The sequence below is a fragment of the Lemur catta genome, chromosome 7, assembly GCF_020740605.2.
Source record: "Lemur catta isolate mLemCat1 chromosome 7, mLemCat1.pri, whole genome shotgun sequence".
Lineage (NCBI taxonomy): Eukaryota > Metazoa > Chordata > Mammalia > Primates > Lemuridae > Lemur > Lemur catta.
The window spans coordinates 84,513,786-84,657,964 of record NC_059134.1 but is presented as its reverse complement, the minus strand read 5'-3'; the positions used below and the strand labels follow the sequence as shown (position 1 = coordinate 84,657,964).

General features: G+C 44.2%; 1 protein-coding gene across 5 annotated transcripts; it reads right to left on the bottom strand.

Moving 5' to 3' along the window:
• Positions 1–53,051: 53,051 nt before the first annotated feature.
• EHF (ETS homologous factor) lies at positions 53,052–93,262 on the bottom strand. Of its 5 annotated transcripts, none has more exons than XM_045557788.1 (9): positions 93,074–93,262; positions 73,332–73,431; positions 69,515–69,760; positions 67,133–67,195; positions 64,594–64,662; positions 64,408–64,476; positions 58,936–58,998; positions 57,524–57,719; positions 53,052–57,420 (listed from the first exon to the last, which is right to left on the bottom strand). In XM_045557788.1, exons 2-9 carry the CDS (start codon positions 73,426–73,428, stop codon positions 57,321–57,323), a joined length of 903 nt encoding a protein of 300 aa, XP_045413744.1. In that variant the 5' UTR covers positions 73,429–73,431; positions 93,074–93,262; the 3' UTR covers positions 53,052–57,320. The 5 variants fall into 5 exon arrangements, with proteins under 5 accessions (XP_045413744.1, XP_045413745.1, XP_045413742.1 ...); XM_045557789.1 differs by having other exon boundaries at positions 93,083–93,262; XM_045557786.1 differs by lacking the exon at positions 93,074–93,262 and adding an exon at positions 73,547–73,628.
• Between the last annotated feature and the right edge of the window lie 50,917 nt (positions 93,263–144,179).

Genomic DNA, 144,179 nt, shown 5'->3' with positions numbered 1-144,179 from the left:
GATGACAAAATAGTAGAAATATGTCCATTTTACAGGGGTGAAGTGAACTATTATGTGTTAGAGGAGGGTGATTTCCATCAGCAGCCCAATTTAGTCCCAGATTAGGAGAGAGAGCTCACGTCACCAGGTTCTTCTTTTTCTTTGACATGGAGCCAAAACCTAGCTGGAGATTTACCCTCCCACTAATGACAGCTCCAACCCAAGTCCCCCAGGGCCTGACTCAACTGCTTTCTGGCTCTGAAACCAGCTCATATTCCCCATTTCCATTTTCTAAATACCCAGTAGGCCATTTTCTGCTGTTACTTTTCCTGTAAGTTGGCAAGATCTGTAGGCAGCTTTTACACCCTTCCCCAAGGGGCCAAGGGGAGGTGGAGCCACTCCACCCACCCCTGCCCCTGCCCCCTCAGGCCAGACCTGAAGCGGCATCCTGGGAAAACAGTACCTCGGCTGCTCAGAGCAGTTACACCTCCCGTTGCCGAGGTGGAAGTGGTGCTCTGCATCCCAGGAAATGGTGCCTTGGCTGAGCTGGGCAGTCATGCCTGACAGGCCACAGATGAAGCGGCACGTTTCCCCCTGGAGAATTGGTGCCCTGGCCAAGCTGAGCAGCTGCACGTTCCAGGGATGAGCTGAGTAGTACCCCACATCCCAGGGAAACAGAGCAGTGGCTGAGCTGAGACACCCTGCCTGATAGGCCAAGCAACTCTAGTACCCTGCTTCCCTGGAGCTGGACTAGCCCCTACAGTATGACCTGCTGAGACACTCCTCTCCCTGGGGAGTAGAGTCATCTCCATGCTATTCCCTGCCTACCCCTCAGGGCCCAAATGACTGCTGAGCTCCACCGTTCTGGGGCACTTGCTGCCACTGCACCTGGCCTCATAAAGTCTGGGATTCTGCTGAGGCCCACTGTCCCGGGGTTCAGAGTCACTGCTACATGGTACGTCATCCCCGGGACCCAAGTTGCCACTGAACCTTATTGACTCAGGTTTCCAAGGCTATACCTTGCTCCCTGGGCCCAAACCTCCAGAGCACCTCATCTTCCCTGAAGTAGAGTCTGTGCTGTGCCCTGCCCCCTAGGGGCAGAATCACAGCTACAACCCAGGCCCCTAGGGCAAAACTAGTAGGGAGTGCCTCAGAGGGACAGATCCTGGCTCTGTGAGCAAGCTACAGCCAACCTTCTCACAGAGAGCTACCCTGCACCCCAAGACTCATTTGCCAAATAGGTTTGTGGGACCCTGGCCCACAGCTGCTCTAAGCACCTGTACCTGGAACCCAGTGCCACTGCAGCTGCGTATAGGCTGTGTCAGGCCTGACACAAAGAAGGATCCCCTTGGCCAAGTCTCCCCATTGTAGGGAAAACAAGAATAGGAGGACCCCAAAAGCGTTTGACATCAACGACATTAACAGCCTATGCCTCTGCTGCCACTGCCACAAACTTCTAAATCCTAGGCCACTGAGGCACCCACAGTCATTGCTGATGTTGAGTGCAGCTGAAGAAGCCACACAGAGACTATGTTACTATACCTAACTGGAAGCAGAGTCCCCATATCCTTCCTACTCAGCACACTAAAACCCAACTACAGATGAAAGTCTTTCTCTATGAAAGTCACTCCCAAAAGTTTGGAAGAGGCAATTGTTCCACCAGATGCCCAGACATCAATGCATAGACATAAGAAACATGAAAAAGCAAGGAAATACAACACCACCAAAGGAACGTAACTATTCAGTAACAGACCCCAGTGAAAAGGAAATCAACAAATTACTGGAGAAGAACCCATCAAATTGGTACTAACTGATCAACACTTACATGCACATATAGTAGTAACATTCACTGGATGTCAGGCAGGTGGGAGGGAGTAGGAGGGAATGGGTATATTCCCATCTAATGGGTGTGGTGTGCATTGTCTGGGGGATGGACATGCTTGAAGCTCTGTCTTGGGTGGGCAAAGGCAATATATATAACTTAAACATTTGTACCCCCATAGTATGCTGAAATTAAAAAAATAAAACAAAATAAAAAAAATAATAATCTTAAAGAAACTCAGTAATATGCAAGAAAATACAAACAGATGTCAATTAAATGAAATTAGGAACAACATTTATGATATGAATGAGGCATTCAACAAATAGAAATTATAAAAAAAAGAACCAAAGAAATTCTGTAGCTGAAGAACTGAATGAATAAAATAAAAAAATACAATAGAGAGCTTCAACAGCAGACTTGATCAAGCAGACAAAAGAATCTCTGAACTTGAAGATAGGTAATTTGAAATTACCCAGTCAGAGAAGAAAAGATACAAGAATGAAAAAGAGTGAAGACAGCTACTGTCATATTGGGGATTAAGTTAAAAAAAAAAGAGTGAAGAAAGGCTATAAGACTTACAGGACACCATCAATTGAGAAATTTTTGTATTATGGGGTTTTCAGAAGGAGAACAGAAGAGAAAACACATAGAAAAACTAGGTAATAAAATAATAGTTAAAGACTTCCCAAGTCTGGAGAGAGTTATGGACATCCAGATTCAGGGAGCTCAAAGGTTCCCAAATAGATTCTACTCAAAAGGGTCCTTCTTGAGGCACATTGTAGTCAAATTGTAAAAAAAAAAAAACAAGACAAAGAAGTCTAAAAACAGCAAGAGAAAAGCATCAAGTCACATATAAGGTAATCTCCGGTACACTAATAGCAGGTTCTCTTCAAAAACCTTACAGGGCAGGAAAGAATGGGACGATAATTGAAAGTGCTGAAAGAAAAATCTGTCACTCAAGAATACTAAACCCAGCAAAGCTATGCCTCAGAAATGAGGAATAAATAGTTTTTCCCAGATAAGCACAACTGAAGAGATTCATCACCATTAGAATGGCCACATAAGAAATGTTCAAGAGAATACTACATCTGGAAGTGAAAAGATAATAATCATTGTTACAAAAACATGCAAAAGTATAAAATTCACTGGGAGAGCACATACACAGAGAAGAAAGAGAAAGGAATCAAACCTTATCACTATAGAAAACTACCAAATTACAGTGATAAACACTAAGAGAGGAAGAAAGAAAAAAAGGAAAAAGAAAACAACCAAAAACAATTAACAAAGTGATAGGAGTAAGTCCTCTCCTATCAACAGTAATCTTGAATTCTTGAATATAAACGGATTAAATTCCCCTCTTAAAACATATAGGCTGACTGAATGAATTATTAATAAAAACATGACCAAACTATATGCTGCCTATAAGAAACTCACTTTGTCTATAAAGATACATATAGATTGAAAGTAAGGAGATGGAAAAAGATATTCTACATATATGGAAACTAAAAGTGAGCAGGAATAGCTATACTTATATCAGATAAAACAGACTTTAAGTCAAAACGAAAAAGAGAAAAAGAAAGTCATTATATAAGGAGAAAAGAATTAATTCGGCAAGAGGATATAACAGTTGCAAATATGTATGTACCCAACATCAGAGAACCCAGATATATAAAGCAAATATTAGTAGCTCTAAAGGGAGAGATAGACTCCAATAAAATAATGGTTTAATACTCTACTCTCAGCATTGGAAAGATCATCTAGACAGAAAATCAACAAAAAAAATTGGATTTAAATTGAAGTTTAGGCTAAATGGACCTAACAGACATTTATAGAACATTTCATCCAAGAATACAGAATATGTACTCTTTTCATTAGCATATAAAACATTCACCAGGATGGACCAAATGGTAGGCCACAAAACAAGTCTCAACAAATTTAAAAGAATTGCAATCATATCAAGTATCTTTTCTGATCTCAATGGATTAAAACTAGGAATTAATAAGAAGAAGAACTTTCAAAAATGTACAAATAGTGGTAATTAAATAATGTGCTTCTGAATGACCAATGGGTCAAGGAAGAAATTAAGAAGGAAATTAAAAAATTTCTTGAAACAAATGAAAATAGAAACACAACATACCAAAACCTATGTGATACAATGAAAGCAGTATTAAGAGAGACGTTTATGGTAATAAATGCCTACAACAAGAAAAGTAAAAATATTTTAAATAAATAACCTAACAATGCATCTCAAGGAACTAGAAAAGCATGGTATTGGTGTAAAAGCAGACACATAGACCAATGTGATGGAATAGAGAACCCAGAAATATGTCTGTGTATTTACAGCCAACTTATTTTCTACAAAGTTGCCGTGAACATTTATTAGGGAAGAGTGTCTGTTCAATAAATGGTGCTGGGAAAATTGAATATCCATATGCAGAAAAATGATACTATACCCTCTATGTCTCATCATATTAAAAAATCAACTCAAAATGGATTAAAGACTTAAATGTAAGACCTGAAACTATGACACTACGAGAAGAAAACATAGGGGACAATCTTCTTGACATTGATCTGGGCAATGATTTTATGGAGAGGACTTCAAAAGCACGGGAAACAAAAGCAAAAACAGACAAATGGGATTATGTCAAACTAAAAAACTTCAGCACAGCAAAGCAAAAGGAACAATCAACAGGGTGAAGAGACAACCTGCAGAATGGGAGAAAATATTTGCAAACTATTTATCTGATAAGGGATTAATAACCAGAATAAAAAAGGAACTCAAATGATTCAACAACAAAAAGCCAAATAATTCCATTACAAAATGGGCAAATGAGCTGAATAGATATATCTTAAAAGAAGTTATACAGATGGCCAGCAGGTATATGAAAAAATGCTCAATATCACTAATTATCAGGGAAATGCAAATCAAAACCACAATGAATGAGATATCATCCCACCTGTTATAATGGTTATTATCAAAAATACAAAAAATAACAAATGTTGGGGACAATGTGAAGAAGGAGGAACACTTATACACTTTTGGGGGGAATATAAATTAGTATAGCCATTATGGAAAACAGATGGGGGCTCCTCAAAAAACTATTAATAATAAATGAATGTTAAATGGGTACAATTGCCAGCACTTTAAAAAAAATTAAGAGAATGCCTGGATTCAAATCCCAGATCTACCAGGGACTGTTTGCCGGGTAAGCCACTCTGCCTCTCCATGCCTGTTTCCTCTGCTATAAATGGAGATGATAATAATTATAATAGGAACTATCCTTGGGATTGTTGTGAGATTTAAATGTGTTAACATCTACACAGTGCTCAGAATAGTGCCTGTCACCTAGTACATGCTATGCCACGGTGAGCCACTACTGTTAGTGTCTTACCAAGAAGACCAGGGGAGCCCCTCAGCCCCTCTTATAAATGATCGTGCCTCTTTAAAACTGAGAACTGGAAACTCAGAGAGGTGAAGTAACTTGCCCTGGTTCGCACAGCTTGTAGTCTCCAGAATGGGACGTAAGAGCCACTGAAACCTGCATATGATCCTTTTTAAAAGCAAAGGCTAGCAGCCCTACAGCCTCTGAGGGTTTGAGTTACCGGCTCAGAAACACTGGTTATCTTGACTGCCAGAGCTCGTGCCAGACTCCTGAATACCAGAGGCCATGAATAACGTCCAGGGCTTCATTGTGTGTGTGGCTGCTAGAATTACCATCAGCTCTGGCCTCATGAGTTTGCTCTTGTAGAACATCATTTTTCCTAGAAGTCTGATGTGTTCCTGGATGCCCCTGGCTGATAGTGGAGTCAGATAACAGCCCGGGAAGGCAGCCGACACTTGCAGGACAGGAAGTGGGTGCCATCCAGCCAGCTGGGTGAGAACCAGCGCCTCTCTCGGCCTGCACGTGAACATGGCAGTGGGGATGGTGCAAAGCTGATCTCCTTTCTCTCCCTAGCAGTCAGGCTGTAGCCAGAGAGGAGACGGGAATGTTGTGGGAGCTACTGACTGGTCTTCCTGCTTTCAGATTCTAACTGCCTGTCACGACCCTTCCAACTGCCAGTGATAGGAACTCAACCCAAAGTAGGTTATTAAGTATGAAATGTCCAATTTCCTTAAGTACTAAGTTTGACAGTTGGTATCTCTGACATTTCACTTTGACACTTCTCATTTTATTTTTATTGTGAAGGTACATCCTCAGTCTTGCAAACACATGGTTTGGTTTGTGATTATTTTTCATTGTTTTTCAGAGCAATTTTGGTGAAACCATGAATAAGTCAAAAATTTGTGTTATTGTCAAATACGAGTTCTGTTGTGGAAATATGAGTTCTGTCTGCCCAATGCAGGGCAGACAGCTCAAAATATCAATGAAGCGTTTGGGAAGAATGTGGCTAATAAATGCACAGTACATCAGTGGTTTGAGAAGTTCTGTTCTGGCGATTTTAATCTTGAAAATGAGCCACATGGGCGACCTGAGACCAAGGTGGATAATGATGAGCTGAAAGCTATAATGGAAGCAAATCCATCTCAACCTATGCATGAATTAGCAGTAAGGTTTGATGTTACTGTTCCAACAATACTGGACCCTTGGAAACAAATGGGCAAGGTAAAGAAGCTGGATAGATGGGTACCACATGAAGTAAATGAGCATCAGAGGAGAAATTGCCTCAAAGCTTGCCTTTCTTTGCTGTCATGACATAAAGGCAAACCATTTCTACACCATATTGTTATGTGTGATGAAAATGGACTCTTTTTCACAATCACAAGCATTCAGCACAATGGTTGGACAAAGATGAAGTGCCAAGACACAGTCCAAAACTGAATAGTCATCAGAAAAAGCTAATGGTGTCTGTTTGGTGGTCCAGCACTGGTGTTATCCACTACAGCTTCATGAAACCTGGTCAATCCGTTACAGCAGATGTCTACGGCAACCACTTGGATGAAATGATGAGGATGCTTGGGATTAAGTAGCCGAGATTGGTCAGTAGAGACAGGCCAATCCTCTTGCAAGACAACGCTCAACCACATGTTGTACAAACAACGCTGCTCAAACTACAGGGGCTGGTCTTGGAAACTCTCTGTCATTCACCGTATTCACCAGACCTTGCACCACCTGACTACCACTTCTTCCAGGCTTTGGACCACTTCTCGCAAGGAAAAATATTCAATTCTCAACAAGTTGTGGAAAACGCCTTTGATGATTTCATCACCACTCGCTCTTCAGGCTTCTTTGCTGCTGGCATAAATAAGCCACTGTTAAGATGACAAAACTGTGTGGATAGTTTAGGCACATACTTTGATTAATTGTACTGCCTCTTGTTGGAGATATAATAAACTACACTTTTGATTCGAAATCGGATATTTCACATTTAGTGACCTAATAGCTTAACTAAAAGCAGAAATATTACTAGCTCAAGCAACTTGTGGCGTAGAGATGGTTTTAGGTAAGTTGGATCCAGGATGTTAGAACTATTTCTCTAGTCCTTTTCTCTTCTCTCCTCTCCTCTTTTTTCTGTCTTCTCTCTTTTCTCTTTCTCCGCTCTACTCCATTCTTCAGAAAAACTCTACTCTGAAAGAGGAAAATATAATTGCTGGAAGCACCAGGTTTACGTCTTCCTTAGGACAAAGTCTCTTTTTCAGCATCCACATCAGTTCCTGTAAAGGGCCGATTGGTTCTGCATGGGTCAGGAGTCCACGCCCAGAAAATGGAAAGTTGAGCGTGATCAGCAGTCTTGTAGCGTGTGAAAGAGCATTTCCCCAAAGGAAGAGGCAGGGCCAAAGGAAAACAAGGAAAAGTGGTAGATGTCCCTGTGCTATTCCCCACAGAGCCCCTCATCTCCTCATCCCCACCCTCCTGCCATCCATTGCGGGCTCTAGACACTGGGTCACGTGCTATTCAGCCCACGTGACACGTTTTTCGTGCTTGCTGTTCTCCTGCCTGAGTGCAGTGTGGTCAGCTCTGTCCTAGAATTCCCTCTGACCCTCCCAGGCAAATTAAGTACCTTCCCACAGCAATATCACCTGTTTGTGTTATCACATAGTAATTATTTTTCTGAGAAAGTCATATTTGTCTTCAGGCTAAACTTGAGATTATTGGGAGCAGGAGTTAATCTTGTCCTATTGATCTTTGTACAAGTAAATGTGAATCTACAGTAAACACTGTTTGTTTACCCAATATCCACCTCTTCCTTCCCTGCTGCTGAACCCTGACTTGGGGCACATTGTACCCAGCTAAATGCTCACTTGCTCAGCGTTCCTTGCAGCCAGTGATGGGCATACGGCACAGTTTCTGGCCCATGAGATATACAATCATGCATCACTTAACAACAGGGATACGTTCTGAGAAATGTGTCATTATGCAAACATCATAGAGTGTAATTACACAAACCCAGACTAGATAGCCTACTATACACCTAGGCTATATGGTGTAGCCTATTGCTCCTAGGCTGTAAGCAATTATAACACAATATAAGTATTTGTGCATCTAAACATATCTAAACAAAGAAAAAGTACAGTAAATATACAGTATTATAATCTGATGGGGCCACCGTTGTATATGTGGTTCATGGTAGACAAAAATGTTGTTATGCAGCACATGACTGTAATTGGACATCTGCTGGGATAGAGGGACAGTCGCTGAAATAGCTTTCACTTTCTTATAGAAAGGGAACCAAGGAGGTTGACATCACCCTTTCCTCCTTCCTTCCTGCTTTGTGTGCGTTTGACATTTGGGATTGTAGAAGTCATCTCGCTAACAGGAGGAACAAGTCAAGAGAATCATCTTGACGGTCTTGACATGATTGAGGTGCTGAACCAATTCCTGCAGCCGCCTTCTCCAGATGTTAAGTCAGGACAATGTTTTCCATCCCTACTGTTTCCTCTCCATGTGGAGTAGCTCAGGTAGTGTAATATCCTCAGTCTTGCAAAAGTCATTGTGGAATAGGGTAACCCGCTCTGATTCTAAGATTTGAGACTTGTGCGTGCCCTAAAGCCGCATGTATCTGATTAGGAATTGTAGGTTTTTAAGAATTAAATTGTTTTCTTTCACAATATGTGTATTTTTTTTCTAGCACCTACTAAGTTGTTAGCACATAAATGTTTATGAAGCCGTATGGACCTAACTACTTAATAATATAACTGTGAGATCTTTCTTTTGGCTTAAAACACTGTGAAAAGTTTACTACGACACAAAGGGTGCCTTTAATTGAGAAAGTTTGGGAACCTCTAGCTCGAGAAATAAAGGAATAAACATAAAAGTGCAGAGTGGAATGAGGAAGTGATCTGAAGGACAGCAGAGGAATTCTCTTATTCTTCCTCTTAAAGAGGAGATTCCTTCTCTTTATAATGGAATCCCGGAGGAGTCTCCTTTTTTAAAATGCCAAGTTACAATTGCCACATTCCTTCCACCATGCTCATGTGATGAGCATGAGCTTCTGCTGCAGTTTCTGTGTTGGAAAAGTTTGGTAGCTTCACCGGTGCCTCGCCATCCCCTCTGACAGCCCTGGGAGAAGCACACCTCCACAGAGCTTCCCTTGACGAGGAGGAAGTCCTGGGACTTTGGTACCTTCCTTCTCATCCTCTCAAACTCGGGAACACGAGCTCTCTGCACGGGCAGGAATGAGAGGTGATGAGCTCAGGTGGTACTGGTGACCTCACCTCTCACGGTGATTGCGTGTTTTTCTTCTTCTCTAGCAGAAATGTCTTTGTTTCAGACTGTAAACTCTTAGGTAAGTGCTCAAACCAGAAGAAGGCCAGGTTTTTAAAAATTTTTAAAAGTTCAACAGCTATTTATTGAGAACCTAGTAGGTGTCAAGAACATCCTTTTTGCTGATGAGTTTGCCATGGACAGCCCTTGCCTTCACCTTGGCAGCCAGGTGTGGGCCCTGCACCAGCCCAGGGGTACCACTCACTCGGACAGTGGAGGCCGAAGTGCAGCTGGGACTTGTGCATCATGGCAGCCCTCCTGGAAGCTCTTGCTATCCAATTTCTAGGAATATTACATAATTGAAGGCCATTGAATATGGCAGTTTAAAGCTTAGGGCTTTGGTTCCAAATCCCAGCTCAGTCATTTACCTGCAAAGTCACTCAATGCTCTGAACCTCATTTTTCTCACTTGGAAAAAGGAATTCTGGAATCTCAGAGAATTATTATGAGGGTTAGATTAAAAAAATGTATATAATGAGCTCTCAACATAGTATTTGGCACCTAGAAAGGGCTTAATAAATTTTAGCAATTATCATCCTCATTATTGATATATATTTGACAAAATTAATATGCCAGAAATCTTTTGTGGGCAGGAGTAATTTAAAGGAGCAGCATAATCTCCCTGGTTAGGATGAGTCTGTCTGTTGTTCACTGTTGCATCTCTAGCCTAGTTCAAAGCATAGCAGGTAGCAGGTGGTCAGTAAGTGTTTGTTGCGTGAATTTATTAAATCTTACATTTGCATAGATCTTTCTACATTTCAGAACATGATCATATCTGAATTTTAACTCAGTTCTAGTGACAATTGTGGTAGAAGGAAAATAAGAAGGCCTAACGCTCACAGCGTGATTACCAGACTTTGGCACACTGCTTTATGTGCTGTTATTTCATTTAACACTCAATACTGCTTTTGAGCCCCTTTTTATAGATAAGGAGACTGAGGCTTCAGGAGGCTAAGCTACCGGCTCGAGGTCACCCAGCTAGCAAATGACTGAACTAGGATTCAACATTCAGTAAATACTCATTCAATTCCCACCGTGTGGCAGCCAGAGCTGAGGACTTAGAAATCCAGAGGGTAGAGGGTAGAGACTTCTCCTTAGGGAGCAGGTGAATATTTTTCTTGACTAAGTTGTTCTGCTGTAGCTTCGTGCTAGGACATTTTCTGGGTAAACCCAAAAACGGAAAAAAAAAAAAAAAAGAGAGAGAGAAATTGTTCATGTTCTTGGCACAACGTCCGGGAGGTCTGTATGTAAAACTACAATCATGATTGTACGGTGGGGAAACATGCAAACAAGTATAGCATTTAGCCAAGACCACTCACTGCGTTATGACCTGGCCCAGGCTTGTAGCGGGAGCCCTGCTGTTAGCTCAGAGGTGTAGGAAGATGAACAAGAACGCAGGCACTAGAATCAGGCTGGCTGGGTTTGAGTACTGACTCCATTATTTATAAGCTTGAATGAGTCACTTCACCAGCCTGGGATTTAGTTTCTTCTTATGTAAAGTGAGATAATAAAAGTAAGTAATTTACAACGTGGATGAATCTCAAAAGCATTATGCCAACTGAAAGAAGCTAGAACAAAAGGCTACCTACTGGGTGATTCCATTTTTACAACATTCTGGAAAAGGACACAAAGTAGGTCAGTATTGTCTGGGGGTGGGGGGACAGGATTGATGATAAAGGGGCATAAGGACACTTTTGGAAGTGATGGAAATATTTGATATTTTGGCTGTGATGTGGTTACATGACTGTATACATTTGTCAAAGCTCATCATCTTGTACAACGAAAGAGTGTGAATTTTACTGTATGTAACTTTTATAAAACTGACTTAAGAAAAATAAATAGTTCATGGGTCCTTATCATCATTAAATTAAATAATACCTGTAAAGTACCTGGACCAGCATCTAGGAGCAAGGGAGCCCCAGCTGTCCATTTGCTGCCGTTACCAAGTCAGCTCATTCAAGTTTGCTCGTCTCCCAAAGCCAACAAGAAATCCTCAGAATGCTGGGTGGAAAAAACGGAAATGTTTTTCATGAATTCCTAAGTTATCTTATTTATCACTCAATGGAAGATGATGAAGGAAGTCTTAAGTTCATCAGAATAAGGGTATAATCTTCTAATGCACCATTAAAAGTCCAGACAAATATCACCAATGTGAAAAATAGAGATGAGCAATTAATTAAAATGTTAGTTTAATCCAGAGTGTTCTCTAGCTATACATAAATGCATATTTATTCTAGAGTGTAAAAAGAGATACATAGGCCAGTGAAGTATGCAACCTACTCTTTCCCTCTCTTTTCCCAGAATCAGTCTAAAGTTGCATGGTTTCTTAAATTTTTGAAATTTCTGAAGTTGGCTTTGTCTTAAAACTCTGGCCTTAGCCACTTCAGACACTCCAGGCACAAACCTGACCCAGACTCAGCAGCGGGCGCTGTGCTCACCTGTGCATGAACCATTTTTCTGTAACCCTCTTCTCACAAGGTTTAACTTGTGGGGCCTGAGGTTGAATCCCAGGCTATGCCATCACATGGTGGGTGACCGGCGGCAAGACCCCTATGTCTCTGTACTTTAGTTCCTCATTTGTAAATTTAAGGAGTATGACTAGGCAATCCAGAAAACTCTTAAAACAATCCAACTTCTAGAATTCTACAACCTCTGGCTACAAGGAGGCAGACATGTTTTGGTTCAACTCTCAATGTCTACCAGCTATAAAAATTCTCTGGGCCAGAATTTTCTTGTCTGTAAAATGGAATAATAATACCCACCTCCATAGGCTCTTTGTGGAGAGCAATGAAATACTTAATGTAAAAGCTCCTAATAGAGTTTCTGGTCCAGTGGTTTGATCTTCTTCCCTCTCTCCTTCTACTCCTTTCTTCTTCCCTACCTAACTCCCTCCTCTCTATGAGTATAATAGACTCCCATATAATTTTAAAAACTCATATCTCTGTTCCATTTGTTCAGAAAGCACATCTGGTCTTGAACCTGCATATTCGTAGTGTCATATGCCAAGTATTGTCACCTGGTGAAGGTGCTGGTTATTCATTAGAAGAGAGTCTAAATAAATCGGCAACTATGACAAAAGTAAAATAGCTCAGAATACTAAAACCAACCTCTTGCTTTTTTGGATCTCTCAGTTGATTTTCTGAAAGTTTCTTTAGCCCTATTATTCACTTTGTTCATTTATTCATTCAACAAATAATTTTTGAGCCCCTCTATGTGCCAGGCACAGTACCAGGCACTAGAAATAAATCAGACACTGTCCTTAAGCTCTGAAAGCTTCCAGGTGAATGGAAGGAGGCAGAGGAGGAGTGGTAGAAGTCTGTTCAGGGCACATTAGGGGCCAAAGAAGGGTGTAGTAGGTTCCTCCAGAGAGGAGTCGGGAAAGGCTGCACAGAGGAGATGAGGCTAGACTTAAATCATGGAAGATGAGTAGATATTCATCAGACTGAGGTGGTAAAGAAGGGAACTGCATGCAGAGGGGACAGAATGCACAAAGGCTTGGGTATGTGCAGTAGCCCCCTAAAATCTGGAAAGTCCACTTAGTTTGGGATTGTGGGAATGTTGGGTGTGGGGTGCTGGACTTAGTGAGAGAAAAAGCTGAAAATCCTAGACAAGCTCTCTTTAAGCAAACATTGACCTGCTCAGGAAGGGAGGACATCAGATGCTGTGCAATTGTTGGTGACAACAGAAAAGGAACTCACCGGGTACCAACTCAGCTGCCAACCGTTCACATTGGCAGTCTCAGCTCTGTTGTCTGTAATGGGTCCATACATGGTTCTCCAGGGTTTTCCAGGGACTCAACGATGATTGGATCAATTTCTTTCTACATCAGGTCATAGCTCTTAGAGACAGCACCAAATGGAAGGCATTTATTTGAATTCCAATGTCTTGGCTGAGTTTTCCTCCAAAACAGGGTCAGATTTTTACTGTCTGCAAGTTCATTGCTCAGGCACAAGGTTAAGAAATAAATTCAGTGTGTACAAGGTGATGGCCCACAATTTTCAATAAGGTGAGATGAGTTGTCAATAAGGAAACTAAGAGTTATAAACCTACAATGTGCCAGGTTTTAACCTTCTCAAAACCCTATGTGGCACCCAGTTCTTTTAGCCCTCTGATTCTAAACCCATTCTCCTTCCACTGCACCACCTTGTCTCTAAGGGCTCTTCTCAGAGCCTTGGGTAGGTCTTGGAACAAGAGTAGACAGGAAAGAAAGTAGCAAAATGAACAAAGAAATTTCACCTCTTTCCAAACCTACTAGCTTTCTCCTATTTTGCATAGAGAATTTTCCTCCATTAAATGGTATCCTTCTCTTTCTTTTGCCTTCGCTTTTTCATTCCTAGGTTCCTTCCTACTACCCTCCTTTATTCCTTCCTTCCTTTCTTCTTTTTTTCTTTTCCCCCTCTCTCTTTTTCTTTCTTGCTCCTTCAGTCTCTTTCTTAAAGTTCAAACCGAAATACCAGCCTTAATCCCTGAGAAGCAGCTCTGTTTTCCCTGCCGTGGCATTGCACAACTTGTGGTATGGCCCCGTGCCACCATTAGCTATGCAGCAAGCTTTTACGTGGCCAAGGAACATCTTGTACAATGCCACTTTTTATCAAAACCAAATAGCATAACAATGCATACAGGGCCTCGTTCACATCAACCTCATAAGATTTCACTATGATAAAAACAGTGAAGTTGAAATATAAAATCCATCTCTATTTGAAAATAAGTAGCTTCCGTGCCTCTCCCTGCACTCCTCACCCTCCCCAGGCCCCTCTCTAAAGCCCCCACTTCTCCACTTGCTCACCTCCCCACCCTCTTGTCATCAAGTGCTTCCTTTGGCCTCCAACTGTTCAGGTTTCACCAGTCCGGTGACCCATCAGGATGGGGTTGCACCACTCTGGGGTGAGGCGGGAGGGGAGGGAATGAACAGGCTTGCGTCGAAAGTCCCACCGAAGCTGGCTTTGACTCTCCTATCATCATGGTCTCCATGATTTTGGCAAAGTAGGAAGGTCTTAGAGACAAGCACAGTCACGCGTCGCTTAACAATGGGGATATGTTCTAAGAAATGCCTAGTTAGGCGATTTTGTCATTGTGCGAGCATCATAGAGTGCGCTTACACAAACCGAGATGGCACAGCCTACTACACGCCTCGGCTATATGGTATAGACTATTCTCCTAGGCTACAAATCTGTACAGCATGTTACCGTACTGAACACTATAGGCAATTGTAACACAATGGTAAGTATCTGTGCAGCTGAACATATCTAAACATAGAAAAGATACAGTAAAACTATGGTATTATAATTTTACGGGACCACCATCGTGGATGCAGTCCCTCATGACTGCAGTCATAACTGTATGCTTGTTGCACGGATGAGGACAAGAGGCTCAGAGAGGAACATCTACACAGCTGGGCAAGTTTCAGCCCCTGGTGCAAGAGGTGCCTGGCCCTGCTCACCAGCTTAGAAGTGTCCTTAGCTGGGGACCTCTGCAGAGTGGAACAGGAGTCAGGAAAATGCTGACTTGAGAGCCCTGGATCAATGGCTCAGGCCAGGCTGTCACGATCTTAGACACCCGGAAGGCAACCATGAAGGCTGGCTGGTCTCTCTTTCTACCAAGAGATCCCCGACAATAGGTCTAAGGGGGACTTAGAGCTCCCTCTGCCTTGAGATAATCCTGGCCTTCCTCCTCCAGGAGAGTCACAGAGCTGCCAACAGGACCACTTCGCACTGTGTCCCTGAGTGTGAAGACAAGTTCTTCAGTGCCAGGTTGCTGGAGGGAGGATTGGAGAAAGAGATGTCTTGCTGAAGGCCAAGGAGAAGAACAACTCCCCAGTGAGAAAGTCCTAGTTTATCCGCCTACCTACCTAGTGTGTGGATACCATCCATCCATCCATCCCTCCATCCATCCATCCATTTGTTCAAGAAACATTTTGCTGGGTTTCTACTGTACATCGACACCATTCTGGGCTCTGGGGGTGATGAAATTTACAAGACAAAGTCCTAGCTTTCATGGCAGGGGACAAGGCATACAATAAATGAATAAGTAAAGTAAAATAAATGAATACATAAATTCAGCCAGTAATAAGTACTTTGAAAGGTTTTTGCTTTTTGTTTTAAAGAAACAGGATGTGAAAACAAAATGAGCATGGGAAGTGTGAGGCTGCTTTAAATGAGGGTGATCGGAATTGGCTTCTCTGGAAAGGTGACATTGAGGTGAGCCCCAGGTGAGGAGGAGGAAGGGGGAAGAGCATGCCACACAGAGGAAATGGCAAGTCTGAAGCCTCAGAGGCAGGAGTGAGCCTGGCATAGTGGAGAAAGGCAAGGAAGTTCCACTGAGGCTGGAGTGGAGTGTCAGGGGAAGGGATAGTGAGCAACGCGGTGTGAAGGCAGGGCCCACCTCCCGCCTCCCCCCTGCCCCCTGGCTCGCATGTCCACCCATAGTCCCCTGTCCCTTTACTCTGTGGCTGAGTCAATCCACTGAAAGTATCTCTGGGGCTGTTTTTTGCCGTGTGGAGGGGACTCTAAGCTCCACGCACCCTCCCAGGAGAGCCCCAGCCCCCTGCCATCCTGCCCGAGCACCAACCGCAGAGATTAGTGAGCAATTTCCCTGGGTGTCAGCCCTTGGGTGTGAGACTTAAACCCTTAATTCCATACCATTACAACATGGGTATCCAATTGCCACTGATGACTTCAAATCATGGTTTGCTTGTGCATGCCAGATGTTTAGTCAATGAAGGATTTCTCTCCTGGCTTCAGTTTTAAGTGAGTCTGATGTTTACTGAAACTACAGCTTAATTAAAAACAAGCCCGACATAGGAGAGAATGAAAGGGCAGAGAATACCTCCATGAAAGTCTCCACAAAAGGGTTTGTGGGCTCATTTGAGGAAAAGGAGTACAAAAGTGTGTGTAGTAGGGGCACAAGAAAGAGAAGCAGTTTAAGAGCATGAGCTATGGACTCAGGCTGTCTGGGTTCAAATCCTGGCCCTGCCACTTGCTAGCCACATGACTCTGACCTGTTACTTACTGTCTCTGTGCCTCAGATTCTGTATCTGTAATTAAAACACAAAGACCAACAGTACCTGCCTTTAGGGATGTTGTGATGTTTAAAGGAATTAATACATGCAAAATGCTTAGAGCAGTGCCTGGCAAGTCATACAGATTCAATGGTGGCTCACTTCTGTTGCTAAAGGGTGTATCATAAAGTTGATGTGTCCTGGCTTTGTGTTCACAGTGGCTCAGTTCAGCTGGGTGGGGCGCAGGGCATTGAGGCAGGATTGTGGGCTCAGGGCTTCAGGTCCCCAGAATCATACCACACTCCCAAATCATTAAACTCACAGACACAGGCCTTTGGTCCCAGAAGGAATAAATTAAAAGTTGTAGACAGGGCCTCATGAATCCATTCTTGCTTCTAGAGGGAAAAGCTCAAGGCTGTAGGGTGAGAGAGGGCCCCTTCTCCTGCGTGGAGGATAATGCACCGCACCTTCTAAGGGAGGCCCTGGGCATGGCACAGTGACCTACTGGACCACCTAGGGAAATCTACTGCCTAGAAGGTTATGTCTAGATCTGTGCTTTCAAACTTTAAAAAAAAATTTTTTTTTTAAGAAATTGATCCTTTAATTCAAACGAAGTCTCACCAGGTACCTCAACACATAAAATTGATAGAAGTGCCAAAGAGCCTCAATCTATCAGTTACCCCTTTTTACTTTGTGACTGTCCCTGAAGCAATCATAGGGAACATGATTTTAAAACAAAACGAAACAAAAATTACTGACTTGGCTATGAAAACCCCAAGAGAAGAAGTCTGCATCAATTCTCTGAGTTATACACCCTCTGGCACTTACATTAATTGAATTAAAAAATTGTCTACATAGTTTTGAAAAGTCAAAATCTTACCATGAAAAACTGCAATCCCTCCTCTATGTCTTCCACCCTCGGTCTGCTCTCCCATGAGCCATCAACTTTCAGCCTTTTCAGCTATTTCTCTGGAACGTGCCTTTCTATCTTTAAATAACATGCTTATACTGCTAGTTCTTGATTTTTCAATCAGACATTTTTCTCTTCTGACTTTCTATACTGGAGGGTAAAAATTTACCTCTTCCTAACCCCTCCGCTTTGCTCTTCTGTAGCCCTCCACAATATAAACTCTTGTTAATCAATATTCACTGTTCACATGCTAACACCTATGAACATATTGTTCACAGAGGAGCCACATAATGTAGCATGCTTACAGTTCCTTTCATGTACATTTTTTCTATAGTTAAAAAATTTTTTTTTCTTGTTTGGTTTATATGTACCTAATAGTAATTCATTCCCCAAATTCTCACACAGGGCTAAAAAACTCCGAGTGAAGTCAAACGCATTACAGAATCAAAGAGTTCCATTTTCTTTTGGGGGGGTATACCCCATTTGGAGACATGGCCTTTCGCTCACAGTCTAGGCTGGTTGCTCTGCTACATTGCTATTCCTCTGGTCCTTCTTCTGTCATCATCCTAAGAGTTACCTGAACGTTTCTCCTAAATTAATCCTGGATTCCATGTCTTGGTCTAATCCCTATTCCTTTTTTTAGTGAAGTGCATCCTCTAGTATCTTTTCTTCTTCCTCTTCTTCTTCTTCCTCCTCCTCCTCCTCCTCCTCCTCCTCCTCTTCTTCTTCTTCTCTTTTGAGACCTTGCATATCTGAAAATATTTTTATTATGTGCTCACACTTGATTTATGGTGGGCAAGTCCATCTTCTTCTTTATTATAAGCTTAACGGCACTTGTTAGACCCATGCATTCTGGTCTTTGTCTAAGAGTTGAAGTGTGGAGTGTGTGTTTAGCCCTACATATGAGCTATGATCTTCCATCTCTCCTGTGAAAGGATTCTCGGAGACATAAATATCTAACTCTGGGTATGTGAGATGCAATCTGCAGCAAGATAAGGCAAAAGATCATTGACATTCTCCTTCCTCCACCATCCATATTTTTACTTAGCAAACATTTGCCGAATACCTGTACTATGTGCCGTATACTGTGCTCAATGCTGGGACTTGTTTAGGTTTGGGATGATTAATTCATACATATTTATTTTGACAGGTTCACATGGAGCCCTCAGGCCATATGGCAACACTAAGACTTTTCTTTTGAGCTGCTCTTCTCAACTAGGTCAGCTTCCCTTACTTTAGTCAGCAGAAGCCAAACTCAATAGATGAGCTGCCAAGAAAAGGACATAACAATGAAGGCCAGACTCTTGCAGGTGTCACTGGGCAAACAGTATAGAAGACCTATTGTTTAGAGTTGAGGGGCTCTGAGGGGTCAGGCAAAGCTCAGCCTCACTTTCTCAGACAGAGAGAATGTACCAGAACTTCTATGCTCTGCTCCGTGGGAAGTCAATGGCACACTCCTCCCAAGTGAGCCCACCTGAAGGAATCTCAGAGCAGGAGAACAGTGCAGGAGGTTATAACAACAGCAGCCACAACAACAACGATAATAGTTGTTATTATTGTTGCTACTGAAGCCAGAAGGGAAATCCACTCTAATATGACTAATTGGGACACTAGCACCATGCTAGGGACTCCATGATATTAAGATGTGACACCCACTTCTGCTTTGGTTCCCAGAGATGTTTGTGTTAGTAGTAAGTGCAATTACAAGAAGGGGACCCAGTGAAAAGTAAAGACTACTGTCCTAAAAATGTATTTCCTTTCTGACCCTGCAATTTGTCCTGAGGAAGTAATGAAAGATATGAGATATTACTGCTGGAAATTATGAAGGAATGAAAGATCTGAGAAAAGATACAGTCTTAAAGATATACTGCTATAAAATTAAAAAGTGAAAATAACCTAAATATCTTCCTGATCAAAAATTTGGGCAGTACCCTCATTCATTAAAACATTATGTAGTCATTAAAAATTATGTGATAGAAATGTATTCATTGATGTGGAGAGATGTTTCTAATATTTATATATTACTTTTGTGCATATGTATGTACATATATACATATGTGTACATATGTATACATATATTCAGAAAAAGATATGATAGGGAAAGTACCAACATAATGTATTATATGTTATTTTGATACATATGTATACACACATATATACATATTCAAAGAAAGATACAATAGAAAAACACCAAAGGGTTAAGATTTACCTATCTGTATTTTCCATGATAATCCTACTTTGCTTTTGTAACAAGAAAAAACAACAGTAAGAGGTATTTTCCATATCTAGGCTAAAGAAGAAAGGAAGGGCTTCAGCAAGCCAAGGACAAACCTTGCAGGTGGCTCCCCCAGGTTCATGGTTTTCCAGAAGCCCATCTTGGCACCCCTCACTCCGCAAGCCTGATTTCCAGCTTTTCGGAGCACAGGCTTGAGCAGACCTGGCTGCAGGTGGCCAGGAGATTAAGTCTTGGCTGTGGCCACAAGGGTCCAGGCCGCCCACATAGGGCTGGTGAGTCAGGGCTTCCTTTGTGCTATTGCAGGTAGCATCCCAGCACCAAACCTGGAGGTCACAGAGAGGTCATCTCCCATCAGCAGCCCTTGCAAAGAAGCTGATGGGATAGATGAAACCCTTCCTCAGGGCAGGTTCTGAAAACCACCCCGACAATTCTGAACCATATTTCATCTGCCTTCCAGTTAGCTAACAGCTTAGGTGACACCATGCTCCAAACTATCTACTCCTTCTCTGAAGAAGACACAGACTTCACTGTCACATATTGATCACCTACTGTGCTCCAGACCCCACTCTATGCTTTCTATGTACATTGATTCCCAATCCTTGCAACTCTGCAAGCTGGATGTTATTATCTCCATTTTTCAAAGCAGAAAATTGAGCTCAACAATTTTCCCAGCATCTCATGTGAAGGAGCAAAGCTGGGATTCTAACTGGGTCTACATCACTCCAGAGCTCGTGCCTTATCTGGTACCTGGGGCTGCTTTCCAATCCCTGCAGCCCTTCTGTCTGTGGCCCACATTCTAGCATCACCACTTACTACTTTGTGGTCCCTATTGTCTTCAGCTGTGTCATGGCTGTGTCCCCTTCCTTTGGGTCTCACTGAGTACCAGCAATGTACTGAACTATGGTAGATGAGTGAAATTCAAGTTCAGGGCTATGAAACCATTTTAATGGAGAATTGTGATTTTTCTCCATCTTCTGCTCCACACCCCACCCCCACCCCATCATTTCACATCCTCCTTGGAGTAGGAGTTGAGTTCCTCAGTTCTTATGGTAGTATTCAAAATTCTTCAAAAGCTTGGTGTTACTCTTTAGGCAGTGGTGGTGGAGGGCACGGAAGATCTCCCCTGCTTGTTTCCTTACCTGCCTGTCTTGCCTTGTCACTCATTTCTCCCCACCTCCGTCCCTGAGCCCAGTCAGCCAGCGCAGCCTGTTGTTCCTGAGCATTCCCACCTCTGAAGATTTGTCCCCGCTGTGCCCCCTGCTGAGACTGACACACTGCCTCCGCTGTGACAGGCACTCAGTAAATAGTTGTGTAAGTGATGGGGAATGAATGATTGAACACCTTGCACTCGATCTGGGTGGGTTCTGCCCTGCCTCCGCGGCTGAGCTCTGGTCCCACCACCTCTGCGGAGCCTTTCTCCCACCAGCCCGCAGAGAGAGGGCTTTGCGCAGAACACTCAGCACGCGTGCAGTCCATGGTGCTGATTTGTCACTCAACACGCACCGTCTTGTATGTGTAAAGGGTTTTGTGCACGTGTCCTGCCCCGTAAAGGGAAGGGATGTGTTGTGTTATTTACTGACTTTGGAGCCAGAGAGTCCCAGGTTCAAGCCTCAGTTCCATCACTTGGCAGCTGGGTGAACTTGAAGTGGTTGATTAACCTCTCTGAGGCTCAATTTTTTCATCTGTTAAAAAGGGACAATACCTACCTCACCAGATGTTAGAGGGCTAAGTGTCCTTTCTTACAAGGAGCAAAGAGTCAAATTACAAAACAATAGGTAGAGTATCATCCCATTTTCATAGAAAGAAGCATTTACTTTTGTAGACTGACATACCAATAGATGCGATCATGTGTCAATGTGTGTGTATAAAAATCTGGAAGAACACATGCTAACCCACTAACACAGTTAACGCCAACATTCCTAATCTACACAGTAGTTATTTGTGAATATACCTTATTTCCCTCCTCAAAGTGTGTAAGAACCCAAATGGCAGAAACTGACTTTATCAGTCAGGGTGGGCTAAATTATGCAGTAGTGACCACCTCAAAATCTAAGAGGTTGAAACAATTAGATTCTTTCTTCCTTTCGCTACATGTCCATTGTGGGTCAGCCAGCAGCTTCTGCACACTACAGTCACTAAGGAATGCAAGCTGCTAGACCCCCACCTTCTGGAACATTGCCAGGTAGCATGCTGCAGAGGAAAGACAGGAACAAAGCATTTGTTCGTAGCTCTTGGCCAAAGCAAGTAATATGGCCATACTGCACTTGGAGTGGGCGGAGACGGGTAATCTTCTCACATGCCTGGAAAAGTCCGAATACCCAGCGGACTTGACTTTATTCCTGGACCCATGAGATGATGCTGTGCACGTAGCGGTCACTCAGGTAATATAGATGACTTAGTACAATGCAACAGAACCCAGGTACTGTTTGATGCACTGGAGAAAAATATAAAAATTACTAAGACGTAAGTCCATTCAATAAGAAGCCACTGAGAGACATATATACGTACTTTAGCAATCATAGTATTGGAGTGGCACAAATGCTATAATAAGATTATAAGGCCCAGTGAAAACGTATTACTTTTGTATTGCTTCTGCAACAAATTACCATCAACTTAGTCGCCTAAAACAACACAAATTTATTATTTTACAGTTTGTAGGTCAGAATTCTGACACAGGTCTCCATGAACTAAAATCCAAGTGTTGGCATGCTGCATTCATTTCTGGAGGCTCTAGAATTCTATTCACTCAGGTTGTTGGCGGAATTCAGTTCCCTATGGTTATGGGACAGAGGTGCCGGTTTTTCCTGGCTGTCAGCTGAGAACTGTTCCCAGTTTCTAGAAGCCTCCATATTCTTTCACTCATCACCCCCTTCCTCCAGCTTCAAAGCCAGCAGTGTTGGGTCAAGTCCTTCTCATGTGATATCTCTCTGACCCACTCACCTGCCTTCCTCTTCCATTTCTAAGGACTGAGTCATTAGTTTAGGACTGTCTGGATAACACAAGATAATCTCACCTTCTCTGGGTCCTTAATCTTAATCACATCTTCAAAGTCCCTTGTGCCATGTAAGATAACACATTCACAGGTTCCAAGGACTACATTTGGATATATTTGGGGACCAGGGATATTTTATATGTACATAAATCACATATGCTTACATCAATTATATATACCTATATACATTTTATTTACTCATTCACGATTCATTGTGCTTGAGCCAAGGAGGGAAGGTTAATTTCAAATAGGAAGACCAGGGAAGACTTCAGCTGGGCCTGAGGATACATAAACGCCAACAGACAGAGGTGGGGGAATGGGCTGTTGTGGGCATTCCAAGCTGAGGGTCGAGCACGCATACAGAGGACGAGTCCCTGCCTGGTGTGCCCTCAGTGGAGGGAGTGCCACCGTGGCACATGTTGCAGAACATGAAGCTGAGGTGAGTTTGACTTGGTGAGCTCGGTAAGGCAGCACGTCACTGGAGATAGGAACATGGGGGCTGTAGCGTCAGACAGACCCTGGTTCGAGTTTCAGCTCGGCCACTTAGCTGGGTGACCATGGACAAGTTACTTAACCTCTGTAAGTTTCAATTGCCTCAACCATGAAGCTGCTGACAATAGTATTAATAGCTATCTCTTAGGGTTGTTGGGAGGTTTAATTGAGATAATATTTAAAGTGCTTAAAATTTAATGAAGGGCACTATTAGTAGTATTACCAGCCAAGTCCTCCTCAGGCCATGGTTAGGTCACCTGAACTGAGGGGACAGAATCTGGGAGAATTCTCCCAGCCTCCCTGCCACCTCCAGCGCCAACCTCATGGATCTTATGAGTGAATTTCCCACACTTCAGAGGTCCTCATGGAACCACAAGGGGAGAGCCTGGTTTATTCTACCAAAGTTCTCCTTCTACCACCTCCTGATCCCCCTGGAACTTGCCCAGACTCTATGCTTAACTGTAGATGACAAATGGACAGTGCCAAGACCAGTCCCCAAACAAACCCATGTTCTAGTGTCCTGAAAGGGGGTTGGGGCACTTCTTCATTCCCAACGTGCTTTCACCAAAACATTGAGAAGTCTCCACTTCTCAGTCTACACACTCTGAGCCTTGAATACAGAAGTTGATGTCACACATAATTGAATTGGGGTCAAGTGTTCAGAACTCATCTTCAGAGAGTGGGAGAAGGGCACCCACATGTATGTGTATCTATATTACTGTGTGTAAATAAATAAAGCAATGTTCCTTGCAGAATTGTTGATTTTGATACAATTTGTAATTCTAAGCTAAAAAACAAATGAAATAGGAAAAACATGTCACATTTCACCTTCAAGTGTCTATTCTCTTTGAAGGGCTACAGAGCCAGCATAAACCCTGCGAAGTGAACAGAACAGGGGTTGGAGCCCTAACTGCCCCATACGAGGCAGGTGGCAGGCAGGAGAGATACCATTATCCTCCTCACCCACACCCTCTGCCTCCACTATAATTTTTTCATACTATCAAAGTAATAAGTAGTCATTTTAGAAAATACAGATTACTAAGCAGGAAAAAAATAGGGTTTGTATACAGACCCACCCCCTAGATAAAATTGCAATTAAAATTTTATGTTTTCCTTTCCATTTTATCTCCACACAATTGCTTTTCAATCTAACCCAAATGGAATTACTTTGTGCATACTATCTGGAGAAAATGAGCATTTATTAAGCACCTGTTATGTCACTTCCCTGAACCCCAGTTTCCTGCTCTGTATCTCACCAGGTATTTGGAAACTGGTAATATAAGCACAAACTGGCAGATGGTGAATATTCAATACACGTTAACTATCATGATCACAAATGAGAATCATAATCATAATATTATCTTGCTTCATCATCACAGAAACTCTGCCAAATTACAAAAGATGAAAGAAATGAGGCTCAGAGAATGGTTATGTGCCCAACCTACACAGTTTGCAAGGGGTGAATTCAGGACTTGGAAAGATGAACGAGGAGAGAAAGTACATTCTCCATAGATGTTACATTGAGAATCTTTGTCAAGTCTTGAAACTCCAGTTACTGAGAAAGCCCACGATAAGACAGTTTGCTGTAGAATCTTTTCAGTACCTCAGCTAAAATTATTTGTAGCCCATTGTTCCACCCAGACTAAGTGCTCAGAACCTCCCCTTTGGATCAGGAGCTGCAAGAAAACCACAGCTATTCAAGATGGCTTTCCCAAACCCCAGGCACCACAGCCCTGCCTGGTTCTCTCAATTTCCAATCCCAATCAATTCCTTTTTAATAATCATAGCTCGAGCATAAATAAGAAGTCATCCAGGTTATAGCTAAACCCCTTGTAAATGCTATGGGATTAGCTACTGCGTCCCTGTGCCTCCCTAGCCTCTCATTAGAACATGTAATTGAGAAATTCAGGTTCAACTGTCATTGTCATCCATCTGCTCTTTATTGGACTTCATTCATTTGGTTCACACAGGCTTCCCAGCTAAAGAGGCTTGGGCACGATTCATCCCCAGGTGGTCACCTTTGCTGCTCTGCCTTCCACAGAGGCACATGCGTGCACATGTACTTACACATACACATGCAAGCGTTGAGCCACTATGAGTCATGGGTTTGAGTATCCCAAAATCTGGCACCATGTGCTGGGCTGGCCCAGATCACACCAGGGCAAAGGTTGGCTTGGCACACAGGTTGGTTGTCTGAGGGAATGTGGATTCAGGTGGAATTAATTAAGGGAGAACTGGCTTCCAGCTCTTAATTAATGTGTTGCACCCGCACATAAGAGCTCATCTCCTCTCCAGAACCTAGAGAGAGAACTAATGCAAGACAAGAGGCTTGGGGGCAGAGCCAGCAAGAACTCAAGCTTACATGGCCTGCAGGTGGTGGGAGGACCGTCTCCTCAAGGATCCCATTGTTAAAACAGCTTGTCTAGGGATGGTGATAGATGGCTGGAATTGTACCATTAGAACCTTGTCCCTATGGATTAAGTTTCAGAGTAGCAGAAGACCCTCTGTTAAAATGCACATATCTCTGGGGGAATACAGTAAGTCATATTAATAAGTAATACATGAATGTAAATTATTGCATTGGAGCACCTTTCATAGGTAGGGTACCTGGACACATAAGTTTGGATAGGAGCCTTTCCCCAAGGAAGATGGACCCCTAGGCAAGTTAGGACGAGAGCACTGGGCCCTGGGGAGGAAGGGGCTGAGGGCAGGTGTGACTCTACATCTTGATTACCACTGGCTGGTGAGGTGGCTGCGCTACAGCCACTGTTGGGTGACCTTAGGCAGATCCCTGGCCTGTCTCAGTGACTAAGCCACACCCTGGAGGTAATCAAGGTGACCTACAGCTCCCGAGAAGTTGGGTGCAGCATTAATTAATGACTGCAAAGGAGCCTGCAAACACCAGCCCATTGACACGCAAGGCATGATTATTAAGTCATTAGGAGGACTGGTTAATTATCACTTCTAAAGTTGCTGACGGAAAGGGGCAGCTACCTGTTGCTCTAAATGGGGAAACCCTCGAGAGTGGTTAAAAAGATGGGGAAGGTGGAAGACACACAGGTCTACCCCTCACCATGTGCCCCCAGCCTGTGCCAGAAAGCTGGGTCCTTCCGCATCCAGTGTACCCAATCTATGGGGCACCAGTGGTATGTATTAGGCTCTACAAAGAGCAACAGTCTGTGATAATTTTTTCTGGGCTGTTTTCCGGCATTACCTGGCAATTTGATCCCCTAGGAATTGGTAACACCAAACACTAAAGAGAAGAACCAGTCGGTGCTGACTCTATACTTACCATACTCTCTTGGGTGGCTCAGGTGATAGGTGTGACCAAGTGTTCTAAAGACAGGGTAGGAAGGAGGAGCACAAGAAAGGCACCGCTAAACTCAGCCACTAGACAGGTGTGTGCTGTTGTGCAACCTAGTTTCATAACCCCCTGAGCCTCAGCTTCTTCATCTACAAAACCAAGAGTCACAAACCCTATCTCTGTTTTTTTTCCTCCTGGGACTGATGTAAAAATTGAATGAGAAAACAGATATGGAAGCATTTTTGTGTGTGTGTGCAGCATAAAATGCTATCTGGATATTCTATTATTCCAGATGCCTCCCAGGTTTCATTTCAGGAAGTCCTGTTTAACCCAATGGGCCTCACCCAACAGTCTACCACAGCACCTAAAATTTTGAGCATTTGTCAGTGTTTTCATTAAAGGATTTTCCCTCTTGAAGGTTCATCTTTAAAATACTGACATAATAGCCAAGACAGTAACAGGATGAGGGAGAACCCATGATAGATGAGTACAAATTGATTAATCAAATCAGCCAGTTCTCTAGCGAGACCCTGAGGATGTGGGATCTGGAATGGGTAACTTTTGGCGAATAGGAGGGTGAGCCCTAGAACAAGCTGTAGAATGTTGGGTGCCAAAGAGGTACAGAGAAGGGAATTCTGTAAAGAGAAAGGTGAAAGACAGGAAGAAACATATTGTTACTATTGGTTTTAAGACTTTTGCATATCCCTTTGCAGATTGGAGCTTTTGTGCAAATTTTCTCTCCTACTCCTCACAAAGGTCTGGCGCATTATTTTCTTTTCACATAGAATAAACTAAGACCTAGGGATCTTAAATGACTTGCGAAATGTTACAGATCCAATACGTGGTAGATCCAAGACTCAAATGCAGATCCTGAGTCTCTAAGTCCTATGCTTTTCGCACCACACCCTTATACCTACACTTCACATTTTACCTGGAGAGAATATTCTTCTGTCATTTGAATTACCCAGCCCTAAAGATTTTATCTTTCCATCTCTTGGAGAGTAAGTGAGATGTTGGAGATGCTCAGTAAGTAGTTGGCTCCTTTCCTCTTCCTTCTTTTCTTAGTGGGTCGCTGTCCAATATGTTCAGTGGAGCAGTAGTAATAGTTGGCATCCACGGAGCATTACTATGTGCTAGGTGTTTTGTGTATGATATACCTAATTCTCACAGTGATCTGTAGGATAGATCTCACATCCTCTGTCTGCAGAGGCAAAGACCAGGGCTTAGAGAGTATAAACAGCTTGCCCATTGTCGTGTAGCTAGTAAATGGGCGAGACTGGATTCAAACCTCATTCTGCCTGTCTTCAAAGCCCATGTAAGAGGCATTGTCATCAACACACAAAAGCTACCCAGTGGTATCTTTTTCCTTTTATTTTTTTAACTAGCTATTCTCAGATTTCCATTTATATGAATGTTAAACTCTTGAAGCCACATTTACTAATAAATAATTTTATTCATGTTTTCTTGGGGCCTGTGAATAAGAGTTTCTCTACATCATATATGTCAAAGTCAACACCTATGTGATTTTACTTATGTGATTATTAAAACACTAGCTATGGCAATCTCCCAGAAGGATTAGTGTTTGCGCTTGCCAGTTAGTTGAGAGAACTAACTCAGGAACTACTTCTGATATTTGATTTGAGGTGTTCTGTATCACATGGTGGAATGAGTTAGAATCTGAGTTCATATGAGGATTTACTTACAGATGTAAACTCTTGGGGAAAACAATTTTTCTACCCTGAGCCAAAATTGAGACACACCTCCTTCCTTGCCAACCCCCTTATTGTGTATATTTTTTTCTTAGACATAATTTCACTGAGAGAGTAGCTCTCTCAGGATCTTAATTTTATGTAAGAATCTCTGTTCTGACTCCCATAATGAGCATTCTAAAGCCCTTATCCCTGGTCTTCATTTGTTATAAGAGCAGCTGTCAACAACGAACAAGTCTAAGTTATAGGTTATTGGACAAGCTGCTAGATTTAGTGCTCACTTTTCTTCATGGATTTATACTCCAACTTTGGTTTAGCATCTAAGGGGTTCCTTTCTTTTCTTACTATATAATATCAGCTATGTGGCTTAGAAGATTTTTACTTTACGTTTTATCCAGCACTAGTGGTTTTTCTTCCTTTTTTTTCTTCTTTCTTTTTTTTTTTCCAGAAAAAAATTTTTACACTATCCAGTCTTCCATGTTGCTGAAAATGGAAATCCCCATAACATTCTTTCCCCTCTCTTACTACCTGGAAAACACTCACTATCCTTAAATTCCTCAGGGAGATGTCATTTCTTCTGGGGACATTCACTGTCCTACTCCCTCCCAAAGCAAAATACATTAGTCCATGGTCTGTGTTCTCACATATGTGGAACACAGCTCTGATAATGATCTCCCACATGTTTTGTTACAGTTATTTCTTTATCTCTTTCCTCCTACTATTCTGCAAGATCCTGGCAGAGTATTTTAATGACAATTTTATGTTCAGTGTTCAACACAGAGCCTGACAAAAAATAAACACTTATATGGATATTTATTTGAGTTTGAATAAAAAAATAAATAAAACATTGTTTGCCAGATGAAGTCTAAACTCATTAGAACATCATTCAGGTACCTCCACATTCTAACTGCAACCTACTCTTCCAGCCTTATTAATCAATTAATGCATCGCTAACTAATGCGTATGTTATTTCTTAACTCATTCATTCATACATTTATTCATTATCCAAGTCTTTTTTTGAGTGCCTATGCTGTACACAGCTCCATGCTGATTGGTGGGAATATTGCCATGAACAAGATAAAAATGATCTCAGTCTTCATGAACTATATATATAAGCAAAGGGAATAAAATGTTAACAAATAATTACATCATTAATTATTTAATTACATTGCAACAAGTGTTATGGAGAGATAAAATCCTTATGAGACACTCAGCAGACTGTTGTGGTGTGCAGGGGTTGGAGGAGGGCATCCCAGCAAATGGAGCAGCTTATAGGAAGGCTTTCAGGCAAGAGGGAGCATGGGGAACTCATCCACTCCTTCCTTTCACTCTGCAACAAGAGCATTGGACCAATCATCATCACAGAGCCATAGTGACGCCTGGGCCCAACTGTTCCCTCTGTCTATTTGTCCTTTTCACTTGCCACTCACCTATCCCCTACCACCTCTGTCAAAATGTCAAGATCTCACTTCTTTCCCAAAGGTCTTATCCATGGAGGCTCCTTTGGTCTGGAATTTATTTTACTGCTCTTTGTATCTCCATTATAGAGTCTCTCTCATAATTCAACCATCCATGTGTATGAGTTATGTGAGGGCAAGGAACGTGTTTTGTTCAGTGCAATAAGATTCTGCTATGTAGAATCTCAGTTTGGCCACAGTTTACTTCTGTGGGCAAAGTCACAACAAGATTGTGCCAGACCAGAAACTGCAATGATGTCAGAAAAGGACTCCAAACTGGTTTACCAAGAGAACAGTTTTTGAAAAATCAGCCACGCCAAACCACAAGTTCATGGGGTTTTGGACAAGTAGCCAAGACCTGGGACCTTTTCAAGCTTCCTCAGCACTGTCAAGCCACCAATTTGGCATGAATTAAAAAGCCCTGAACTACATAACTCAATTTGGCCATGTTGGATAACACCAACTGTCTAGATCTGTAGGCAGGGAGTCAGTGTGGTACGGTTAATCCCTTCCCTGCTCCTTCCATAAGGAATGGATTCCAAGGAATATCTGCCTAAACCATGGTAGGTTATAGGAGCAGTGTGTCTAGGTGTCTAGGGTGGAAGAACATTCAGGTGAGCTCAGTGCAAGCGTTAAAATGAAGGCCCATGTGCCATATTTCTAAATATCTATATTTAAAATTTATAAATGAAAATCACATACTGTTAAATAAAATATGTTCTACTCCCTAACTTGACAAATACACCTTGAAAGCAACATAGAAGGCCAAATTACAATTTGGAATTCACTAGCACCTTGCAACACGTTGGCTCAGGAAGAACCAGCTCCTTCTATGCTCCAGGAACCTTTTCTCTTCTCTTCCTACCCCAGGCCATCTTGCACCAAGAGTGTCTTTCATGCACATGTATGTAGATATCCCAGACCACACATCCAAGCTTCATCATACTTCTCAAAAATTGGTGCCCACTGGCTGCTGTAACTAGCTCTATGAAGAAATTTCAATGACCTCTATATATTTTCTTTATAATCCTTTTCCTTAACTAACTACTTGAACTTTTGGGTTGTTTCCCAGAAATGGTGGATTTTCTGAAAAACAAGGGTGTTGAGATTCTGAAGGCCCCTGGGCAGACTTCTTGATGCCAAGACTCACCATCCCTCAATAATCAGCCCCATGCACTAGACCTTTGTCAATTTTCCCTCTTTTAAAAGGCCCAGACTCCATGTTAGTCAGGGAGATGGATTTGAGGCTTCTTCTCTTATTTTCCCAACAAGACATCTTTTGGATTAAAATTTCCTTTCTTCCTTGGGAATCCTCATTGTCTCAATAATTGGCTTTTTGTGCAGCAAGTAACTGAACCTAGACCAAACCCCCCTTGCAGTTTTGATGATAACACTCCCTCTTCCAGAGATGCAGTTCATCTTCAGAAGAGTAGACCCAGGGAAAAGGTCTCTATAGGTCCCTGAAGCAGGTTCAAGACCATTTGAGCAGGGAATTATTAGGTTTGGTAATATGGCTTTGAAGGAAGGACATGGGCTCCAGGTGAGTCCTGCCCTTTGGTCCCATGGACCCTTTACCTTAAAGGGAGAGTTATAGCCAGAGAAGGGCTAGAGTGGAGTCTTCTGAAAGGAGGGGGTCAGTGAAGAGCCCCTATTACTTGAATCTAAGGGTAGTATCATGGAAAGGGACTGTGGTCTTTGTGTCCTAAATAGAGGTAACAAGGAGAAGCTTCCAATACTTCAAGGCAGTAAAGTTAAAGCCAGCATATTTTAAAATATCTGAAGATTTTGTAGGCGGGGAAGCTAGGTTGTCCTGGGTGCCTGTCTGTGCTGGTGGACAATAGGTCTCTTCTCTTTGAAATTGTGATCTAATTTCTGATGATATTTTATGGCCAATAGGGATTAGACTTGAGCAATATTGTCTGCAAGAAGGGGCTTCATCTTCCAATTTATCCCTAGAGTTATGTTCCTTTCTTCCTATGTTCTTTCTTCGTATTCTTTCTTGAAGGCTTTTGTCTGACATCAAGGTCACCCGTGACCTTCATGTTGCTAAATCCAGTGGTCAATTCTCATCCTCTTATTTGGCCTACCAGCAATATTTGACATGATTGATCACTCCTACATAAAATAGTTTCTTCTAGAATGTCACATCTGCCTGGTCAGTGTTTTCTAGGCTCCTTGTCTATTCTACCTTGTCAACCTTACACTTTCAAAGGTTGAACAGCCAGGGCTTCATACTTAGACTTCTTTATTTACGTTCACACCTGAAATGATTCTATCCAGTTTTATGGCTTTCATATCATCTCTATGCTTACAACTCCCGGATTTTTATTGGTAGCTCACTCATCTCCTCTGATTCCAGACTTGTATATCCAACTGCTTACTTAACATCTCCATTTGAATGTCTAATAGGCATCTATTTCACTATATCCAAACCTGAGCTCCTTGCTTTCCCCTCTAAATCTGCCCTCACATCTTCCCCATTTTAGATACTGGCAACTCAATCCTTTTATTTTCTCAGACCAAAATCCTTAGCATCCGTGACTCCTATTTATCCTCATATTCCACAACAAATTATGACATTTTATTTTCAAAATATATGACTGAGCCACTGTGCCTGACCCTGTCTTTCTTTCTTAAAAGATTTTGTAGACTACAAAGCAGGATGGGGATCATAATAAGTCTATAGTGGCCTTGATGAGTTCCTAATATTGGAATTCACTAAAGCTGAGGTGGCTGGAAGTTGTGGGGTAGAGTTCTGAAGAGAGGAGAACCTTGCAGAAAAGGAGCTCTACAAATATGAATATATGGCCTCTTGAATATTTCCTGAATACTAGGATTTACATGCCTAGGGTTAAATCTCATAAGATGGAACAAAGAATGACTAAGAATCTATGAGCAGAATGGTTCCCAGAGCTCACACAGACGTAGGAAGGGTTCCAACTTTAACTAGAGTGAAGAGTCTTCACTGATCACTGAGTACATTTAGTAAAGACTCCTAAAAAACTATAACTTATTAGTGAAGCTTCAATTTATTTGAAATCAAACTATTCTTAAAGTAAAGCCTATTCAAGACCCACCTTATTAAGCTTAAAAACAAGTCTAGAAAAAATCACACTGAATCACAAGGAACCGAACTCCCTAACACAAAAACAAACTTATTCTTTAAAGGAAAACATCAAAATTCAGATATTTAACTATATATAAATCATAATATTCAGTAGCAAATAAAATTTCTTATACATTACAAGCAAGAAAATGTGATCCATAACCAGGATAAAAATGAGTCAATAGAAACAGACCCATAAATGAAAAAAATGATATAATTAGCAGGAAAGAAAAACAATTAAAACCACTATTTTAACTGTGCTCAAATATTTAAAGGAAAACATAAAATATTGTAAAAAGAAATATAAAATATTTTTTAAAAATCAAATAAAAGTTTTAGAGATAAAAAACATAATATCTGAAATAAAAAATTTACTGGATAAACTTAAGGTTAATAGCAGATTAGAAACTTCACAAGAGAAGATTAGTGAACTAGAAGATGTAGCAATAGAAACTATGCAAAATGAATCTCACAGAGAGAAAATACTAAAAGGAAATAAACAGAGTCTCAGTAATATGATGGACGATATTAAGTGGTCTTACATTTAAGTAATTGGAGTCTTTATAATAGAACAAAAAAGAGAAAATTGGATGGAGGTATGACTACATGATGAGTGCCAGGTGCACTGTCGGGAGAATGAGAACGGACGCGCTTGGGACTCTGACTCGGGGGGATGGGTGGGACATGGAAAATGTATATAACCTAAACTTATGTACCCCCATGATGAGCTGAAATAAAAAATATATATATATATAAAAAAAAAAAAAAAGAAATATGGCCAAAATATTTATAAATCCCCAGATCCAAGAACTTGAATGAAACCCATAAAGACAAGCACAAACAAAAAAACGTAAAGACATTTGATAGTCAGATTGCTGAAAATCAGAGATGATTTGAAAAATATTAAAATTATCCAAAGAAACACACATATCACATACAAAGAAACAAAGATCAGAATGATAGCAATCTTTTCCTTAGAATATAGGTAAGTCATCAAACAATAAAACAACCCTTTTAACCTCTGAAAAATTTTCATCAACCTAAAATTCTCTGCCCAGCAAAAGATATCTTTTATATATGGAAGTGAAATAAATATAATTCAGTCAAACCAGAGCTGGTAAAATTCACTGCCCTCACATTTTCACTATATTAATTGATGCCAGAAGTTTTTTTAAGTAGAAGGACACTGATACTAGAAGAAAACTTGGATCTGCATTAAGTAAGGAAGAAAACTGAAAATGGTAAACATGGGGCAAATAGACTCACAGGAAAGAAAAACTGAAAAGACAATAAATATATAAAAATGTGCTCAACCTCATTAATACCCGTGGAATGCAAATTATAATGAGATACCATTTCATATCCATCAAATTTATAAAAATGCAAAAGTATGACAATGCCAAGTGCTGGTGAGGACATGGAAGAATGGTAATACTAATGCATACCGGTGGGAGGGGAAATTGATACCACTACTAGGGAAAACAATTTGGCTTTATCTAACAACTCTAAAGATGCTCACACTCTTCAAAGGAGTGTTCCGGAGAAACTCTAACACATGCACAGAGAAACGTGCAAGAATGTTTATTGCAAATTTTCCCTTGGAGCAAAAATTTGGAAATGATTTAAATATCTATCAACAGAGATGGATAAATTATGACATATTTATATAATGGGGTACTATTCAGCACTAAAATGAAAGTATGAGAACAGCATATACCAATATTGATAAAATGCAAATTGCAGAATGATACAGACAGCATAAGACCATCTAAATAAAGCCTTAAAAGGTGCAAAATTTGGCTAGTTACAGTTTAGGGATACATACATATGTAGTAAAAGTATAAAAATAAACATGGGAACTTAGGGAAGTAGTTATCAATATCTCTCAGAAGAGAAGGAAGAGAGCGTGACTGGGGCTAAGGTACCTTGTGATCTGCAACTGTACCTGTCATTGTAATCCTTTGTCTCTCAAAAAGAAAGACAAACTGTATATTCCTCTGTGTTTGAAATATTTCACAACTATATTTATTAAAAATACACAAGGAAAAGTAAAATAAAGTTTTAATAGTGATCATTTCTGGGTGTATGGATTTATTTTGTTGGGGTTTTTTTGTTTTAGGATTTTTTTCCCTTTTTCATCTTTGTTATTGCTCAGAAAGTCTAATTTTTTTCTATTTTTCTGAATATAAATGAAATAATTAGGCTTTTTCCTCATCTGAATATTTGTGTGTGTGTGTGTGTGTGTGTGTGTGTGTGCAGTATAGCACATATCCCTTTAGTAATAACAAACAAAGAAAGTTAATTGCAACTGGAAAAATTTTTTCACCATCAATCATTTAGAATTTTGGGTGGAATAGTAACTTCTCTGGACTGTGCAGATTACAATCTCATAATAACCTTGGCTTGTGTGTGGACATGACCTCACCAGTGGTGGTTTCCAGGGTTTGGAAAGGAACCAGTTTCTGGCTATTTCACCACCTCAGGAGAAATGAGAGGTGCTGCTCCCAGGGGCACCCAGTCAGTGCTACATCCACCCGAGAGTCCCTGCCCAACCATGCAATCACTTCTGAAACTAGTGAGATCAGTAGCTACTCACGAAACCATGAGTCACCCCTATTGGTGAGGATTTTCAGGAACCCAAGGAGTGCCCTGAAGTGCCGGCTTCACCAGATGTGCAGACACCACCAGCCCTTCCCCTAACATGGAGCACCCCATCTGGCCCATTGCCAATGGTCACAAAGTCACCAACTGCCAAAAATCTTCTTGGGTCTCAGGTGAGGGCCTGTAAAATTAATGCAATCCCAATTATAATTCCAGTTGAATTGTTTTCAAGGAACTTGATTATCTAAAATTTATATTAACTCACAAATAACCAACACAACATTAATTTTAAGACAGAAGACCAATAATAAAAACAGTGTGGTATTGGTTCAGAAATAAACAAATTAGCCAATGGATAAGAAGAAATTAGTGTCAGACAGAAACAGATGACAGAGAGATGACAGATTCTTTGAAAGAGACACTTTTTAAAATCAATATCACTGGGAGACTAGAACACTGACTAGTATATGAAGAAAATTGAAATTAGATCTCTAACTCCATAAACAAGAGTAGATTCTAGATGGATTAAAGACCTAAATGTGAGCTATAAAACTATAAAATAAGTGGAAAAAAAGGTAGAATATCTTTGTGACCTAGGAGTTGGTACGGGGAATGGGAAGAGTTAATAAAGCTTACAAAGCACAAATTCTATGGCAAACAAAACAAAACAACAAAACCATGAAATATTTGACTATAACAAAATTAAGGATTTTTGTTTATTGACAGACACCATGAAAAAAAAATAGATGAATGACAGCACTTAAAAAAGGAAGGTGAGATAGCACCTTAGAAGATATTTGCAATCCCTAAAACCAATGTCTAAAATATTGAAGCAAATTCAATAAAAGACAACAGCCCCGATAGAAAAATAGACTGAGGTTATGAAAAGACAATTTGCAGAAGAGGAAACACAGAAGGTTACTTAGTGTATGAAAGACACTCAAAATTATTAGTAATCAGAGAAAAGCTAATTTTTAAATTTTTATTTTCTAAATTGTTAAATAACAAGTATATATATATATATATATATGGAGTACAACATGACACTTTGAAATATGTATACATTGTGGAATGAGCCAATTAAAATGCATTACCTCACATCCTTACCATTTTTTTGTGGTGAGAACACTTAAAGTCTACTCTTTTAGCCATTTTCAAGCATACAATACCTTGTTATTAACTATAGTAACCATGTTGTAGAGAGAAGTAATTTAAAAGAAGTATCACTTCCTACCTTCTGGACTAGCAGTAATCCCAGGCTAGACAATGCAAGTGTCGGTGAGGACAAGAACTCTCGAGAACCTTCATGCACTGTGAGTGGGAGTGGAGACCCAGCAATTCCACTCTTAGGTGCACATCCCAATGAATTCTTTACTCAACCCCATAAGAGACCACGACCAAGAATGTTTACTGCCGCATTATTTGAGGTGGCAGAGCGCTGGAGACAGCTGGCATATTTGTCATTGGGAAAGGACAGGGTAAATTGTGGGAAACACTTACATTGGGGCATCACAATGAGAAGCGGTGAATTTGGTGTAAATATACTATGGAGAGACCTTCAAAAAGGTTATACTTAGTAGAAAAAATAAACAATAGAATGAGATATATAATTCAATACAATTTGCATAAAATTGAAATTAAGCACATAAACAAAACATGTATTTGAAGAACACATATAAAAAATACCTAACACGACAACAAACACATTACATAGAATCTAATGGTTGCCCATTGAGGAAGAATGGAAATGGGAGTAGGCATGAAATAAAAGACAATAAATAAATAAGTAAAATAAAAAGAAACCTTCAGAGATTAAAAACAATTATGTTCTGTAAACTGTGGAGTGTGATTAGCTCTACAACTGAGGAGATTCTTTCCCTCCAAGTGCTCATTCTCTCAGGGGAAAAAGATACTATGAGTGTAAAAGAAATTAAATCTATATATTAAGGAATTTTCACACTGTCAGGCAAAGAGATATGAAATATAGAGATGCTCCTTTTAAACCAGACTGTGATAAAAAGCCATAATACAGGGTGCATTACAACATAAAGCAAAGTGACCAACATCTACTTTTTTTTTTTTTTTTTGGAGACAGAGTCTCACTCTGTTGCCCAGGCTAGAGTGAGTGTCGTGGCGTCAGCCTAGCTCACAGCAACCTCAAACTCCTGGGCTCAAGTGATCCTTCTGCCTTAGCCTCCCAAGTAGCTGGGACTACAGGCATGTGCCACCATGCCTAGCTAATTTTTTCTATATATTTTTAGTTGTCCAGCTAATTTCTTTCTATTTTTTTTTTTAGTAGAGACGGGGGTCTCATTCTTGCTCAGGCTGGTCTCGAACTCCTGAGCTCAAACGATCTTCCCGCCTCGGCCTCCCAGAGTGCTGGGATTACAGGCGTGAGCCACCGTGCCCAGCCAACATCTACTTTTTCACAGAGAGAACCCCCTATGTTTCTTCTTCCAGGATATATTAATGGGCACAGTTTATTCAATGAAAATCTAAGCACAAATTACCTGAGGCAACACATCACAGGTACCTGTGCCGGGACTGATGGAAATGCGGTGAGAGTACTTCATTCATTGCAATTTTCATCAGTGCTTTGAATCATACATTGGCAATGAGAGCACGGTGAGCATATCATCTAGCAACTAAACATGTATTATGAATATCCACCCATGTTTCTAGATTTTATGACCACCCTGTAGAAGAACACAGTACCAACAAAAAATGAACAATTCCTCTGGGTCTCTTTTTTTCCCTCCATCCTTAGAGTTTCTCCCCCATCATCTTTTCATTCTTTCTCCTACTGTATTTATATGGTAAATATATTGAAATTACAGAAATGCCCATGAATAGGAGAACAATCAAGCCAATCTTTTTTTCCATTTGAAAGAATATAATGAATATCACTGTTAAAGGAGAAGAGAAAGACTCGGAGAACCACGAGGGAATGATGCATCCTAGCCAGGCACACAAATTCACCAGCAGAACTCAAGTTCTCCCTGGTGAGTCGTTTTGTCTGCCATCCCTACTCATCTGCATTGCCAACAGTGTTTAATTTAACAAATTCCATACCTCCTCCAATCCTTTGGGAATTCAGAATGGTTGTGGCAGACAATAGCAGGTCACGCATGGAGAAAAAAGGATAATGAAATACTTTTTCAACATTGATTGGGTGAAGGTGTAGAGATTTGTGGAGGTATAATGAGTAATCCTGGCATAATACAACTGAATTTCATCTATGCCAAAGTGCCATTGATTGTGGATGCATCATATTTTATGTATCATTAAGTAAGAAAAAAACAATGTCAATTAAACTATGACATATGCCGTCCTTAACAAAACAGTAATACATGTTCAACACCCTGGCAAGCCTGGGTTTATATCCCAACTCTTCCACTTTCAGCTGTGAGAACAAGTAAACTAACCTCTCTAAGCCTCAGTGTCAGCCTTTGTAATATAAAAACAGTAATTGTCCCACCTCAAATCATGGTTTGGGTATGGCAAAGTCATAACATGTAACCAAAATGTTTGTACCCCCATAATATCCTGAAATAAAAAAAAAGAAAAATTAAAAACAAACAGTAATTGTACCTGCTAACTCATGTGGAGCTTAAGTGCAAAGTGTTTAGCATAGTATCGAGCACATACTTGTCATCAATACTTAAAATACAGTGTCTATTTTGGTGTTAATGAAGTTTGTAATAATATGCGAAGTACCTATGGTATAATGATAATGTAAAAGCAGGGTACAGAATAATACTGTAATTTAATCTCAACTAAGTTTTTAAAAAAGCAATGTATAAAAAAATGGTAGAAAGAAATACACCAAAACGTTAACACATACAACATATATTTGGGGGCTGAAACTATTGATTTTTTTTCTTTTTTATATCCTTTCTTTCTGGCTTCCTAACTTCTCTATAATGTTAATTTTAGTAGGAAAAAAGTATTTATTTTTATGATTTACTCCTAGATCCTCCTTTCACACTCAAATATCATTCATTGAATGAGTAATATCACCATTGAATGAGTAAATGAATGCACCTATTGTAGGGTCAACAAATGCTCCTAGAAAGCATCCACCCTACCACTTCTCATTGCAGCCCAAGGAGGACAGCCACCTTCTGCTGAGTCCTCCCGGAGACTTAGAGTCCTTTTCAATACAACAGTCCAGTCTTTTCCTTCTAATCAATTGAAATAGCAAGATGAGTGAAGCTTATCCCTGATCTCATGTGTGATTCCTTCCCAGGACACTCACATGTTAATAGTGATCAAAACTTTAAGCTAAAGGCAAAAAACTCAAGGTGGAATTTTAGGTGGCCAATGTTTTAAAAGAGGAGATTTGGAAAGAGAGGTCTTTCAATACCAACAATTTCACTTTCCTTTACTAAAAGAGTATAAGATTAATGGCAGAGTCCCATCTCTTACACCTAGTGTAAAACTTCAGATTTTTCTAAATTGTCATAATGTCAAATATTCTACCACTAGTGCTGGTCAGGCAACATATTCCAACCTTGTTTTTGCTCCTAAGGTTCCGAAACTCATCTCTTTTTGTATTCCAGGCACTCGGCTCTCAACAGATCCTAAATCAATTGCTTGTCCAGTGATCAAGTAATTTCCCCCAGCAAAAAGGAGATTTCTTTCTTTCCCAAGATTTCTTTCTTTCAAAGCCATGAATTCCCCTTGCTCCCAGACTTCATTCCTCACCTCCTTTTTCTATCCTAACAGAATGGCACAGTGCAGGTGGCTGCATATGAACTAATTTTCTCAGGCATGTCCTAAGAACCAGTTTCCAGGGAGACGTCCTGGATGGTCAGTACCAGGCCATGCTCATGGTTTGGAAAGCCAGTGGCAATGACTGGTAGGTGAGTCATGTGGCTGTGTCATTGTGCTTGTTTATAGGGACCAAAGCTAGATTTGCGTTTAAGCTTGAAGATTCAGAGAGGAATCTCTGAATATGGAGGCTCGTACAACTCCAAATTACCTGCAAAAGGTAGAGTGCTAGGTTGCCTGCAGGTGGAGGTGTTATCGCCTTTGAAACACCAGTGAAAGGCTGCAGGCATCTGTCCCCAGCATCGCGGGTAGTTTGCAAAGAGATATTTGCCTATGAAAAGGCCAAAGCAAGGAGAATACTGTGTCCTTCCATATACACAGAGGTAAGGACGGCAGGCGGTTTTAGGGCAGCCTTTGGAACTGTTGGTTAATGTGGTAGAAAGAACATATGACTTGGTTTTCAGAAAACCTGCATTCACGTAATGGCAGTGAGATCTTGGGTGAGTCTCTTAACCTCCCTGAGCCTCTGTCTTTGTCATCTATAAAACGGTGACAATAATCATAGGGTGTTAAGATGAATAATTGAGACGACTTATATTGATCTCCTGACATGCAGTAGGTGTTCAATATTCATTCTCTTTCCACTGTTTTCAGATATGGAAATACAGACTTAGAGAGACACCATGGCTCCCCAAAGGTGTCCCACATCAGTGGTGAACGACAGACATCCCTTCTCTGTCTGAAGGTGGAAGAACTGGAACTTAAGTCTAGTTCTCTCAAATCTAATGCATTTTCTGAAAATTCTTTTTTAACCTTCTCACCTACCAATGCTGGCTGGCTGGGAGGAGACTGGCTGGGACTGAGGTTGAGGAGGGGAGCACGAGTTCTTCAGGCCAAGGAAGTAGAAAACTCTGCATGAGGAAAGAGCTCACCGAAAAACACCTTAGTTCTGCGGAAGGGTGTCAACCTTCCCAGCCAGAGACCGGGTGAAGGCAGCATGTGGGAGGGGCCAGCCCAGCATCATCGCATGTGGGTGCTCACTGTAGTCACCCTGCACAGCTGACCCAACACCATGTCATTGTAACAGCAATAGCCGTAGTCATCACAACTCCCACTTACTGTTTCTTGTGAACCTAGTCACAGGCCAACCATGGCCACCTCACAGGGTTGTTGTGAAAATGCACGTCACTTCTTAATTTAAGAGGGGGTGGCCACGTAGCTGGAGACTAAAAGACTGTGTCATTAGCATGTGGCTAGAGACATATGGGTAATGGAGAGTACATGGGGTTTTGAAGTAAGACAGCCTGAGGTTCAAATCTCATCTCTGTCCTTTATGAAGTGTGTCATTTGGAGAAGGAAGATAACTTTTCTGAGTGTGTTTCCTTGATTGAAAACCAGGGCTCTGATCTGAACCTGAGAAGGGGGAAAAAAATGCAATAATAGACAGTAAATGACACCTGGAAGAAGGCTGTTAGTTATTAGATCATCAAAATGGGTTTTTGTTTTATTTTGTTTTTGTGGTTTGTTTTGTTTTTGTGGAAGGAAGAAGAAACTTCTTAAGAATTACAATGAATAAAGAAAGTATACCTTAAAATAAGCATATATAACCTCAGAGGCTGAAAAATGCACATTCTTGCCTTCATTCAACATTTACTGTATGCCCAGAACTGTGTGGTACTGGGATAGAACAAGCGATGTGACCTACCTCCTACCCTGGAGTCCAGTGTGCATAACAATCACACACACACACACACACACACACACACACACACACACACGAGAAAATTCCAAATTCCTCCCAGTGTGGCAAATTATGACAATGCAGCAGCTTGGTGCCCTGAACCTTGGTAGTCCCTGTCCTGGTTCTTGTCATAACAGGAAAAACACTAGTGGTTTCTCATATGGGGAGACTTTGTCTAAAGTCTCAACAGCTCAGGCCTTAGATTCCATGTTTTTTCTGGATCTGGTATGACTCTGAGATTCATTTATCAGCCTCTGCCTTGATTTTCCCAGTCCTGGTATAACAGGATGACTTGAAAAGCCTTTCTTTTCTACCACAAGTGCCCTTTCCACCCTCTACGTGGGCTCTGGAAAGAAATATGAAGATCAGAATGCAACAATTTTAAAATGTCACTTTCCCTAGGGGCTCACTCAGAGATAAGCTTTCCTTCTTAGCTAATGTGTTGAAATTTATAGATCAAACAGGGCCAGAGGGTAAACAAATGTTCTCTTAGCTTCTAGATGCACAGTAAGGCCAGGACTGTTATTGCTTAAGGGAAATAGGCCCAGGCATCACTGGTGGAGAGAGACCAACCCAAGACAAGAAGCCCAGGGGCTCCTTGCCCCATCTGGCTAAAGGCAGGGTGTGGGGAGGAGAAAGACCTGGGGAAATATTGTGATCAAGAAGGCAGAAGGCAGCTCCTTGGTGAGGGAGAGGCAAGTGTGGGATTTTAGGGACGTTACTTAATGTCTTAGATTCAGGGTGAGAAACTAAATACAAGTGAATTAAATTATTCCAAAACTATTTATCAAGTGCCTATAATGAATATGTTCGTATCTATTGCTGCATAACAAATTATCCCAAAACTTAGCATCTTAAAATAACAACCATTTATATTCTCACACAGTTTCTGAGGATCAGTCATCTGGGTGCTGCTTGGCTGGGCAGGTGTGGCTCAGGATCTCCCATGAAGTTACAGCCAAGCCGGGCTGTACAGCAGGGCTACAATCATATGAAGGCCCAGCTGGGGCTTTGGGACTCACTTCCAAGCTCGCCGACATGGCTACTGGCTGGAGGCTTCAGTTCTCTGTCCATAGGGCTGCCCGTACGTCCATATGGCAGCTGGATTCCCTCAGAGCAAGGAATCTGAGAGAGGAAGTAAGAGCATGCCCAAGAGGGAAACCTCAATATCTTCTATAACCTAATTTTAGAAGTGACATCCCATTACTCTGCCATATAATGTTGGTCACCAGACCAAACCTGGCACGTTTCAGGAGCAGGCTATGTAAGGATAGGAATAGCAGGAAGCAGGAATTATTGGGCAATCTGAGAGGCAGGTGACTACAAGGTGACAGCAATCCCTTGAAGCAGTGAAACAGACCATAACCCTTCGTAACCTTCTAAGACTTTATTTAGTTGAACAGAGAAACTTTTCTATTATCCTTCATCCATCAAGAACAGAAAGGCAAATATTTTAGATGAACTCCAATAATGGTGTGATTATTTCTTTCATTTATTGAGTGCCCACTATGTGTCGGCAAGTGCAGCCTTCACGTCGATTATCACTGGGCTCTAAGCTACTTGAGAGCAGTGAGTTTTGTTTGCTGGTTCATTATCACAGTCCCAGTGCCTAGAGCAATACTGGCACATAGGGGTTCCCAATAAATACTTATTGACTGAATTATATAATTAAATCTTCAAAATAATCTTGCAAGCAATCATTATCTCCAACATCAAAAAGATGTTGGAGCCAGGCTTGGGATGCAGCAGAGCCAGGCTTGGGATGCAAGTCTCTGTAGTTCTGAAGCCTATATTCTTACCCATTACCCTCCACCATCTCCTTTGTCTCTATTGAGCATTCTGACTCATGAAAACATAAAAACAAAAGAGCCTGAGGTTGTCTCAAGAGTCTAGAATTTCATAGGTGCTTTATAACAAGCTATTTCCAATCTACTGCAGTTTGGGAAGTGGATTCCCTGTTGCTTGTTATCAAGGTAATCCAATGCCTAAGGTTGTCCTAGAGGGAAAGAAAAGTCATATATTCCTAGAAACACACATTCAGACTGCTTACTCTGTGTGAAAGACGTAGGTGAACAGATAAAATTATTAATATACAACTGTTACAAGTTTTCCCCAATTCTCTGCCTGCCAATGATTACTTATATTCTGGCTACTCAATTTCTTCCCAGACCCCATATTTGGGGAAGTGTTCTTCCCTTGCCAGAAGAATCTTCCAAACTGTTAGGAACAGAATCAGAATCAGAAAAGCTGTGGAAGGAGGAGAGAGAAAGAAGGACAAGCTGGGGTTGGTGGAGTAAATTTTAGGAGGGAAAAGGATTGTGAGAGGCAAAAGAGAACAGCAGTTCTGAGAGAAGTGGATAGGAGAGGAAAAAAAATTTTAAAGAATTGCTGTGAGCATTTATCCTTTATGGGTTTTCAGAAATATAACTAAAGAATTTAAGTTATTTTGAAGTCACTTCTTGGTTTCCAGACCGTGTTCCTTGATCAAGATAGTGTAAGAGACTAGACTGCATGGGATACGGTGTTGGAGAATTACACATAAGAAACTCCTCCATAAGAATTTCACAGGAAAGAATGAAAACACTGCACTGGGAGATACTGGTGAAGTTGGGGGGGGAAAAAGAACATAGGGAAGGTGAGAGAACATCCTGCTAGCAAATAGTGTTTAATATTATCTCCCCCAGAGATTATCAATAGATCTCAATTGTTAAATTATCATGATCTCAGGGTACTTGAAAAGAAGTGTATATAGGCTTAAGTACCAATCTGGAGAGCTTCTGAGCTTTATACCAGTCCTAGTTCTGATGAAAGAAATTGAAGAAGACACAAATAAATGGAAAGGTATCCCATGGTCACGGATTGGAAGAATTAATACTGTTAAAATGTCCATACTACCCAAAGCAATCTACAGATTCAATGAAATCCCTATCAAAATTCCAATGACATTTTTCGCAGAAATAGAAAAAAAAATCCTAAAATTCATATGGAACCACAAAAGACCCTGAATAGCCACAGAAATCCTGAGCAAAAAGAACAAAGCTAGAGACATCACACTACCTTATTTAAAAATCCACTACAAAGCTATAGTAATCAAAGCAGCATGGCATTTGCATAAAAATAGACACCAATGGAACAAAATAGAGAGCATAGAAATAAATCACACTCAGTTTGCATTCAATTGATTTTTGACAGATACCAAGGACACGCGATGGGAGAAAAGACAGTGTCTTCAATAAATGGTGCTGGGAAAACTGGATATCCATATGCAGAAGAATGAAATTAAGCCTTCCTCTCAACACCATATGCAAAAATCAGCTCAAAATGGATTAAAGATTTAAATGTAAAACCTAAACTATAAAACTATCATAAGAGAACACAGGGGAAAATCTCATGACATTGGTTTGGGCAATAATTTTTTCGGATGTGACCCTAAATGCACAGACAACAAAAGTAAAAATAGACAAATAGAATTACATAAAACTAAAAGCTCTACACAGCAAAGGAAACAATCACCAGAGTAAAAAGACAACCTACAGAATGGGAGAAAATATTTGCAAATGATACATCTAATAAGGGGTTAATATCCAAAATATATAAGGAACTCAAACAACTCAATAGTAGGAAAACCAATAAAGCAATTAAAAATGGGCAAAGGACCTAAATAGCCATGTTTCTAAAGAAGATATAGAAATGGCCAACAGGTATATGAAAAAATTCTCAACATCATTAATCATCATGGAAATGCACGTTAAAACCACAATGACATATTACCTCACAACTGTTAGAATGGCTATTAGCAAAAAGGTTAAAAGTAACAAGTGTTGACAAGGTTATGAAGAAAATAGAACCCTGATACATTTTTGGTAATGTGCATGTGTAAGTTAGTATAATAATCCATAGCTTTGACCCCCCAAAACCCACTTTCAGAAATATTTCTTGACATGGGCATGTGGTGCATGCCTGTAGTACCAGCTACTCAAGAGGCTGAGGCAGGAGGATTGCTTGATCCCAAGAATTTGAGTCTGTAGTGCACTAAGATTGTGTCTGTGAATACCCATTTCACTCCAGCCTGGGCAACATAGTGAGACCCAGTCTCAAAAAGGAAAGAAAGAAGAGAAGAGAAGAGAAGAGAAGAAATGTAAGAAATGTTTCTTGAGAAATAATCACAAATATAAAGATTTGTACAAAGAATGTTTATAAGGTTACTCATAATGCAAAAGTATTGTTTTTTTTAATTTTTTATTGATACAAAATAATTGTACATATTCATGGAGTATATGTTATATTTTGATACAAGCAAATAATGTATAATGATCAAATCAGAGTAATTAGGACATGATTCACCTCAAACATTTATCATTGTTTTATGTTGGGAACATTTGAAAACTTCTAGCTATTTTGAAATATAAGAAATTATTGTTAACTATAGTTGCCCTATTGCACTATTGAACACTAGAACTTTTTCCTTCTATTTAACAGTATTACCCATTAACCAACACTTCTTCATCGCTGAGAAGCCTTTCCTGGTTGTCAGGATCACCTTTCTCTTCTCTGCCATCTTGTACCTTACTCTGCATCACTCAGGTGTCACACACACACACTCTGAGCCCAACACCATTTGTGAATGTGTTATATATTCCTGCTGTAGAAGCTCCCTGGGAGCCCAATCTGTGGTTCCATCATTAGCATTGCTGGGACCAGTCAGACTCAAAAAAAGCCAACATCCTTCAAGAGTTTTGAATTTCAAATTACACTTGATGCCACAGGGATCTGTTTATTTTTGTGTTTTTGGCAAAACTCTACTTCCTGTTTCTAAGAAAGTGGACTCAAAGAAACAAGGGACTTCGGTTGGCTGTTCAAACCTCAGGTGGTGCTTCCTTTAGCAACTTAGGAGCTCAGCTGAAAGAAATGTCATTGCTTGGGAGCTGGATTCAAATCCCAATTCTGCCACCTGGGAAAATTGTATAATCATGCTGAATCTCAGTATTCTCATTCCAAGGGAAAGATGGTAATAATGAGAGTATCTACCTTACAGGATTAAATTAAAAATATTATGCAGGTAAAGTGCAGTACTCTGCCTGACACAGAGTAAGCACTAAATAAATATCAGCCATCACTGTGACCCCAGAGAACAGCCTTACCAGATGGAGATGCAGTTCTTAGATCCAAAAGGACAGCTTCCCCTGGAACTAAGTACACGCAAGGATTTTGTCTCCATTCCCCTCCCACCTCCACAATGCTGTAAGCCCACCAGAGATGACTCAGTGTTCACTTGAGCTCCCCAACCCATCCCCGGGGGAAGAGGGAAGCCATTTCTGAATAGTTTGGCTGGACCATAAATATTTAAATGAATGTTGGGATAGATTCCAACTTATTTTCATAAATTCCTGGAACTTTCTATTTGGAACAACCTCAAAGATAATCTAGTCCAACCTTTCAATTTACAAGTGAAGAAACTAAGGCAAAAGAGTTTTAAAAATTTGCCTAAGGGCCCATGGATACTTAATGGCAGAATCATGACTGGGACCCAGGTGTCCCATTTACCTGCAGTTCCATGATATTGATCATACCGCAACGTATTATCCTGGTGATTTGGCTATCTCCCCAATAAAGTATAAGCTCCAACTTAGAACCCTTATTTGTTCATGAGGAGGTTAAGTCACTTGCCCAATGTCACCCAACTCATAAGTGAAGGGCTGGGAGTTGGAACTGGGGTTGCTCCAACTCAAAAGTCTGTGCTTTGTACTCTGTCAGCCTGTTGTACAGTCCCAGTGATTTGAAGCTACTTCCTTCCTAAAGAAATATGGGCCGCGATGGAGGTAGCATGGTGGAGTAGAACTGGAAGTCAGTTGGGCTCTCACGTGGACCTACTTAAACTTAGATGTAAGACTAAAGAACTTTGCAATTTTGGTCTTGATTTTGTCAAAAATAATAAAAGTATTTAAACCTCAGCAATGTAAAAATGGAAATACACTAATGCAAATCAGTAAGGTGAGGTAAAGAAATGTAAGGAACAACTTAAGAGTTAATTTCATCATCTTTCACAGCAAGTAGTCAATGGAGCCTGTCTAAAATGGAAATATGTATTTTCAAAAAGCATTATTACTCCATTGCCAATATTTTCATACTTTATTTTCATGGATTTAGAGGTTTTTAAAAGATGAATATGGACCAGTCATTTGAACTTGTCTTCAGTCCGTCTGGTGCACTGTGGCAGCACCCAGTGCAGTGACTGGCACCTTGGCCATCATCGAGACATAGTAGTAAGTTGTTGAATAAGTAAAGTGCTTTCTTCTTGCACCATGTAGCCTCGTCCTTCACTTCTTCTTTCCCTCTCACAGGAAGCCTTGGTGGAAAGTCCAAAATGGGACCAGAATCCTGTGTATCCTCATTCAGGTGAGACGTGTCCTCAGGTCAAACTTAAGAGATGGCCTCTGTTTTCACAGCTTCAGCAGGGATCACCGACTCTACCTAGTGTGAATACACTGTTTGTTTTACTTCTTCTTTTTCTGTTTGCCATTGGAAAAGTCCATTAGTGCTGAATGACATGACTAAACAGTAAAGGAGAGAACAGTTGATGTGTTAATAACTCTTAGGTAAATACCATTTGTTATTGTCACTGCTGAAGCTTTCAGAGAGGTGGCACTATTCCCGGTCCTGGACTGTCTTCTCGTTGGCTCTGTCTTTCGGCAACCTGGAAAGACAGGTTTGGAGAGGGAAGGAATCTGCAAGGGATTGGTGAGCAAGAGGAAGAAAGGGTTTGTGGAAAGAACAGGGACTCTGAAAGAGACACAGAGAACAAGAGAGAAGGGCAGGCTGGCACACACACATGCGTGCGCACACGCACAACACACACCTACACATGATGAAGCAAAGGAGAGAAGACAAAGAGCTGGTGATTAATGGGATCTTTCACTAAATTCCAGGAACACTGTCTGTGTGCCTTCCTCAGAAGTGCTGGGACTTTTGCATTCATCATTTCTTAGTGGCTCTGTCACGGTCCTTCTGATTCCACATCTGCTCTCCCAGCAACATCTAGCATATGCAGTTTTTCTTCCCTGACTTAGCTGTGACCCAGAGGGAAATGGTGCTGGCTAGATCTGAAGAATCAGTGTAAGAAGACTGCATGGCACCACCATGGAGCCCAGGGGGGGAAGAGGAGCTCCCCTGAGACTATCTCTATGTTGGGGTGGAAGAGCCCTGTGGTTATGGGAGGCCCATGGCCAAGGACCTTCACCTTGGGTGGAAGGATTTTTGAATGAGAAAGTGGGAAAACTGGCTTCCCCTTCCAGCTAAGAGCCTGGGGGACCTTGGGTCTGTGCACTAAGCTGTCTAAGCTCTTGCAACAGGATTTTGTACCAAATGATGTGCCAGCTCTAAGCATCTCTGGGGCTATGATTTTAAGGTAGATCAGACACTAAATCCTCTCTGAATCTTAGAACCTGGCTAAGGATGGTCAGCTATGACATTAACACAGGGTAAAATTACTTGAAGGCACCATGTTGACTAGTTACCACTGCATTCCCATGCTAGGCACTCTGAATACCTCTCTTTGGGTTATATGAATTCAGAAACAAGTTCTTTATTTTATTCAGTGCTTAATTCTTTCCATAATGCTTTCAAAGAGAGACAATAGGGCATTATGATTAAGAACTCCATTCTGGATTCCACCAAGCAGAGGATCAAATCTCAGCTCTGCCACACACTAGCAGAGTGAACTCAGTTAAGATTCTATGCCTCTCTGAGCCTCAATTTCCTCATCTGTAAAATGAAAATGACAGTAGAACCTGTCTTGTGAAGTTAGAGTGAGGATTACCAAAAAAAAAAAAAAAAAAGCCAAATGCTTAGCATAAGATCTGCATATATAAACCCTCCTTAAATTCTGGATGATCAGGTGCTTAAATCTGCTTGATTCCCATAACACCACTGGGAAGTAGGGATGTGTCTCCATTTAATAGAAAAAGAAACTAACGGATGAAGTTAGGTGACATGTCTACAGTGCTCAGCCAGTTAGAGCTGACGCTAGGACCAGAAAGAAAACAGCCTATACCTCCCCCTAGATCACTATGAGGTCTCTTGAGGCCGAGATATCAAGAGCCTAAACATTGAGGGGGAGAATAGGGAGAGAGAAGAGAAGAGGGCTGGGATTTAATCTTGAGGAACACACACCGCGAGACGGGTAGGAAGAGCAAGGACCGAAGAGCGATACTCAGGGAAGCAGAAGAGCAAGAATCTCACTGGTGTGGGAGACAAGGGAGCAGATATTATCCAAACTTAAAGGGGGTGGGGTGTCACCAGTGTCAAAAAGCATGCCTCCAAAAGAAAGGCCTCAAAATTTGAAACTAAGAAGACCCTTCATTTATTCATTCAACAAGTATTGATGGGACCAGGCGCACGTGTTAGGCACATCCTATCTCTAGGGACACTTGGTGAACATGGAAGGCTCCTGCTCTCCTAGAGCTTACGTTATAGCAGGGAAAATAAACACTATGAAAGAAAACTAATGGATTAAAAAAGTACATTCAGATACTTTAAGTTCTGGGAAGATAAAATGTGGATAATGCAATAGGAAGCAAAGGAGGTAGGTGGGCAGCTGCAACGAGTGTGATTAGGAAAGGTGACTTTTTGAACTGAGACCAGCATGACTAAAGAGAACCAGCCACATGAAGATGCAAAGAGGGTGCATTGTAGGTGTAGGGAACAGCTACAGCAAAGAGTCTGAGGCAGGTATGAACTTGACTATGACCTTCAAGAGGGCATTGTTAGGGACTTGATAGGAACAAAGGTCAGATGATGATGGAGGGGAATTGATTTCCAAGGAAAGAGAGAGCCTAAGGCTAGATGCCTTAGGTAAGAAGTTGCTCTTGAAAAGAAGGAGGAAAATGGTACTAGTGCCATTTATAGCAGATAGTGGGCAGTAGCAGCCATTGTATTGAGGACTTTTCATTTCCCTTCCTATTTTGGCGCTCTCCCCAGAGTGCCATTATTCTCTCCTGGAAAGCCACATCCTTTGGACCATTCATATTCATGACTGTACGGTATTTGTGGGGTTTAGAGATAAGAATAATCAAATCCTCCCACTCCATGTCTCCGCAGACAGCATCAAACTTGTTTGTACTTGCAGACGCTGTCATCATTCCAGCAAACACTGAGATATTTGCTTTGGATCTTCATTTTATTTATTTATTTATTTTGTTCTCTACAATTCAGGGTCACCTTTGGTTTCTAAGGCTCCCTGGATCTTATTTCACAGTTGGTGAGTTTTGCACACTATCCTTTCTGCCCTTACCCTACCCTCCCAGGCCAGATTCTAGAGCAGTGCTGTCCAGTAGAATTTTCTCTAATGATGGAAATGTTCTATATCTGCACTGTCCAATAGAGTAACCATATGTGGCTATTCATCACTTAAAAAGTGTGATTAAGGAACCGAAATTTTAATTTATATAATTTTAACCAACTGAAGCTTAAATAGTCACATGGGTCTAGTGCCTATAGTTTTGGATAGATAGCTCTAGTTGAGTTAAAAGTCAGGAGAGTTCATAGCTCCCAAAGAGTCACTTTGCAAGTTCTTTGTGATTACTGAAAAATGCATCAACGCGAATAAATAATGCCCAGGTCAGTAAGTGAGAGAATTTCTCCTCAAGGAGAAAAAAGAAAAATGAAATATATTCAAAGTTGGACAATTTTGATGTGCAGAAATACTATCATCATACTTATTGGGCCCAAACATGAAAATACTGCCTATTCTGAGCTGAGAAGTAATCTATAAAGACTTATTTCTCTAAGAGTTTCTAATTGGTGCCAGTTTCATGAGATCTTCTTTGATGAAAAAGGGCCATTGTCAAATAGGCTTGGGAAATTGGGCACACTTCCCCCCTACCTTGTGGATTCACAATGCAAATCCTCATAAAGACTCTGAGAAGTCCTACAGTAAATAGCTCTGTAAAACATTGTTCAACTTAGTATTTCCCCAGAGCATTCAACCCTAGAAACCTGTGTGTGTGTGTTACATTAGCATCCTGAGAAACTAGAGAAATACTGGGGTTAGAGCAAGAGGGACCTGGGTAAACTACATCAGATCTACCATTTATTATTAGCCATGTGACCTGAGAAAGTCATTTAACCTTTTTGACCTTAATTTTCATCATATGAAAATTGGGGATAATATCTATATATCACAGGCTTGCATGAGGATTAAATATAGTAATGTATGTCAAGAACACATCACAGTTTCTGGGACCAAGTGAATCTTTCCAAAATAGATAGCTGTTATTATTTTTATTATTATTTATGAAGTTATCTGACCAAATGACTGAGACTTTCTGGGCCCAGGGAGAAATGTATTCTGCACTAGAAGAGCTCCTTTACTGCCTGGAAACACTTTAAAGTATTGTATTAGAAACCTGGATGTGAGAATCATCTTTCCTACCCCTCTTTGCTCATCTTTAACTAAGAAGGTACACCCAGCATTGAATGCCTTCCTGCAGTCCATTCTCAACATCACAGCCAGAGGGATCCTTTTAAACCAGAAGTTGGAGCATGTCACTCCTCTCTGGCTCCCTGTATCATGCAAGGGAAGAACAAGAGCCTTCATAATGGCCTCCAGGCTCTATGTGATCTTGTCCACCAGTGTCTCTCTTTCATCATTTCCTACTATTGCTCGTCTATTCTGGCAAACAGACTTCCTCACTGCTCTTTGGACATGACAGGAACACACTCACCTCAGGACTTTTGCACTTGCTGGTTCTTCTGGTATGGATCACTTCCTGGGGTATCTGCTTGGCTCCTTCCCTTAGAGTCTTCAGTCATTTATTGAAATATTTCCTTCTTAACTCTGCCTAAACTTGCAATACACCCCTCTATGCTCCGGCACTCTCTGTTATGTCTCTCTACTGCACGTCTGATATGCTATGCATTATTTGTTTGTTAGTGTCTTGTCTGTTACTACTCAATAGAGCATAAACTTCATGAGAGCAGAGATTTTCATCTTTCATTATCTGTCATAATTCAGTGCCTAGAACAGTGACTGGCACATAGTAGATGCTCAATAAATGCTTATTTACAGTACAGAAGTGTAGAAGCTGTGTATGTTCTGTTGTTATAGACCAAGTGCATCTCCTCTAGGCTCAGCTTTGGATGGCTTCTTGAAGAATGAAACGTACATTTCCAGGCTGGGCTCTATAGTTTTTATTAGTGTTTTCTGGGACCCATCAAACAAAAAAACCTCCCATATTTTGAAAAATATAATTCTTTCATAAAACAGAAATACTCAGTTGAATTTAATACAGCTTAAAGAGAAAGATTGTTGATTTAAAAAAAAAAATAGTGGCAGTAGAGTTGTTTCCCACAAATTTTCAACCCATAAGCCAGATGGGAAAAAGAGCAATAGTGATGCAGACAGCTACAGAAAGATTAATCCCAAATTTAGTTAAATTTGTGAAGGTCTGTACATTTCAGAAGTTTATCAGACACAGTCTCAACAGGATTTTTTTTAAAAAATGCTCGATCTCTTACTCCAGAAATTGAATCCTGAGAAGCAACACTGAGGATAATTTGGCTCTGACATTGTGATTGCTGTGATGTTCTTTCATTCATATAGTAGGTATCCACCCAATAAGTAAATATGAAGATCTAGTACATCCCGTATAATTAGACAAACTCTCACACATATGGCTCCATGCTGTGCACATAGTAGACACTCAACAAATGCTCCTTTTAACTATAGAATAATAATATAACTGCCTTCCCTGTTTTACCTTTTTCTATACTTTATACATTTGAAAAACGACACACTTGCAAAACTAAAATCTAACATGTGTTACTAAGTACCTTATCAAAAGATCCCTCAGTATTTTTCAAAAAGAAAAAAAAATAAAATAAAAACCAATCCCAAAATACTAAAACTTAGAACTGCTTTATACTTAAATAGCAATTTACATCATATAAACACATTCATAATCTTCATTGGTTAAAACAGGTCAAAGGTTCATTACTGGCTTCTTGTACCAGGTAAGTCTCACAGTCTGTTTGGTTTCATTTCAGCACAGGTAGGAAAGCAAAATAAAGAGTCTCACAGTAAAATGTTCATAGTAGGTAATATGTCCTTGAAGGTTTGGCCGTTGTATTCTTATTCCAGTGAAGAAATGATCCACGCCCCAATTATAGGTGTGGGCTCCCAATCAGCAGAGTTTGCCAGAAGATAGTCATTCATTAATTCAACACATATTTATTGTACACCCATCTCATGCTAGGTATGGGAAACAACAGTGGTAAGATATAGTCCCTGTCCTCAAAGAGCTTACAGCTAGCAAGGTGAGAACTTTAAGGAAAGACAAGCATGTTCAAAAAGAAACTCACAGCCTGGGTCCTCCCTGCTCATGTGGCACATTCAAGAAACTGTAGGATACATCTCTGGGAGCCAGAGCCTCGCTCAAGTTTTATCAAGTCGAATATCTAGAAGCCTCAGATGATCTGAACCTGGTCAAGTCTTAGCAATACATTTCTTTCCTCGGGTTCCCATGAAAACCTGCTAATGAGAGAGAGCCCAAGCCTTAAGCTCAAACCTCAGGGAGGTCCAAGGAGACTGTGTTTAGTGACCATGTAGACATACAGCACAAATGAGCTTCTCAAGTGAGAAGCTGTGTGTCCCCAAAAGAAAGGGGCAGGCTTATCTGTAGTTCTATGCTCTCCCTTTTGACACTGGTAGGGAGTAAGTACTCTGTCCACACCCCAAGTTGGCATGGCTCAATTACTTTGAGTTCTCCAAGTCACGAATAGCACGTAGAAAATGCAGCAAACTCAAGCCAGGACAATAGAGAGATATGCTGAGAACTTAATACTCCAGCCTTTTAAACAGGCACCAGGTGCCAGGAAACCGTCACTTTCAACAAACAACGCAATCTGCTAATTATCTGCAGAACTGCTCCACTTGGTACTCCCCAGATTCATTTATCCCTAGCAAGGATTGCTCTTCAGTGGAAAGGCTGCAGAAAGAGCCAAAGCCAAGTTGGAGGAATGTGAGAAACGCACAGGTTTGAAAAGGGATGAACTCAGAAAAGGATCTAGCCACCTTAGATGATGAACAGACAAAGCCAGGGAAGGAACAGCAGAGAGAGAACGGGCAGATCCCCCGAATAACGTCACACACCTCACGCACACACAGACACACAAATATTCACACGTTTCACCAATCCAAATATCTGGATGTTCAATTCATTCTGTGTGTCGAACAGTCATATGCTGGGAAGGCCTCATAGTTCTTCAGCCTTGCTTGGGAAGCAAGGTGTGTCTTTTCTGCAGGAATGCCTGAGCTTCACAGTCAGGATCTTTGCTGTTCGTTGTTATTTTTATCAGCTCCCTCAGTAACTGTAACTTGACAACACCAAGTAAAACCTTCGTGGAGGCGAGCAAGCCAAGTGGAAATAAGAATGGACCTGGTTGTACCTTCTAAAGGTCATTCGTGGGTGCTCCAAGGTCACCACCCAGAATGGATCTCAGTAAAATTAGCACAAATTCTTAACTACTTCTTCCTTCCAGACTTTTAAATACATTACAAACACTTTGCAACCTTTAAATATGAGCTGCTCACCTCTACTGGGTAAGACACTGGGGTAGGCGCTCTAGTAGTTGATGAAGAGAACTCCCTCCTATTGCTGCACGTCTTTACCCACATATTATTGCGTGAGAGAAAGAGAGGCAGGCTGGAGGAGGAAGTCAAGGACATGAGGAAGCCAAAAAGAAAAGCCGCAACAGGCAACAGGGATCTGTATGTCCAAACCCATTTTCAAAGTGTCTGCAGACTCACGTTCCTCCCAGGTTGCAGGGCCCAAAGAGAAGCCTCCAGGTACCCCAGAACAATCCCATTATTGCAGAACAAGCTTCCAACTCCTTGGTGACAACAGCTCCTCAGCTGAGTTTTCTGTTTGTCTTTTCCATCTTTTCTTTCCTTCTTTTTTTAAACATTCCTCTGAATGCAAATCTAGGCAATAAACCATTTACTTGGGAAGAGTTCATATGAGACAGATAAGAGATGATCCAACAGAGAAAAGATTGTAAGAATTAACACCTGCAAGAGGGTTTTTCCTGGAACTGTCTCTCTCTCACACACACATACGTAGATTCTTCTCTCCGGGTTTCCTCCTGCAATATAATTTTAACTCTGCCTTGTAATTTCAGTGAAAATGTCTCCTACTATAGTTCTTGCCACATTACTATGTTTAATTTATCTGTCTTTGGCTCTCATCTGGGGTTCTCAAAAGTAGCTCCTCTACAAATTTCAACTCACTGTCCCTAACTCTTTCAAAAATAAAAATAGGTTAACTTTAAAGTCTTGCTTTTGCTTCACTCTAGGGACTAAAAGATCTTACATATTTTTTTTATTCTAAAAATAAATCACCATCTTCATCTTGACTGGTTAAATTGGTGGTTCTCAATCAAGGGCAATTTTGCCCCCCAGGGGACAAACATTTGGTGGTGCCTGGGGACATTTTTGGTTGTCACAGCTGAGGAGTGCTTCCGATATCTAGTGGGTAGAGGTCGTGGATACTGCTAAACATCCCACAATGCACAGGAGAGCCCTCACCACAAAGAACGATCCTACCCAAAATGTCACCTGTGCTGAGAAACCCTGGACTGTAGAGATAGAAGAGCAAACTCATCAGTCATGCTCACACCACCACCTCTTTTTTCCCACTCATTTATTAAGCAGTTGGAAAAAAAAAATAACCAAGGCTGGCCCTCTTTTGGATAAATAGAAGTGAGCACACAAGTAACTGAAGCTTTTCCACCAACCATCCAAGGCAAAGTGAGGGGGATACCCCTGGCATCAGGTACATCATCCCTGAATGAGTATAAAGACCCCACCATTATTCTGCTTGCTGATTTAAACATTTCAAGTCATGCGATTATGCAGTGATTACAACCCACCCTGGATTTTGGAAGCCCCCCATCCTCCACTCACTGGATCCTAAAGGTCAGGTTCAACTTCCCAGCAATCTTCCAGTTTATTCCATCAATCTGAAATCCCGGAGTTCGGCCTGGCGACCATGTCCACCTCTCTTAACAAGGCCACATGGATGCTTATGTGCGGAGGACACATCACCTTTTTCTAAATCATTTTGCATACAAAAACATTTAATGCCCTCTGATTTTTTTTTTTTTCCTTTCCTTTCTCTAAGCAAGAAGTACAAGGCCACAAACCCTGCTGTTCTTGCAGTGGAAAAGAACTTCACAATAGAGGTGAAAACAAATCACAACCACGGACAGCATCATATTTCACAGAAAACTGTGTACGTTTGTCCCCCATATAGGACATACTTCAAAGTAACAAAATAATTTTTTTATCAGCAGTAGTGTTCCTTCTTCCCGTCAGAAGTAGTTTTTCTTCCCCCTCATGGTACATAAATATCAGAGAAAAGTAGTCTTCGAAATATTTACGTCCAGGAGTTCTCTGTTTGTTATCGGGTGTATGTTTTGGTTTGGGTTCAAAGTGTTGGAAGCTTCAGTTTTCATTTTCTCTCCATCCTCGAGCATTCTTCCCAAATTTATATACCAGTCTTCGTCCATCCACACGTTCCAGAATTTCTCTTTTGTAGTAATATCTGTAACAGAGGAAATTGCGTCAGGTGGCGGGTCAGACTCAGACTTTTGGGTAAATAGCTGGTCGTGCGGCCTTATCGTTTTCAGAGACAGGAAACTCCTCACCTCATAGCTCGGCTGAGTTTTTCATAGGTCATGCTGCTGTTGTTCTTCTTTTTTCCCCATAACTGAGCCACAGCCTCTGACTTCAAGAACCTGAAGATGCCCTCAGATCGGTCTTCCCATTTTATTAACCCCGGGTTCTTGTCTGGGTTCAAGAGAATGTCGCGGATGAATTCCCATAAGTGAGTTCCTCTCGGATCTGATGAAAAGCAGGAAAAGGGGCTTATTAAGGGCCTAAGTCACAGCAAAGAAAGGGCAGAGGAAGTGTTGAATTATATCATCTTCCTTCGAGTAGGAGCTACTCAATTCTCCACCATTCACCAGGGAAGATAGATCACAGGATCACGAAATATTGGACATAAAAAAGGCAAAGGCATTTGAGAATGAGCTGACACCATTTTTTTTTATTTTATAAATCAGGAAACTGAGGAACAGAGCATTTAAGTGACTTGACCAGAGTCACACAGCAAACTAGCAGCAAAGCCAAAACTAAGGAACAGATCTTAGGTCTCCTAAATCAGGTGGAATTTCTTCTAATTATTACTCACAAATGGCTTGGGATTCATTTCACTGTGTTACTTTCCCAGAGAGCAACTTTCAACCACTTTTATTTATCTAGTAGCTGGACTAATTAGATTGCCCCACCCCAGCAAGTGTGTTTCAGTCAAATGCAACTCCATAAGGCTCTAGAATTTTAACTTCTAGAATATATGGGGCTTGAAGGGTGGTCACACAGGGGTTGGGGGCCCCTAGTTGAAACTGAAGCTACTGTAATGAGATTAGAACCCAAATTCAATTTTACTCCCACTGGATTTGTGACGCCCCCCATCCCCCGCAACCATTCAAGGGGCTGTATTAGTTCAGTTTTGTGAGATGACATTCCGATTCCCTATATTTCTAGGTGATACCATCTTGATTTCTTTCTATGCTCCTCCCCAATTCCCTGTCTCTGATATTTCATATGAGTTCGTAAGAGTTTATTACTGGGGGAAATCCAACTCCGGAAGAGCAGTGTGGAATCTTAAGGGATCTTAAGACCCAACAGTCATTCCTTGGAACAATAACCCGCAAAGGTAGGTAGAATGATACATGTCAGCTGCGTCTTCCCACTACACTCCCTTCCCACCCGTTTTTTTGCTGGGACAGAGGGCAATTGCTAACCCCATGCCTTCAAGAAGTTCTTATTCACTGGGTGTCTCCATTTTAGAATAAATATGACAGAATGAAGAGGAAATACACGGTGGGCCCACATAACTGCAGAGGGGTTACTGTACTGGCAAGTGATGCCTCTGTGTCTCACTCTACCCAGTCCCTGGTGAAGACATGGAGGCAGCAGGCAGAGGCAATTATTTGCCTAAAAACCAGCGGCTTCCATTTATGTCCGACATCATGGAAAGATGCAAGCGCCAACTTACTGTGCTTTTTGGTGTGGCACTTTGCAGGGTGGTCCTGCTCCTTTTTCATATCAGGTGACTCTGCTAAGGAGAAAAATGAGAAGCATTTAATTTACCTATTTCCTACAATTATCCTTTGCATTCATGCATTCACTCATTTAACCAATATGAGCACCTACTGTGCGCCTAGCACTGTTTGAGTATGTGGTAGTGAACCAAGCAAAACAGAGATGATAATGCTGTGGACAAAAATAATTCAGAAGAACTGGGGACAGAAGTACGGAGGTGGGAATAATTTACAATTTAACACAAGGTAATCATAGAAGAGCTCTCTGATAAAGTGACCTGAAAGATGTGAGGGAGACAGCCATACAGACAGCTTGGGGGACAGCCTTCCATGCTTGAAGATAGTAAGTGCAAAGGCCCTGAGGTCGACGTGTGTTTGGCATCTGTGTGGCTGTGAGCAAGAGCAGAGGAGGAGGGCTGAGGTTATGATCATTAATACCTCATCAGACTTTTTAAGGACTTTACTCCAAGAGAGATGAGAAGCCACTGAAAGATTTAGGTCATTGGAAGGTGGGTTTTTTTTTTTCCATAATACAAAAATGTAAACATTTATAACAATGAAAGATGGCTTTTAAGCCAGAGGAGTGCCTTTTTTGGCATGCAAAGTTATATTTTAATTAGCCTGACAAAGGGGCCATTGAGTGGCCTGAACTTAGTACAGAGGGCCACCGTGGACTATGGAAACACAGATTAGTTTAACAAATGACTCATTATGGTAACCCTTGCAACGATCACCAGAGAGGAGATGACAGAGGCAAATCTGTGAAATAAAAATTCTTTTTTTTTTTTTTTTTTTGAGACAGAGTCTCACTCTGTTGCCCTGGCTAGAGTGAGTGCCGTGGCAACAGCCTAGCTCACAGCAACCTCAAACTCCTGGGCTTAAGCAATCCTACTGCCTCAGCCTCCCGAGTAGCTGGGACTACAGGCATGAGCCACCATGCCTGGCTAATTTTTTCTATATATATTTTTAGTTGGCCAGATAATTTCTTTCTATTTTTAGTAGAGACGGGGTCTCGCTCAGGCTGGTCTCGAACTCCTGACCTGGAGCGATCCACCCGCCTCGGCCTCCCAGAGGGCTAGGATTACAGGCGTGAGCCACCACGCCTGGCCAATAAAAATTCTTAAAAAGAAAACTAAAGGAATTAGCAATGTGTGTCCGTGTGTGGGGTGGGGTGGTGGTGTGTGTGTTTCTCAGAGGTCACTTCAGGTGTTGGGAGGACAGGGCAGATCTTATTAAAAAAAAAAATCCCACAATCAAAAACCAGCCAATTTTAATACAAAGTAGTTTCTAAACACAAGCCAATCCTTTTAAGAAACTGGGCCAGTAAAACTTGTCTCTTCCATGCACATGCCACCAGGGCTTGCTAACCCAGGGTTCGCTGACCCATGCATGTGTGGCCTTCAAGGCCACGAACAGACTGACACTGCATGCAAAGGAAGAAGGTCCCTAGCATTCATTTGATTGTCAGAGTGGTCCATTATTCAAAAACGTTTATGAACCACTGACCATTAGCTCCTAATTAAACTGGTTAAGAAGAATAGCTACTCTTTATTGAGTGCTTACTATGTACCAGGCACTGTACTAAGCACCTTACATGAATCGTCTTATTTAATTCACACAATAACCCTATGAGGTAGGCACTATTGTGATCCATGGTTTACAGCTGTGGAGGATCTGAGAGACAAAGAGGTCAAATGACTTGTCTACAGTCACACACACAGCCTGAAAGCAGAGCCAGAATGTGAACACAGCCTGAATCCAGAAGCTTTACCTGTAACCACAATTCTATGCCATTTCCAAAGATGGTGGTCCGCGCTCAGTCTCCTTTGGCACATAACAGATTTCACACAAGTCTATCCTGCCAAGAGTCAGGTTCACTTCTATAATGCTTTTATTAGTGGAAAAAGATAATTCCAATCCGATGATTCTGTATTTCCCATTGATCTATCTGATCACCCAGCTAATCAGGACTCAGTGCGCCCAGTGGTTTCTCCAAAAGCCAAGGCAGGTTAGAGGAGAGGGGTTTAGTAGGGTCTGAACAGAAGAGAAACCTCGCATTCTGGTTAAGAATTTCTCTCCTGGCATTGTCACCAGGAGGGCCTGCACCTGACTTGGGTTTCTCTGAAATCAGGAAGGACAAATACACAGAAAAGGCAAGGAGACTTCACTCTCCCTCCCCGTAGGTTGCAGGGTGAGGTTGCAACATCCCATCAGGATGTGACAATATTGCGACAGCTCTGGCACCCACCCCGGTTTCCAAGTGATACATCACTCTGACAGGGCCACGTTGTTCTGCAGACAAAGAGTAGCATTTACCCAGCAGGCCACAAGCAAAGCTCACTTTCAAATGGCATCCAAGAGGGGACGCAGGGCCATTATTTCAGAGCCAGGGCTGAGTTCAGAAAAACCTGAGTGTCTCTCAGTGTATTGGCCTCAATTATTGTTTGTGGGTTCCAAGCTGATCTAGAATTAATTTCTTTGGAGTTAAGGTACCTTTGTGAATAAGATGAAAACCTTGGACCCTCTCCCCAGAAAAATGCTTATATATATGCTCATAAAATTTTGTCAACAATTTCAGGGGTCCGTGGCCCACGTGGGAGTCCATGCACTCTAAATTAAAACCCCCAGACTAGATAAACCATGAGGGAATTTTCTCTTTGAAATGTCAGCCATTAACCCTAGCTAGACCTCCAGCCAGCTCAGGAAAGATTTAAACAAAATCCCCAAATAAAAATCTTTCTATCATTCTTATGCGAGGATATGCAGCCAAAGCCAAAAGAAAAATTTAATTTCTTCTGGCCCCGTCTGCCCGTTGCAGTGTGCAGGGGCAAAGTGTGGAATCCCTGACCTGCCTCAGCACTAAAATCTTTTGATCTACAATGTCACTTTAACAGGGTGGCCTTCCCTCCCCTTCCTCCCCCTGCCCCAGAATAAAAGTCAAGACCTTTGAAGTCAGCTATGTGGTTAAGTGATTCACGCTTATAAAATAATGGCTTGCTCTGGGGAAGCTGTCCAGCCTGGCTTTCTCTTGCTCTGCGCCCAGGCACTCCAGGCCAAGGCCCGTCGGGTCCAGGCAGGGGCAGCGACAAGCCACGGGTTTATGATGCAAGTACAGGAGCATGACTTCAGCTAAGCTGCTTCGCAAGAAGCAAAGATTTGAAGCATTTGCATATGATTCAGCCGTGAGCCATTTCTTTACGGGATATACAAATTTCAGTGTTCTAATAGACCGTGCCACCCTAGCTTTAGGCTCAACAAGTCAGTGGATAAACACATCAAGCCCGAGCTGGCACGCCAGGCCGGAGGACTGTCGAGCAAAACAGAACACTGGCGGCGGCCATTTTATGAAATGGGCAGATGACAGAGAAACCAAAACAAAGCCGCTTCCCCACCTGTGTTTATCACAGAGGGCATCAGTTGACGCTGGGCCTCGCCTTAGCTCAGCTTCTAACTTGCATTAAAACATAGAAAGGTATTTCATTTCACTGCCTTCAATTTTACAGAAGCTCGAAATATAAAGACTCAGGTAAACAACAGGGGTCTTTTGGCGGGTTCTGTTCCCATCCAGTGGGGGCTATAAACTATTCTGAAAGGAACAGACCCATACAAGGCTGTAATTAACTATCCTGAAGGGCTCTTACCCCAAGGAACTTACCCACTCCAGACACTGAATTGATTCTTTTAGGTACTAATCCTGACAGATGGCCTGGGCTGTTTATCTCATTTTCCAGCCTATGTTACCATCGCAGGACAGAAACGAGGGGCTGGAGGGAACCAGGATCCAGGAGGGTAACAGAGAGCCCATCATGAGCCCATCTTAAGAAGGATGAGGCAAAAACACAGCAGGCAGCCTCGGGAGACAGTGAGTTCCCTGCTACTGCAAACGTGAAAGCAGAAACTGGCCTCTGCAGCCCCTGTTGGTTCTGAGATTCCAGAAGGTGTAGGACACAGAAAAGAGAAGGATGGCTGGGCTGTCAGGGCAGTAAAGCAGTGACTATGGCTTTCAGATTTCCCGGGTGCGCAGAGGATCTAACGACCCCTGAGGCTTAGGAAGTGGTTGGTGCAGCTTTATCCTTCGTTGGAATCTTTTGCCATAAGTCTAGGATCCGACCAAGACCCAACCAGAAGGACATGGGAGGTGCCACCTTAGGAAGTCTGAGAGGAAATCCGACGGTGACTCGGGTGGTTTCCTCAGCCCTGAAACCCTAGGTCTTGACTGGGTGTCAAGAAATCTGATTGCCACAGAAATCTCACCCTGATTGGCGCAGTTCCCCCAGGATGGCAAATACACTGCAGCCTTTCCTGTGTTTGATCTATTTCCTAATTTCAACAAACACTTCGAGAGACACATAATGCTAAGGGCCATGGGGGGAGGGGGAAGCCGAGAGCTGAGTTGGCCTCAGTTCTTAACCTCAATTCCAGAAGCATTTACACTGGCTCCCAGCCCTGTCTGATTCAAGGGGCTTGACCCAAACAAAACCTCAAACCAAAAGCTTTCATTATTTAGGTTCTCAAAAACACACAAATGCAAAAAAAAAAAAAGGAAGAGTTGCAATCTTTCTCTCACAAAGACTCAATTAAATCCCAGTTCTGAAGTTGCCCCAAATTCAATTCCTGTCTGAGCTCCATTTCATAGACCCAAAGAGATACAGAAGTTTGCACCTGAGTCAAGAGAGAACACGAAGACCTCTCTTCAACTAATTTCCCCACTGTACCTATTCGGGAGGGGAATGGCAATCTGAAAGCCCCCTCCCACATTCCCAACATACCAACCCTCTCAGTCAGTGTAACCTTGGTCGAGAGTCACGGATAGCCCCCAGGTGCATCCAATCTTAACCTGATGCAACATAATTCATAAAGTGCAGGTACTCTGACTGATTAGCAAGTACTGAAGACTCATGTGAGTTAGACCTAAAACCGGACAAAACAGTGTGATTTCAAGGGTTCCAGAAGGTTGTAGTGGCAGTTCCAATGGCTACCCCTCCCACCCAGAAACCATCACCACAGGTTCACGGACCTCTGAACTTCTCCATTAGACAATCTTTCTCTAGAGCCAAATGTAGTTTGTTGAATATAGCCTTCTCCCTCATGAGTACACCAAAGTATGAATACTTTTATGAGATATATCCCAAGAGCAAGTTTGTGTTGAAAAGAGAAGAAAGCCTAAACAACCTTTGTTGTCACATGAGAGTGACTGGTTTCACAAGAGACAAATCCTTTGCCCAGAGGAATCTTTACCAGTCATCTTTGACGTACAAATATTGGCTCAAAAGCAGACCTCTTATAATAGTAATTCCATTCCTCTCCCAGCCTTTTAAAGAGAAAGACTCCAGCAAAGCAGAAACATGAGATGTTGGTAACTCTCATCAACTCTCTGTAGGCGCCTGTATTAGGCACACCCAGCCTCAGATGTCAGGACAACTTACCGATAGGAAGGTGACTGGTGGTTGTCATGGAGATCTGGGCCCTGCAGAAAGTTTTGCTGTCCAACAAATCTGTGGCAATGAAAAGATAAAGGGTATTGAGAGCCCCTTCCTTACCATGTAATGCTGTGGCTATTAGACAAACAGAATAAGAAGTAAAAGGACCTTAAGTGGTGGGGAGTTAGTTACCTACTGTGCTACCATAGCTGGTGTCATATAAATAGTTCTCGTCTTTCCAGGTGTTCATGATGGAAGGGTCTACAAAGAATAGAAAACGGTAACGGTCAGCAATTATGTTCTCCAGGATGAAGAGTCTGCCATGTCTAACTCATTGCTCATCAGAGAGGCATGGTGGGCAAGGAGTGGTCCTCAGAGGGAAGGGGCAAGATTCTGCTTCCACCACTTACTTTGTAATAATGTTATCCCATTTTTCTTCCAGTGTCCTGGGGCCAATGGACTTTGTCAGGACCCCATCCATGTGTTCCACATCTGCTGCATTTTCAGGGAAACAAGACGAGTCGCAACAGTGGCATCCTGTCCTAGACCAATGCTTTGGTTTCCGGGAATTTTCCCAGCCTTGCTTAGCATTGTTTTGCATTCTACTATATGATCACCAGAATATTTTTAGCCTGGGGTATGTGGAGGGGGGGAAACCTTGTAAGGGATAAATTTATTTAAATTTATAATTAATAATTAATGTGCATCTTTTCCTACTAATATCTTCCTGGGAGAATTAAAGATTTTCTTTTAGAAAAGGTCTAGTCAGTCTTATCACAGTTTCTTTCTTGCTGAAATTCAGAGAATGTCTCCCCTCAAGTTGGGGGGCAGCCCTTTCCCTCCAGGGTTTCTCCAATTCGCTTAAGGGGTGACATAAAATTCTCAAAACAAAACCAAGGAGAAGGGGAGAAGAGTGTTACCCAATCAAACAAACAACTTTCAAGAGTGGAGCCCCATTGCCTCGTCTTGGAAAAGAAGTGCTCACTCTCTCACCCTCTCTTTCTCCAGGGTGCTGGGTAAGCACATCTCACTTCGATTGACTCTTCAGATTTCAAATTCAAAGGAAATTCCCCTCCACCTCCCCAAATGAAGCTCAACTCCTACACAACCCTCAGATCTGGGCTGGTCTCCAACAAAAGCATTTTCTTTCTCAGCTAGCCAAGAGCTCTAAGATCTCTCACCTTGTCCCCACCAGAAACTTCCTGCTTTCTCCTCGCCACAGACCCAGACTGCCCTCAGCTCCCCTCCTACCCAGAGTATGAATTTTAGGGCCAGGTTGGTAAGTCACTGCCCAAGTTTCATTTTGTTTTTATAGCATAAATGGTATAAAACCTGACTCACTGGCTAAGTCCTCCTGTTTACGACATAGGGATTTAGCTGGTATTTTAACTAATAGCTACGTGTTTGGACACCCTAAGCCCAATCTCTTGGGGTTACACCCTCTCTTCTTGTTGGGTCACCTTGTACACCTGTTGTTGTCTCTGAAAACAAACTGAACCAAAGAGGTTTGGGGGTGTTGGCCCCGCTAGTACCTCTTCTCCCCTCCTCCCAGGGTGGACCTTCTTCTCCACCCTTCAGCTCAGCTTTTCTGAACTGGCAACACAAGAATGTCTGGATGGTCAAGGAGGAATTATCAAGTTGTTTGGGACTTCTCCAATATCACCCTGGATCCTCCAGTGGGGCTATCTATCAGGTCAAGCGAGGGAGGTGCATCATCCTCTTGGCCAAGTCCTGCATCTGTCTTCGGGGCAAGGGCAGGCTCGTAAAGCACAGAGCACCCAGGTGGCCCATCCCCTGGTCTCTGAAGAGCAGGGCAGGGCTAGGACAGCCTAATTAACATGCTTAGCAGGTATTGCTTTTTTCTTTAATAATGGTAGACCAGCCCCCCTATAAAAGAGTAAATAACTGCATGGGCCAATCACAAATCACCCCAGGTCAAGTTCTGTCCTTGGTGACTGGCACACATCCTCAGGGAGACCTGTGGCACGCAGTCTCCCTGGTGTGGACTTGGGGAGTGACCCAGGAGCAGTGGCTGCTGCATGGTTTTATCACAGCCCGTGGACTTTGGGGGATAGTATTCAGGAGAGAGATTTGGGACAGAGGAAGGGGGGCAAAAATGAATGTAGAACCCATGAGACTGTAGACTTTGTTGAGAGCCCAGAATAGTATCTGTCCTATAAAAACACATGTAAGGCAGGAGTTGGGTTCTGCAGCTGCCTTTGGACATCTCTACAGAAGCTCCCACGAGCCCCCAAAACTATGTTAACTGCAACATAAAGTCAACATCTTCCTCCTTCCTGGGAAACACACTCCCATCAAGGGAGGAGGGAAGAAGAACAGACATATACTCTTCCTCCTCTCTTGCGTTTCCAAATGTGGCCAAGTCCAATCTCCTGACTCTTTTTGTGGTGAGGAGGCCCCCCTTAGGTTCTGCCTTCTCCTAGCTAGTGGCCTGGAGTCTGGAGGATGCCCTGACCAGTAGTAGGAAGAAGACGAGTGTGGGTACAAGGGAGGCTCATCGTCAGTCTAAAAATCAGAAATAGTTGGCGGTCACTGATCCCAAGGGCAAGGAATGAGGCTCATGGTAGGTGGCCCATTGGAGACGGCCAGGGAAGAGGCTTCCTTGGGCTTCCTGCCAGAACCCGCTCCCACGCTCCCTCGCCCTCTCTCCCAATTGTTCTCCCCGGAGCTGTGCTAGCCAACTTGGCTCCCTTCATCCACTACTGCTCACCGGTTTGTTCAGTCTTGACAATGACATTGTGTGTGGACTGGAACAGGTCACTGCTGCACTGGCCTGTGAAGGACAGAATGTGAAGGTCAGAGAGGGCCCAGATGGAGCCAGAACTTGATGCTTAAATAAGGACAGAGCTGGCTTTTTTGAAGAGCTTCTGCCATCCCACTGTCCAGTCACCTATGCTTGCTTATGGGAGGGGGCTTCCCTCTCAGCCTCTACAAACTCAAGCCTTCAGTCCCTGCCCCTAGAAAATCAGTCATCTAGGGCAGCAACTTCAGATGCAATTATTTGGTGTTGTATAGGGAAGGCATCCAGTATGGTGGGAATAGAACTTCAAAAGTCAGAACTTTAGAAGACCAGTTTTTGCACGACTAGCTGTGAGGCTCTTCACATTTCTGGGTCTCAGTTTTCTCATCTGTAAGTTTAGGATTAAACTAGATAAAGTCACTAGATGACCTTTGTGGTGCTTTCCCATACTGAGATAGGATCTAAAATGAAAATGAAAATATAGGGAAAACCATTTTAACTAGCTGAATTTTTATTTGATCTTAAATTTTATCAAACCTATCTCAATTAGATCCGATCTATGAGATATATCTGGATAAAAGGCAGTGATTCTTTCCTTATTTATGACTTAGCACACATACAAGCAGTGCACGCCACGCACCCTTGTGTTTGCTTGCAACTCCTCTTGAGTTGTAGCACATATTAAAGTACATATGTACATGTGAATGAATCTAGTATGTTTTTCCACCCCAGGCAGATTGTAAATATCTCAGGAACAGAGATAATGTCTCTAACCTTTCTGACTTTCAGTCTTTTTATCTGTAAAATGGGTACAAATTTATTTTTCTTCCCATCTGTAAAATGGGTACAAATGCCATAAGGTCATTAAGTGAATCGATTCACTCAGAGTGCCTAGTATAAGGGAACACTCAATAAGTGTAAGTTGATAAAATGTCTCCAAAAAGGCAAACAACCAAACAAGGGTGAGAAACCCGGCTGGCCGCTGGGCACTCAGAGGCAACAGCGACATGTAGTGAGATCAAACAAGTCATGGAAGGTCAAAGACCGAGGGACAAAGATGACCACAGCATCTCCCAGGCCTCCCCGCCTCGGGCTTCAATCAGGGCAAAGCTTTAAAGGAGTGGATTTAATTAGCGGTAGGGAGGTGAATATTTTTAATTCTTCAAGTGTAAGTCTGCTCTTTCTGAAGATTCCTGGGGGTTATTTATAGAGCCCTGTTTGGTTTGATTCTAGTAAAAGAAGAATGAGCAACCATGCCTCGAGGTGGGTGGGAAGAAGGGTGTGGCGGGAGCTGAATGAGGTCATCCAACATGGCCGTTGCAGCTGGCTCTGCAGCCAGGCTCCAGGTCATCTTCAGCGTCGATGGCAGCTGCCAGGGTCTGACTCTGCTTCATAGCTCAGAACTCATGCTTTTTGAGTCCCAGTTAATTGCCCAAACACAGGCTCTAAGATATAGTTGCCCTTCCCAACACGGACAGGCCAGCTCACTATTCTTATACATCGCTACTTTCCAAAATGCCCACAGTTCTCAGACAAGTAAGTTTTCTGCAGCCACTGTCAAGGGAACCTACGCCAGTGTCAAAGACATTCTGTAAGATGAGCTGTCTGCCCTACAGGGGCTTCCAAGTCAGTATGAAATGTGTGCATGTGTGTGTGTGAATAACCTATCACCCCTGGACAGCATCTGCAATGGTGGCCTTTCCCTGTGCCAGTCGGGGCCTGGGAGAGACATCCGGGGTGTTTGGGCAACAGCAATTCCAGAAATCGCCTCGGTAACATCCCACAGCACATGTGTCTGGACCATTTGTTCTAACCCTTTTTTTGAGTTACAGATCTTTTAAGAATCTGCTGAAATGTTGTGAGCCTTCTCCTCTCCCAAAACACAAACATAGAACTAATTTCACGTATCTTCTCACCACTTTTGGACCCCCACTTAAGAACCTAGGTCTACAAGGGTGTTTTGTTTTGTTTTGTTTTGTTTTTTTAAGTAGCCATGATGATCTTTAATAAGCAAGTGATTGGGAATTAAACCATTGAACCCTGTTTGCAAAGGAAAGAAGAGAAGGTTTTCTAAGAGTAGCAAGTATTCCGTGAATACCCACCCAGCTCTTGTCTTCTTGAAAATTAATATCGCCATAAGGAGAGAATTAAATTGCATTTATAAGGGATTAGACACACCTTGTACCCTAGGCTTCGATCCTGTCCTCTCATCTCCCTTCTACTTCCCTGTCTTGGGACACGGTAATTCAGAGGTGACACCACCCCTTGTCATCTCTGACAAGGAATACTGCCGGCTGCGGGGTCTCCGCTCTTCCGGCTGGCTCCTAGCGGGGTGGGGAGAGGGATAGTCACCGTTCCACTTGAGATGCTGCAAGTTGCTATAGAGGAGCTGCCCTGCTGTCCCCGCCGCCCGGGTGAACTCCTGCAAACTCATGCTGCAGAGGTGCTCGCCGTTGACGTCGAACTCCTGGAAAGGGATGCAGCTGGCATCCAGCTGGTTGGTGTCCAGGAGGTGCTGGAGCCACTCCCACACCTGGTACTTGGTCCAGTACTGAGGATGGATTTCATGCCACTGGCCTCCAAAAAACCCGCTGGAAACTGCAAAACAGGAGATGGCCCCATGAGTGACCCCTGGCTGTCCCTGGGTATCGTGGCAGGCATGGGGGCACACTGCTGGCTGCCGGATGTTGTGGGGGCACAATCAGCGTAGGCATCAGTGTGGGGGCTGGAGCGGAAATGTGATTCTTTTCCCAATTGTGGCAGGAGCCAATAATTTAGCCTCTGAGCATCGTCATGGTCTTCACAGCATGAGGATTACCCCTGGGCACTGGATGAGGACAAGAGACCTGAAGTGCTCTGAGCTCATTCCCCACCTTCCCCTGCCCCTAAGTAAAGTAGCGGGAAAGCTAAAGCATTGCCATAGTTTCAGCACCTTGCTAACTTATGGTCCCCGCCAAGATGCAGCAGTTCTCTTCCTCTTCCTCTCTGTCTCCCACCCCCCCATCTTTTCTTACACACACACACATACACACCCCAATTTCAGACCATTTTCAATGAAAAATAAGGCCTGAAATTAATATTCTTTACTCTATGATGCCTTTGCTTATCCCCAAAGGAGTGCAGAGTATTCATCTGCTAACCAGATATCCCCCTGCCCCGGCCTGGTTATTTAGCTACTGTGATGTCACCTCCACTCAGTGACCTTCCGTAGCTCCCCATTTTCCAATGAAATTAGGTACAAAACTGCCAAGCCAGGCGCTGAGGCTCTTCACTAACTACTCTTCAAGTGACCTATGACTTTTGTCTTTTATCTATGCTGTTCTTTCACCTCAGCTCGTGTTCTGCCTCTCACCCCTATTGAATTCCTACCCATCTTCCAAACCCTGGCCACCCCATAAAGCCACCAGGGATTCCCTAAACTGACTGCAGGGCTCACTGTCCTCTGGCTCACCAGGAGACATGCCTGGTGTTTCCCCTAATGGCTTTTGTCACGTTCTGCGTTTCTTTACAGGTCTCTAAGTCCTGCCTTCCTCTCCTTTGTAAATTGTACGCTCATAGCCACCGGCTCTGTCTTACTCATCTTTGGTAACACCTATAAAAACCACCTAGAGACCTTGCCACAGTGGATGCTCACTGTACATTTATGTATTGGATTTTGTTGCTGAAGAAGAAATAATGTAGGAATCTGGAGGATGTCTAAGGTGCATTCACCAAGTGCTTAATTCAGATACCAGTGAAGCAGTGACATTCATTCAAGTCAATAAATATCGCTAACCATCTATGTAAGTGACTCGTGCTCACTTAAAAGAATACTCCATAGTGCTGGGGGCATGGAGAAGAGAGAACCAGCCTCCAGGCGCATGTGACAGTGCTCAGAGACTTCACAGTTCCCTTGAAAACAGAGGTGAAGAGTAGGACTCTCTCCCAGGAGAGGTGAGGGGTGGGGGCGGGGGGCAGACGCTACTGCACCCCAGCAAGCTGAAGCTGGGAGATCCCACTGCACGTGGCACACAGATGTTCCCACACACTCGAGGGTGGGCTGGTAGAGGAAAACGTAGTGCAAGGAAACTGTCCCTAACTTTTTCTTCTGGGTCATGCTAGATCAGTACTTCTCAAAACTTTAATGTGATTGTGAACCACCAGGGAATACTGCCCAAATGCCTATTCTGACTCAGTAGGTCTGGGGAGAGGCCTGAGTTTCTGCATTCCTAGCACGCATCCCCATGCTGCTGCTGCCGGTCTGCTGAGTGACAAGGTGCTAAAGGGCCCAGAAAGGTTTGATTGCTGTAACGCCCGTGGCCTAGCCCTCAGCACCCCCAGAAGAGAAACTGAAGGGGGAATGTTTCCAACCCAATCCCACTTTTTGCTCACCCTTTCAAAATCCACCCACTGCCTCCAAACCTCAGAAGTGCTAAGAGCAGGAGGTCAAGTTCACATAAGGCACAAAGGTGATTGCTCGCCATTGGTAATACCTGCCCATTTCAGTGTGCACCTCACACCTCATACCTCAAGGCCAAACAAAAGCAGCCCTAGATCCTTGCTTGGGGCCTAAAGAGGAAGCCAGTAGTTGAGGGTTGGAGGGCAAGGACTGGAAAAATCTAGTGCAAAAGTTTAATTATATAGAAACATTCCCAAATAGACAAATACACAGAGCTTGCAGTGGATGTTTCCATTTCTCCCAATTTTTTGGTGTCTCACAGATACAGCTGTTTAAGGATGGGTTATATTTTTTATGGCTCTCCAAATGTTTGATCTTTTCTTCCTAAAATAATTGTGTTGCCATGACAGTACAGCTCTGGGTTTGTCAACAAGCAGCAACAACTTTCAATAACCCAACAACAGGTCTAGAATAATCTCTTCTGCAAATTTAATGTGATCTAAGGACAGTTCCTGATATTGCATTCTGTTCAAGTTTTAGGAGAAACACTGAAAATCCTGAGTTTATATTTTCTCTGTCATTCAACTGATTTCCTTGCCCCCTTCGATCTTGATCCAGACCTGGGCCTTCTTTGGGGCCTCTGGAACTTAAGAAATAAAAGTGGCACCTAAACTCTAGTCCCTGCTAAGCACCTTCCCCTGGTTTTCCCAAAGCAAACAGGAGGAACACTGCTTTAATCAAGGGTCCCGGGGCCTGGGGATGCCAAAGACATCCTGCTCTGTTTGGAATCGTCCTTCTGGGTCCCCACAGGGAATCTGAGACCCACAACAAGAAATGTAACTGCCCCCAAAACGGAGCAATGTGGTGGGACAAGTGGTCAAATAAGGGAAAGTCACTCATTCACCCTTTCAACCACATTGGACTGGGATTCTAAAATGAAAGAAGCGGAGCTCCGCATGGATCAGCGCTTGTTGGAGAATGCAACCTTCCATTATCCTCCCACTCCTGCTTCTCAGACTGATCACCCACAGGCCATGTCTGTGTTTCAAGGCCAGCAAGAGCAGCAGCGTCTCTGCAGGGGGATTAGCAGCAAGTGTGGAGGGGAACAAGGCCCAGAGCTCCTTAAGCTCACTGCTGCTGGATGCATGGCGTCTGCCTAACCTGAGCGCCTTTGCAAGCGGGTGTGGGCCCCTGATTCAGCAACCACTTTGTTCATTTCAGCTTTACAGTAAGCCCAGGCTTGATCACCAAACCCTCCATAAGCCCCACCATCAGGCCCTTCCTCTTCTAATCAACATACTGGAGATTAAAGCACTACCCGAGAACACCTGGTCTCCCAACAAATATCCTCTCCCTTGCAAAGGGAGGTCACTGGAAGATGAAACAAAAAGGTTAAGCTGCTATATCCCTCTCCTCCTTGGCCTCCACGCATGCGCACACACACTCCTCTCTCTCCTATCCCATCTTGCTAGCCCAGAAAAACACTGTTAAAAGCTTCAATAGGTGGTCTTCTCTTTAGGCATCTCTTCTACCCCCCTCACTGCCAGGCTGCCAACTTAGAACCTTGAATTTGGGGAGGAGACTATAGAGTATCTCAAATGGGTTTCTGTCTGGAGTCCTGGGGACCTGCAGGGAACTCCAGCATGAAGAGTTTCCTCCAGGCCCCCTGGTCCCACGTCCTCTGCTGAATAAAGCCCGTATTTTTCCAATGTTAGGTCGGAAGATGGATTAAAGCAAAGGAAGAGTCCCCGCGGCAGGGCGTTGGCACCCACACCCACCGGGCCCCCTTACCATTGCACGTGGAGTAGCTGTCGGTCCAGGCCGGCTGCTGGTGAAGGAGGTTGTTGCTGGGGTTGATATTCATTACACCACTTCCTTCCAGAATCATGATCTGCAAGGGGAACATACGGCCTGTTCAGCCAGTGCCTCTTGGACAAACATCATCTGAGAGTACAGATTATAGAGTTAATTTAAGAAGAAGAAGGAAAAAAAAGAATGTGTCCTACCCATTGCCTGCCACCCATTGCCACGGCCTTTTCAGTAAAAGCAAAACTCACAGCAATTAAAAATTTCCAGGTTCAATTTTCATATGCATGAGGCAAGTTTTTACAGCCACCCATTCATAAATGAATAATCTCTGATCAGGAATGAAGCAGGAAGAAAATGCCATACCTGCTCCCAGGGCGAGTCTGGCCAGCTTCCAAGTTTCTTTTTTTTTTTCTTCACAAAAGTGAAAATGCCAAAGAGATTTTGTTTAAAGTGCAATTTCAATCAATGAAACTGCAAGCTGGTGCAGCACAGACCCGGCACCTATGCGGGAACTCTGATCGAAATCGCACCTGGGCACCCAGTAACAAGTTTCTTCAGTTTGAATATCTGCCCCGGGCCTCGATCGCATTTTAGCAGAGCTCCTCGGGGACTTGGCTTTGTGATAATATCAGGAATCAATTGGTTTCTTTGACAGACACTGCCCCTTTCTGGTAAAGAAAATTAAATGTTCCCATTCTGATAAACATGATGACGAGTTTTCTTCTCCCATGACAGACCTGGAGAATTCCACGTGCCTTGAAGCTGTCCGAAAGGCGACTTCCTCGGTCTGCAGGATCATTTTCCCAGGACAGGACCCAGGAGAAGAGCTTTCTTCCATGGGCCTATTTGGATTTTTTTTTTTTTTAACATTTTACCTTTAGAAATATTCCCTTCAATTGTTCAGCATTTGTCACGTCCCTGCCCCCAAGCTGGGCACGCTCCCCGTATCAGACCAGAGGCACAGCGGTGTGCTTAATCATTCAAAGGAAGAACAGTCTGTTTCCAGAAAGCCACTGGGCATTGCCCAGGGGCTGTAAAAGTAACTTGCTCTTTATAAAATGCTGGGGTGGGGAAAGGAATTTAGCTTTATAGCAGAAAGTTACGGAAAATTTTCTGCCTGTTGTGGGAAAACCTTGCATCCTCAGGTGTCACCAATATCTCCTGGACTGAAATTGGCCACCCAGTGTCGTTTTCTAGCCCTTGACCCTCCTTCCTCTAATGTAGCTGCCGCTCCTCCGGTTCTGTGAACAGCCTGAGCGGGGCGAAGAGGGTCCTGGGAGAGGCATGAAAATGTATTCGTGTATTTATTTATTCAACAAATATTCATCAGCCCAATAATGGGCTGGGCACTGTTCTAGGTGAGGGGATACAGCAGTGATTAAGGCTGAATGAGGTTAGACAAAAGCCTTTGTGGCGATTGTCATCGCCTCAATCACTGCTGCTGGTAAATAATTAGGTCTGGATCTAGCCGGAGCAGACGGTGGGGAAGTAGTGGAGCAATGACAGTCACAACAGAGAGGGGATCATGGGGCTGTGGGAAGAGAGCAGAGCTGGAGTCCGTGTCCATAAGAGCTCTGAGGCCAGAAGAGCTAGCTAAGGTTAGGACTAATTCAGACAAGTGACTTAACCTCATGGAACCCCAACTTGCTCACATGCAAAATGCACCTAATCATACCCAGCCTGTACGTTGGTTGGTGATTAAATGAGTTTATACCTGAAGCACTTGGCCCGAAGTAGGGCTCAATTGCATGGCAGGTGTTATGACGAGGAGCGTCACTGCCTCCCTGGATAACCTGAACCAGATTAGGATTCAGGACCTCAGTTTCCCCACCTGAAAATTTAAAGAAGGTGATTATACTGATTCCTAAATTCCCTTCTGGAAAGCTCTTGGATTCTCACCCTCAGAGAAGGAAAACTAATGCAAGTCAAGCCTTTTCTTTCTTTTTCACAGTAACTGGGCATTTTCCCATCCAGCTTTGCAGAGCAATTGCCCTCAAGCTAAGAAATCGGCTTGGGGACTTCAAGGCAGAGGAAAACCTCCAAGTGCCCAGAGGGGGTGACTGGGGAGGGAGGGGGACAGAGCCCAGTCTCTTGTTTGCTCAAGGCTGGGCTTGTTCCTTGCCAGCGTTTGCTCAACCACAAGCATGGAAAGGTTACTGTTTAACCCTGAGAGGGCTGAAGCTCAGAGCCCGGGATCTGCATGGAGGGATTGGCCCTCCAGGCCAGGGGAGGACAGGCAGGAAAAAGTGTCCCTAAAATTCTTTCCCAAGGACTTGCCTGCGGGGCTGTTTCAAAGTGGTCATTTCAGTAGGAGGGTCCTGCCTGGGCCAACTATGAGTGACTTCCTCAGCCGGCTGTTCATAGCTTCCCAATAACACAGAAAGCGGGGTCGTGTCGGGGCTGAGCACCCAGGCTTTGGAGTCGAGGCGGCTCAGACTCCAGTTCCCCTGCCTTCCTGTGGAAAACCTTGAGCAAGTTCCAAGCCCGTCTCACCAAAAACTTCCTGATCCTCACTCTCTGCACCTGACAAATGGGAACAACCTCAAACTCCAAGGGCTGTAAGAATCAAATGAGGTCATGTACATAGAGAACTTAGCAGATAGTAAAAAAAGAATTCAATAAATGTCGCAGAACCGCAGTGGGCCAGTTCCCCCACGGGTGGCCGAATGCCCACAAGCTCCTTTCCTCGGGGCAGATGCGACTTCTCACCATGACCTCATGGAGGCATCCAGAACTGCTCCCAACCCCCACAGACCTTTAGGACTACAGGGTCTCACTGCTCCAACGCCGCCACCCCTTCCCAAGAGCCGGCCTGGGCACACAGCGCTGCTCCCTGCTGGCACCCCCTTTCCGAGGGAAAGCAGCCAGCATGCCGAGGAGCCCTGTTTTACAGGGCACATTAAATGGTTATCACTCATAAAAGAGCTTGTGTGGCTTAACCCTTAGTGAGTCAGAGTTCACTGGAGCTCACCTGGGCTTGAGAGCAAAGATGGTCAGATCTCCAACCCAGCAGGGAGCTGCTCCCAGGGTGGGCACACGAGGCCCTGGGCTAGTTTAGCTGAAAGCCTTTGGCCAAGTCCTACACCCCTCTGAGGCCCAATTTTTCGGTATAAAATGAGGACATTTGCCCCCAACAGCCTCAACTCACCCACAGCCCCGTATACTGATATAGACCTTCCATGGCTCGTAGTGGTTACATTCTAGGGTATAAAAAGTGATTCTTTACATTAAACAGTAGTGAATGTGTTTAATGAATGTCCTTTCCACTCTTACTTTACCTTCAGGATAGCCTTCATTATTTCCTTTTAAAAACGTATCAAATATGTGAAGTAGAGACTTTGGAATCTGACAGGTTGGGTTAGAATCCAGGTCCCGTCTTTCAGCCTGTGTGACCTTGAGCAGGGTAACATTTCCGAGCCTCGATTGCTTCACTGGTTCAAAAATGGGAGAGTCAAGGAGGGTGCGGGGGGGGGGGGGGGCAGGGCAATAAGGATTTCCTCTAAGCCTAAGGGCTGTTCTGAAGGATACGGGATGGGTTGAAAGGTGTCTTGTCCAGCACCTGGCACATACGGCCCCAATAAAAATCAGCTTCCTTTCCTTTCTTTGAACGTGAGTTTTCAAGGTGTTCCTCTAACACATTTTATTTCTTCCAGGACTGGGTCCTCAATTCAGACCCTAAGTGAAAATGATTCCACCCAGTGAGTCAAAAGGAAGCTGGAAGAGGACTCACTTCTCTCCATCTTCAGCTCGAGGGGGAATCTGGCCTGGCGCGGCGGGGGTGGCAACCCTCAGCCACTCTAGGTAATGGTTAAAAGTGAAGTTTCTCAATGTCCCCGCAACTGAAATGTGCACAGTTCTTTATGCTGTGGGCTGTCCTGTGAGTTGTAGGATGTTTAGCAGCATCTCTGGCCTCTAGCGACTAGATGCCAGTAGCAGCCGCCGCCCCATGTCTCCTGGGGCAAAATCACCCCTGGCTGAGAACACTGGTTAAAAGCAAAGCCTCTGGAGGCAGACAACTTGGGCTTTGCTGAGATGGCAACCTCAGGCTGTCCCTTAGCCTTTCTGAGCTGCCATTTCTTCTCCTGGGAAATAGGCATACCATTAGTACCAACCCATGGGCTCGCTGGAGATTAAACGAGCTAAGGTACCTCAAAGCCTGCAGCACAGTGCCTGATACATGTGGAATAACTTGCCCAATCAGTGGTGGTTATCTTTGTCTCTTCCCAGGTGGTGTGTATGCTGGGAAGATAGTATAAATTACTACTTGGGCTATAAAAAACTGTACATACAAGACTAGGTATGGTGGCTCACACCTGTAATCCTAGCACTTTGGGAGGCCGAGGCAGGAGGATTGCTTGAGCCCAGGAGTTTGAGGTTGTAGTGAGCTATGATAATGCCACTGAACTCTAGCTGGGGCAACATAGCAAGACCCTTTCTTAAAAAAAAAAAAAAAAACTGCACACATACAGAGAACAACTGCAAATTTTATTTCAAACCCAAAGAGTGAAATGAAATGTAGACTATCCAGAAATTTTTTTCATATATACTGTCATATCCCCTTAATGGGTAGGAACAATTGGAGAAAACTGTATTTGATTCCATGAACCCACTGATTGTCAAGACTTTCATATCAATCCCAAACTTCAGGCCTTTGTGCAGAAGTTTGTAAGACTAACAGTTCTTGGGACAGAAGTATGCTCTGTATTTGAAGAGGGGGAGCCTGCCTGCTCCCCAGCAGACTAAGACACAGACAAGTACATAAAGCAAGGCTTCCTGCCAAGACCTGTTAACCTTAGGTAGCAACTCCCTTGTGAATGATGTGCCACGAGCTCCCCTAAAAATTCTGGGCCACTGGGGCTTGGCCAATCTGAAACCCATTTTAGCAGCAAGAAACCACTGTTCTGTGCTGAATTAGCCACAGTCTGAGTCATGGCGAGAGAGATAAGCCACTCTCTGCCTCTCACTTTTTTAATGGATGGTTTCAAGTAGACACAAACGCCCCCGGTGCTCTAAGTTGCTGAGGACTGGGACGGCTTCTATGCCAGCCACACACACATAAAGACAATCCGCAACCCCCCTGTGCCCACTCCTCCTCCAGGCTTGCTTCCCTCCCAGGACAGCGTCACCCTGACTGCTACACACAGGCTGGACCATTGGGAGGACCGGGAAGAGGGGCACAGACCACTTGATTTCTCCCTGAAGTTTAAAGGACTCTCACATTTTGGCTGTTGGTCAATGGCAAATTTGTGCACAGGAGAGGGTAAGGCCTGGCCACAGAGAACGAATCCCACTGAAATCTGGTTGAAAGGACACATGTAGAGGTGTGAGGAGCTTCTAAGGCAGCCTAGTGTTGCTGAGTGTCTTGAGGGAAGCTCTTAAGAGAGTGAGAGCTCATGACTCAGACAGCGAGGCTTGAAATTTTGGTGCTGCCCCTTGGCTGGCTGTGTTGACCTGGGAGTTCTAACCTCTCTGCAGCCTCAATTTCCCCATATAACAAAAAGTGGACAAAATGGAGCTGAGGTAAGGATTCAATGAGAATGTAAAGTCATCAGATTTTCTCTTGTGTAGCAGGTTTCTAATCAGTATCAGCTCCTATTGCGGGGTCTGCCCACGAGTCTCCCTCTAAGCTGTGTTGCTTGGCTTTGGGACGTTCCTGGGGTAGGAGGAGACTCCTCAGAGGCAGGATAGTGTAGTGTTTGGGAGCCTCAGGCTCAGAGTCAGGTGGCCATGGTTCAAATCCTGGCTTTGCCAGTTTACAAATATGGCAAGCTCGGGCAAGTTATCTAACTTCTCTGGACCTCAGCTTCTTCATCTATAAAACCGGGGTGATAGGAAAATTGTTGTTCAAAGACAAAAATGAAGTGATACCTGTAAAATGCTTAGACAAGCATGACACATAGTAAGTGCTTGATAAATGTCAGCTGATTTTCATAATAATAACAGTTGTTGCTATTGTTTTATTGAACCTCCAAGGAGGAAATTGAGGGCCAAGTTCATTTCAAGCAAAGCCTCAAACCTCTCTCATCTGCACAGTATTCTCTAATTCCAGCTGGCTGGCATAGTCAGCCTAGAACTGGGTCTGCTGCCTTCCTGCTCCCCATGTGGGTGCCACTGTGTGGGTGCGCCATTACAGCTGAGCTGTGCGCAGCAGGCCTCGGCCCCTGCTCACAGAAGCCATGCTGCTCCCCTCCGGGCATGGTTCTTCCCAAAAGTCTGAAAGCCATCCCTCCTGCCCCCCTTTCTCTCAGCAGACACGCTGCCTGAGGCTGCCAAGAGCAGTGGTAGGACGGCGAAGCACAGGGTTCCCATGGGCTTTGCACTCCCAAACACCACGGCTGGTGCGAAGGAAACACTGGGAAAAGAGGCATGTCTAAAATGCAAGCTCCTGGCAGAGTGTGGCCGAAGGGTTTCTCTATCCTGAAAATCCCTTAGCACAGAGAATGCTCAATTGCTGTAAAGAATAGGGTCTGGGATTGGGGCTAATAGGGACAGGAAATGCAAGAGGAAGGAGAACTCCTGGGACTCTGGCAGGGAGCTGGAGCCACACATCCCGAAACCCAGGAAGCTCTGTCTGGCCTCTAGACTGCTAAGAAGACCAAGGACCACTCCACTGGCCTTTCTTCTTAAATATACAGACAGAACCTCCCAGGAGAGACCAACACAGCCAACTCAGTTGGAGGGTAGTCTTTCTTTTGCTCAAGTGTGGGGCTACTGGGACCCAGAACTGAATGCTCTACAAATAATAATACTAACTATACTATAGTAACGAGGGCTTACTGAACACTTAAAATGTGCCAGGTCTGTGCTACTAGTTTTAAGCACATTATCTCAGTCAATGCTCACAACACCTCTACGAGGCATTATGTCATTTAACAGATGGCCTATCTAGGCTCAGAGGAGTCAGGTAACTTGCTCAAGGTCACAAAGCTTAGCAAGAATTGGAGGTAGAAGAGAATTTAAACTCAGACTGTCTAGCAATAAACCCTGGGAACTTAGACACTCTCTGCTGAGCAGGGTGTGTTTTGCCAGAGAAGAAAGCATCCCTCAACTCATCCTCACCCAACCCCCATTCCATACGTGGTCACAGCATTCTCCCTGTGCCATCTGCTGCCTCAGACCTTTATGAAGCTTATAGACATATATTTGCACATACATATGTGTATACACATATATTCATATACGTGCATATACGCATACATCTGTATGTAATGTAAATATATCTGTATGTAATGTAAATACTGCCCCTATGACTCAATAAAGTTACGTTAATTTGTATATGGTCCATAATTATTTGTACTTTACCTGGATTAGACACAGGCCAAAAGGCAGAGTTTGCTACTACTGTGAGCCACTGACAGTCCCAGGGTCACAGAGCAGATCTTAAGCAGGGATTGTACCTGCATTCCCTGTCCCCAGCCCCAGGGGATTGGAGGTCAAGGCCATGGTCTGCCTCTCAGCTCCCTTATTCATTCAACCACATCGTCCCCAAACCACTGCAGAACCAGCTGTCATGTGGGCATTTTTACTCCTCCAGACAAAGGAGCAATTAGGACTTTTAAATAATTACTTTTGCAATGACAGTGACATCCAGATCATTCTCAGTACTTAATCTGAGTTACCAGCAGGTGAATTCACAACATTTGCCCTAGGGATGTTGCAACAGCTTACTGACTTCCTGTTTCTATATGACTGTTGTTTCAAAGGACTACTCCCAAGTAGGAGAAAAGAAAATTCTTGCACACTTGAAATGTAACTGAATATAATACGGGCAATAATTTGTGTTTTTACAAATGAATCAAAATGTGAATCAGGCGTGGGGAATGTATTTGATTCTGTTGGGATTACATCATAGGTAATTTCATAACTTTCATAATGTGTTTTGAAACATTTTTCATGTTCCCAGGGGCAACATCTGAAGTATTATTGCTGGGGTTTCGAGCATTTTTATGACCGATAATGCAGTATTGGGAGGCCAAGTCTGGATCCATTATAGGTACACCTTATTAACTAACTCTGAGCCATTTGGAAATAGACATATTATGCTGATCTTTATCAGTCTTGGTGCCAGACCCAGACAAGACGGCACATACTGACAGCGGCAGGCACCAAAGTCGATCAAAAGTCAAGATTGCCTTAGATGAGCCCTGTGGCCTTTATCAATCCCATTCAGATATGGCAAACTAAGAACAGGGCAAGCTTTGACTTTTAAAAGGGCATGGAGCCTTTTGAGACCTTAGCAGAAGCTGTGGCTCTCTTCTCCTACCAAAAATGTACATCCACTCCTGGTTTTGCATGTCTTCTGTGGGCCTCTGTGGAGAACCTATTACTACAGTATTATTAGCCGACTTGAAATAAAGCATCCCTTAATGCTCAGTGCCCCCAATTTTTAAATTCAACAGTGTTTGGCTACTGAAAACCGAGACCTCTGGATCAGAATCTGCATTTCTAAGAAGCCGCCTTAACAAATCCTTGAGCACTGTCACCTTTGAGAGTGTCTGGTGTGTAGACAGACCCACTTGCCTCCCCTCAGTTTCCCAGCACACGATGACTAACTCTGGGAGATACCAGCCTGGAAAGAAATGTCCCGTAACAGCAAGGAAATTCTGGTAAAGTCAGACAAAAGATTGAGTCTGGAGAATTCCAGCTCTAATCCATCTGTGGAGAACGTATTACTATAATATACTACTTGCCAACTTGAATACAGGAGGTGATGCTCAGGCCCACCAAATGGTGAAATTCAACAAGGTTTCGGCACTTAGAAATATGAGTCTCCGAAGGCCGAACAAGCAAATCTGACCTCCTAATGAGTGGCTTGCAGAAGAGCTCTCTGAGGGTCACTGCCATCAAGAGAATCTTGTGGCTGGCTGGGCCACCCCTTACCCCATCTCACCCCCACCTTAGTCCTTCAAAAGGTTACTTAGCCTCTCAGGATTTTAGGCCTCATATCCAAGAAACTTAGTGTCTCAGCCTTCAATGGAAAGAAACTATCACCAAGAAATGTTTGTGCAGCCATTGCACATATTTATTCGTCCCATCTAATTCATATATATTCACCAAATGTCTACTAGATCCTGGGGACCATGCTGGGTGCTGGGGACCCAGTAGTGAACAAAACATAGATGCTGTCCTACTCTGATGGACTATGAACAAGGATACCGCTTCCAAAATAATAATAGCTCCTTCCAAAGTCATCTGAGCTCATTCCCCACCTCCTGTTGGGAATAGAATGGAGCAAGAGCAGAGAGAGCCAGCAACCGGCTCTGGCATTGGGGAATAACAAATCTTGAAAAGAATTTCAACCAGACTTAAAAGCAGGACTGATCCTCTTCTCTCCGGCAACCCTATGCCCTTGCCTTCACCGAAAACCCTCACTAAGACATGGAGTTGGCAGACAGGAAAATGCTCCTGAGTTTCACAAAGCAGCCTCAGCCAAAACCAATCTCCACTCGGGGCAGAATAAAGCAGTCGGTTGTCTGGATGGCTGAATGTCCCTCTCCGACACAATGGCGTGTTTATGTGTAGAGGGTTAGGAGCAGGTTGTTAACATAAAACCCACCGTAAACAGAGCTGTTAATTCAGTTGCTGGCAGGGGCTTCTGTTATCTTCTGAATACCTCCCAGAGGGTATAAGCCCTACCTTTTCATTTGAGTTGGCAGCAGAGTTATTTTTTTGCACCTGTTGCTCTGCTCCGATAACAACACAGTTAAGCATTGATTTGTTGGAAAATAAACAGAAAAAAGCAAAGAAAGGCATCTGCCCAAACAGCCTGAGCTGGTTTGACCGAGCGTTCATGCCAATTTGCTTTTCCTATAAAAACCAAAGAAAAACCTGCGCTTTCAGTTTGGATGCTACCCTCCGCTCCCTCAGAATAAAAGGAGCTATCAAATAGGCCAGTGGGAGGTGACGGGGCCAAGAAGCCAGAAGACATTGTACTTTTCCATTGGCTGGTTCTGTGAGGGCACTGAGGGGTGTCCAAGGTCTACAGAGTGACGTGGCCGGCCTCCAGCCAGCCCAGCTTCAGATCATGAATCAGATTAATGAGGGCAGAGAAAGGGCTGCTGGGATACGATCGAAACCCAAACTACACTCTTCCAAATGGTTGACTTCCGAAAGTCAATATGCTTTGGGGAATAGGTGTGGTCTACAGGTTACCTCCGAAAGTGGAGGCTCAGAGTGCCCAAATCTCAGTCTAACGTCTCCTACAGACGTCTACGTCCAGCCCCAGGCAAAGAGCATAATTGAAAATCGCCAGTCCCTGGACCATAGCTTTCCCATCACAGAAATAGCCCGACCTACCTCAAAGGTGGACTATACCGACTCATTCGCGTCCTGCCAAAGGATTTGAGTTCCCAGGTCCCAGGTGGAAAGGGCCCGAGATATTTGAGGTGTGATTTCTGCCTTAATGCAAGCATCATGGCTTTCTGATTTGTCATTAATTTGTCAATGTCACATAAAGCCAAAGGGGCCACAGAAAGCTAAACAAATTACTCAAATGGAGATCGTGACCAACACTAATTAAGCAATGGCATCGTCACCCGGCCTTCAACATGCACAGTCAGAGGAAGCCTCTTAACATCTCTTTGTAAGCTTTGGAGAAGAAAGCACCGTCGTGGGCAATGCACAATGCTTCCCTGGATAACCACCTTCCCCGGAGCTCTCCTTCCACGGGGCCTTCATCACCACCAGACCACTGGCTTAATGGGGTGGGGGTGGGGGTCACAGACTCGGAAACGTCACCTCTCCAGGAGTGTTAAGAACAGGGTATTTCAACAGGGGAGGGATATGGCTGGCTGAGCACTCCCAAGCATTCTTGTCATAAGCAGGGCAGGGAGTGGAGTGCCTCGGAACCAAACCGGGCAGCAGAAAAATAAAAGATTTAACAACACCCTTCAGTGACTGAAAAATAAATAAGACCAACTGGGCAGGAATGTGGGAAGGGTGGAGGGAGTTAAGGGGTGGGGATCGGAGCCAGGGAGGGGTCGAGATGGACGAGGACAATGGATTTGACCATTTCAAGAGTCAAGTTTCCTCCCAGGAAAAGACCAAGAGGTTCAAGCCAAGGAAAGATCAACAGCCTCCAGTTTGGAATCTCACAGCCTGTATAATTACAAAACAACAACAAAAACCATGACAGTGACGATAGTTCATATTTACTGAGTGTTTACAATGTGCTGGGAATTGAGCTAGGCTTCGCATGAATTATCTCATTTAATCTTCATAATAACCCCAAACATTAGCACTGACGTTATCCCCATTTGACAGATGAGAAGGCCCAGAGAAGTTAAGCAACTTGCCCAAAGACACAGAGCTAGTAACTGACTATATTATAATAAGTGTATTAGGGAAGGGGTGGGAAAAGCAGCATGAGCCTTGGTAGCTTTGAAAATGGATCCTTGTGTTTCTAAAGAGGAGGATGTCTCTTAGGACCTCACACTTTTAACTCGAAAGTTGAGATCTCTTAGGTACAGCTCTCATAGCTTTTTCCTCCAAATGTGAATTGGAGACATATTGATCATCCTTGTGCCCTAGTATGAAAGTTCTCCTTTAGTACACACCAGTCCAGATGCTACAGGAACACCAGTTCACAGACCTATCTGTCAAAACTGCAGCCTGGCTTCCTGCTGAAAGCCCCGGATTGACTCAGGGATTGGGATCGGCTGCCTGAAACCACCTCATACTTATTAGCCATGATAAAAGAGCAGTAATAAGAAAAAAAGCTGTTCAAAAATTAAGGGGGAATTATGGCTCCTTTGCAAGAGCACCTGATGTCCGAGCCAGCACAAATTCGCCCTGATGACTGATCTGCTTGTGCTGTGACCGTCACACTGACGAGAGAAAGACCACAGAGGTGCCATCTGGGGAGCCCAAATCCCATCACTCACACAAAGAAATCTAGGAAAGTTCTTCCTTTCTTCCACCAGCACTATGTCCATGACCCTGTTTCAAACGTTGGAACAGTTTATTAAAACATAGCCCTAAAATATAGACAAAACCTTGTAAGACTTATTCTATTATCATCTTTGCAGCTTAAGAAGCAAATAACATCTGAATTTTCTCACAAATGAGAGGACCTCCTCTTTAGAAGAAGTAGCGTTTTCTTTTCGTACATATAATAATTAAATGACAATAGACCAAAAAAGCCAGGTTCCCTGTCAGTGCCTTTCTGCAAGAACACGAGACTCTTGGCACAAGATCTAATTTTCCTTTCCAGAACAGACTTTATTCTGCTTCTTCTAGCTCACTGGTCTATATAGCAAGCCCCCTGAAAAACAGACAATGAAAAACCCATCTGTAAGGCAAGCAACTCCCTACCAGAAAGGTTTCTCAAGGAATTAAATCCCTTCCGGCGGATTATTCAGCCATTCTTCTAGTTGTTTTGGAGGAAACCTTTGGAGATCAAATAAAGCTATAAAACTCACCAACTCAGAAAACACCTTCACTCCCCCACAGGCCCCAACCCTCCACCAGAGGTCTCGTAGATGAGCCAGGCAGACATGAACAGGGGGCTCCCTGGAGCAGCTTCCCAGAGTCCCAGCGTCAGGAGCTGTCACATGTTCAAACAATTTTACTACATCCAGAGGCAGGACCAGCTGCATAATTTGCAAGACTCAGTGCAAAAGGAAAAGGTAGGGCCCCCTGTTCAAAATTTACGAAGAATTTTAAGATGGCAACAGCAGAGTGTTAAACTGAACACGGAGCCTTTCTAAGCACTGGTCCCTGTGTAACTGCACAAGTTGCACGCCTATTTAATACGATACTTACTGGCCTTCTCCAGGGGGTCAGTCCCAACCTTGGCCTTGACCTGTACCAGTGCTCTATCACCATTGGGGAGGGGGGCTGATCTTTGCTGTCTCTGCTCCATGAACTTCCTCCTGAGTTAGTCGGGAGGATTCAGCTAAATATGACGTTGAACATGCCTATACCCACCTGGCTTACAAGCAGGCACTCAACAAATGTTAGCTATTAGTACCATTATTATTATTATCATCTTTATTATGCCAAAGTCTCCCACATCCCCAAGGCTCCTCATAGGCAGGGATAGTCAGTGGGAAGAACATATTCATCTCCTTGGTTTGTCAGAGACTGTCTATCAGCTGCTACTGTTCAGAAGTCATTTCATTAGCCCTGCCCAAAAGAATGCTGTAAAATGTACATGGACCCATTTTGCAGCCTAGCAAGGCCTCTGGGCCTCTTCTCAAAATAATGCTTTAAATGACAAAGTAAAATATTCAAGATTAGAAAGGAAATTTGTATTGAAATATAATTATCAAAATACTTTTTAAAATAAACGTGTGCTATCGTAACAATACATGTGCTTCTTTATTAACACATTAAATAAAAATACCTAGTGCAGGTCTAATGAGATGTCAAATATTGATATTTTGAGACATCTACAACAAGTGTAATGTGATACGAAAATGTTTGTGATTTCTCTTGGTGACAGTCACAGTTGCAGCCAATACTACAGTGAAGTTTTGCCTATATTCATATTGAAAAAAAATGTTAAATTTTAGTTAGAGGTTAGTGAAAATAAAGACACATTTTTTTTCACATCCAAGTTTACAGACGCCCTGAATTCTCTCCAGGGACACCAAGAGACCAGGTTAGAAACCTTTGCTGTTTTACTAATAACAAGAACGACTTGTTCAACTCAAATAGCCTCTAGAAACTACTTCTGCATGGCCAGAAACCTCCTTTGGACAATTTACCAAAAGGCAGTGTCTGAACAAAATAAGAAAGTAGAATTTTATTTTTCCCTAAAGCCTCTAGAATACCCCAGGTCAATGTCTCAGCAGCAGTGGTCAGTAGACATCTGGAGACACTCTCAAGAATTTTAGGAGTGGACAATGGTATAACCATGCCTGAAAGCTAGTCACTGAAGAGCCTGGAGGAGAATCATTTTCTTCTGAGGTCCCTACATGCCAGGCATCCAGACACAGGGACAGGAACATGCTGTGTGCCTACCCCAGGTCTTCCCCAAGACTTTCATGGGTTGTGGTTTGCAGCTGGCTCAAAATGAGGCTCCATTTGGAGGTCCCCCTTAACATAGTTCATTCTTCTCCCTGCTGCCCCCCTTCCCTAGTAAAAACTCTATTGCATTTCTTTCCCTGGATCACAGTGAAGAACCAACATTGATCATTACAAAAAAAAAAAAAAAATCTCATAATTTACTCATCTACCCTGACCCAACAGAGACTCACTAAAAACATCCAAATTGAAGATTTACCCTTGACTTCCATTCTACAATTACTAATTATTTGCTCATAAGCTTTTGAACAGGTGCTTTCACATTCTTTGCCTAATTTAATCCTTACAACAGCCCTGTGCAGTAGATATTATTAACCCCATTTTCCAGATGAGAACACTTAAATGCTAGAGCTTATATAACTCACCCAAAGTCATTGAACCACCCAGTGGCAGAGTCAAACTTGAACCCAGGTATTTGAACCCAAGTCCAGTACTCTTTGCGCCCCCTCCCAGTGGCTTCTAGGCCACAAAAACTCATAGCTTCCTGGCCCCAGTCAAAATCACCTCTTCATCAACAATGCTCAACCCACGGCCTTCCAGCAGTGGAGTTAAGATGGCTGAAAGGTGAGCTAGGTGCACCCTGATTATCTAAGTGGACGTAGTTGAGGCAGAAGCTGAACTTAGAGTCAAACCTAAAGCCCACTGCAAAGACAAAACAAGTCTTGTCAGTAGTCACCATGAAAATAGGACTGAATGATGCGCCTCTGCACTCCAGCCTGGGCGACAGAGCAAGACCCTGTCTCAAAAAACAAAAAAAAAAAAAAAAAAGCAAAAACAAAACAAAACAAAACAAAATAAAATTATTGTCCTCGAGGTACAGGGCTTAAAAAAACAAAAAAAAAAGAAACAGCCCTGAAACTCACTGTCATCTTTCAGACCCCACTCACCTCATCCTCCAGAATCCATCAATCCATCAGCCCTACTGAAGGGATTTTTTTTTTAAAGGTTCCTAAGAGGAAGCCCGGAATAACCTCCACGAGATGGCCACATTCTCTAAGCTCTGTTGTCGCACATAAAAAGTAGGAGACCCCCTTCCTATTCCAAGCAAGGCTCAACAGACTCTGGGGGGAAGTTTGCTTCAGGCTGAGAAAGAGCTGGCAGGGCAACTGAAATTTCTCAAAGCCACAACTGGCCCAATAAGGGCCCAGGCCCTCAAACTATTTTTTGTGTGTCCACGATAGTAGGCAGCAGGGCAGGCACAGCTCTGACGTTTTAAGTTCACCATGATTACAACAACATCAGAGAAAGAGCTCGTGGAGATGAGGTCACACAAAGTAAAATTATGTCGTTATGTTAAAAGAGTGGGGCTAATGAGATGGTCTTTTAGTTGGAAAAATCACTCTATTGTACTAGGCATTTTGGCTACTTTTTATTTTTGGCTTTGTTTTCATCAGAAAACATGTTTTGAATGCACCTCTACCGGCCATATTTTTAAATAAATAGGCAGGCACCCTTAAATGATTAAGATGCTTCTGGGTAAGAAGTGAGGGGGGCTCTGAGGGCCAGGGTGTGGGGAAGACTGGAGGAGGAGAGATAATGCAAATCCAATGAATCAGAACAAGGGGCGCAGCCCCGTAAAACAAACCAAAGACAGAATGTGGTTAGGTGCTAGTGAAATCAATTTTCACAGGAGTATTTTACAGGGTGTCTCTTTTAAAACAAGGTCAATTAAAACCCTGGGTGCCTCTTTAAATGGGCCACCCTGCTTGACCCTGTTATAAGCTCTGGTTGCTCCAGACACAGAGTTGAGGCCCTTGGGGAACACCGGGGTCTCCAGGCTGGGCTGCCCAAGGGCCATGTCCCCCTAGGATTATCCACAGGGTCTTCCTCCAAGAGAAGTGAATCCACAGCCATCCAGTCCACCCAATAAGTCATGGTCAGTCGAGCTCAGTAGACAGCACGGGTGCTGGAATGTTCACTTTCCGGCAGGCTGCTTTGGTGTTTTATCGGAGATGCCATTAGAGCACCTGCTCATGTACATCGACTGCTCCCTGTGGTCACAAAACTGTCTGCTTCACCCCCTTCTACACTCCCACCGGCTTGGGACTCATGAGGCAAACTGATAAAGACAGGGCTGCTGTCGTGGGAGTGGACTCTCACCCCCAGTGAAGGCTCAGGCATTGGGTCTTAGGGTCTCCACGAAGTGTATCCCTCAGCCAAAATTCTGAAGACCCTAAGGAAGCTGTTGGGGGGCTTCTTTCCTGCCTCATCCTTAGCGAGCATCTTCCACCCCATTCTCAGCTTTCACCCTGATCCCGCTGACCTCCAGGCACGGCTGGTCCAACTCCCATCCCCCTATCCCCCCCCCACCCCGGTCACCACTGCTGAGGGCCGAAATGGGTCCTAAAGATGACCAGGTTCAAACCCTTTTGTCCAGATGAGGAAGCTTTAGCTCAGAGAGGTAGAGCACATTGCTCAGGGCTACACAGCCCGGCCTGGGCTAGAACACCAGGGCTCCCGACTGCCATCCCAAGCACGGTCCCACATATCACCTTCCCTACACTGTGCCCCAATCACTCAAAAGCTGCAGTCTGAAATTCTTCAGGGGAGATTCTTAAAGAAATATCTTTTTTTCCCCTGTGAAGTCCAATAAAGTTTTTATCAAATAACTCTGATGGATCCATGGAAATCTCTACTCCAGCACATCCTAGCTTCCTGACATCTGTGCCATTTGGCTAGAAAATATGTCCCATCCTAAGATTAGTTGTTGTACGGGGAATATTCTCTCCACTGCACTGTTTATTTCCTGCACAGTTTAATGGTCTGGCCCTTTAAAACCCTGTGCAATTTACATAAACATACTAATAGTCACATATTATTAATAAGAGCACAAATGCCTGTTCCTTAGAAGAAATCGTATTATTCTAAATCATATTAGTAAAAATTAGATATAAAGATGCCAAATACAGTTCATTATCTACCCCCTGCCTTCAGTTATGCAGCAATAGATTTAAGAGAACCTGGGCTGCCCTCCTGACTCCGTCTTCAGATGGCCATGTGCACGCCACAGATTCCACTCACCCAAGCAAAGAGCCACCGCGCAGCATTCAGTTACCCAGTAACAAAGGCAGGGTGAGTATGCGTGGTATCTAAACACCAAGCCTGCCGTGGAGCCATTGCCTCCCAACCAGTGCCCCACCCACAACAGAAATGATTGTCACTTCAACTCTACCGGAGAGCAATCTTAACAGGAGAAGCGGACTGAAACAACAGCAAAATGGTGTTAAGGAAAACCATGTTCAAGCTTTACATTTGGTTCCTCAAAACCGTGTCATTGCTTCTCAAGTGTTAGCAGGTTCTACCATGGCATTCTTGGTATCCACCCCACCCCATCTCCCCGGGATTAGCATGAGGTCTTTGAAAATCGGATGACTCTATCCGGAGGAAGGGGAAAGATGGAATAACTTCTCTGCGTCTGTGCTTGATGCAGCCACAGGACATAGAGATCTGGCACTGGGCTTTCAGGAAAACAAGATGTTCCAGTGATCACAACCCAGTGCTCAAATCCCGAAATTTGGGGAGGTTGAGCAGGGTGAGGGGCGGGGGGGAGATATAGCAGAAATAAAACAATGCAAGATTCCAGAAAGATAAATTCTACTTCCTTAGAAGTGAACTTTGGCCAGAAGCACTCACATGGTGACCGGATATGAGTTCCTTCTAGTTTCCAATGAGTTGATTCAATGCAACTGAGTAAACATTTTAACCTCTTGGTTTCCATTTTGTCTCAGACCCTTGAGGAGTCAGAAAGATATTGAAAGAGGATCAGGGTAAAGTTGGTCAATGAGTGGGAGCACCTTAGGACACTCATAAGCATGGAAGCCTGAGTGTGAACAGAGGGCTTTGCAGACGTCCAGAAAGGCCAAAGGCACTTCCACTGGGAGATCATAATATACTAATATATTTTAAAAAATGAAAAAATATCCAAAAAGTATTGTTTGAATTTAACAAATGGGTACTTTTAACACACAAGAAGAAATATAATTGAATAGGAGAACTTTTGTACAAACGAGTCCTGGATCAAACACTCGCCCCCCCCACACCACCTTTAAAAGGGCCTGACGAGGGCCGCCATCTTGGACGGTCATGTAAGAGAACTTTCAGTATAGCTGTTCGCGCAAAGTGACTTTCTTTTAAAATGCCTGTGTAAAATATTCTGGAAACATGGAGAAGAATTGTCTCTATTATATTTATTATTCTTTCAAGTGTGATTACAGACTACCAAATGGCTCTCATTTCATGTTCCATCGTGGTTTTTAAACACCATTACCCATCATGGTGGAAATGACATGGTCCTACGTGAGTCCATATTATAACAAGAGGGAATTGATGAGTTACTTCACAGACCCAGAATTTTAAGTCATAAAAACAAAACAAGTGGAGCCTTGTGGAAACTCCAAATGCAGCTGTCAAAGTCATTCTTGAAATCTATTAAGAGCCCTTTCCGATAGCATCTCTTAACCATAAAGTTCTACCTAATGGCATGTCTCCATCTCTCCTGTTGGAAATTGACTCTTCCCTTGACCTCAGTGGAACCAGCACACAGCCATTCAGGATCTTCAATTGCCCTTTTACACTTCGAAAGACTATCTGAACACATCTTCACACCCATGCCTATAGAACCAAGTCCTGCATTAGACATCTCCATCAGGAAGTTTTCAGAATCCAAATGCTCAACTCACTTTCTCCCAGTTGCTAAGGTGAGTGCCGATAACCAGCAGGGACACCCGTGAACTTTGACTCATAGACTCTTACACTTCGTCTTAAAATCGCGCATTCCCACAATACTGGGAGTGTGCTAAATCAGCAAAGATGGAGGGTAAAAATGTCACTTTCTCTCCTCAGTGCTGTGGTTTACCAACAAGATTAATTCCCAGTAAGTTCCTGGTTCTGTCCACACTGGGGCCAACACTTCTCCATGGTGTCCAAACAAAATCAAAAGAGTCCCTGTCCTAGAAGGTCCATGTTACTGCTGAGTCACATCTGTCTATCTGGTCATAATATCCCAAAATAGAACAGACAAAGGGTCAGTTTGTCCCCTTGAGATATGGTGAAATCCTTTGCCACAACTGATTTTTTTTCCTGGACAGATCATTTTTAGCTGTTCAGCTTTCCTCAATACCACTGTCTACCTTGCCTCCCTGATCACTTTTTTCAGTGTGGATTCGTATGTCCTTGCCTATTTCCAGCCATTTTCCAACATTAGAACACACTGAAAATGAACTGGCCTTTCCCTACAGCTCATGAGTCAGAAAAAATACCAGGAGAAGACATCTCTAGAAAGCGAGGTCACGTACTCTGAGCCCCAACAGCTATTTAGCCAACCAGTTCTTTGCTCAGCTCTGCCAGAGTCACCTATCTCTAGCTACCTATTGATTCTGAAGAATTCGATCCAGGGAAATGGCTTTGCCACACAGATAGAGGATAGAGGGAGACCAGGGGCTTTTAAATTCCCAGTGATTGGAAGTCCAGACAAAGCATGGAATCCACAGATAACATCCAAAGTAACCCAGCTGCCCCCCAGAATAAAATTCTACTAAGACCCAGTAAGGTAAGCCCAGGTAAGGGAAGCTTCACTTCCTGCCAGCTGCCTCCAGGAGTCTGTTTTATTTTCCTCCGTCTGATTTAAGGCAGGCTTTCCTTTCCACTCAGGTGTTTGAATTCCAGAGTCAAAAGAAGTTTTAAAAATAAGGACTTACCTCATTTACCTAAAGATTCTGGGTGGGAAATCCAATAGCTGTGGCTAATGGAGGGAAGGCAGCCGACAGCAACCACGCCAGCTCCTCCAGGGATGGGGAGCCGCAGGTGTTATCACGTCTGAGCCCTCATCAGAGTGAAGATAAATGCGTATGACAATAATTTTAAATCATTTTTGTAGGATGTTAAGCAATAAGCCACCAACCGGGAATTCCCGAAGTCACTTCCCCCTCTTCTGATTGGCTGCCTGGCCCTTTAAAAAAATAAAATAAAGGATTACAAACATTGGCTCATTTGCATTTGGCCAACTCACACGTTAGTGTTCAAACAAAACAGGTCTAACCAGGTTATGCCTGTGTCTCAAGAACAGAGAGACAACCTGTTAGTGGATGAGGAATTGATTTGGTGGGGACTGTTCTTTTCAGCTCAGAGGCTGTTTTAGGTGAAAAGCCCTGTGCCGACCAAGACATCAGCAGGAAGGGAGAGTGTAAAAGCAAAGTCCAAATCTGGAGGAGCTGATGGTGTAGGGCAGTGTGGCGCCTCTTGCACACCTGCTTCATTTACTAGTCTGTATTCAGTCCACTCTGCTTGGGTGTACAGATCTTCGCCCTGGCTGGGCAGCGGCAGGTTCTGCAGGGTTCTCTCCGCCAGGCCTCTCTCCAGCCACGTGACTGCCTCTTGGACAGAAACCCTTGGCAATTTCAGTGAACTCTGAAAAGCCTGTCTCCCCCAGCCCCAGGCAAGAGCCTTGATAGAAGGTTTGAAAGGGACGGTCCTGAGAGGGAAGGTCCATTATGAGATGTTCAGGTCGAGCAGTCAGCTCTCAACGGTGCAAGGGCTGATTATCCGGTTGGTGGATTATCTAGGTCCTTCACTTCCCCTTGACACTGGCATGATCTTTTTTTTTTTTTTTTTTTACTGTTTTTTTGATACTCCCTATAGAGAGGAAAAGACCAAGATGCTGAAACTGGAAATAAAGCAACACAGTTTGGACAAGAAGAAGGTGGAACGTTGGGGAGGACATATAGGTTTTAAATCTCCATGCAACCGCCCCCTCCCTGGGTCAAGGGGCATGTCGGGAGCTACCTGTACCTGCTTCACTGGGGCACAAATCTACCTCCACCCGTACAGGTGAGCGACTACTCCTGGCAAGCAAAAATACCATCCCCTAACCGTTAACTTTCTCTCTCAGGTCTTCCTGGACACTGGCCTGGCACGAGTGAAGTATCCAAGCAGACTTCTATAACTTACCAGGCCTCCCCTTTGTGGGAGAGGGAAGAGAAATTGAGTTTTGGCAAACAGACAAAGATTTTGTGATCAAAACCAAGAAGTTCCTTGTGTAAAAAAGAAAGCTCTGCGTATGGGCAAAGGCTGACTATGAATAGAACAAAAAGTAAAACGTGGTCATTGTATTAAGGCGGAACAGTGAGTGAGCGGTCGTGTGAGTCCGTTCTTGCTGGTTTTCTTAGTTTATGCAACGTGAATGCAGAGGTTTCTGAGAGTGTAGAAGACTTGGTGGAAGGACAGGGCGGACTTGGGAGGGTCTTGGAACTCTTGAAGGTTCGGGCCGTGCAGTGCAGCTCTCACAAGCCCCTCTGCCTCCTTAACCTGCACTGCAGTTCCCACCCTTCCCTACAGCTCAACTTTGTGTGCTTGCCAAGGGCCCTGTTAAAATGCAAATGTACGCCCTGGGACTGATAAAAACAGTAAATGTCATTACTGCCCATTATCACATTAGCCCCAATTAGTTTATCAGCTCCAGATCTGAGCAGGGCCCCGAGGGAACGGCCTGCTGGAGTTTTCCTTGAGACTTGAATCAGAAGCAGCCTGAAGTAGCTACACTCCGCCCACGCCCACGGCAGGGTATGTGCCTCTGGGGGGGAGGGGTGTAATTGGTGCCAGTGGGACTCCAGGCCAGCGAACTTGGCCTTCCTTGCACTTCTGCTTGAGATAACCTGAGACAGCAGGGTGGGAATTACTTTTACGGGGTAGGGTTGCGTGATCAAGAGGTAGTGAACTTCAAAAGCAACGCCAGAGTTATGTGGCTCTCTGGCCCAGTCCCAATCACCTTTAATTACAGGCCCTTTAATTTCTAGCTGAAGAGTTCTGGTTCCATCTCCAGTCCTCTGTCCACTCTTACTCTGTCTGTTTAGATGGGAAGACTGCTCCACTGAGGCACTCCTGAGAAGAGTCAGTGTGCGGTGCTGGGTGCGGGGTGGAAAGATGTCACCTTATTCTTACAAGCCACTTTATTTGTGGAGTTTTTATGTATGTAAAGTACCTAAAAATGTGTCTGGTACTTAGTGGGTAATTCTTAAGTGTTGATTCTTTTCTTTACTTGGGACAGAAAACAAAAACGAAAAAAAATACCCCTCCCCCTCACATAGACACTACATTTGTAGGTGTATCACAGCCATCGAGAAATTCCTCTGGAGTATGAGGGTTTTCACCCTATTATCAATTTTCACAAGATAGTACTGGTATCAAATTGATAAATGGATGATGGAAAAGAGGGAAGGAAGGAAAATAAAGAAAGAAAAGAAAAGAAGGAGGAAAAGAAAGAAAGCCAGAAAGGGAGGAAGGAAGGGAGGGCAAGGAAGGAAGGAAAAGGAAAGGAAAGGAAAGAAAGAAAGAAAGAAAGAAAGAAAGAAAGAAAGAAAGAAAGAAAGAAAGAAAGAAAGAAAGAAAGAAAGAAAGAAAGAAAGAAAGAAAGAAAGAAAGAAAGGAAAGAGAAAAGATAAGAAAGAAAGAAAAGAAAAGAAAGAGAAAGAAAGGAAGGAAAAGAAAGAGAGACAGGAAGACAGAGAGGGAGGAAGGAAGGAAGGAAGGAAGGAAGGAAGGAAGGAAGGAAGGAAGGAAGGAAGGAAGGAGAGGGATGTCCTGAGGCCTTCTACAAGCCTCAGACACAACAAGTTTGTCCCTCCAGGATAAGAAGTTTTAAAGTATGACCACGAAATGTGAAACACAGCAGATCCTTCACACGGACACACTGTCAGTTCTCAAGGAGGGATCAGGCTCTTGTCTAATCAACATCTCAGACTTGCTCTATGCTCCCAGGCTTCCCTGGGAGATGGGCAAAGACAGGGAAGGTGCACAGAGCCATGATGCAAAGCTGATGGCCTCCACTGTGTGGCTGGGAAGACTAAAGAGAGAGAGGCAAAGCAAGCTGCCCTCACACCAAGAACTGAAACCAACTCTAGAAACCCAATTACTCGGCATAGAAATCTGCCTCATCTTCCCTACAGGTCAAGGCCCTATCACCGTGTCAGACCTGTGCAAAGACACAGAGCCTTGGTGTCGAGTCCTGGTATAGGTCCCCACAGAGAAAAAGGAGGACAGAACAGCCCAGGCCGTGTGCAGCGGCCTGGAGACCCAGCGTTCAGTTGTCTTGTCTACTAGAAGATCCACATGGTAAAACCAAAGGGGACCTTAATTCCCAAATCAAAGCAGGACGAAGAATCTCTCTAAGCTGAGTCTCCAGCCCTAAGGGGTCTGAGTCTTAACACCATCCTGGACTGTGGTTCCGAGGTTAATGGGAGCTGTGCGCTGGCTTTGCAAGAAAGAGGATGCTCACTTACTTTACACAGCACCTTTTAACTAGAGGCCTTGTCTTTATTTCTGAGAGCAAGCGTGTGTTTATATATGTTTCTGTCTATCATCCCCTCCTAATGACATGGAATTACCTCCAGGGCAGAACATGACAACTATTTAATGACAGCCACACAAAAATATTAATGTAGAACTGACTGGAAAAAGAAACTCCCTCTGGTCCTGTAAACCATGAGGGAGGAGGGTCAAATACAACAGAATCTCATTGTTTGTTACCATGCTTGTCGTCAAACAAGGAATTAGGGTTAATGAGTATTATCTTGCCTTTTACCCTACTTCCCACTAAAGGCTACATTTCCAAAATCTTTCAATTTTTGGAGCAGCTTAATTTCCTGGGCATCTTCGTTATCCTCTGTGGAGAAGCTTCCTAGTTTCTGAAGGTGGCACCTGAGTTCTGTGTGAGAGGTCTCACGTTGACAGCTGTTCAGCAGATTTGTGGGGGACACTCTGATCATGCCTCTTCCCATCGCATCTGGGTGCCTCCATGCAGCAAAGCTGGGCCAGTGGCAGGACCGCTGAACTGCTGGGGTGGGAAAGGGCAGCTCACTGTTCCTGAAAAGAATGACCCATTGCACACATGTGCACACACACATGTACTCCTCAGGCATCTGAATATGCCACCAACCTCACCGAAGCACCCAAGATAAATTTTCTGAACTCCCCCTTCGTATTTTAATTATTCTGAAGACACCTCCATTCTCTCTTAACATAACTTGTCCCTACCCCATTCCTTCTGCCTCACCTATATCTTATGATTCTCCTCCTGGCCTTCTCTTTCCTCTCTTTCTCTTTACGTGGTAGCCTCACCTAATGCCCACATCACTGCTGCCATAAGCATTTTGGTTCTTGAATCAAACTATTTTCAACTTCTCAAAAGTATTTCCACCAGGGTCAGCAAGAAGGTTCATCTCTGTCTCAGATAGGGAGAGAAGACCACAAAAGAGTTGGCCACTTCCAGGCAACCTTCTTATGGCCAGAATTTTCTTGTTTTTTGTTGGGGGAAGAGTTCCTTATAATTATAGCAGTTCAATTTTTTTTCAGGCATTACACTTTTTTAATGGACAAATAAAAATTGTATATGTTTATGGTGTAAAACATAACGTTTTGATATATGTATACATGGCAGAATGGCTAAATCAGGCCTCACAATGGCCCCATAATTAAGGCATGCATTTTCTCACATACTTATCATTTTTATGCAGTAAGAACACTTACAATCTACTCTTAGCAACTTTCAAGTATACAGCACATTGTTATTAACTAGTCACCAGGCTGTACAATTAGATAGCAGATGTTTTTATGTTATTTTAGCATAAGAACCTTTCCAATACCATGGAACCCCAAAATATCAGGTCATTAAATATGAAATGTCTGATTTCTAATCAAAAGTGTAGTTTATTATATCTCAAACAAGAAGCAGTACAATCAATCAAAGTAGGTGCCTAAACTATCCACACAGTTTTGCCATCATAATGGTGGCTTATTTATAGCAGCAGCAAAGAAGCCTGGAGAGTGAGTGGTGATGAAATGGCAAAAGGCATTTTCCACAACTTGTTGAGAACTGAATATTTTTCCTTGCAATAAGTGGTCCAAAGCCTGGAAGAAGTGGTAGTCAGTTAGTGCAAGGTCTGGTGAATACAGTGAATGACAGAGAGTTTCTAAGTCCAGCTTCTGTAGTTTGAGCAGCATTGTTTTTGTGACATGAGGTCAAGCGTGGTCTTGCCAGAGGATTGGCTTGTCTCTACTGATCAATCTCGGCTGCTTAATCATAATTATCCTCATCATTTCATCCAGTTGGTTGCAGTAGACATCCACTGTAATCGACTGACCAGGTTTGATGAAGCTGTAGTGGATAATACCGGCGCTGGACCACCAAACAGACACCATTAGCTTTTTGTGATGAATATTCGGTTTTGGATGGTGTTTTGACACATCATCTTCATCCAACCATTGTGCTTAATGCTTACAATTGTCAAAAAGCATCTATTTTTCATCACATGTAACAATACAGTGTAAAAATGATTTGCCTTTATGTCGTGACAGCAAAGAAAGGCAAGCTTCGAGGCGATTTCTCTTCTGACACTCAATTTAATTTATATGGAACCCATCTATCCAGCTTCTTTACCTTGCCCATTTGCTTCCAATGGTCCAATATTGTTGGAATAATAACGTCAAACCTTCCTGCTAATTCATGTGTTTGAGAGGGATTCTCTTCCACTACAGCTTTCAGCTCATCATTATCCACCTTCATCTCAGGTCATCCACATGGCTCATTTGAAAATCTCCAGAACAGAACTTCTTAAACCACCAACGTACTATGCGTTCATTAGCCACATCCTTCCCAAACATTTTGTTGATATTTCAAGCTGTCTGCACTGCATTGCTTCCACGATGGAACTCATAATCGAAAATAACATGAATTTTTGACTTATCCATGGTTTCACAAAAATTACTCTAAAAAAAACTGAAAGATAATCACAAGCCAAAACATGTGTTTGAAAGACTGAGGAGGTACCTTCACAATAGAAATAAAACAAGAAGTGTCAAAGTGAAATGTCAGTGATATCGACTGTCAAACTTAGTACTTAAGGAAATAGGACATTTCCTATTTAATAACCTAATATGAAACAGATTATTAAAATGCTGTATATGGACTGGAAGTAGGGCAGCTACAGCCTCACTTCCTTGGTCTCCCTTCTCCATGCTCACAGGTATCCAGCCTTCTCTGCTATTAATAAATAGGCCTCCCTGCCCCGAACTACCCTTACAAATTCAGACTCCTGAGTTCCTCCCCACATCTACCAAGTCAGCAAGCACCTCCACGGGTGGGGTGACAGCAGAGAAAATCATCAGTTTTGCATTCATCACCATCCATTTGTATTCTGTGGGCTCCCACACCGTTCCACGGTGATAAACCAGAAGATTCTGTTCCTACCATCCAAGAGGATGTTTTAGTGGTGCTAACCTTGGGTGAAGGTCTCAGTGCCTGGTCTCTTTCACCCAGGGGCCATGAGACTCAGCAAACCCTCAGACTTAAGTGGAAAATGTATAAAATCTCATCCATATGCCCAATTATTTGGGATGGCCTGTGGTGTTGGAAGACTAGGAGCTCTCAGAACCTGTTGCCGTCAGTCTTAAAAATGCAAGGTGGCTCAGCTTTCTCAGAGCATCTTGGTATAGTGGAAAGGACATAGTTTTTGGAGCCAGATAGGACAATTCTGCCATATTTACTTAAACTTTAGGCCTCAGTTTCCCCATCTGTTTCTTGGAGATATTAACATCCTCAGTGAACTGTTTGGGGAGTTAAATGAGAAACCATATAAAGCCCTGGGAGAGCCCAACACTGGGTGGGCTCTCAGCAAATGCTTATTTCCTCCTTCCACCAAGTGTGGAGCTTGAGTCCCGAGAGCTCCCCTTAGCAAGACGTGAAGGTACATCCGAGTGGCCAAAGAACTAATCCTCCGTGTTTCTAATAAAAAGTAGGAGAAGGGGGTGAAGCTGGAAAGGCATATAAAAAAGGAAGAGAATAATGGCTATTCCATTTATTAAGTTTTAATCTTGTCCCAGTCACTCAACTAAGAATTTAATTTGCATTAGTTCATTTAAGCTTCACAAAACTCCATCAGAAAGGTATGTTCATATTCTCACTTTACAGGTGAGAAAACTGAGCTTCCTTAAGCCCAATGAGGTAACTTGGTCAAGGACACACGGCAAAGCAAGTAGCTGGAGCTCTGACCAGTCAGTGTCATCGCAAAAGAAGATCTTCTAACCAAAACCCCTCCAGAAAAGAGAAGCTTCGCAGCTGGTTGAAATGTGGATTATAAGATCTTACGTGGACATGGAAAGTCAAGCTCAGTTCTGGAAGGCAGTTAGAAATGTGGATGTTTCTCAGAAGAGTGACATTGGAAAGTTGAAATGAAAAGAAGCATGAAATATGCAAACAGGCTTAGATCTTATAGGACAATCTTCAGCCCTTGCCCTTCAATAACAAATATTTTTAAAAAGCTAAAAGTTCAGAATAAGAATTGAGGGGAAACCCACTGGAAAAGTTGTGACTTGATCTTGCCTGGAAAGTCTCAAGGCTCTTTTGATAGAAAGGTCACTCTGCCCACCCACCAGGCTTCACAGCACGGGGCAGGCTAAATACCATGGGGAGAAGTGCCGAGGCATCCTGATCCAGAAACAGCAGAGAGGAAGAGAGTGGAGAGCTTCAGTGATGATGAAGGCATTAAATATGAAGGTTGAGGACAATGGTGGAACCTAATTAGGGGTGAGGGTCGACATCAGTTTCTCCATCCCCATCCTTCAAAAGCAATTCAGAGTGTCTCAAAGTAATGTAAAGTCAACCAGATTGCTACCCTTACATGCCTTCCAGAGAGAAATTCGGAATTCTGGACCTGCTCATGCCCCTGGAAAGAATGCATCTAGAAACCTCCTGGAAGTGATATCGGAGAGTTGACAGCACGTCCATTGACACTATGCAAAAAAACCCTCATTTGCATAAATAAATCATCCATTCAGTCCATTCAAAACATACGCACCTGCACATTGGTGGAATGTCAAGAAAGAAGCCCTTGGAATTATTTCTGAATAATTTCCTGTGTGGGGGGAATCCAGATGAAACCTCCCCACATGTGTCATGGCCTGTCTATGATGTTTCTCCCCTCTCTCTCCCCTGACCCTCTTCTTAGCAATCACATGTGAGTTCAGGGTTTGGAATTAGTCAATCTGTCTTCCTGGACAGGGACAGTATGCCAAACAGTACTATTTTGAGACTTAGTTTCTTTTGTAACAATGCCCTAGGAAAGTTTTATGAGGATCCTGATTTAAGGTTGGAGGTTAATAGCACTGAAATTCGAGAACCAAAAACTATTGTGTAGGTGGGTATACAGTAAAACTGAAATGAGGAAGTCTTCTGCAAAGAGAACAAAAATCTGCATAGTTGGTGCATCTGCAAACCTCTCTCGTGAGAGGGTAGCCCTGCTGTGAAAGGGACCGGCCACAGTCTGGTCACTTCCTTGCCGTGGAAAACATGGAGGCCATTGAGCTTATGCTGGAAAGAGTGGGGTAAGGAGTGCAGGGGGAAGGAGCCAGCTCTGACTAGGACAGTGTGACGGCAGGGCATGCCTAGCTTGCTCTCTCCCTCAACACCAAAGTCCAATGTCAATGGATGTTTTCCACCAACGCCAAAAAACTTCAAAGTCTGCTCAAGGTTTATAGTCTTCACATTTATCAGTCTGTGCTTCAGGAGTTGCCAGAACCACCAGGGCAGAAAACCTCAGCCAGTCCAACCTTAGATCTCACAATTGTGTGCGACCGTGGTGGGGGAAGGGTGTCCTTGGCAAATATGTGATTTTTGCAAATCCATTTTCTTTCCAGCTTGGCAGGTCACCTTAACTTGGAAGCTGAATGCACAACTGGGAGAAAAGTATGCTTGTTAGGGGATGGGCCGATGCTCTGTGAACTTGAGCCTTGGCTGGGGGTAACATTCTTTGAACAATCAGGTAAGACAAGCCTGGAAAGATCGAGCGCCAATGCCAGTGCAGACAGCATTGCCAGGCAGCCAGACCCACCGTGGGTCACTGCACAGCCCACAGACGCACTCAGCGTAGAACTGTTCATTCCTCTAACTGCAATCCTTCCCGCTCCTCAGAACTGTTGGCAGCTAGCACGGGGCAGACGGTAGAGTTGCTGGGAGAGAAGGCAAGGTGAGACAGAGAAGGAAAGAGGCAGGGAGACAGCAGTTCTTGCAGATTTCATCCTGATGACCACAGAGAGACTTTGAAATGCCCCCCCAAACTCACCTTGGTAATATTTCTTACCATATTAGTCACAATTGTGCCAGAATTTTATACACATATCTTCCATTCGGTACTTCCTCATGTGTGCAGGCTTTTCAAAAAGCAACTGGATCATTCCCCTTTACAAAAATCATTACCAGTTCCCCGTTCCTCAGAGGAAAGTATGCCAGGTGATATGCAAGATGATTTTAATGAAAATAACAATTTTTATTTTAACAGCTATGTGTTTTCGAATATGAAAATACATTTACTAAAGTAAAAAAAGTGAGTCAGTAAATTATTATTTATTAAGTAAATAATATAGGTGGGGACACAGACGTGGCAAAAACGGTGACAACAAAGTGGAAGTGATGAAAATTGGGAGGCAAATGGCTTACAGACAGGCAGTCCAAACTCCCTGAGGGCATGACATTTCCCACCAATGTTTCCATTCCTAAGTCCCTTGGCCTCCAACTGTACCTCACAGGGTACATCCCAGGCACAGTGGACCCACGTCACTTCGACGCAAATAGTCTGTGTTTCCATACTTCTTGCTCCCACCATGTGGAACCCACCCATTTCCAATGTCATTTCTCCATCCAGTCTTCCCCAACTGCCTTCATCAGAATTTAAATCTCCCAGGCCCATTAGTTTGTATTTGGAACCGTTCAATAGTCAACATTCCACAAATGTTTCTGGAGCTTCTACCATGTGCAGGGCCACTGTGCTAGACACTGGGGCTTCAGCCATAGGAGTAAAAAAGGACAAGAATTCCTGCCGTCATGGAACATAGATTCTCATGTAACCAGATGACAGCACATTTCTTATTGTGTCATGTGGGGTTGCTTTGGGGTACCACTTTCCCTTGCCAGCCTGGCCAACCCAGGCAGACAGGATCTTCATCAAGGCCATCTCCCCAAGAAAGGCCTGGCATGACATGAGTCCTCCCAAGTAGCAGGGTACTCAAGCCTGGTTGTTGAATTGAACAAGCAGGCCAAATAGCACAGGCATCTTTGCAGAATGAAGAGTGCAGAGTTGCTTCTGCTGTTCTCTCCCTGTATCTTCCTCTTCCCTCTCTCACCTCCATCCCCTCTCCAGAGCCACTGCCAAGCCTCTGCAGGAAGGCTGCATGTAGAGTAACCACCTCATCCTAGACTTCCCCCATTTTAGCACCGAGTGCCCCATGTCCTGGAAAACCCCATGTTCCCGGGCAAACCAGGAAGATTGGTCAACGTAGCTGCATGTCACATCGACTATGCACGAATACTATCTTCTCTAACCGCTGTGTGATCTTGGGCATTTACCTACCATCTCTGAGCCTCTATTTTATCATCTGCAGATGGAGATAATACCACCACCCAGGGCTGCTGTAAGAATTAAAGAGAGAATATAAGTTTAGGGAGATCATCTTGTGCCACGAGTGGTTGCTGCGATTAATACCTTTGGAAGATGGACTGAGAGCAGTGTGAAAAAAGGGGGGAGCATTGGGGCTGAATCGAAGAACCTGTGAGCTGGTTAATACCTACTCAGTGGCCATCTCTCTTTTACAGGCCGACATGCCAAGGGTCAAGAGGCCACAACACACATAGTCTGTCCAGGGCCTCTGAATGGCAGGCAGCAAGAGACTTGCTAGCAAAGTGCCATAAACCAAACCCTCCATCTACCCAGCTCTGCCTTTTTTTTATTAAGCAAGTGCTATGTGCCAGATACTAAGCATTTTATTTACGTGCAATTTCTCCTTTAATCCTCAGAAAGGCCTCCTAAAGTAGCATTATAATCCCCCATGTTAAGGATGAGGAAACTGAGGCTGAGAGAGATTAAGTAACTTGTCCAAGGTCACCCTGCTGAGGACAGATGGACAGATGGAAACCAGGTCTGCCTGACCTCAGAGCCTCCACCCCTAACCACCACCTAACTGTGCCTAAGAAACAACCTCTCCTTGTGCCTCAGCCGGAGCTGACTGCTTTTCTCCCCTCCAGATAGAAGGAAACTGGCATTTTACTAGGCACTGGGCAATCTGGTCGGCCTTGGCACAAAGGGGAATTAGCAGGTGAGCCCTTGCTTGCTGGGAGACAGCTGACCTGGAGACCCTGCTTGGGTCCCCCAGAACCCTGAGTAGATATTTACATAATCTCCTTGCATTGCTCTCTAGCTTCAGACTGAGGAGAAAACAGAGAGCCAACCTGGGCCAACGTCCCAACGTGGTTTGGACAGGTTGTTTTTCAGCCCACATCACTCTAATATACAGACTAGTTCCTGTAAACTGACCATTAAGGAGGAAAGGTCTCCTGACTTGGAAACAGATAGGGGTTTTTGTCCCAGCTCCACCACCTACTAGCTAATGCCACTTTGGACAACTTGAGACTCAGTTCTCCCATCTGTAAAATGGGTTTAAGTTTGCCCCAGCACCAGCAGCAGCAGGGTCACCACCACTCGTGGAATGTACACATGTATCTTTGTACCCGATCCTCTCAAAAACACTTTGATGCAGTTACTATTTTTATGCCTATTTTGTAGTTGAGGAAATCACAGCACAAAGAAGATGGGAAGTTGGGTCAAGGTCATACATCTAACTAAGTGGCAGAGCCAGGTCTGAAACCCACGCAAGAACCTTGCTCTGTATCCCTGCATACTACTCTTGTCACCTGGACTGTAAAGCCTTCCACGGGAGGACGGGTATGAACGTGCCCAGCTCAGAGGTCACCCTATGATACCCTCGGTTCCCCCGTTCTCAGCCGCTGCTCCTCACACATGCCTGGAAGGAAGAAAGCGGGGCTCACCACGGGAGCACCCTCTCCATGGGAGCACCTCCTCCTTCCGGAACTGCACTGCCCTCCAAGGTGACAGCGAGTGAGTCACCACTCCCGATAGGCACATGTGAGGGGAACACAGAGGGACCGAGGAAAGAGCATCAAACTGCAGAACAAAGCCGGCCAGCGACTTGTGTCAAAGATAATTACAGGCTGGAGTGGCAACACGAAGGCTCAGGGCTGCCGAGTTTATACGGTAATGAATCACAACCTCAAAGGCTTTGAGGAGATCCGGAGGCCCCACAAGGGCACTGGAGACCCAACTAAGATTTTTAAAACAAAACCCAAAAAACTTCCCCGAGTCCGTGCTACCATGCTGCATAATCTCCTTGCCTTTCCTCCCAGCACACGTCTGTGCCAAAGTTCCCCAACGCGGGCACCTGCTAGCCTAATATTCCCATAAGGTGTTGAAGGAGGGTGTATGTTAGGAGTATGATAGAGTTGTCAAATACACACAAATCTACAATGTTAGTTAAAAAATGGAAGTTATAGTTCTTTGTGTTTTCTTGCAACAGGGTTAAAATAGCTCATTTTTCATCAAGATAGAAAATGAAAACCTACCACTGTCGCATCCAGCAATCTACAACACCACCTTCTATTTCCAAGTTGAACCCTGCCGTGCTAAAGTAGAAGCTATTAATAGATGTAGAGTCAGATTAGACCTAAGTTTGTGTTTCAGATTTACCACTTGTGGCTGTGTGACCTTGGCCAAGTAACTTGGCTTCTCTGAGCTTCTGCTTCGTTTTTTAACATGAACCCTAACAGTACTAACTCTGTAGGTTTAAGAGGATTAAATTATATAACACATATGTAGGGCTACTTTTGTCAGTTATTTTATTATTCCTGTAATTCTGAATTCTGCCTCCTTCTTTCCCAGCACTTAGCCACCTGTTCTACACGATTTCCATTGATCACCATCTACCCGTAGTGCTCTGAGCTTGGTCCCCTGTCCCTGATTATGAGAGTTTCAAAATGGGGCCAGTCGGATTGGGGACCCACCCCAATCTTGGGTTCCTAACTCTTTGGTTATTGGCACATGACAGCAGTGGGGCCTGTGTTGTTAGTAATTGGGTCCCAGAACTTTCCAACGGCCCCTTGTTTTAGATTTCAGAGGCTGGAGAGGCTCTCTCTCTCCGGCCCCCTCTGGCCGTCCTCCCCTTTCTGAGTGCTCACTCTCTCACCTGCATGCAGCACCAGAGTTCATGGGCTCTTTCCATGGAAATGCTATTTGGTTACCTGGTGTTTTGCATTTTGTAACACATTTGTGGTCCCATGCCTTGGTCCCAGCCACAGCCTGACAGTGACAAAGACACACACATTTAAACCAGTGCCTTGAACTCCTTCCTCCTCTCAAATATGCCATCCCTCCAAACGCAACAAAAATTCACGTGTCAGAACTTTCTATAATAACAAAAACAGTAACAACAGTAATTTCTTGTGATGGGCACAATGCTATGTGCTTAAAGTACATTGGTCCATTGCTGCTAGATTTTATGCTTGGGAATGTGGATATTCCATTTACCCCCAAAGCCAGCTTCCCAAATTCCCTAGGGCTGGTTCCTACCATTTTACTGGGTAACCTTGTGTCAGATGGCCCTGGCTACTGGCGTCATACAGGACCGGACTCGTCAGGCAGAGGAGCAGTGGGATGAAGCGGGTCAGTGGTCACATGGCCAGCTGAGGGAGGAGGAGGAGGTTTCCATGGTTTAAAAACCCTGGACAGACTGGTAACACCCATGGTTGGTTCAGGTGTGAAAGGCAGGCATTCTCTTTGCAAGAGTATATTTGCACAATCTTTATAGACAGCAATTCAGTAAAACCTATCAAAATTTAACATGCTCATATCCTTTGACTCAGTAACGATTTCTAGGAATTTCTCCCATAAATATATGTACAAAGGACCACAAAAAATGATGAGAAATTGAAAATAACTTTAGTGTTCACCAGTAGGAGAAGGTGTAAACAAACTGTGGTCCATCCACACCATGAAATAATATTAAGAAGGCAGATCTATATGGCACGATGTTGAAAGATGTCCACATAAAGTGAAAAACAAGCTAAAAAACAAGGCTTATGATTTTTTTATTATTGTTTGTTTGAATATATGTATCTTGTGGAGTCTGGGAGGATATACAACAAGCAATAGTTGCTGCTAGTGGGTAGAATTAGGGCAAAAGTTCACATTCTGTTTTAATTTTGTGACAGATGTCTATTTACTTATATCTATATTTTATATATAATATATATTTATATCTATATTTTATATAGATAATGTATGTATATCTCATATGACAATAATATCCCAACACAACAGATCTCTCAGTTCCTCTTCCTGTCATCCCTCTGGCAGAATCCTTCAGAAAAGCAATGCCTAATAACCCAAAATAAACATTTATTCAGAGCTTTGCAGTTTACAGAGCAATTTCATAAATAAAAGTTTATTTATAACTCACACCATCCCCATGAACTTATGCCCATTTTACAAATGAGGAAACAGAGGCTCAGAGAAGAGAAGTGCTTCTGGCATATGTCAAACGCCTGGTGGCAGGCAGAGCCAGGACTGGAAGCCCAGATAGTCTATCTCCAGCACCAGGGACCTTTTCCAGCCCTCCCCGGGTGACACCTGCGTTATCTCTGCCGTGGCCACAATCAGATCTCCAGCACAGGTGAAAACCAGACTACCTGGCCGTGGCTAGGAAAGCTGAGAGGGGAAGGGAGAAGGGCAGAGAGAGACGAGGAGGGGGAGGCCATGGTGGAGAAGAGAGATTAAAAAGGTTCGAGAAGGCACAAGAGGCTTGGCATCCTGTTCTCCAATTAAATGTGCAGGCCATCAGCAAACCAGGTAAGCAAGACCCTAAAAGGTGCCTCCTTCCCTTGACTGCTCTGCTGTTTGGGGATGAGTCGTTTGTCACCATCTTGCTCTAAGCTGTATGTGAGCTGGGCCCAAACCCCAGGGTGATGGTGGGACCACTCCCACTCCAGGTACGTCACATGAGCTTCTGCCCAGAAGGCCTGCAGGGAGCTGTGCCCAGAACCACAAGCAGGAGAGGAGATGCCACAGGCCTCTCTGGCCTTTCTGTAATACGCACCTGCCTGTGGCTATAACATGCACCTTCAATGGCTCCCAGGCCCTTCGGAATAAAGTCCAGCCCCCGTAGCATAACTCACAAGGCCCTTTGAGACCTGGCCCCTACCTATTTCTCCAGCCTCATCTCCAGCTATTTCCTACCTGGCTTTCTACATACTGTCTCCTTCAGTACCCCAAATAAGCAGGCCATTCTCCCGTTCCATCTCTCCACCTTTCTCCCCAAATTATTGCACGTGCTATACAGTTACTCCTCCTTCTTCCCCGGCCAACTGCTGCTCACCCTTCGGATCCCAGCCCAATTACAGCTTCCCCTGGGGATCCTGTCCCCACAGGCCTGCCCTGCTGCCACCATTCAGGCCCCACCTGAGCTGTCATCTCCCCTCTCCCTGCGTGTCCCCTCCCTAGCACTTACCACACTGAGCTGTGATGCCTCATTTCCTAGCCCCTCTGCCCGGCTGGATTAGCACAGTGGCTGGGGCATTCTAGGAATCCACAAATATGTATTGAGTGAGTGGGGAATGACATGGTATGGATGTCACCCCACAGTAGGTGGCAGGTATCACACTTCAGCACGGAAGGCCTGGTGGGTGCCACATAAATCCCACTGCCTCCATCCACGTGGCCAGGTCCTCTCTGTCATTGCCTAGAAAATCTTGAGCCTTGAATGAGCACATTATGAAGGGCAGTGACCATTGGGAGGCACGTTGTGAGAGATTTCTGGCAGGTTCTAACCACAATCCCTTAGGGGTAAAAACAGAACACCCTCAGGTTTACAAGGTGGTAACAGAACCAAAGGGCTGAGACCAAACTCAAGAGGTCATCGAATCCATCCCCCTGCCTCCAGGTGAGACTAGCTCAGTCACAGACAAGTGGGTGTTTCCTTATAGTATTAGTAGGAGTAATATTATTAACATTAGTAGCAGTATAGCAAGGGTTGTACTAAAAATAAACACTCACAGGGGAAGATGGTGCCAGCCTCTCTGGGTTGCCCTTCCCAAGCCTCAACAGAACACAGAACCTGGTCTCAGCAGTGGAAGGTCGGACTACACTTCCCTGTGTCAACGTGGTTGCTCAATGAGAGAAGTGAAGCAAGTAGGTTCGCTTTCAGAAGAGGGCAAAGAAAATATTCCAGAGTCAGGCCTTGGGCAGCCTCTCTCAGAGCAGCCCAAAGCATGTGCAAACTGACCAGGTTACAATCAGACATCTCTGCTATTTACAATCAGCTCAACCCTTCCCCTATGCAGGGGCCTTTACAGTTTGCAAGGTGCTTGCACATCTGTGACCTCATTTGACCCTCACAGCAACACAGTAACAAGAGCACCCCAAAATTGGGGAGAAGCAGAGGCTCGGACAGACTGTAGGTCGGTTCCCAGAGTTCTCAGACCTAAGTGAGTGGCTGAGCTCAGGTCAGGGAATCAAGACGTGGCTCACCAGCGAGACTCTCCACACGTTACATTCTGCTTCTCAGTCTGGAATGCGATCAAGAATGGGACAACCAGACCCATGTGCCCCACAGTCCGCATAATCAACAAATACGTGAGCACCAATTTATTCCAGGCACTGCTCCAGGAATACAGCAGTGAACAGATTTTTTTAAAAACCCAAAAAACAAAAAACTCTGCCCTCATGGAGTTTACATTCTGGTACTGTGATTTTACAAGTAGCTTTAAGTGACATGGTTTCAAATGTTATAATACATAGACCTAGAATTAAACAATATTAACCCAGCACTTTGGGAGACTGAGGTAGGAGGATTGCTTGAGTCCAAGAGTTCAAGATCAGCCTGGGCAACATAGCGAGACCCCATCTCTACAAAAAAATTTTAAAAAGCTAGGTGTGGTGGCATGCGCCTGTAGTCTCAGCTACTCTGGAGGCTGAGGAGGGAGGATCGCTTGAGCTCAGAAGTGTGAGGCTGCAGTGAGCTATGATCACACCACTGTACTCCAATCTGCATGACAGAGTGAGACCTTGACTCTAAAAAAATAAATAAATAAAAATAAATAAATAAACAATATTGAAACACATAGTGAGAAATGTGTACTCCTTCCAATTTCTTTCAATCCTTCACAGACTTCAAAAGAGGTCTCAGCTTGCTGATCTCCCCTTTCAACAAAAAGAGCACAAACTACAGGATCCGGTGAGAAGTTAATTCCATCCTTGGGTCCTAGCCTATTAATATTAACAGCTAATTTCTAGGTGTGGCCAGTGATGCTAATTTACCATCAAAGGTAGTGATATAGTCACTTTGTAAATAAATACAAATTCTTTAATAAGTGAGTCATTTTGAAGAAAGACCTAAACGAGGCTAATAGGACAATTGGCAAATGAATGTAGCAAAACACTGGATGTCTGGGGAACTTGAACTAGGTGGGGCCATCGGCCTGGGGGCACTTCTACATCTAAAGACCAGGCAAACTATGTTGCTTCTTCCTGAGCCAGGGCTAGCCCAAAAGTTCACTGCTTAATGCTTTAATTAATCCCACACTTGTCACCTTTGCCCCTCCACTCACCCTCCAGTCGCCACGGGGCTGAACCCACACTGTCTCCAGGACGGAGTGCACAGAAGCTAAGTCCGGAGCCCGAGAGCAAACACCCAGCCCTTCCTCCTGGCCCCGAGGATTTATCTCCCTTATCTCAATCTCCACACTTTCACTGAGGGCAAAGGTCACTCCAAGAAGCGTCCCTTAATTACCCTTAATTCTCAGAAGCCAACAGCCACCTACTTTAGATAAGGAAGAACCATCCAGTCCCATTGAACCCAGCTTCTCTCTAGGTCAAAGGGTTCCACGCAAGCTCAGACCTAGACTCACCTGGGAGTTTTATCAAACTACAGGTGCCTTGCTGGCTCCACCAGACTTGCTGAATCAGCCACGTAAAGAGGGGGCCTGGGGAGCTGCTTTCTGTGCTCCCCTGGAGAGTGCACTGTTCAGCCGTGTTTGAAGCTGATGTTCTTAGTTGGAAACACCTTCTCAACAGGCTTCCTACTGGGCCAAGTAATGACCTACAGTGATTAAGGCAGTAAGTGTAGTGGTTTAGTACATGCGCTTTGGAGTTGAGCAAACCTGAGTTCAAATCCTGGGTTCGCCACAAGGAAGAACCTGAGTGGCCTCAGCTAAGCTGTTTAACCACACTGAGCCTCAGTTGTCTCAGCTGTGAGATGGGGGTAACAATGGCTTCTCTGCAGCATCGGGTTCTTGGAAGGACTCGGTGATGTGATGTGTGCAAAGTGTGCCGTGCGCTGGCTTGGAGTGAGAGCTAAAGACCATGCTGGCCACGATTAATGTATTAACAGGATCGGTTTTATCTCGGTAAACAAATGGAGCTCAAAGTGCTTTGCAGGGAAGACAAGAGGAGAAGAAGACAGAGATGAGTGAGAGGGAAGGCCGGACAAAGCCATCTTTGACACCCGGATCTTATTTCACCCCCTTTCCCTTTAGCATGGGAGGTCCGTAAGGCCAGAGGCCAGGATTCTAGGTCATTCCTCACCACTCTCCTCACCTTCTGATCTCTACCCACACTGGACACGTGGCCAGACTTGCTGAGTGACCCACAGCTGTGGGGCAGACACTCACCGAGTGAAATGAGCTGGGCAGACCTTTGAGAGGGGCAAGCTAGGACCCCAGCGTCATCACAAGGGGGCTTGGGAAGGCCCCACCCTTCCCTGACACAGAGAAGGGGCTCCTCTCTCCCCTACGTGAGCATATTTCTTCTCTTCATTTGGAAATGGGGCTGTTTCCTTGCGGTGAGTGACACGTTCCCTCGTCTGTTGGTTCTCTCTTTCTGCTGAGCACCCTGCCCTGTGCACACAGAGGACGCTGCTGGGGCCGGGCATCCCTGGCCCGCCTGCCTTGTTTCATACATGAGGAACCTGAGACCCAGGAGGGTGAAATGACTCAACCGCGGTCTCACGGCCTGCCGGTGGCAGCCCCGGGGTTCAGATCCAAGTGTTCTGACTTGCGCTGACTCATCCCACTCCACACACCACCCACATGAAGAACACAGCTAGAGTTCCATGAGGACATTTGTCTCTTTGCCTCAATCAGTCGCCTGACCTAATGTCCGGAGCTCAGTAACTGCCGGCTGGTTGAATGAACAAAGAGTTTGGAAACCAAATCTGCTCCCGCAATCAGAGCCGTATAATATAATGAAGGCAGGGCTTCTCAGATTGTGGTGTGCACACCCATCGCCCGGGCATCCTGTTAAAGTGATGCTGCTGACCGGGGACTTTGGGGCGCTAGGCTGGGGACTCTGCATTCCCAGGGGGCTTCCGGGTGATGCTGACGCTGCCAGGACCAGACCAGACCAAACCTGAACCGTATATAGCACACTTTGGAGCCAGAGTGCTTGCATTCAAAGTCCACCTCTGCTACTTATCAGCTGTGTAGACTTGAGCCAGTTACTTAAACTTGCTGTGCCTTGGTTTTCTTGCCTGTAAAAGGGAAGGTGGCAGTGACAACAGAATACCTGCTTCCCAGGGTCATCAAGGGGGTTAAATGAGGTAACACATGTTAAGCGCTTGGCCAGTGTCACTTGCACACACCGGGCACTCAGAGGGCAGAAGGTGGAAGGGGACCCTTCCTTACGGTAGGGCAGTGTTCGGACCCCACCCAAGAAGAGCGAACATATATTTCTTGAGCATCCAGCTAGTCCTGGTCCAAACCACCAAACTACCTTTGAACAGCCCCTGAAACCAAAAAGGATGAGCCCACCCTAGCCAAGAAATGGTCAGAGCCGCCCGGGGCGCACCCGGCTGCCGTGCAGCTGTGCCAGCAGAGCAGCTGCAAACGTGCCGGCAGGCACACGCTGCAGGGTGCTGCCTTGAAGCCCTGGAGTTCCAGCTGGCAGCCGTTTGGATTTGTTTTCCCTAAAAGCCTCTCGGAACTTTCAGGAGGCAGGTTTTATCTCCTAGATCCTGAAGAGACAGGAGGTAATAAAGATCGATGAGGTAACGAGGTAACGCTGCCGAATCCAGCTGATATCATCAGACAGAGGCTAGGAGTGCTTGCCCGGGAGTTCTCAGAAGACATAAATTAAAAGCTCTTTGGGGTTATCAGGTCAATAGGGACTCAAGAAAAATTAGCAAAAACTGGGAACCAGGTGCCTCGTGTTGGCCCCTTTGCCCTACTGGAGAGACCCTTTCTCTCTCCTCTCAGCAGCGCCCCAAGCTTCCTGCTCCCCAGCCGTGACATCTCCCACAGCCACCATCCACACGGGGCACGAACCGCCCACAGCAGCTTGAACGGAAGCCTGGCACCTTCCTTTTTCCCAGAATCCAAGTCCATGGCTGAAGGGAAAACACTGTGCTGAGAGCATTTTAGACGTCAGCCACGGGAAAGGGGCAGCTGGAGGGAAAGTGGTGTGGTTTCAAGTTCAGGAAGACCTGAGTGCGAATCCCAGCTCTAGGATTTACCCTCTGTGAATCCTTGGGCAAGTCACCAAGTTTGTCATTTGTAAAGTGGGTGGCTGTGGGATTGCAGAGAACGTATAGGAAGCTGCTTGGATAACGTCTGACACTGGCAGCCCCTCTGTGAATTACTGCGACTGTGACCTCCCCGGGGAGGGCGGGCTACCGTCCTCCTTGCGCCGGCCTGTCTGTCTGCCCCTCTGGCCTTTGAGCACGCAGGCTGCGGGAAGGCATTCCACGGGTCTCTGTTTCTTTCCACCGTGAGCTCATGGAGGGCAGGGACCCTGTCTGATCTATCTTGGATCTCCGCGGCCCGCACGGAGCTGGCACAGTAAACGGGCCAAGCTGAATTCCAGACCTTGACCTTGGAGATAAGGGGAGCCCTCCTCGAGCAACTGCCCTGTCTGTCCTCAGGCTGAGGCTTGGCTGCAGGAAAAGGTCCCAGACTGGGAAAGAGGCAGTGGCTGCTATCAGACCCTCAGCCCCCCGGACCCTAGCGTGCTGGTTCTCTCTGGCAAACCACCTCAGTTTGATCCCGGGCTGCTCGGGGCGGGCCGGCCCTGGCATGTGCAGGCAAGGAGGCACTAAGCTCTGGGTTGGGCATTTTCTCAATTGTTTCATTCTCTTTCTCTTATCTCCCGCTAGTTAGTGATTAACTGCTCTTTAAAAGTTTCCCAGCCTCCCCCGAGCTCCCCGGGAGCGCAGGTGGCCAATGGGTTGGAGCAGGAGAACCTGACTCAGGGCCCAGTTCTCTCTGCAGGACAGGGAGGAGCCCGAGGCACGGCCCCTGGGTCACGGGCCCAGAGGGGCAAGGCCGAGAGGTCTGGCGCTGTGCTAACTGGCAGAGCTTGCTGGGAAGGGCACCAGGGAGGCGTGTCTGCAGGCGCTGGTTCCTTGGAAGTGTCTGTGTGTGTGTGTGTGAGTGTGTGTGTGGCGGGGTGGGGGTGATGGGGTGACAACCAGGACCTGAGACAGAGAAGGGATTGACATTATCTCACCACCCCTGTCCTCAGGAGCTTTCTGAACAACCCTGAGGCCTGGCAGCTTCCATCTTGTAAGGGCTACATTTACCCACAGCCCCTGCCGGTTGGAGCGACCACCTGACACCCCTTGCTAGCAAGCCCCACCCCAGTTGGGCCACAAAGGAGACTGGGTAGAAGCAGCAGATGACTTAGTCAAGGAAGCACCATCCAGAACTTTCCAGGGGACACAAAGAAAGACCATTTTCTTTCAGAGTGTGGGCCTCTCTGGCCTCTTTTCCTTTCGTTAACTCTGAGATCTTTGAGGTTTGGACTTCCAAAGGGACACTTTCAGGGAGACTTGCGACCCTCTAAAACTGCAAACAATAAGCAAGATGATCGGGTATATATACCTAAGTGAAGTTTTCTAGGGGACGGAGGCAAACCCTCCTGGTGACAGCGAAGGCCCTGCCTGCCCTCCGTCGGCCTCCCCTGGGGCCCTGGCCTAGACCTCCGTTCCTGCTCCATATCTCAGCCTCCGAGGGGCCTGTCCTGCTGGCCCCCATCACCCCCACCCGGCCCCCGTTCCCCACAGCACCCCGTTTGTCTCCAGGGCACCCGCAGTGGGTCTCCCTGCTCGCTCACTGGCGTTGGGAGTGTCAGCTCCCTGAGGACCCCGTGTGGCTCACGGCTCCAGCTCCGGCGGCTGCCCGAGTGCCCGGAGCACTGAGACCTCGAAAACATCTCTGGAATGAATGAATGAACATGAGGTTTTCCTTGCCTTCTCAGAGGGGTTGGTTATAAACCCCCAAATTTAAACACTATTGCTCTAAATCAGGGATCGGCCAACTACAGCCCTTGGGCCAAATCCAGTCCGCTGTTTTTACACAGCATAGGAGCTAAGAATGTTTTTACATTTTTAAGTGGTTGGAAAAAATCAAAAGAAGAATAATACCAGTAACATGTGAAAAGTATATGAAGTTCAGATCTCAGTGCCCATAACTGAAATTCTGTTGGAACAAAGCCAGCGTGAGCCTGTGTATTCTCTGTGGCTGTCTTTGTACCACAATGGCAGGGTTCAGTCGCTATGGTGGAGACAATCTGGCCTGCAAAGCCCAAAATCTCTGCTTTTTGGTCCTTACAGGAAAAAAAAAAAAAAAAATGCCAACCCCCTCTCTAACTAATGCTAAGAAAAACCTTTGGGCAGGACCCTCCATCTTTGAGCTCTCTGCCCCCTCTGGACACCCGCTGCCCACTGGCTGCCCGGCTGCCTCTCCTGTCTTTAAGGCGTCCAGGCCTGACCCCTTCCAGCACCACCCACCTCCAACAGCAGTCCCTGCTCCAGAACTTTCTCTCTGAAGGGATCAAAGTTTGCTTGTCCATCTCATTCCCTGCCCTGTGCTAAGTGGCAGCGGTAACGAAGACAGATTTTCTGTTATCCCTTGCCCACCACCACCATGCCACCCAGCACAGTTTCTGACACACAGAAGGAACTCAATAAATATTTTTTGGTGACTGAATTAGATACCACACAGCCTTGGCTCAGTTAACCACCATTTTCCTGGGCAGAGGACCCCAGTGGGGGGTTGGGAAAAGACAAGCCCTGCTCAGCAATGTCCCTGGCCACCCCAAGACTGTTCCATACAGACCTGAGGGCTCTCAGCCCCTCCCCACCTTCCTGCCCTGCTGCCCCTTCTGCAGAGAGGCCCCCTCTTGTCCCCACAGGTCCCTCTCTCTTCTGCCCACCCTGTCACTGGTCTAGGCTTTTGGCTGGTCCAGGGAGAGGCAACCAATAGAACGGTGGTGGGCGGACGGTGTACGAACGACAGAGGAAAGGGGGGATCGTCTGATGAAACTGCGATGCCTCTGCAGCAGCTTCCAGACATGAGCAGAAAAAAGCCCAGCCAGAAGCTTGATCGGAAACCAAGCCCAGATGACCTCCCAGTCTGGTATTTCCTGTGAAGGGTGATGACTCTCACTTTTGTGGTTGGCTTGAAAAAGAGGATGGGTCTCCTTATAAAAGGGAGAAAGAGAAACTTACAAGTACTAGCCCTGGGGGTTCCTAGGAAAGATGATTGGAGAAGGGGGGGGAATTAATTTCAGAATGATGCATTAGTAAAGGCAACCTGGGGAGAGCCGAGCAGCAAGCCCAGTTTCTTGGTTCGCTCGTTTATGGTGACACCATATTGGCTCAGGCTGTCCACCTCTGTGAGCCTGTTAGAGTGGCTCCCAGTGGCAACTACCAATAACTCCGTGGGGACCTCAGACTAAAGATGAGGCCAAGACTCTGGGCCATAAAGTGCCTCTTTTCAGGTAACAAGAGCAGCCTGCCGAAGAAAATCAGATGGCAGCAACACGGAAGACACAGGTAGAGCAATCCTTGGAACCCATCAAGGCAGAAACTGTCGGGTTGGGGGGGGTCACCCTGACTTTCAGATGTGCTCCAGCCTTTCCAGGGGTAGAGCAGGACCTTTCTCACGATCTCCCATCTGCACCCTCCGTCTGCAAAGTGCCATTCTCTCTTCCAGGGCCCAACGATCATTTTTATACCAGCAAAATTCAAAACGTACAGATGTTTATACAATAGATTATTTTTTCATTCAAATGAAAACTACTATATTGAGGTGAGTCCCAGATTGAAAGAAATATATATTCTTATTCCTCAAATTGACTGATTAAAAAAAAAACAGAAGTGGATAAGAAAGAGTATCATTAAACTCATCAAAAGATGCTCAACCTCACTGATAAGCAGAGAAGCACAAACTAACACACAAGAAACCACCACACGCCCTTCCAATTAACAAAATGTAAATATCTGATGATAATAATTGTCGGCCAGGACGTGATAAGGAAGGAGTTCTAACCCGCCCACTGCTGGTTCAGGAGTGTGGATTGTTATAAACATTTTGGAGAGTGATTTGTTAATGTCCAGTAGGGAGAGAGATGCACATGCTCACACACTCACAGGTGACAGTACAAAGATATTCATCACATCACTATTTGCAACATGAACAGCTGGAAACAACATAAGTGTACCTCAGTAGGAGAATGGAGAAATTGTGATAACATCTTCATTTGTATTCACGTTCTTTTTCATTCAGTAGATTTCCATGAGTTTGTATTAATACGTACAAGAATCACCTGGGAAGGCTGTTAGAAAGGCAGAATTCCTAGCCCCACCCTCAGAGGACCAGAGTCTGAAGTCTGGGAAGGGGTCCAAAGAACGGGGCCCTTCGGCAAGCACATGTAACACCCTTGCATGTGGTCTTTGAATCACACCATGTCTAATCATTCATCCTGACGTTAGATTGCAAGCTGGATTACAAAACTCGGTGGGCCACACGTGGCCCCTGCTTACTCATCACTTACTAGGTAAAGAGTCCTGCATCACCTGGATTGGTGGGACACGGGATTCAGGAGCCTGGGAAACTCCTGCAGCCTCGGGTGTCAGAACCAGAGGAGGAAAGTAGAATAGGAGGTGAGGGGCGCAGTGAGGGGACAAGGGTGGGGAGAGGGGTGAAGGGCGAAGAGGCCAGCACAAGCACATCTGATCTGTCTGGACACAGGTCTACCCCCACATCTCGGTTAGCTGTCATTAACTCGGAATTAAGAAAGCTACCCTCGTCCATCCTGCACCTCAACAGCACTGAATAAATCAACTCTAAAGTTTAAAAACAAAAGTCCCAAAGGCTAAGGTTCTAGGTCTGGGTCATTGCCTTCACACAACCAAGATTCATTAGAAAAGAGATGGCACTGAGTCAAGTTTTTATCTGAAGCTTCGGTCAATATTATGTTTCCTTGTCCACAGAGGCAGGGAAGTAAGTGTTTGTAGGAAATTTAGCCAACCTTGGCCTAAACCCTACCCAGTTAACACCAGTCACATAGTTAATCAGATGTTCTGGGTTTTATAGCTATGGTATCTAATATGCATGTTATTGACTTTTTCAGGGCATTAGAATCCCATTATATGTATTCGATTGGGAAATGGTCTCTAAGCATAACTTGATGCTTCTTTGATGAAGATGCCTTGGGAGTCTACGGGGACCATATAGGAATTTACGGAGCCAGAAGGGCCAGTTTGTAGCAAGTTCTGGTTAATGCAGTGCTGGTGAACGCACAGGTGGCTGTGTGGAGGTGGTGCTGGGGGCTTGTTTGAACAACTGCTCACTCACTAGCAGCACTGCCCCACAGGGAGAATCACAGCAGTGAGAAATGGGGGAAAATGGAGCCATCCTGTGTTTGACCTTCTTGTACACGAGGAGACTGGGTGCTACAAAGGAAAAATGCTCCCCCAGGTTCAGCCAGTGAGGGTGCTAGCAGGGCCTGGAGGGAGGAAATGAGAAGCCAGGGTATCTCTCTGCCACCAGCAGCCACTGCGTTTCCTCCCTGGCCCCAGGTCCCTCCAGACACGCCCATCAGACACTCTGGTAACACTACCTTCTCGCTATCTCTGTTCAGCCTGTAAATATTAGTGACTTTCTGCTCTTGATAACCTTTGAGCTACCTCATCATCCCCTACTTGGCCTTACATCTCTTCCAACACTGGCAAGACCTGTTCCCTGCATCAAATTCTTTCTGTTGAAAACACTTGGGTACCTTCCTCTTTTCCTGGTTTGACTGCAACGGATACAGGAGGTGACTGGCCTTTACTGTCCAGACAACTCTCATTTTACAGGAGAAAAAACAGATCTAGAGAAGCTCACATTACATGCCAAAGTTGCACAGCTACCGAGCAGGAGCCAGAAGCCAGGTGTCTTGTGGCCGGTGTTAATTTCCCTACGGCATCCAGTCTCCTCTCTCTCCCCAGTCTTTACCAGCACAAGACATTCTTTCCAGGGGTCAAAATAAGAATTCATTTGGGTCTCATTTGCACTTGATGAAAAGGTGCTATAACTATGCAAATGGCACAGCCAAAGGAGTTCAAGGGAGTATTCATTTCTATTTTGGTCTTTATAAGAATATTTTGCATTTGAGTCAACCAAGCTTTGTCAGCATTCTATAAATCCTAGGGCAGTATTTCTCAAAGTCAGAATTACATGAGAGGGGGTGTGGAGGTTGGGGGGGTCTTAGTCTGTTGGGCTGCTATAAGAGAATACCACAGACTGGGCTTATCAACAACAGAAATTTATCACTCACTTTATTACAGACTTCTGGAGGCTGGGAAGTCCGAGGTAAGGCACAGGCAGACTTGGTGTCTGGTGAGGGCCCACTCTCTGGTTTGTTGATGGCCACCACCATCTGCCTGTGTCCCCGCATGGCAGAAAGAGGGCTAGAGAACTCTCTCAGGTCTCTTTTATAAGGGCTTCACACTCATGACTTAATCACCTCCCCACTATCACATTGGAGGGGTCGAGATTTTAGCATATGAATGTGGGGGACACAAGCATTCAGTCTATAGCAGGAGGTATTCTGGTAAAAACATAGATTTCTGCCCCGCCCCCAACCTATTGAAATAGAAAATTCAAGAAATGGGAACTGGGACAGTGTAAGTTTAACTAGCAACCCAGAGGATTATTATGAAAACAGATTTTGAGGGCCACCGTTCCCAGAGATAGAAAAAAGTCACGAGTGTCCACAGAGAAGGAGGGAGGGTCAGTAAAGCGACTAGAGGGCTGGTTTCTGGACAATCAGATAAAGATCTGGCCCCTCTGGCTTCCAACTCCAACAACAAGTACCACTTGCTGACACCGTACTATGTGGCAGGCTAAGTCCTGGGCATGGCATGGGCATGGTTTCATGTACTCTTTCCAGAAATCTTGTGAAGTGGCTATTATAATTCCCATTTTACAGATGAGAAATCTGAGACTCAGATTAAGTAACTGTCCTTGGGTCACCTTGATGACTCGAATTCTAATCAAGTTCTCCTTGATTCCAAAGTCAGGCTCGTGTCTGTCTATGTCACTCCTTCCAGAATGGAGTCTGCTTCATCTCCAGGTGATCTCGGGCACTGAGCTGATGGGCTGAGTTGGCTGAGTGTGGAGTGTCCTGGTCCTTCTCCAGAGGGGCTGGTGGTTCCTTCCTGCTTGTTCTCGAATGAGGCATCAGTGTGGCTGCCAAGGGGGCAGGTAAATGGTGTTCCAATCCCTCTCCTAAACCACCAGGTGACAGGAGGGGATCCTGGCAAGTGGAGCTCCCAGGGGTCTCTTGGTCGACCTTCCCAATCACTCCCGGGATTCCTGGGAGCTCTTCTGCTCCTGCGCTTGGCTCAGAAGCTTCTGGATTTGCCCCAAACCAGTAGGAAGCAATCGGGACAGCTGAAATCAGCAGAAGTCTGCACTAATTCCTACAAGGACGCCCTGAGGGAAGCAGCTCAACTGCTGTTCTTATCACAAAGTTTAAAAAATGAATAACATGAATGGGCAAGTGTGCGTGCACAGTGCTTGACATCTGGATGATCTTGCATCATCTGAGCTGCCTTTTCTTCTTTTCTGATACATTGCTTTACATGCCTGGTCACCATTCTTTTGCTGACACTGCTGTTTTGGATCAGCCAGCTAATGCCAGAAGCAGATAGAGACTGGCTGAGGTAGGGATGGGGGTCGGGGACTCTCAGATCACGCTGATCACTTGGGGAGTGCAGACCTGTAGGAGACGGCTGCCAACCCATAAGAAAATGTCTCATGCTCCCCACATCTTCAGTGTTCTCCCTTTATCCTTTCCAACAGTTGTTGGACCCCAACCTGCCTCTTTTAATTTTATAGCCCTGTCTCCATAGGCATTTGTCATGTATGTGAGGCTGCTGGCTGGCTTTAGAAGGCACAGGCTCGAGTTCAAATCTCAGGGCAATCACTGACTACCTCTGTCTCCTTAGGCATGTTAACCTCTCTGAGCTTCAGTACACTCAGTAAAATGGAGACAATAATAGTATATTCAACTTTTAAAACTGCTGAAGAAAAAAAACATATTAACAAGCCTACATCAGCAATACATAAAAAGGAAAACCCATCATGTCCAAACTCGGCTTATTCCAGGATGCTAGTGTAAGTGCTCCTGTAAATGTCACTTTGACTTCAGAAAATCAATGTAATGTGTCATCTTGCCACATGAAAGGAAAAAAAGTCATATGGTCATTTCAATATGTGCAGAAGGAAAGCGTTTGCTAAAATTCAACATCCATTCATTATTAAAAATCTCAGAAACTAGAAAAAAGGGGACACACAGCAATCTGGTAAAGAGTAGCTATTACACAATAAAACCTGTAATAACCAATATGTTTGAAAGCAAAACTTTGATGCTCACTGTCACATCCATTCAACAATCCGGGGACCCCGCATGGGTAAGGCAAGAAAACAAAAGAAAGGTATAAGGATCAGAAAGAAACAGAATTGTCATTATTCATGGATTACATTATTACCTACATAGAAAATCCATAGGAAGCTTCAGACAGCTTTTAGAATTTAAGAAAGTTTCACAAGGTTGCTGGATAAAGTCAACACAGAAAAAATGAATTAAATTTCTATATACCAACCACAGACATTTATAAAATTAAATATTAATATATATGGATAACATCTTCACTAATGTTAAAAAATATCAAAAGCCTAGGGGAAAAAAATCTAACAAAAGATGTGCAGGACTTTTGTGCAAAACATTATAAAATATTCTTGAGAGAAATTAAACAAGACCTATATGAAAAGAGAGAAAGTCTATGTTGATGGGTTGAAGCACTCACCGTTTTAAATGTCAATTCTCCCTAAATGGAACTATGGATTCAATAAAAGTCCCAACAGGATTTCTAAAGAACTTAAGCACTTTTAAAGTTTATATGGAATTGCCAGGATTCAAGACTAGCCAAGCCCTTCTTGAAGAAGAAACACAGGGTTGGAGGACTTGTTCTACCAGGTATGGAGTCTTACTATTAAACTGCAGTGATTAAGCCTGCCATTCATTCAGTGGACGTACACGTCACTAGTATTTCCAATATCTGGGTATCCCCCTCTTCCAGGCACACGGCAGACAGCACCAGCCCTTTGCATGGGTGGAGCTCTCTGACTGGTTCTGGCAAATGGGCTGTAAGAGGAAGGGAATGATGGGTGACATTGAAATGCTGAGTCAATGCAAACCTCACCGACCATTTCCAGTCTCTCTTCTCCGAAGTGTGCTCACAATGGTGCAGACACTTCACGACTCAAACAGCAGTTCCCCCTGACACATCTCCTGTATCAGCAGTGACCTGCCAATGAAAAGGAAATGACTTTAGCGTGTTAATCCATGAGATGTTGTGGTTGTTTGTTACCCAAAACAAAGGATAGCCTATCAGATCCTGTCCAACATACAGACAGACCACTGGACCACCGGCACCCAGAAGAGATCCACTCACATGTGGACAATTGATTTTCCAACAAAAAGTGAAATTGCAAAGTAATGGGAAAAGGATGGTCCTGGAAATCCATATGAGGGAAAAAATAGAACTTGTCCCTACTGCACATCACACACAGAAATCAATCCTACTTGGATTATTAATCTTATTTGAAAGGCAAAATGGTATAAATCGTTTAGAAGAAAATATGAAAGAATTCTTCATGACTTAGGAAAAGATTTCTTAAATAAGAAACAAAAAATATTAACTGTAAAGGAAAGATAGCTACATTGTATTCTACCAAATTTCACATGAAAAAAAAGCTTTTTTAAAAAAGGAAATATAGCCTTGGCAGCAGAGTGAGACACATCGCTACAAAAAAGTAAAAAAATTCACCAGGTGTTCGTGGCACACCTGTAGTCCCAGCTACCTGGGAGGCTGAGGCAGGAGGAGCGCTTGAGCCCAGGAATCCAAGGTCACAGTGAGCTATGATAGGGCCACTGCACTCCAGCCTGGGCAATAAAGCAAGACTTTGTCTCCAGAACAAAAAGCAAATACTAAAAAATTTTAAAAAATAAATAGCAAAGGGAATACTTAAATTTTAATAGTAGTTATCTCTGGGTGACTAGATTGCAGGCTGAATTTATTAATATTTACTTAATTTTGCTTATCTCTTTTTTCAAATATTCTATGATGGATATGGATCTCTCTTGTAATTAAAAAAAGAAGAAATAAGAAGGTATTAGCTTTTGTTTGTGATATAATCAAGAAGAGGCAACCCAGCAACATGGATGGAACTGGAGGCCATTATCTTAAATGAAGTAACTCAGATAAAAGCTACATGTTCTCACTTATAAGCAGAAGCTAAGCTATGGCTACGCAAGGACACACAGAGTGGCATAATGGACACTGGAGACTCAAAGGGGCAAAGAGGGGAGGGAAGGAGGGATGAAAAATTACCTATTGGGTACAACATGCACTATCCAGGTGATGGGTACACTAAAGCCCAGACTTCACCACTCTGCCATACATACCCAAGGACTTGCTGTACTAGGCATGGAGTCTTACTATTACACTGGACAAAGTCAATACAGAAAATTGAATTAAATTTCTATATACCAACCACACACATTTATAAAATTAAATAAATAAATACATAGAATATGGATAACATTTACACTAGCATTAAAAAATATCAAAAATCTAGGGGAAAAAATCTAACAAAAGATGTGCAAGACCTTTTTGCAAAACATTATAAAATATTCTTAAGAGATATTAAAGAAGACCTGTAACAGGATTCAACTTGTACCCCTTAAATCTATTGAAATTTTTTTTTAAAAAAGACAAAAAAAGAAAAGTAGAAGGTGAAGAAGGCAGAAGGTGAGCAGATTATGAAGTCAATTCTTCAAAACTGTCTGAAGCACAATTCCTGAAGACTTCTTTAAGAATGCTATTCTAAATGAGAAGATAAAAGGGAAGAGTCACTTTTGTCCAGTGTTTTAGGTATATTATTGGTGCTATTTTTCAATGAAACTTCCTCACTTTGCTTCAAGACAAGATGATGGGATAAGCAGAATATATATAACAACAATGGCTGGGTGTGGTGGCTCACGCCTGTAATCCTAGCACTCTGGAAGGCCGAGGCGGGCAGATAGCTCGAGGTCAGGAGTTCAAGACCAGCCTGAGCAAGAGCGAGACCCCGTCTCTACTAAAAAATCGAAAGAAATTAACCAGACAACTAAAAATATATAGAAAATATTAGCCAGGCATGGTGGCGCATGCCTGTAGTCCCAGCTACTTGGGAGGCTGAGGCAGAAGGATTGCTTGAGCCCAGGAGTTTGAGGTTGCTGTGAGCTAGGCTGACACCAGGTTACTCTAGCCCAGGCAACAGAGTGAGACTCTGTCTCAAAAAAAAAAAAAAAAGAAAAAAGCAACAGTACTTGACATGGTAGAAGATAGTTTGACTCTATTAGAAATTAGCAACCATATAATTCAGTGGATAGTCATGAGAAAAATGAATGAAAGCACAAGGTCAATGTTTGGTAGCTATAGATATTTTTAAATACTTAAGAACTATGACATAATCACATTACTAAATGCTTGTAAATTAAAAAAGACACAGTCACATATATCTTACTACCCTAATATAAATACATTAGCCCATTTGTTTATTTCTCTAATGTTTCTCCAGGGCACCTGCCTATGCAGAGATGTAATCATGGTATGTTTGCAATTCGTAGCCAACGTTTTAAAAAATTAATGGACTATTTTTTAGAGCAGCTTTAGGTTTGCAGAAAAATTGAGCAGAAAGTACAGTTTTCATATACGTCTCTTACCCATTTCTCATAGTTTTCCCTTTTAACATCCTGCACCTTTGTGTGGCACTTTTGTGACAACTGATGGGCCAATATTGAAACATAAGAAAGAAAGGAAAAAAGGAAGGGAAGAAAGAAAGGGGAAGGGAGGAGAGGGGAGAGAAGGGGAGGGAGAAAGAGAGGAAGGAAGAGAGGAAAAGAGGAACAGAGAGAGAGAGAGAGAGAGAGAGAGAGAGAGAAGAAACAAAAGAAAGAAAGGAAAAGAAAGGAAAGGGAGGGGAGAGGAGGGGAGGGGAGGGAGGAGGGAAGAAAGAAAGAAAAGTAACTGGAATAGCCAGCGCAGTGGCTGCTAGCTGTGGCTGCACAGGCGGGGTAGACGCTGAAAGGCAGCACCCAAAATAAGTCCAGAGAGGGAGACCCGGCCAGTGCAGAAATGACAGGGGGCCGTCCTGGAGCTGGACCCCAGGTCGGGAAGGCGGAACCTTGGGGTCTAGGGGAGGTGGAGGCCGGGGACCGGACTCCCAGGTCTGAGGGAGGAGGGGGCAGGGAGGCCTGGACCCCAGAGTCTGGGGGAGGACCCCAGGGTCTAGGGGAGGAGGGGGCTGGGGGCCCAGACCCCTGGGTCTGAGGGAGGAGAGGGGGCAGGGAGGCCTGGACCCCAGAGTCTGGGGGAGGACCCCAGGGTCTAGGGGAGGAGGGGGCTGGGGGCCCAGATCCCTGGGTCTGAGGGAGGAGGGGGCTGGGGGACCAGACTCCTGGGCTGAGGTCAGGATTCCTGTGTTTGAGAGAAGAGGGAGGTGGGGGCTGGGATACTTGGAGCTGAGAGAGGTCAATATCTGGGGCTCATCCCCAGTTTAGATGAAGGTCTGGGGGCTTGGATCCTTGGTAGGATTGGATATCTGAGGAGTATCTTTCAACTGACTTGAGTGTAAAAAATTTTTTTGAAGATAAAAAAAATGAAACTACTCCAAACTCCCTCACCAGAGATTGCCACCATCAACAATTTGGTGTGGACTTTTTACTTTATATCCCCACACACATACATTAGGGGCAAAGATGCTTTTTCCACTCTAATTTGTCCCGTAAGTACAATGGCAAAGGCAAGAGATTCCTCTGTGTGACTAGAACAAGCTGTTCAGCGGGTCCCCCCGGTCATTTGGGTGGTTTTCTTCCTTCTAATGAGGAGACTCCTTCCATGAACCTTGTGGTATAAAGTAAAAAGAAGAAATCTAAATCCCTCTCTTAGGGAAATAAGAGCCATTTCTGTCACTGGCTGCTGCCCCACTCCAGAACAAAAGCAAAGCCCTTGCTCTGGCCCATGGGGCCCCTAGCAACCTCGCCTCTGTTCCCTCTGGGCGCCGCCTCTCCGGCAAAGACTGTTGGCCCAGCCTCTTTGCTGATCTTGTGCCTTGAGACCCTCACCTCGGAGTCCCTTACCTTGCAGTGCCTTCCCTTCCCTGTCCCTCTACCCCAGAGGGTCCAAGGATGGCCCCAGGGAAGGATGGGTATTCCACAGAATACTTCCAAGGTACTGAGCTAAATTAAAGAATATTCTGGGAAGAAAATACAGATTTAAAAATACAAGTTATTAATCTGCATTGAGAGGAGTCAGAAGGGACTGAAAAAGGACACGAGTCTTGGTGGAGGTGGGGGCTGGAGAGCAGGGTTGTCAGGTGTGTTATAAAGAGCCGTGGGAGGAGGCCAGCGGTGGGGTCATTTCCATGTCCTAAGTCCAGGCGGACTGGATTGCCAGGATGGACCAAAAATTTGTGTAATTCAGATAGGACAAGAAACCTGGGGAAAGGAAAAGGACAGAGAGTATGAGACACAGAGTTCATCAGCCCAACCCTAATCCCAGTCCTGTCCCCAAGCCCAATTGCACACCCTACACTGTGTCCAACCCCATCCCCAAAGCCAACCTCATCCCCAAGCCTATTTTTAAACTCATCCCCAATTCCATCCCATCCCCTAATCTATTCCCAAACACATCCCTAAACCCAGAATCAACTCCATCCCCTACACTGTCACCAACCCATTTTCAAACCCAAGCCCAACATCCAGCCCCATGTGCATCCTCAACCTTGTCTCCTACCTCAGACACTTCCTCCCTATCCCTGTCTGCAGCCCCATCCTCATCCCAAACTCTGTCCCACACAATACCTATCTGCATCCCTAAACCCATGCCCAGACTCAACCCCATCCCAGCCCAGACCAATCATCAGGAAGAAGAAGACACCAGTCCATGCCAGGTAGAAGCTGAGCCCCAGCTGGTAGGTCACGCCTTCCTGCAGGTACTTTTGGGCTTGCAGGAGGTAGAAGAGGATACCCGGTATGATGCTGGCCACTGCAAGAACACAGGTGTTAGGAGGCCAGCAATCAGGCATGTGAGGACCCCTACCCCTAGTTGTGTGGCTGCCTGGCTCTTGCTCATTATTTCCCCACTTTCTTTAACCCTCAGACTCTGTGCCTCTGCTCACGAGCAGGAAGATGGGCTCCTAACAATGTCATGCTAGAGGATGTTGGAAGTGCAAACCATGTTCTTTAACCAGACAATGACAGTGTCTAAAACCACAGATTTTGAGGCCAACAGAACAGGGCTCTTTCCTGCCTCTGCCTCTCACCTTAGGGCAGCCACTCCATCTCCCTGAGCCTCAGTCCCCTCATGCAGAGTGGGTGTGGGACCCACCTCCTAGGGCTGTCAGGAGGGGTTATTGACTATGTGTCATTTCCAGCACATAGTAAGCACTCAAGGATTGGAATGACGATTATCATTATATTGGGTCTTTAATTTTGAGCTTCTGAAGCACTGGACAATGAACTCAGTCCTTCAAGGTATTTGAAATGACATTAATTAAAGATAATTTGCAAGTGAGGAAAGACTGGTCATGGGAAATTTTGTCTTGTGTTATTTAAAAATAATACAGGAAAATTTTTCTGTTTGATTAAAAGGGGAAATGGACAGATATGATTTTCTTATAGAAAAATGTCCTGTCATAGATAATTTAAAACCAAAGTGTTTCATACACTTTGTACCTTATATTAAAACAATTTAGGAAGAGCTACTGGACAAACTGGATAAATACCAGTTATAATACTTGGGTGGGAATGGGAGGGTTATCATGGTAAGGACTTGTGCAAAAATAAGTAGCCGTCATCAAGTACTGACATATTCTAATTCAATTCTCACTATATCTCCACATGGTAGGAAATTTTGTCCCCATCTTACAGATGAGAAAACTGTGGCTTGGAAAGATGAAGCAGCTTGAAGAAAATCACAGACCCGGTGGCGGGACAGGATTCTGAATGGTATTGGATATTGGATGGTGGCTGAAGTTCGAGTGATGAGGATGGAGGTTAAGGTTGAGGGTTATGGTGGGATGAGGATGGATTGTGGTTGGGATAGGGTTGTGGTTGGGACAGGAGATGGATTGGATGTGGGTAAGAGGATGGAATTGGGAATGGTTTGGGTTGAGTTTGAGAGTGAGGTACATAGGTAGTAGGGATGGGGTTGTGGTTGTGGTCCGGAATGGGGTTGGGGATTGAGAAGATAGGGTTGGAGGTAGACTGGGGTTGAGTTTGAGGTTGAAGCTCACAGGTGATAGGGTTCGGATGAATTTGAAATAAATGCTGAGGATGACTAGGCATGGGGTTAACTTGGGTGTTGAGATTCATGAAGAGGTTGGGATGGTAATGGAGATGGGCTGGAGATTGGAAAGAAGATAAACTGAGGATGGGATAAGGATAGGGATGAATATCAAGGAAAGGGATGTGGATGAGTGTGACATTTGTTGGTGGTGGATATGGGGTTGGACTTGAGGTTGGTATTTTTTATTGGGATGGGTTGGAGACTTGGAAGGAGACAGAATTGGGATTGGGATGAAGGTGAGGATGGGGCCAGGATTGGAGTGTGGTGGGGAAGGGGTTGGGGTTCATGATTGGCACTGGGTGAAGTACTCCTCACCTTGATTCTGGAGGAAAAGGATCTTAGTGCTGTGCCTGCCACGATGCTGCTAATGAAGGTGAAGAAATCCAACGTGTGCAGGTTGGAGCTGGTAAAGAAGATGGTGTTCATTAGGGCAATGCACAAGCAGAAGCTGGCGATGCTGGAGGAGACGAGGAAGGCCCAGGCCAGGTCCAGCAAGTCTGGGGAAGGAAGAGAATCAGGGATACCAAGACTGGCCCTCAGGCTCTGAGCATGGGGGAAAGGGTCACTGTTAAGTCTGGGAATATTCTCAAATCCTCCCTTGCAAATTATTTATTCTAATTTTAAGAAAATTTAAATTGGGTCTAGAGAAGGGATATGGAGGCAATATCTCCAGCATTGAGGATATATCTCTGGTAGGTGAAGACAGGTTCTTGGGCAGTGAGAAGTGAGGTGGGCAATGGGGAACATCCCCAGAAGTAAGGGCCATTCTAGAGCAGTGAGGACCATCTTATGGCAGTGAGGACCCTTCTAGGGCAGTTAGGACCATTCTAAAGCTATGAGGACTATTCCCAGGTCAGTGAGCACCATCCTAAGACTGTGAGGACCATCACAGGCAGTGGGAACCATCCTGGGGACATGAGGGCCATCCAGGGCAGTGAGGCTCTTCCTGGGGCTCTAAGCACTGCCCTGGGACAGTGAGGGCCTGTGACAATAATTCCAGGGAAGGAAGAAACCATTCTGGGACAGAGGAAGGGGTCCTAAGATAAAGTGGAGAGATGAGTCTCAGGTGTGGTGAGGACAGGGCAGGCCTTACAAGCATTCTGGTCATACTCATGTTGGCAGGAGATGTCAGCACACTGCACAAAGAAGACGGTGTTGATGGAAATGGTAAGGGAGCCAGTAGGGTCCCCAGGGGGCATCAGTGGCACCTGGAAGTGGACCCAGGGCTGGTTCAGAGTGATGAGACCAATGACCACTATGCCGGCCAGGCTCAACACCAGGGTTAGCTGGCGGCTGATCTTCTTGGCCTCATGCAGCAGCCGCCAGAATACGGGCAATAGTGACTGGCGTCTCTGCTTGTTCTGCAACCTGCAGCAAATCGTCCACACCGTTGTCAGCACTGAGTCCAGCCACTCTGCCCAGCCACCTCAGGTCCAGCCTTCAGACTGTGTCTACCTCATGTCCACCCTCCACGCCCTGTATCTCCCAGGTCTTGCCTCTATGCCTTGCCCCGCCCAGGGCCAACCTTTAGGTCTAGCTTATAAGTCTTGCCACACCTCTAGTTTCTGACACACCAACCATGCTTCAGGTCCCTCCCTGACTTTTAGCTGCTTCTCCTCCCTCCGAACTCCAGCCCGTAAATTGGCCTACTCTCTGGGCCCCTGCCTCTTACTTGCCAGAACTGGCTCCAATGGTGTGGCACGACAAAACGTTCTCAATGTTGTCTTGTGGAGTTTGGTTGCCTAGTGAAGTTTGGTTGAGCTGGGAGCAGTGCAAATACTCTTGGCGACTCTTCTGGGCATCCCATACAATTGATTCCATGCTTTCAATACTGGGCTCAGGGCTAAGGGTAATTGATGGGGGTACATCGACATTGCCCTGGCTTTGTGCCCTGTGACTTTGAATATTTAAGTGGGGAGTCTTGGTTGTCGGCAGGTAGTTTTGGATATGGTCATGGTTACTGTGGGAAACTGATTTGATATTGGTCAGGGGGTGAGAGCTTTGGATACAGATGCGGCAAGGTTGGAAAATTTGTGAAACATCTCGGGTAAGGAAATGGTCACAGTGGGTAATGGATGGTATCTCTTGGGTACTGACCCAGCTACTGCTGATAGCTGGTGGAAGGTCTTGGATACTGACCCGGTGACTGCTGGTACGTGGTGGAGGGTCTTGGAAACTGACTCGGTGACTGCTGGTAGCTGGCAGAGGGTCTTGGATACTGACCTGGTGACTGCTGGTAGCTGGTGGAGGGTCTTAGATACTGACCTGGTGACTGCTGGTAGCTGGCGTAGGGTCTTGGATACTGACCTGGCGACTATGGATAGCAGGTGGAGGGTTTTGGGTACTGACTTGGGGGTTGTAGGCAGTTGGCAGAGGGTCTTGGGTCTTGGCTTGGGTGGTGCTGGTTGCTCCTGGCAGGAAACCTGGATGGGTGCTCTGGAGGTCAGATAGAGGCCTCTGGGCCATGTGGAGATGCAGAGCAGGGCCATCCTCAGATCCACTCAACAGCCTACCAGCTGCCTCAGCCCCTCCTTCCAGACACCTCAGTGGCCACCTGGAAGCCTCTTGGTCTCTCTCTGGGGTTTAGGCTCTCTTCCCTGGCATTTGGATCTCACTGTCCTTTCTTCTGTGTTTTTTGGTCTCTCCCGCCATCCACAGGCAGGGCTTAGGGAGTCAGTCTGGCCTGCAGCTGGGGTTGCAGGGAGGTTCCGTGACAGTTGGAAAGGTTCCAGGAGGTTGGGACCTTGGCCATGGCCTCAGACTCCACCCTACCCTTATGTGAGTGACCTGGGAGCTGGGGCTGGGTCAGAGCAGACTCAGTGTGGGGTCTGGGCAGGGTCAAGAGGGGGATGGGGAGGTAGGGGAGGGGTCAGGTTAAAGGCAGCGGGTCAGAGAGGGGCCAGGCTAGGATCAGGGCTAGGCAAGGCTGAGTCAGGGCTGGGTCAACAGCATCTCTGGGATGAATTCTAACAGTTTCTGAAGGGCCTGAGATCTGAATTATAATTCCCTCTTCCTCCTGTTACTGAGCAAAAGGGGCTCACTGCCGGATATGCTAAAAGCCAATACTGTGTCACCAGGTTTTTGAGGAAAAAAAGCTTTATGGAATTTTTCAGACCTTGCTCTTACTTGGTTGTGAACCCAAAGAGAAGAAATCCTAATGGTGAAACTTCAGGCCGTGAGGCAGGTAGGTATGGAGGTGGGCTTTGCCGGTCATTGTGGCCTTTCTTACGGCTTGTTTCCATTCAGGCACCAGAACATCACCAAGGAGCCTTATATCACTTTCTAAAAGCCTTTCTGCTGTAGATTCACAATTCCTACTCCTGGAGGGACGTCCCCTTGGGACATCTCCTCCTTTCTCACTGTCCATTTCTGGTCTCCTTTCTTTGATTGGAAATCGTGGTTTGGCCTGAGTGTGTCTTTCGTGGAGTCTGTCAGGCCTGGTGATGCGGGGCCACTGGCCCTGCCCCAGGTGACCATCCATCTGGCCTCCCAGGGACGGACCCTGGAGTCCTCTCTCTTTCCTTGGTCACACCGCTCCAGACCCTTTGTAAAATCTTTACTAGGCACACATTTGGCTCTGAGCAGCCTGAATATAAAGGCCTCTTAAGATCCAAAGCACACGTAAGGATACTGATTTTTGCTCTTGGTTTTTATAGCTGTATTGGCTCTTATTTATTCCTTAAACATTAAACTCATCATAGACCATGGCTCACTGAGAATTTACTACCTAGATTCTGGGGTTTGGCAAAACATGGAATGGCGGCATGGAGGACGAGACAAATGAACAGTCAACAGGCAGAAGTGGCAGGTCCTTGAGGCATTTAGGCCCATTGGGCTTTAAATGGGTTCTGAGATCCTACAGTGCCCCACAATGGTCAGAAAGAAGAGTAAAGGCGGGCATTAACAGCGACCACACGCATCATCACCAGTAGTATTTATCAAACACCATGTGCCAGAAACTAAGCCAGGCCAGGTACTTTATGTCACTCACTTAACACTCACGGCAACCTTGGGACATATATGTCATCCCCTTTTTCAAGATGAGCAAATTGAGACTCAGAAGAGGTTACGACATTTGCCCAAGGTCACATGGTTAGAAGGGTGGCGGTGAGCCGGGAATCCAATCTGTCAGACCGGAAATCCTCATCTCTTTTTCTATGACAGTAACTACTGCTCTGGGCACTGACTGCTGTTTGTCTACATTTTCAGAAGATATTTCCACTTCAATTTCACATCCTTTCGAGGTCAGTTAGGAACCTTGATTTCTGAAGACTGTTTTCCTCTGGCACCCATTTCTTTAGGACGACTTCCTGTATTGGAGACATTGTCCCCCGTGAGGTGGGGATGGAGCTGTCCTTATTGCAACACACAAGGCCCAAATGAGATCGTGCATATAGAGCACTTCGCTCAGAGCACGGCCCAAAGGAGGCTCTCAACACACCAGCTTCCATCGTTGTTTTGTTGTTCCCTCTGTCCCCAGGGCTGCCTATTACTCCCCACATCCACACACATGCAGATTCCAATTGTTTCATGGACTCAGGTGCTGGCAGCTTTTTGCAGGAATATCTCTCGTCTTCTCATCTGTCCAAATTGAGTGTCCTGTAGGTGTGGCACTGATATCTCCAAGTCTCTGGGTGCCAAGCCTGCTTGCTATCCCTGAGCCTTCTTGTCACAACAGGAAAATGATGAGGTGGTGACTGGTACTCCAGTAAGAGACTCTGATAAATTTCTACATCAGATTATACACATGGGGAAAAGTGTTATCAAGAAGCGGCACAGGCCGGGCGCGGTGGCTCACGCCTGTAATCCTGGCACTCTGGGAGGCCAAGGCAGGAGGATCGCTCGAGGTCAGGAGTTCAACACCAGCCTGAGCAAGAGCGAGACCCCATCCCCCATCTCTGCTAAAAAAAACATAGAAAGAAATTATATGGAAAACTAAAAATATATATAGAAAAAAAATTAGCCGGGCATGGTGGCTCATGCCTGTAGTCCCAGCTACTTGGGAGGCTGAGGCAGGAGGATCGCTTGAGCCCAGGAGTTTGAGGTTGCTGTGAACTAGGCTGACGCCACGGCACTCTGGCCCAGGCAACAGTGTGAGACTCTGTCTCATAAAAAAAAAAAAAAAAAAGGAGAAAAAGAAGCAGCACAACATGGAAGCTACAAGATCAAATCTGGGGTTAGGAAATGAAGGTGTAAATATTTACTCTGTTTCTTCCAGCTGTGTAACCTCTCTGATCCTCTGTTACATCTATAAAGCCGAGATAGTAATAACTACTTCACAGCTTTGTTAGGATTACATGATATAATGATGTTAAGAGTGTGGTCCACAGGAAATACTAAATAAATGTTTATTATAATTTAATGCAAAAAAGTACCCTACTATGTGTGTTGCAGGTTAATAAGCAATTACTTTAAATGGCTTTTGTCCGCTACTGGATATGTCTGCTGTTTGATGGCTTTGAAGGAATCAGCCGGCTTTGGAACCTCGCTGAGTACAGCATGCCCTGGTATGCATAGGTGCAGGGGCTTGGCAGGCCCTGAGGCCAGCGGGCTTAACAAGGTGTGCTGGCTGAGACATTTGAAATGTTTAAATGCAGAGTAATTTGGCAAGACATGCAATGAGGAATGCTGACCAACTCTAGGCCTCAATTTCCCCATCTGCACAAGAAAAGGGCTGGCCTTCATGTTGCTCTCTTGCGTCTCTGACTATAAGTGAAGGAGTCTGATTCTGCCAGGAGCATTTTAGCTGCCCCGTGAGTGCATCCGGCAACTCCTAGTTCTGCATCGTCTGGAGAAACTTGGCATCTGCTGCCCCTCTCTGGGGTGGAGCTTTGCAGGGCTCACGCAGGCCCACCAGGGCACGTCTCCACGACCCTCTGAGCCTCCCTAACATCCACCAATTCCAGCACCTCCCGGCTCCCATTGTAGGCAACCACAGAAGACATAATTCCAGCTGCAGTTCCCAGTCCTCACAGAGAGGAGAGATCTTCTCTCAAGAGGGACCCTGTTTTCAGCATAAATCCCCAAGGTGTTCAGAAGGAAAGTTCTTTCTTTCTTCCACAGCTTTGGAGAATCCTTCTTTTGCATGTTCAGGAGAGAAAAAACTGGCTTTGGTAAAACTTGGCTTTTGCCTACAGTGAAAACTTGCTTTGGGGTCAAGGAAACATCGCCATCTGGTGGTCGGACAGAGAAATAACTAGACAGAGGGTTTCTAGTCCACAACAGGTGAAGTCACAGAATGCCAATCAGAAAGGGCTAGGAGAGTCCTTAAAGATTGGATCCCATCCCCTCGCTTTACTGAGCCATGGAAATGCTGTAGAGAGATGATTTGTGAATGTCAAGACTAGAACCCAGATCTGCCGACCTTTACGTAAGTAATCCAGCCCTCTCCCATCTCCACAACTCGCAACCTCCCTCCACCCCAGCAAATCCACACCCCATACTTTAGCCTGAAATGCTTTATAGCTGAGGCTGGCAGGATCAGGATCATTTCCATCCTGCATGTTTCCTCTTGCTTTTTATCAGCTTCATGGGAGGTAGAAGAGGAAGATCAGAGGAGCTTTCAACTGGCAACCAGCTAAAGGGTTTACAAAGATAAGGAGGAAACATCAGAAGCCGGAGGAAAAGAGCATGGACTGATTTGAGAATCGAAATTTCTGTTTCATGTTTCCAGCCCAGGAGGCAGTGGAGCTTGCTTTAATGCTCTGGGACAGCAAGAAATATTTGACCTAATAGCAGGGGATGCTTTCTGTTTGGGGATTTTGGATCCTGAAGATAGTAAGTTCGGTGAGTTCAGTATAGAAACTCTCTTTATTTATGCAAAATGTGAAAAATTCATTATTGTGTGAATTGAGCCATATAATTATAAGCAAAGCCATTTCCACGTCTTATATTTGCATATCACTTTGCAGTTCACTGCATGCCTCGATGTATTTAGAATCATTTAATCTTTACAAACGCCCTATGGTGGGAATTATTAGTCATTTCTGATGAAGAAATAGAGGCTCGGAGAAGTTAAGCAATTTTTCTGAAGTCACACAGCTATCAATAGTAGCACTGAGACTTGAAAGGAGGAAGGAAACTTAATATTTAATCCACTGTGGGCCAAGTGAGGCACAAGTGCTTCCAAGGAAGGTCTCAGGGGCTTCTCCCCTTGGGGAGTAGCAAGAGGTCCATCACTCATTCTTTATTCCTCCAGCCTGACACCTGCAGAAGCCCGCAGTCTTCCTGAAGCTATTGTTATTTGCCTGACTGTAGAACCCACTAGAAAGCCATATGACATCCATTTTAATGCAAAATTGACTTAGAGACATTTTGCCAAATATTACAGTCTCTCCTCTGAGACATAGTGACACAACAGAACTCAGCATACAGAGGCACCAGCCTGGGTCCATGCAGGGGACTGTCAGAGGGCTTTTCACCCACTCACTACCTAAACCATTTCCAAGTAACGCTTTTGCAAGCGCCCAAAGGGGATTCTCTGTGCCTTCCTGGTTTATAAATACTGGCTCTCCTTTGCTGGGTCCTCGCCTCTAAATATTGGGGCTTAAAGCCCAGTCCTCGATGACTACTCTTCTGTATCTAATCTCCCTTGATAAGGGATCATCGAATTGCATGCCCTCAAATGCCATCAGTGTATTGGTGATTCATAAACTGACACCCACAACCTCTCCCTCCGCACCCTGTACTAATACGGGCAGCTGTCTGCTCAACGTCTGCACTGTGATGTCTAAGGCATCAAAACTAGCAAGTCCACATCCAAAATCCTGGTTTTCTCCAACCCCTAACACCTCCTCTCACAACTTTTCTCATCTCAGTAAATAGAAATTCCATTCCTCCAGTTTCTCAGTCATCCCTGGATTCTTCTCTTTCCCTCATGACTCACAGCCAATCCATCTGTAAAGACTGTCAGCTCTGAGACAGTCACAGGATTTGCTACATTTCATCCTCCATTGCTACCCAGCCACCTGGACTATTGCAGTAGCCTCGGACCTGGTCTCCTTGTGCAGCAACCAGAGCTGTTCTTTGAAGGGGTAAGTCAGAACATAACCCCGTTTGCTCCAAACCTGCCAAGGGGTCTGCATCTTGCCTCCGTGGCTTCCCCATGACCCAGCCCCCTCCCCTCGTAACCTGACCACAGCCCCCAGTTTCTAGCATGTTGCTGCTGTGTGTGCCACCCTCTAGACACATCACAGACAGAAGAACAGGGGCTTCACTTTATTCCACGCTGTAGCCAGCGCCTAGATAAGGTCTGGAACATAGAAGATGCTCAACAAATTTTTGTTGAAACACAAATAAATGCCTTTTCCCTTAGCCTGGTTTGTTCCTTAGCACCGTCAGTCCTGAGCCTGATCTAACTGCCCCCTACCGCACTGTCACCCTGGATCTCCTTCCATTGTGCCTTATGGCGAAGGCGTCCTGGAAGGCCCGGGGCCTAGAAGGCCTCACACCAACTCTTCCCACACTAGGGCGAGGCTATGCCCTCCAGTTTTCCGGCCTTCTCTTCCAGGCGCTGTTTCCCCATGGCCACAGGATCTCCCCATCCCCGGCAGCTCTGCCCATCGCCACCCTGCATCGTGCCAGGCGGGAGGGCCAACCAGGAACTGAGAACACACTGGCTCCGACCCTGCGCCAGGTGTGCTCAGCTATCAGCCAAGACCACACCGATCAGGAGCTGGCAGTTCTAGATAAGGACAAACAGCTGAATCGTTTCTTGATCTCCCTTCCCCCTTAAGGTCAGATCACATCAGCCTTGCCTCAGTCACAACTGGGAGGTTTAAGTAAGGGAGAAAGTGGAGGCGAGAGAGAAAGGGCTAAAACTAAAGAGAAGAGGAAAAGATTTTTGGGAGAAATGAGAAACATCAAGGTACCAGCTCGGGCTGGTGCTGAACCATGGGAGAAGACAGTAACCTCCTTGGGGACACTGAGAATTGGGGACACTGAGAATTCCAAAGATGCCCCTCACACCACAATGTTACCAGACATTCAAACTCTTATCACTTGTGGGTTGACGAGAATCTTTTTTTAAAATGCAATATTCCCGGGCCCATTAAAACAGTCAACCGTGAATCATTTACACCTTATTGTCCATTGCTGCCAGCTGTTTGGTATCGACCCTGCTGTGGAAATAAGGTATTGACAGGAAGCAGAGGAAAAGGGTTGAGATTCTGAGAAATGATGTTTTCAAAGAAGGATCTGGCAAAAAAAAAAAAAAAAAAAAATCAGAGGGCAGTGAAAAGGGCTCAGGACGCTTTGGAAACAAGGGGGTGAGAAGAAAGAAGGGCTTCCCTCCTGGAGACAGGGACATAGGGTGAAAAAAGATGGCCGGGCACTAAAGGAAAGCCATTGCACAACCCCCTTGGAAATGATTACAAATGCCGTTATTTGAAATTAAAATATAAACTTTCACTTCAATAAAGTATATTGAGAAACAAAGGTAATAAATGCTCAAAACTCATCGGTTCTTAATTATCAATATGTTACTACATTTTACTGTTACCTATGCTCTTGGAGTTGCTCATGTCCATTGTAGCTGCACAGGCATAATCCTTCATGACAGTGTTCAGCTCCTCCTGACTCTGCTTTGCAATGCCACGTTTTTAGGTAGCAGTTGGCCATGGCAAACACTACAAACCACAGAAATCAGCAAACGCTATAAATCAAGGCTTGATTTATTGTTCTGTTGACTATCCAAACCAGGGGTTGGCAAACCTTATTCTGCAAAGAGCTAGCTGCTAAATATTTTTGGCTTTGTACCCATACAAGTTCTGTCCAACCTACTCAACTCTGCCACTGTAACACAAAAGCAGCCACAGACAATCTGCAAAACAAATGGGCACAGCTGTGTTCCAATGAACTTTATGTATGAAAACAGATTGAAGAGCCAGATAGATCTGGCCCCTGGATCATAGTTTACCAATCCCTGGTCTAGACTTTTACAAAGTGATAGAGAAATGTTCATAAGGCAAATTGAATTCTAAAATGTGATTGTAGCCAATGCAGGGTGAGTAGCACAAAAAAAAAAAAATGGAGGAAATACTCTTCCAGTATTTGAAAAACTATCGTCTAATTCATCGAAGAAGCTGCTCATATTACTGACAAATGATTGAAGGCCCATGTACAGTTTATTTCATTTTCTTCTTAATCATTAACATTAGGGAAAATGTCAGCCCATGTGCTTGTCGGAATTACACCTGTTTAATTACAATAATAGATTGGCTACACTATGGATCAAGAGGCTGAAGCAAAAATCAGTAAGAGCATCGTGTGAGTATCACTTGGCTATAAGTAGTTTACAGTATAGAGTATTGTGTATTTTAATGTTATTTGTAAATGGTGTTTATGCAATCTCTCTATCACTAAATATTTACCAGCCCACCAGAGAACACCACTTTCTTCATATCCTTCAAACTATTTTGTTAAGGCCCAGGCCAGGCAATACAGAGTTTGTCAACCTTTGAGAACAAATCATGTGCCAAATGCAACCTTTGCTCTTTTCCCGTCACCACCTCTGCCCCATCCATATGACAGCTCAGAGAAGGTCCCAAGGCATCCACAAGGGACTCCCTAGTCTAGAAGCCATGAGATCCACAGGGTCCTGTGTTCCCTTTTCAAACTGAACCCCAAAGTTTCCACTGAAGACTCATACCCTCGAGTCCCTACACACCGCTCCTGGGAGGGAAATCCTCTTTTCCAACCAAATTGGGCACATGTTCCGACAAAGGTGTTGCACATGGAAAGTAGGAATGTTGCGGGAAACTGAGGCCCTATGGTATTATTCCTGAACTGCTCAGCTTCTGGCTCCATCACCCAGAAGTCTGTTAATGAGAAAGTTTTAAAACATCGACCAGTGAATCCATGAAGATCGATTATCTAGCAGAATATTAGAAATTATAAAGTAAAGACAGTTTTAAATGTGTTACTATTGCTCCCGAGGAATAGAATCTCTGGCCAGGACAGAGAATCAGGCCACTCTAAAAGTGATGTTATTTTAAGTCTACATAGCAAAACGCAGCCTAGTTCTAGGATCATTAAAAATACTGCTGCGTGTAGTGTGATCAAACAGGCAAGAACGAACTATAGCCCTGGAACTGTGGCCCTAAAAACCATATAAGATCCTATTAATACAACTCCTTTGTGTTTAATTTTTGTTTGAGACCTATTTACATCCCTATTGCCTTTATTAGGCTGTGTGCTATTAAGGGCAGTAACTATGTTTTGTTTTTATATCCCAAGTGACTGACACATCGCACAACATAATGTAGGGGCTCTGTCACTGCACAGGAGAGAAACAGATTCCTCGTAGCTGTTGGGGTGCAACTTAGCACCCCCAAACACTGCACTGGAGAGGAAAATGTGTGGGCACCCTGCTTGTCCTTGCACAGAGAAAGAAGCAGCTTTTATGTACCAGAAAGAGCAGCGGGCTTGTCACTACATGAGCTGGGTTCAGACGCCAGCTCTGGTCTGTGTGACCATGAAGAAGCCTCTTGCCTACACAATTCCTGTGTCCCTCCACTTCTCCCCATCTCCCCAGCACTGTTTGAGCTGGAGTGGTCATCACCTGGGGTCGTGGTGTCTGGAGAAGCCTGCCCTGGGCTCTCCCCATGTCCCCTCTCATCCCTGCCAGTGTAGTCTCTGTACAACAATAAGAATGAGTGCTTACAAAATAAATCCCATCATTTCTTTCTATTGCATAAAACTCTTTGTCACCTATCCCACCAAGGTCACATGCAAGTTCTTTAACAGAGCACACAAACCCTTCACGATCTGCTCCCTGAGTTGGCCTCTAGTGAGCTTTATGCCACACCACTCCACTCTTTTGTTCCAGCCACACTGGCCTTTCAGTTCGTCGTGTATGCAAAGCCCCTTCCTGCCTCTGAGCCTTTGCTTATGCTCTTCCCTCCCTCACTCCCTTCCTTGCACCTCACTTCCTCTGGCGAACTCTTCCTTATCTTACAGACTCAAGGCACTGCCTCAGGAAAACCATCTCCGGTTCCCTGGACTAGGACAGGTTGTGCCCTTTGCACATTCCCATTGCACCTCATACTGCTTTTTCATGGCACCCATCTCAAATGTATTTAATAGACCATTTGTGGAATTATCTGTTTGAGTCTGTTACCCTTGGCTAGACTGGAAGCTCCAAGAGGCCAGGGACACATGCATCTGCCCCCTGCAGTATCCCTCAACATCCAGCACACAGTAGGCGCTCAGTAAATGTGCTGAAGGAATAGCTGGAGGTCAATCTCTCTGAAACTCATTTACAAATGACAATAATGCCCACTTCACAGGGTTGTCATGAGGATTAAATCAGATAACCCATGTGGAAGCCCTTGCATAGTGTCTTGTATATGGCTGACAATAAATGTTTGTTGAACAACTATAAACACTATAACTTCTAAGGTGGCACTTCTTTAAATGAGCCTCATATAAGGACTAGGTTAGTAATTAGCACTTGTGAAGGTTTTTTTATTAGGTGATTAATGCAACTTAAACCTCAGGTGTTGAGGCTAAGGTATTATTAAGACTAGTGTTGATTGGCATTTGCTGGGCATGGACAGTCGCCTCATGCCAGACCAGGACACAGAGAAGTGTTGTCCTGGGGGATGGGTTCACCACGAGCTGGGAAGACAAACAGGATAGAGCTGTTTATGGCTAAGAAGAGCAAAGGGAACCCCTGTCTGCAGATAAAGCCACCGTGATGCTTCCAGGGTGGTGACTTCAAGATTCAGCCTGGAACTCAAAAAACTTATTTCCCTTTTAGTCTTTCTTAGGAAGTTCATAGGTTGGATGCCCCATCAAAGCAAGGAAATAAACCAAGAGACAGAAAGATATTGGATCCAGGACACAGTTAATCCAACAGAAGAAATGGGAGACTAGAATTCCCAGGATGATGGAGATAGGAAAACCCAGGAAGACAAGTGAGCTGCCAACCAGAATGGCCACTGGAGCAGATTAGAGGGCTCTGGGAGCAATGTCAACAGGGGAAAAGACAGAGCCCGTAGACTCTCTTATTGAGAGAAGAGGTTGAATAAAGAGGAGAAAAATTGATGATAGTACTTAGAAAAAACCAAGGAAAGGAAAAACGAGGTAACTGTGAACTCCAGGCTGAGGTTGGGATTGGAGGATGGAGGAGGATGAGGAATGATAACAAGAAGAAAACATAATCCTAACACATTACAAGAACAGTATTTACATAGTGATATCACAAATGCCGACCTCTGACTTAACCAAAATGGTAGTGTCACAACCTGGAGGGTGGGCAAGGGGAATGATGTGCAGAGGTGTGAGGAAGGTGCTGTGGGTGATCTAATCCTTATTTATAATGGTAATAAACTCAATAAATGATAAATAAGTGGTGATACGTAAATGATATGAGAAGCCAGAAAAGTCATTTAGGCGCGCTGTTGAGAAATACAGACATACAGACCAGGTTCAACGACTGAACGGCTGCGGTGCAGGGCTAGGAGGAGGGGAGTTAGACCACGATTGTTTTTATTACAAACCTGCAGTACTATTTGAGTGTTTAAATATAAACATGTATTTCTTTCAATAAAGAAGAAAAAGAAAAATAGATTTTAAAGAAATCAAGGAAGAGAGATGGCAAAAAAAAAGTTATTTATTTTTCTTTTTCTGTATTTCTCAATTTTTAAAAAATGCCCACTGGGAGAAAAACAAAATCAGCTTTTTGAAACCTAAAAAAGAACATCAGATGTAAACAGGAAGAGCATGGCCTGGAGAGAATGTGGAGAAGAAAGAGGTTTCCCTTGAGCTGGATGGGATGCAGGGGCTTAACCGTCCACCTAAGCATCACCGCTGTGTCTGGCCCACAAGAGCCCTTGCTTTCCCCCACACCCCTGCTCACCACCACCCCATCCATCCCCACATGGCGTCAGCATCCATAATTACAGGGCCCTGGGTGCTATCTGTGCCACCCCCTCACCGTATCCCAGCACGGAGTCAGTGGGTAATGTGTGTGTCCTTTCTTTCTTTTTCCAATTTTTTTTACATGTGGAAAAATACACATAAAATAAAATTTACTATCTTAACCATTTTTAAGCGCACTGTTCAGTGGTCTTAAATACATGCATAATGTTGTGCAAACATCACCACCATCCATCTCCAGAACTCTTAGCATCTTGTAAAACTGAAACTTGACAAACATTAAACCCCAATTCTGCACCCCAATCCTCCTTCTCTCAGCCCCTAGCAACCACTATTCTACTTTCTGCCTCCATGATTTTGACTAAGTAACTTATATAAGTAGAATCATATAATATTTGTTCTTTTGTGACTAGCTTTATTTCATTTAGCATAAATAATGTCCTAAAGGTTAATTCATGTTATAGCACATGTGAGAATTTTCCTTCTTTTTAAGGCTAATATTCCATTGTGTATGTGTGTGTGTGTGTGTGTGTGTGTGTGTGTGTGTGTGTGTGTATCATGGTTTTCTTATCCATTTATTTGTTGGTGGACACTTGGGTTGCTTCCAGGTTTTAGCTATTGTGAATATCCTGCTATGAACATGGGTGTACAAATATCTCTCTGACATCCGGCTTTCCATTCTTTTAGGTATATACCCAGAAGTGGAATTGCTAGATTATATGGTAAATCTGTTTTTAATTTTATGAGGAGCTGCCATACTGTTTTCCACATGAGCTGCACCATTTTCGATTCCCACCAACAGTGCACAAGGGTTCCAACTATTCCACATCCTCACCAAAATTTGTTACTTTTTTGGTTTTTTGATGGCAGCCATGCTAATGTGGGTGACATGGTATTTCACTGTAGTTTTGCATTTCCCTGATGATTAGTGATGTTGAGCATCTTTTCATGTGCTCATTAGCCTTTATTTTGACATGCTGTTATCAACAAGAGTCATGGCTCACACTGCGCCTCTGTAATCCTCCCTACTGCATCCAGCACAGAGGATGGGCAATTAGGCACTAAAAATACTTAATGAAGATGCAGAGCAAAAGATAATAAAAGTGCACAGTTAAGCACATGGGTTTTGGAGTTTCCTTGACCTGGTTTGAATCCTCATTCCACACTTATGAACTGCTGGCTATAGGACCTGGGCAGGTTACATCCCCCTCTGGGTTTCCTCCTCTGTAAAACAAGGAGAGTGAAAGAGCCTCAGTCACAGCATTGTTGTGAGAATTCATTGAGATAATGCAAAGTGTCTGGCACATCCCAAATGTC

Bases quoted from the DNA above. Each gene is read 5' to 3' on its own strand.
- EHF (XM_045557786.1), bottom strand. The intron at 67,196-69,514 runs GTGACTATCCCT...TGTCCTTCACAG, and splicing joins GCAGCATCTCAAGTGGAACG to GCCAGTGCAGCAGTGACCTG. The intron at 57,720-58,935 runs GTAAGTTGGCGC...GCTTTTCATCAG, and splicing joins GTGCCACACCAAAAAGCACA to ATCCGAGAGGAACTCACTTA.